The sequence below is a fragment of the Oncorhynchus kisutch genome, linkage group LG21, assembly GCF_002021735.2.
Source record: "Oncorhynchus kisutch isolate 150728-3 linkage group LG21, Okis_V2, whole genome shotgun sequence".
Taxonomy (NCBI): domain Eukaryota; kingdom Metazoa; phylum Chordata; class Actinopteri; order Salmoniformes; family Salmonidae; genus Oncorhynchus; species Oncorhynchus kisutch.
The window spans coordinates 22,115,636-22,254,159 of NC_034194.2; the positions used below are offsets into that span (position 1 = coordinate 22,115,636).

General features: G+C 42.3%; 3 protein-coding genes across 5 annotated transcripts; all 3 read right to left on the minus strand.

Annotated features, from left to right (window-relative positions):
- Window positions 1–12,112: 12,112 nt before the first annotated feature.
- Window positions 12,113–31,309, minus strand: LOC109866381 (fasciculation and elongation protein zeta-2-like). 2 transcript variants are annotated; one of them, XM_020455027.2, is made up of 9 exons: window positions 30,607–31,136; window positions 24,352–24,460; window positions 24,021–24,137; window positions 23,750–23,891; window positions 21,928–22,193; window positions 20,275–20,355; window positions 16,174–16,249; window positions 15,905–15,970; window positions 12,113–15,235 (listed from the first exon to the last, which is right to left on the minus strand). In XM_020455027.2, the coding sequence occupies exons 1-9, from the start codon at window positions 31,068–31,070 to the stop codon at window positions 15,219–15,221; spliced, it is 1,338 nt and encodes a 445-aa protein (XP_020310616.1). In that variant the 5' UTR covers window positions 31,071–31,136; the 3' UTR covers window positions 12,113–15,218. The 2 variants fall into 2 exon arrangements, with proteins under 2 accessions (XP_020310616.1, XP_020310617.1); XM_020455028.2 differs by lacking the exon at window positions 20,275–20,355 and having other exon boundaries at window positions 30,607–31,309.
- A 197-nt stretch (window positions 31,310–31,506) lies between these two features.
- LOC109866264 (WD repeat-containing protein 26) lies at window positions 31,507–49,345 on the minus strand. Of its 2 annotated transcripts, none has more exons than XM_020454830.2 (14): window positions 48,607–49,345; window positions 46,704–46,803; window positions 46,096–46,152; window positions 42,705–42,841; window positions 42,086–42,183; window positions 38,334–38,490; window positions 37,614–37,752; window positions 37,195–37,335; window positions 36,715–36,834; window positions 36,162–36,307; window positions 35,798–35,876; window positions 35,520–35,649; window positions 34,795–34,989; window positions 31,507–34,707 (listed from the first exon to the last, which is right to left on the minus strand). In XM_020454830.2, exons 1-14 carry the CDS (start codon window positions 48,888–48,890, stop codon window positions 34,682–34,684), a joined length of 1,809 nt encoding a protein of 602 aa, XP_020310419.1. In that variant the 5' UTR covers window positions 48,891–49,345; the 3' UTR covers window positions 31,507–34,681. The 2 variants fall into 2 exon arrangements, with proteins under 2 accessions (XP_020310419.1, XP_020310417.1); XM_020454828.2 differs by having other exon boundaries at window positions 38,316–38,490.
- A 4,585-nt stretch (window positions 49,346–53,930) lies between these two features.
- Window positions 53,931–73,153, minus strand: LOC109866597 (adenylate cyclase type 3). Its single transcript, XM_031800953.1, has 20 exons — window positions 71,413–73,153; window positions 69,292–69,441; window positions 68,172–68,302; window positions 67,878–67,989; window positions 67,084–67,211; window positions 66,759–66,917; window positions 66,470–66,635; window positions 66,232–66,333; window positions 66,011–66,120; window positions 65,736–65,897; window positions 57,738–57,825; window positions 57,522–57,638; window positions 56,371–56,642; window positions 56,168–56,249; window positions 55,804–55,962; window positions 55,515–55,661; window positions 55,234–55,350; window positions 54,983–55,109; window positions 54,794–54,918; window positions 53,931–54,625 (listed from the first exon to the last, which is right to left on the minus strand). Exons 1-20 carry the CDS (start codon window positions 72,088–72,090, stop codon window positions 54,437–54,439), a joined length of 3,321 nt encoding a protein of 1,106 aa, XP_031656813.1. The 5' UTR covers window positions 72,091–73,153; the 3' UTR covers window positions 53,931–54,436.
- Window positions 73,154–138,524: the final 65,371 nt, after the last annotated feature.

Sequence of the window (138,524 nt, forward strand, 5' to 3'; positions counted from 1 at the left end):
ATGATTGTTGGATTGAGGCGTGCCTATTGGACAGGTGAGTAGGAAGTGTATGGGCTGGGAGGAGGGGGAGTGTCCCATAATAGAGGATCCATAATTAAGTACATTCTTTTAATGAAGTGTAAAATCCACCCCTGGGAACAGTGTGTCAAGGTTTTTCAGGAAACAAATGAATGAACGCAGGCACGTGACAGGGACAATCACAGACTGCATGTTACTGCACAAACCTAACAGGGAAAACTTGGCACAAATAAGAAAATAATTATTGAAATATCAACCTGGTTTATAATTGCTTCAGTACCAAAACATAAGATTGAATGATTGCCATTAACATGGGTATAGAGGGGTATATCTGCTATATGGTGGAATAAATAACCCCTATGGGAATGTGGGTCTGTTGATACACACCTACATGTAATGCTAGGACTGAGTTGCAAGTCACACTATTGCATTATATTCCTTCAAAGGAAAACGAATCCAATCCAAGTGAAACCCTTCTCAGTACGATATAATGATTTCATCCAGCACAATGTAACTAAATGAATTACAAATCATCACTCAAAAGGATGAGTGTAGACGTTCATTACAGAAAAAAAGTAATTGGAGAATTAAAATCATGATGAACCATTGTGTCTTTCATTTTCAGAGTACAGAAGGATGGAGCAAACCTTTCTATTGCATTACACGCTCAACTATTGTGTTCAGAGTCAATAATGGAAGCATTAGCTATGGTTGCATGGCTTTAGATATCAATATATCATTACTGGTTATTACAAATGCAGTGAGCGCTCATTACATCTACAAATAGGATTCAGACACGGTGACTACAGAATTGTGCATTGTAATTGTCAAGTACTCTCTTCATTATAACAAAAGTTAAGAAAACCCATTTTGAGGAGGAGAGTAGAGAGGACAAGAGGGGACGAGAGGAGAGGGGACAAGGGAAAAGGGGAGAAGGAGAGGACGGCCCAGGTCAGAGTGTCAGCTGTGAGACTAATTGCACAGAGCATACTCAAGGTGGATGGACGGATGGATGAAAGAACGAGTGTAGCCGACATCCATCGGTTTACTTACCAGTCATTCAAGCTGAAATGGGGCATCGTGGGAGTCGGGCAGCCCCCCAAAAAATTAGCTACATTGGCTGCGTCTAAGTGAGTTAGTAATGGCGTGTGACATCCCAATATGTCACCTTCCCAAAGTGAGTTAGTGTGTGAGTGACATCCCTATATGTCACTTTCTCTAAGTGAGTTAGTGTGTGTCCGCCACCTCTGTCTCCTGGACACCCAGTGATGGATGAGGCCTGGAGGAGATGGGCTGTAAAAGGCTGATTCTACCACTCTGCAATGAGATCACTTCCACAATAAAAAGCCATTGTCTCGAATCATCCCGGCGAGGTGTGAATGCTGATTAGGGTATTATAGGGATGAGCGGCGCTCCCTCCCATCTAAATACATCAGACGAGCTGTGGTTGGATACAAGGGCCTCTTCTCGCTAGTCAGACCATGATCCAGCAATTACCAGAGCCACCAGGAGGAAGTCAATACAAAACAACACCTGCACAGTGATGTCTCAGCCTTTACCAACAGCAAACAATGCTTTTTAGACTTGCATCACATGCATCTGCATAAGTGCTTTGCTTTCTCAAAATAAATTCATAGGATAGCTTTATCTCGCACACGCTGATGTACAGTGCACTACTATTAGGGGGCTTCTTTTCATTTAGCTTATAAGGCGATGTGTTCCACAATGTTCCACATGCCATAATAGAACACATAATACTAGACATCAGAGCACGTACTGCACAGTAACAGGCCATGAGGTAATATTGAGTTGTTACTCAGCGCCACCATGTGGCAAAACAACTTATTACACACAACATTGCATTCATGTCCCTTTGACTTGGATCTGTTGCGCTATGCCTGCCTGCCAAGGCCTATTGTGTGTTTACCACCACTCCTATATTTCTCATCTTGGAGCACACCTCGAAATCCATACAGAACAGGGTAGACATTTTGAAAGTGACCTTCAAAGTGAAAGTGACCTTCACCAGAACATTCCAACTCCTGCAAATCATAAAGAGAGTGGCGGTGTCCGAATACCCATAGTAGCATACTACATACTTAAACTGCATACTAAGATCTAGTAGAATCATAGAGATAGATAGAGGACTCATCTTTATGTCTGTACTATTATCGTGTCTTTGACAGCATGGGCAGTGCCATTGAGACTACAACTCGTTGGAATCGGGAGAGGCTATACAGACACGCTTGGTGGACAAACGGATGACGTATGCCGCACAGCTTTGAGTTGAGATCATGGATTCGGTTCAGTCATCATCCCGATAGGCCCTTCCCAGATAGTTTATGCTGGCAACAGCAGCAGCATGAGGCTAGTTAAAACTTGTACATTTTTTATTTTGATGGGCGAAGGAAAAATAACTTTTAGTATTGGTCACCATCTCCAATTTGTTCCATCCAGCTTGATTTTAATTAGAGTAGGACAGTTATTTCTACACAATAAATAACTTGTAATATTGGTAGTAACCATCTGGATGTCACCGTGATAGTCTACACTACACTGCCGACAACACAACAACATGGGCACAGTGTCCTTCGATCCCACTTGCTGTAAGGAGAGGGAAGTTGATAGATAGTGTAGCCAATATCAGGCCAGGGTGCTAAACCACATTTATTGTAGTGATTTTCACCATTAATGTCTAAACTACTAAAGAAAACTAAATAGTCAGATAAAAATTGAATGATTCTGAACACTCCCAATTTAGGCAGACAAGTTTAAACTCTCGCTGAAGTTTCTAGCCAAGAGCATAAACTAGCTAGCTGGGAAGGGTTCATCAGGATGACTGACTGGACTGAACCGAATCTGTTCCGTCTTCACTCGACTCTTGCTACATGACAAACGCTTACCACTGACATTATTTTCAGGATTATCCAACCACCCTACAAAAATGCTATTATTTTTCCCCATAGGCTTTGTCCAACGATCCATGGCGGAATTAGTGACTACAAAAAGATGCCCTTACTATTTCTCTTATGGCACTGCTCATGCTAAAACGTCCTTTTGGCCTCTAGAGGCCTCTATCAGTCTCTATGAGTAGAATTCACTCATCTTTTCTGACTCAGGTGTTTGGCAACAGCTGATAATCAGATAAATTGACGCACTGTACCAAAATGAACAAATGGATTTGGAAGAGGAAGAAAGCAGGGAGAGGTCAGAGATAGCCTGACTTGTAAAATGGGCTAAGGAACAGAAGTTGGGTTTTGGAGAAACGGCATTAGTGTGTGTTCTGCAAGCAATACAGCGGATGAAGGCGCAGCTTGAGCGTGGTGAATGGATAGATGTGATTATAGACAGCGAGGAAGAAGAAGTCGAGTAGGAAGATCTATGTTGAGGAAGAATGGTGTCAGACATGACAAAGAAGAAGCTCTTTCCCTCCTTCCCCGGAGGACATTAGCCCTAGGACTATGTCTCAGGACTACCCGGCCTGATGACTCCGGGCTGTCAACGGTCCACTTGGTTGTGCTGTTGCTCCAGCTTCAACTGTTCTGCCTGCGGCTATGGAACCCTGACCTGTTCACTAGATGTGCTACCTTGTCCAGGACCTGCTGTTTTCGACTCTCCCTCTCTCTCTCTCTCTCCCGCACCTGCTGTCTCAACCTCTGAATTCTCAGCTATGAAAAGCCAACTGACATTTACTCCTGAGGTACTGCTCTGTTGCACCCTCTACAACTACTGCGATTATTATTAGACTCTTCAGGTCATCTGTGAACATTTGAACATCTTGAAGAACAATCTGGCCTTAATGGGCATGTACTCTTATATTCTCCACCCGGCACAGCCAGAAGAGTGCTGGCCACCCCTCAGAGCCTGGTTCCTCTCTAGGTCTCTTCTTAGGTTCCTGCCTTTCTTGGGAGTTTTTAATCTAGCCACCGTGCTTCTACATCTGCATTGCTTGCTGTTTGGGTTTTAGGCTGGGTTTCTGTATAAGCACTTTGTGACATCTGCTGATGTAAAAAGGGCTTTATAAATAAATTAGAAGTGGAGTGGAATCTTTGGAGAAAGTGGACCCTTGCCTTTTGGCTGATCCATTTGTGGTTTCATGGTGGGTGAGAAAGGAGTTGGGGTCAGTTGAATCAGTGAAGGTAGTCTGTAGTGGACTTGTGATATTTGTTTGTGTTTCTTCTGACCAGTGGGATCAGGCGCTCAGTATCAGCCAACTTGGGTCAATATCGGTTTCTTGCTTTGCTCTTAGGAACAGGGCACCATTGAAAGGAGTGAATTCTAGGGTAAAGTTAAGCGAGGAGGTAGAGCAAATGAAATGGGAAATTCCTGGTGTTTGTGACGCCTGCCCGTTTGGTGCAACGTAGAGGTGGGGAGCGTGGTGAAACAGAGGCGTCATTGTCAGTCCTCTCGAGTTTTGAGTCTCTACCAGACAAAGTCATGTTAGGATATCAGTTGTCAGAATCCATTGTGCGGTTTCAGGTGCCACATGGTCATGTTGCAGCAGTGTAGGAGGGAGATTCCAAGATGTGGGAAGTGTGCAGGATTGTGTAGTTTTGGTGTATTAAGTTGTCTGTGTAAACTGTAGGGGGGCTCATGTTTCTGGGGATTAGAAGGGGTTCAGTGTGAGAGAGGCAGTTTGAAGTGGCCAAAGTCAGAGTAGTGCAGAAGGTGTCATATGCTGAGGCAGTGAAGAAAGTGGAGGAGGATGGGTCAGGGTGAGGGATCCTTAGAAGATGCCAGTGAGTAGTAGATTTGTGCCAGCACAGAGGGATAGGGCATTCATAGCAATGGTTATTAACTGTAATGCAGGAATTGGAACATAAATCACAGAGAATTTATGTTGTGGTGGTAGCTGCAGAGAAATATTTGGGTATACAAGATTTGACTTCAGAAGAGTTTCAGGGTGCGTTGAGGGGTGGTATCCATCCTCCCAGGCCGTTGACATGGTGTAGGAGTAGATAGGGTCAAAGTAGTGGAATAGCGTGGTGGGGTTTTAATGAGTGAAGGTGGTGGTGTCTAGGGTTATATTTCACTTTCTTAGAGGAACAGGACGAATGAAGAGAGTTGAATGTAGGTAGGCCTTGACAGTAGGTGGCGGTGTATTCACCTAAAAATTGGATGCGATCCGCCAACCAAATCCCAAAGAAGACGAATGAACGAATGGCGGGAGTCAACTCAATCGCGCATTAGATTACTCATTCAGAGTAGTATTTTCGAAATTTCACATACTATGAAACTATTTTTTTTGCATACTATTTAGAAGGAATGGGGAAAGAATATAGTTTTGGAATAAACACAGAAAACAAGGTCTGTGGTAAACACAGGCTTAGAAAATCTTATACGTTTTGTTCTAAGAGTCTCTTTTTGTGCAAATTTTTTTTTTTGTAATAATAAAAAACACAAAGGTTTCATAATTCATAAAGGTCATTTATTTTTGTAGGTACGTTTTTACCCGGTTTCATGACATCCAGTTACAGTCTTGTCCCATCGCTGCAATTACCGTAAGGGAGATGCGAAGGACAAGAACCATGCGTCCTCTGAAACACGACCCTGCCAAGCTTTATTGCTTCTTGACACATTTTCCCATGAAATATCATCAATCAACATCTTACAGCGCTCACAACTACTTTTGTTAAATATTCTATATTTAATGCTACTAATCATTCCCATCTGTTAATTTCCAGCTGCCAAAGAGAAGTGGAAAATTGGAAAGTGGTCAGAAGTGTCAGTATAAAGTATACCAGCATTAGACACATTATTCAAAGAATTTGTAAAAAAAAATATTATCAATAAGGGTGTCAGATGAAATGGTCACCCCTGTGGGCTTATAGAGGAGGGGATACAGATAGCTAGAGTATAACGTATTCAAAAAGTCAGATGTCAGTAGTTCTGTCACACCCTGATCTGTTTCACCTGTCTTTGTGCTTGTCTCCACCCCCCTCCAGGTGTCGCCCATCTTCCCTATTTTCCCATGTATTTCTATCTGTGTTCTCTGTTTGTCTATTTGTAGTTTTGTTCGTCAAATCTCCCAGTGTTTTTTCCCTTGCTCCTGTCTTTGCTATAGTTCCTGTTTTCTAGTTTCCCGGTTTTGACCATTCCTGCCTGCCTTGACCCTGCCTGCCCTGACCCTGCCTGCCTTGACCCTGACCCTGCCTGCCGCCCTGTACCTTTGCCCCACCTATCTGGATTACTGACCTCTGCTGCCCTTGACCTGTACCTTTGCCTGCTCCTGTTCGAATAAAAAACGTTTGTTACTTCGACACTGTCTGCATCTGGGTCTTACCTTAAACGTGATAGGTTCTCAATTTTAAATACGTTTATGTTGTAATCACCCAATAGAAAACACACTGTATCTTCATTATTAATCAAATCCAAGGTTGATGCAAGGATATCAATGAAACTACCAATGTCAGAATCGGGTGGCAGATAGATGCATCCAATTACATGTTGTTTTTACCACCAAATAAATGAACAGTAGGGAATTTCTATGAAAAGAGATTCAACATCAATGTTATCAGATGTAAGTACGAGGTTCTCTCTTACAAATAAGAGTGTCTATTGGTGTGTGTCTATTTGTCAATAACAGCTGGTGTTCAATGTCTAATATTAAAGACATCTCGAGGTATTGCTCGCCTGAGGTAGAGTACCTCATGATAAACTGTAGACCACACTATCTATCAAGAGAGTTTTCATCTATATTTTTCGTAGCCGTCTATTTACCACCACAAACCGATGCTGGCACTAAGACCGCACTCAACGAGCTGTATACGGCCATAAGCAAACAAGAAAAGAATCATCCAGAAGCGGGGCTCCTAGTGGATGGGAACTTTAATGCAGGGATACTTAAATCTGTTGTAGCCTAATTTCTACCAGCATGTCACATGTGCAACCAGAAGAAAAAAAACTCTAGACCAACTTTACTCCACACACAGAGACGCATACAGAGCTTTCCTTTGCCCTCCGTTTGGCAAAGCTGACCATAGTTCAGTAGCGGACTATAGCGGAGTCACTTGCCATAGGCCTACGAGAGAATAGGCCTACGAGAGAGGGGGGGTGGTGAATGACCAGCTGATCATACTTCAACTAGTCGTGGCAGCAGTACCTTTTCTTTTGATTCAGAGGTTGGTTCCCTTCAGTCACTTGGCTCTCCTGAGTATATGAGCAGTTTCACCACAATAGATCTGGACCGTCTATCGGGGAAGAAATTGCCATTCCTATGTGCCCTCTCCATCTCGATAAGTTTAGGGCCCAGTTTGGGTTGATCTGCCAGGAGTTTCTTGTGATTCTGTGTCATGCCATGTTTCAGTCTTTACGTCCTCAATTCTTTCGATTAAAATATTATTGCGTCTCGATTGATTTATGAGGTAGTCTCCTTTGAAAGAGTGCTTATCAAGTGTTGTTTGGAAAATTGCGAAATCCTCAGACATGGTTTTGAATGCAGTCTAGCTGCTCTACCTCCCACCGCGTACATTCCAAACTGTTTAAATTCCATTACATCCTTAGACAGATCATCAACACTTTTGTTGGTAGAATCCATAAAGAGTTGCAGGAAGGACTTAAAGTTATTTACCTGCAGATCTATTAGATCTTTATAGAACTTGAGTAGTTCATGGAGTGTAGTACTTGATATGTATTCTTCTTCCACATTGAGCTTTGAGGCGTTTTTCTGTCTAGTATTAGCCATGCTCCAAGCTTGTTGTCAGCTAAAAATCCCTCTCAAAAACAACCTCCGCCAGATAAATGACAAACACACACAAGCAACACACACATGCACCAGTACGATAAACAGACAGAAGGCGGAGGATCCTGGCTACACTTTACTAAACAAGTGGGAGATTATTAACACGGAACCCAAACCGGCTGCGCACGTGCGCCATCGTGCATAAATGTATTTTGTCCCCCCACACCAAACGCGATCACGACACGCAGGTTAAAATATCAAAACAAACTCTGAACCAATTATATTAATTTGGGGACAGCATTAAACATTTATGGAAATTTAGCTAGCTAGCTTGCACTTGCTAGCTAATTTGTTCTATTTAGCTAGCTTGCTGTTGCTAGCTAATTTGTCCTGGGATATAAACATTGAGTTTTATTTGACCTGAAATGCACAAGATCCTCTACTCCGTTTATTAGTCCACACATAAAATGGTCAACCGAATAGTTTCTAGTCATCACTCCTCCTTCCAGGAGTTTTATTCTCTTGACTTTATATTGTGATGGGCAACTTTCATAAATTAGGTGTATTACCGCCACTGACCTCGTTCATCTTTCAGTCACCCACGTGGGTATAACCAATGAGGAGATGGCACGTGGGTACCTGCTTCTATAAACCAATGAGGAGATGGGAGAGACAGGACTTGCAGAGCGATCTGCGTCACAAATAGAACTGACTTCTATTTTAGCCCTTAGCAACGCAGACGCTCATTGGTGCGCGCGAGCAGTGTGGGTGAAATAATTGAATAATATAGATTTCTAAATTTATTTTGCAATGCTTGCACACGGAGCGGTGTGGTCAGCCTGTAACTCGCAAATTAGTGCTGTGGATACACCAGTCAAAGATGCTTTGGAGAGTCAGTGGTAGGAGCATTCGCTTACCCATGGAATGAGCAGCATAAACGAATAAAGCATTGCATCATATCATCGCATTTATGGAAAAATAAATGCATTTCATGTAATTCTACGTCATTTTCCATGACTGGAGACTTGTATAGAATCTTTTTTCATACCGCACAAATTATGGAAAGGACAGGCTACTTCGACACTGACAAACTGAAAATCTGACATCAATAAAAACGACCCTGTCTTGAATTCATCAATAGCCTAGACCTAGGTTTGTGAAGACACATATTGTAGGCTAAAATATGAGAAGGAAATTATAGTCCTAAAAATGCTTTCCAGTTTCCCAATGATGCACAGCTCACTTTCTGGTGATGGCCAATGCACTTGTGCCAAAACTCTCTCTCTCTCTCTCTCTTGTTTTACTTTGTAAAATAATATTTTGAAATGTATCAAATATGTTGGTAGCCTACAGCAGACAGATTAGAGAAATATTGAGAAAGGCCTGTTTTGTCAACATGCTGTTTGTTCACAGATTTACTGCGCATTCCCAACTGTAGGCTTGTTATTGGGCTACACTCCACAGCTAGGCTATTATTTTTTAAAGAAACTATTGATCATCTGTGGCTAAATTATAGGCCTTCTTGTGGTGTAGTAGGCTATTCAGAATTATTTCATTTATTTCTGAACACACAACATTAATTCTATAACTTTGGCATATGTATTTGTTCTTCCAGAACCCTACGTGTGCAGCTATGATTCTGTAAGGAAATAAATGATCAAGTGTAACGCTGGAGAGATAAAAGTTGCAGGCTCATGTCTATCAGAGCAGAGAGAGGGAGAGATAACATAGAAAGAACATCTCATTCAAGTTCTGTGAGAGATACAGGCACGCTTCTCACACAACCATGGTCTCAAACCTAGGTTACAACCACAGACCACTTGTAACCACGCCAGCCCAGGACCTCCACATCTGGCTTCTTCCCCTGCGGGATTGTCTGAGACCAGCCACCCGGACTGCTGATGAAACTGTAGATTTGCACAAGCGAATCATTTCTGCACAAATTGTCAGAAACCATCTCAGGGAAGCTCATCTGCCTGCTCGTCGTCCTCACCAGTGTCTTGACCTGACTCCAATTCGTCATTGTAACCGTGGGCAAATGCTCACGTGTGCTCTTCATGGATGAATCCCGGTTTCAACTGTAATAGGCAGATTGCAGACAGCGTGTATGGCGTCGTGTGGGTGAGTGGTTTGTTGATGTCAACATTGTGAACAGAGTGCCCCATGGTGGCAGTGGGGTTATGGTATGGGCAGGCTTAAGCTATGGATAACGAACACAATTGTATTTTATCGATGGCAATTTGAATGCACAGATACTGTGACGAGATCCTGAGGCCCATTGTTGTGCCATTCATCCACCGCCATCACCTCATGTTTCAGCATGATAATGCATGGCCCCATGTCGAAAGAATCTGTACACAATTCCTGGAAGCTGAAAATGTCCCACTTTTTCATGGCCTGCATATTCACCAGACATGTCACCCATTGAGCACGTTTGGGATGCTCTGGATTGGCGTGTACGACAGGTTCCTGCCAATATCCAGCAACTTGGCACAGCCATTTAAGAGAAGTGGGACAACATTCCACAGGCCACAATCAACAGCCTGATCAACTCTATGTGAAGGAGATGTGTCACGCTGCCTGAGGCAAATGGTGGTCACACCAGATATTGACTGGTTTTCTGATCCACGTCCCTACCTTTAAAAAAAAAAAAAGGTATCTGTGACCAAAAGATGCATCTGTATTCCCAGTCATGTGAAATCCATAGATTAGGGCCTAATGAATTTATTTCAATTGACTGATTTCCTTATATGAACTGTAACTCAGTAGAATCTTTGAAATTGATGCGCAAAGAATTTTAACAAACAAAGAACAGAAATGTCACAGCAGTGGGTTAGTAATAGATGGTCAGCCGCGGAAAAAGTACCAAACTGTCATACTTGAGTAAAAGATACCTGAATAGAAAATGACTCAAGTAAAAGTCAACTAGTAAAATACTACTTAAGTAAAAGTATTTGGTTTAAAATATACTTAAGTATAAAAAGAAAAGTGAATTGCTATAATATACTTAAGTATCAAAAGTAAAAATATAAATAATTTTAAATTCCTTATATTAAGCAAATAAGGGGCACACTCAGACATCATTTACAAATGACGCAAGTGTGTTAAGTGAGTCCGCCAGATCAAAGGCAGTCTGACTGAAGTCTGAGATTTCCCACTTCCGAGTTTCAAGTTGTTTTGAACATGGCAGAAGTAATGCTAGATTGATAACATGGCCAATGTATTCAACCTTTTCTGGTCCATGGTTTTGCGTGTGAATGTTTATCCTTTAAAGCTCAGAAAAGAGACCCTTTCAGACAGATTTTTTAAATCCTTAAAGCCAGACCTGGACCACACATCCTCTCCACCTAATAGCAGGCAGGGGAAGCAAAACAATGATTGCTTTGCGACGCTTGCAGTTAGCCATCGATTCCTTCCAAACCACTTGTTGAACTTGCGATTTCCGACTTGTGTAATGTTTATGTCCTATGGCCGATGAACACCGATACGTGTTATCTATAATTTCTCTTCATATAGTACCAAGGCTTGAAAAGCATTTGCCAGTAGATTGTCGACGTGATTCATGATGACTGCTTGAGCCTATCACGGCGCAAATAGAGAAGATTACCAATGCCCACCCTTGTATTTTCGCTTGCTGCACCGAGCTAGGCTGAAACACCTGGATTTTGGAGCTGCCTTACTCAAGAAAGAGATCATGTTTGTATGCAGCTTTATTCATTCAATTAATATATATATATATTTTTTTTTACATTGTTTGCAAACTGATATGTGCCACGAATTAATACCAAATCAACATGAAAAACAGGCAAAAAGAAAATGGTCATATATATTTTTAAGCTCTGCCCCACCTGCCCTGAATGACAGGTCACCACTGCTTAGAACTATTCCTATTTGGCTATGACTGCAACGTTGTGCAGTTTGGTTTTACTGCTTCTTCACATCGAACTGATAAATGACTCACTTCAGATTGTCTAAGAAAATGACTGTTCTTGGGAGCCAGACTGACATAACTCTGGGACAGATGCATGAGTGCTTCCATGAAATAGGACTCCCGAGGAGGTAGAGGGCTGATGGAGAGAAGAGCTGCCCATTACACTGACAGAATAACATTTAATTTGTTCAATTAACAGTATTAAGGCATCCATTTATATTTAGATTTGTTCTTATAGCGACACTGACCTAACATAGAAAGAGAAGAGTATGCCATTTTTTATTTTATTTAAAACATATTTGTACATTGACTTGCTGTTGCTCTGCATGTAAGAATGCCTTTTGATAGGTTTCTGCACATTTTCTGTTTACAGATTGCATCTATTAAAAGTGTGGACCAATGTATTTTGATAGTAATTTAAGTAGAGTAAAATGGTGATTTAATACCAATTATTGATCATCATGGATGCACTTACAAACCAATAGTATGACACCAAAGTAAACATTATTTTATTTGAAATGAGTTCCAATGTAATTCTGGCACAAAACGTTTGTACCACTACAGTCGATATGGTTACAAAACAAACATTTACTGAATAAATGAATGTACATTAGTACCTCATGACAACAAGACAAGTAAACATAAAAACCCAAAATGGGGGAAGAAGTATATTGCATTAAAAATAAATGAGTAGATTCTATTATACAAAAGTTCTGGCATTTACAAAGGCAGCCTTATTTGTTGCTTGTGTCTATATAAATATAAATCTCTAGATAAAGCGTGGATATACGCTGATATGGTCCCTCTATTTTAGCAGACATGCAACGAGGGGTGGGGCTTCAGCCTGAGTCGATAACCTTCTCTGATCTCCGTGACAACCCCATGCCGCTCCAAGACAACCAGAATAATACTAGTTCTCAACTCGACTAGTTTCAAGGAGTCCAAACCCCACCCAAGCTAGTATACATTTCAGTTCAGCTTAACTTTCTTATTACAATGTGGTTCAATGCTAAGGATCCCTTTAGTGTGACCTTAATCCTTATCATTCATTTTATTTACTTTAAGTAAAAGTAGATAAAGTGCATGAAGCACATGCTTGGGGTTCTGAATGCTTCTGAAGCTTGCTACAGTTGAAAGATAGTTACATATGATTCTGTACAGTACGTAGAGGTCTACTGGCTTCCCTTACTAAAGAAAGATGCCTTCTGAGACCCTCAACTAAAACCCAACATCTCTTCATAACATACACTTTGATACAGGGAAAAGAGAGCTTCCGTTAGACTCGATGATTCCTGCCAACTACATCAGACTTCTACTAGTGAGGACTGGCACTACCATTAACTTACAGCGGCTCACCTGGGATATCTAGTTGCTGTCTATAGGTGTCAGGCTGCCTTGGTACAGAGCTATTGCAAGCTGATGCTACAACGTCCACTTAGCTAGGTACTAGCCTATACTTGTCTGAAGCCTTATCACTGATGTTACTATATTACTATATTACTACTCAGGCCTAGGACAGACAAAAACTACTAAATGGCTACTCAAGCTATAGGATGATGGGCTTGCTAATGCTTCAACATTATCCCCAAGCATGGCGTAACAACATCTACACTCTTCTTCCTAACAGGATCCATAATGCTGTACTTCTGTGGACAGGCTGGCTGCTGTAGAACCGATGCTCTGGGTGTACCTGAGAGTAGTGATAGACCAGACCTGATGGGCTTGTGTGTTATTGTAATTATTGTGCACTGAGCTTAGTTACTGCTGATGATTTGACAGGATTGTACAGAGGTGATATTATAGACAGTGCTGAAGGTTAGTGGTTGTGGATGTAGACAATGGGTTTTTGAAATATTTATGTTTGAAAAATCTCTCCTGCTTTTGTACAGAAACCTCTCTACATCCTTTAAATTGTCTATATAAGTACATGCAACGATTTGGTGATCTACTACTGTTGCTACGTCCACTAGACAAGACAAGATAACATGTCATCACTAGAGATCCCCAACATTTACACAACATCAAAGAGTTATTAGTTCTAAACACAACATGGCAGGATCAACTCACACCAATTTAACCATTATTTTACATTCTAATATTATTGCTGTAACCCTTCACTTACTGTACTTTATAGAGGTGGTATGAGGCAAGTATACAGGGTGATGTCATGTGACATCCCTAGGAGGGGTCAGAGGTTGACGGCTAGTGTTTACATAACAATGGTGATGTCATTATAAGTGGCCACACACTGCTGGCAGTAAAAAGTCCCTCATCTCTCTAAAACTACAGAAAAATAAAAAGCTGTACAAGTTTGTTCTTTGTTACCTTCTTACTAACTTCTGTCATTTTTCCCTTTTTTGAGAAGTTATCACTTAAAAAAAAAAGTTCCATCTGTGCAATTTCACATTGTAGTATACAAACAATGCTTTATAATATTTGACCGATGTAGCTCCCTAATCCTATGTAGCAGCATGCAAAGACGTGCACAACCTTTAAGGGGGTTTATGAAACATAAAACCTAAGAGATGGTGAAAACAAGGCTTCTGAACCCCACTAATCCCATGGTCTGTCAATCATTAATTGCTCTGAACCAATAGCTCTCTGATAAAGTGGCGAGCTCCCATTGGACTGATCCCGCCCTAGTTAGACTGGTTCAAGAAGCCTTATTTCCCCATCACTCCTATATATACACACACACTGAGGGAATTAGCCAGTTTAACAGAGAAAAGCTGCATCCCAATTGTCAAGTGACTTCTTCTCCTTGTCTCCTCACCCTAACCTTTAATGATGTGAAAAGGCAGGCAGGTGAATGTAGAGGAATTTGTTTTCCATCTCCAGTTCCTTCACATCAGTGCAAACGGAGGATAGAAGATGAGAACAGCAAGCCACTTTAGACAATGGAGAGTAATACTGCTAACATGCAGAGAAGACATTAAAACAAATGTGAGATATTAGCATTACAACATTAAAAAAACATTTAAGATTACACGTAAAAGGTGAGAAGATTATAAGGTAAAACAGGCATTAAAATGTGAATCTCAAAAGGTTGCAGGAAAAGTTGTGGAGAAAATAAATACTCCATCAGGAAGAGTCCACCTTATTAGGGGGGTGGGGTGACTCCTTCCATTGGTATGATCAAGAACTCTGCAGCTCCTGAGCAGAGGGCCAGCTTTAGCCATTTGGGGGCTCTAAGAGCAGCAAATGTTTCATGGGACCCCTCTTGATGACAGTCAGAAAAATGCATGTTTTAAAAATAATTTCCTGCAGTTCTACACATTTTGCCATGGGGCAGAGAGAACATTTAGCAATTTTCTACAAAAAATTCATGCAATTCTAGTTCTGCCATGGGGCAGAGAGACATTATTGCATTTCTACCCATTTTACCATGGGGTGAATAATTTCCTACAATTCATCACATTTTACCATGGCTTATGCCATGTTATTGATATCTGAGTGAGAGTGACTAACAAAATCAATGAGGGCCCCCTGGAGGTCAGGGACAGTAAGTTGAGTTCCTAAAAAATTAAAAGTGCTTATTCCTTGAGTGTGTTCAGAGTGTTGTAGAACAGGTGGCTCCCTCCACTGGGTTTATGTGGGACACAGCACTGTAGGGACAAGAAGAACACCCTGAAAACAGCTGTCAACCTAAAATGATCTACCACATGGAAGAGAGCAATTAAGAACAGATGGGAGGGTGAGCAAGAGCGTGTGTGTGAGTAGGAGGAGGGAGTGTGTGTAAGATAGAGGGTAAGTAAAGTACGTACACCATAATCACAATCACAGCACAGGTACACTACACTACAGCACAGAGCCAGGGATGGGGGCTGTCTCGGAGGTGTGTGAGAGCGGGCTCTCCACACATTGCGTGTGTTTCCTGTATGCATGTCATTGTGTGTGTGTGGCTCACAAACCTCCACCTCCACCTTTCTCATACTAGAACTAGCGACAGAGCAGCGCAGCAGAGGCGAGAAACAAGGAGGGTAAAGGTCAAGATGAAAGGCTCCGAAAAACCCTGCAGGCCTTCAGTGAACAAAGAACACATTGGAAGTAGACCCTCCTAATAACGTGTGTCCTAACTGGACCCTTGTGTCCTGCAGCATCTTTCTCAGGCACTAGGTCATCGTGAGACTGTCAATCTAGACAAAAGCTCTGTTTTGAATGGGAGCAATGTTTCCTCAAAGTAATTGAGTACCTTTGAGAATGTACACCTTGTGTGGTAATGTGTGGTGTTTTGAACGGGAGTAAGAGTTTTGTAACTGCTAGGGAGGGAGTACCTTTGAGAATGTAGTCTGTTAGGAGGCTGGGTACCTTCTCACTGTCCTCCCGCATGGCATGCAGAACTGCATGGAGGGGAGAGCAAAAAATAAAAAAATAAAACAGATTTGGGATGAGTTACTATCATGGTCATAATAGGACATTTCGGTCTTCAAATTACAGCTTTCATCAGTTGGCCTTACAGTGACTTAAAAAGTTAACAGACAAAGTGTGGTTTGTAAAATCAATAATACAACGTTATAATAAACAGGAACATGTCAGTACTCACTCTTGGTGAGGATCTGAAGGTCTTCCACAGAGGGGGAGCCAGAGTTCTTCTCATAGGGGATAACTGTGGTCAGATACTGAGAGCGAGAAACACACGTCACAACCACAGAATGAGAGGAGAGAGAGAACACGACACAGGAGAGAGGGAAGGCAAAGGATGGAGGGGGATTAAAAAAAAGACAAAAATGTTGAACAGAAATAAAAAGAAAAACTGCACCATGATAAAAGAGAAAGTTAAGAATTTTGATGCAAAACTTGTCTGTAGTTCTGCCTGCTTGAATGACAAATAGCTCAGATACACATAAAAACATTAAATGACCCCGGGATTCGATAGAACGTCACTCAGTGATGCAGAAATACGATATAACATTCAAAATGGGTGAATCTTAACTTTCAACTGGAACAACCAGCATTTTAACTACTTTGCAGACAACGATAATATCCATAAAAAATATAAAATTCCCAGTTTACGCTACTTAACCAACTTAAAGAGGTTTTAAAAATAGGTTAGATTTGACTCAGAATTTTATGACAGAGTAAGGCAATGTTGGCAGAATAGATGGATGCATATCAATGTATGAATAATATAATTCACCAATATTTTTCTTGGTAGTCCAACAAATATTGCTCTCAGATTGTAAAATCACAGCTGGCCTGGTACATTGTTGTCTCCAGCCATTCGGGATGCGCTGTTTCAGTTTCAATTACTCAATATAGTAATGAACGTGCAGGGACGAGACAGACAGGCAGCTTTTCTCGGCCAGTCGGAATCATGAATCAGCTGGCATACTTTGTATGGATATATACAAAGAAATGTAAATAGAAAAAAGGTCAAACGAAACGAAGTGCATCTAGTTTGCAGTCTTTCCAGTTTCAGTTTGAAGTGACTGGTAGCTGTTGTTGGCTAGCTCCCCTGAACAACAGTTTCCTGGTGAGAGAGCACATTCTCCATACCAGGCGAAATCACGCCTCATTAGCTCCTTGTTACGGATGTATCCAAATAAATGTCACTGGAAAACAGCTTAAACAAATGCAGCTACATTGCTGTTATTCTGGCTGCACTTTTTGACATGATCGTAAGTTACCTGTAGTTGGCTAGCTAGCTAGCAAGCAAGGGATAACATTTAGAAGCACCGACTGGGTCGCGTCCATAGATACAGAACAGAAAGACTGAACGACTGGGTCACGTCTCTGGAAACCGAACCGATAGAGCGAACGACAAGCCGGCTTGGGTAGCAACCCGAGATTTGTGTCAGGATTATATCTCGTGTAAGGATGAAATAGTATGAATAAATTCAGCAAAATAAAGTTAATGAAAATATGTAAAATCATTATTTGAATATGTTGGTAATCCGATGTATAAAAGTGATAACACCCTCGAATCCGGTGTTTGGAGGATATATTGGCACAGTTTTCTGCCCCCGACTTGTCTTGTCTCGGACCTAACAACACACGTACCAATATACAGTGCCTTGCGAAAGTATTCGGCCCCCTTGAACTTTGCGACCTTTTGCCACATTTCAGGCTTCAAACATAAAGATATAAAACTGTATTTTTTTGTGAAGAATCAACAACAAGTGGGACACAATCATGAAGTGGAACGACATTTTATTGGATATTTCAAACTTTTTTTAACAAATCAAAAACTGAAAAATTGGGCGTGCAAAATTATTCAGCCCCTTTACTTTCAGTGCAGCAAACTCTCTCCAGAAGTTCAGTGAGGATCTCTGAATGATCCAAGGTTGACCTAAATGACTAATGATGATAAATACAATCCACCTGTGTGTAATCAAGTCTGCACTGTGATAGTCTCAGAGGTCCGTTAAAAGCGCAGAGAGCATCATGAAGAACAAGGAACACACCAGGCAGGTCCGAGATACTGTTGTGAAGAAGTTTAAAGCCGGATTTGGATACAAAAAGATTTCCCAAGCTTTAAACATCCCAAGGAGCACTGTGCAAGCGATAATATTGAAATGGAAGGAGTATCAGACCACTGCAAATCTACCAAGACCTGGCCGTCCCTCTAAACTTTCAGCTCATACAAGGAGAAGACTGATCAGAGATGCAGCCAAGAGGCCCATGATCACTCTGGATGAACTGCAGAGATCTACAGCTGAGGTGGGAGACTCTGTCCATAGGACAACAATCAGTCGTATATTGCACAAATCTGGCCTTTATGGAAGAGTGGCAAGAAGAAAGCCATTTCTTAAAGATATCCATAAAAAGTGTTGTTTAAAGTTTGCCACAAGCCACCTGGGAGACACACCAAACATGTGGAAGAAGGTGCTCTGGTCAGATGAAACCAAAATTGAACTTTTTGGCAACAATGCAAAATGTTATGTTTGGCGTAAAAGAAACACACCTCATCACCCTGACCACACCATCCCCACTGTCAAACATGGTGGTGGCAGCATCATGATTTGGGACTGTTTTTCTTCAGCAGGGACAGGGAAGATGGTTAAAATTGATGGGAAGATGGATGGAGCCAAATACAGGACCATTCTGGAAGAAAACCTGATGGAGTCTGCAAAAGACCTGAGACTGGGACGGAGATTTGTCTTCCAACAAGACAATGATCCAAAACATAAAGCAAAATCTACAATGGAATGGTTAAAAAATAAACATATCCAGGTGTTAGAATGGCCAAGACAAAGTCCAGACCTGAATCCAATCGAGAATCTGTGGAAAGAACTGAAAACTGCTGTTCACAAATGCTCTCCATCCAACCTCACTGAGCTTGAGCTGTTTTGCAAGGAGGAATGGGAAAAAAAATTCAGTCTCTCGATGTGCAAAACTGATAGAGACATACCCCAAGCGATTTACAGCTGTAATCGCAGCAAAAGGTGGCGCCACAAAGTATTAACTTAAGGGGGCTGAATAATTTTGCACGCCCAACTTTTCAGTTTTTGATTTGTTAAAAAAGTTTGAAATATCCAATAAATGTCGTTACACTTCATGATTGTGTCCCACTTGTTGTTGATTCTTCACAAAAAAATACAGTTTTATATCTTTATGTTTGAAGCCTGAAATGTGGCAAAAGGTCGCAATGTTCAAGGGGGCCGAATACTTTCGCAAGGCACTGTATCCTCCAAACACCGGCTTCTAGGGCATTATCACTTAAGTCATTTTTTTTTTATGGCGTGCGGCTGGGATCTTTCATCTCAGCACTTTACATTTATATCTCTGTTCAGTGTATGTTCGCTGACGGAATGTAATTTATGTCAGTATATTTTCTGTATTCCTCAGAGGGGACACTAATTCAGAGAAGTTTAGGCAGTTAGACAAATTCCCTAAATTTGCCGATGTTCCCCTGTTAATGAAGTGTTCAAGCAATGTCAGTTGAGTTGAATCAAAAGATGATCATTGACATAAATGCGGAGGCCCATTCTATTCATTCTATTTATATGGCAGCACATGCGATCAGGCGCAAAGGAGGGGAGAAAATGTGCTATTCAAACGGTTATTAAAAGAGACCTCGTCATTACGCTGGCCAATTATAGTCATCCAAAATTCCATGACTGTCACAATCCTAAACCTTTACTATCACCCTTTGTATGAATTGTTGGAAGTCAAGAAACTGATTATTTGAGAGTGAGAGAGTCATTGGTCGACTCTGAGCCAATAATGAGTGAAAGTAAGTTGTGATTGGTTGGTGTGTGGCTGTAGGTGAGGTTTAAGGCCATTGGTTGGTTTTAGCTTGATGGGAGACAACTGGGCATTAGTAATAGGAGGATGCTTGTTTGCAGGAAATAAGGAGTGCACACTACTGGATGATTCAGCATCCAGTTACAGCCAATCTCAAGGCTAAATGCTCAGTCAACAAGACAGGAAAAGGATAAGGGAAGAAAAGAAAAGAACAAGTCATAAAAAGAGAAGGATATGAAAGCTGAGAAGGAGAGCTGCTTAATTTGTGTTTGATGGACAGAGAGAATGAGCCACAGGACGAGAGAGCAGAAAGGAGGGCTTGAGTTAAATTTAAAATGAAAGATGGTAAAATAAAGAGGTCATGTGGTAAACACAGCAGCGGCAAAAGCTGTAGAGAAAAGAACTGTAAAGAAAAATGTCAAAAAATATGAGAGGATAGCTAGAGAGAGAGGGGCACCTGTTTGTCCCCTCCTGTGATGCCGAAAGTTTGACGGAGGCCGTTCTGAATGACAGTGGACAGCCCTTCCATAGTGAAGAGCTAGAGGAAGGGAGAGGAGGGAGAGAACGCAAGAGAGATAAAACTACCAGAGAAAGAATGAGAAACCCTCCAAAAAGACATGAGAGCTCTAGAGAGCAGGAGAATAAGAAGAGGGGTATAGAACTGGATTCAACCTGCCATCGTTTCTGGTTCCGAAAAGGACAAATTATCCGCACGGAAGTCCAACAGTTCAGATTGGACAAAAACAATGGCAAGGTGAATTCAGACCTACAGGGTCGTTTATTTTACTGTCCAGTTTTCAGCTGGTATTTACAAAGACATATAACAAAGCCCAATAATTACAATGTAATGTAAATAAATACCATGTAAATAGTAGGCTAATAGTGGACTGTAGAATAAAGCAGAAGGAGAGACAGAAAGAGAGACCCAACAGGGTCTGCAGGGTGAGTGCAGAAGTTAGTACAGGACTACTGCAGGGTGTTGTTTTGCACTTCCAGGCATGTCTCTCATGCATTTCTTCTGTTTCCAGTGCATGCATCTAACCTGGTTTGTGCCTGTATAAATGGGCGTGTGCACAATACACTAACAGTGGGGTACAAAATGATTGACACCCTTGATAAAGATGAGCATTAATGACCATATAAAATAAATAATTCAAGTACTGAACTATATTGTATGCTCAAAAAATGTTGGAAATTATGTTATTTTATACCAATACAATTGCCCAGAGAAAGATTTTGTTTAGCAAGTCAATATTTTTCCTGAAAAAGGTAGGGGTCAAAATGATTGACCACCCAAAGATTCTTATAAAGTAATCAAAGGTTTAGTATTTGGTTCCATATTCCTAGCAAACAACGACTACATCAAGCTTGTAACTCTACAGACTTGTTGGATGCATTTGCAGTTTGTTTTGGGTTTATTTTATTCTGATTATTTTGTGCCCAATAGAAATTAATGGTAAATAGACATGCTAAGATATCATTATCATTCATGATTCATTCAGGATTATGCGTAATCATGGTAGCATCTACATTAATGTAGAGGTGTTTAGAAACATATACTATTCTTATTTACAATACAATTGACTCCAAAATGACACAATACATTATTTACCATTAATTTAGGGGCAGCAGGTAGCCTCGTGGTTAGAGCGTTGGACTAGTAACCGAAAGGTTGCAAGATTGAATCCCCGAGCTGTCATGGTACTGTTCCTAGGCCATCATTGAAAATAAGAATTTGTTCTTAACTGACTTGCTTAGTTAAATAAAGTTCAAATATTGATGTAGTCATTGTGTGATAGAAATATGGGACCAAATACTAATCTTGTGACTACTTTATTTAGTCTTTGGGGGGTCATTTTGACCACTACATTTGAGTTAAAAAATTATGACTTGTTAAACTAAATCTACTTCTCTGAGCAATTGTATTAGCTCTGTACTTGCATTATTTATTTTATACAGTCAGTACTGCTCATCTTAATTAAGGGTGTCAATAATTTCATACCCCACTGTATCTAGGCACGTATGTACATCACAACGTGTATCATATGCATTTCAAATCATACAATACTATGTGTACGAATCTGTGTCTATCGGTGCCCATCTCGCTCACCGTCCCAGGGACATGTGTCCTGTCTGCCCTCTGAGCGCTGCCTGTGGGCCTAATCTTCTTCTTCTTGCGGAGCAGCTCACGGTGCTCCTTCTGCCGATTCTGCACGTCGATGAGCAGTGAGATGAAGCTGTTCTTCACCTCCTTCTCAAAGTCCAGCTCGTCCCGCAGGGCCAGGGCCTGGATCAGCTCCTCACTGTAGCGCCTGATGGCCGTCTCCACCTCCTCCAAGGCCTCGCTCAGCTCTGAGACTGACAGACGACGCAAGCCTGGGAGGAGGTAGGGATTAGAACATAAACATACTAACACATACTTATATAGAGCTTGACAAATTCCATGAACACATGGCAGGATAACACATCACATACTAACACATACTTACATGGTCAGTCCCAAACTTTTGCATTACAGCTTGATATGTTTTGCATTTAAAGTTACATAACAAGTAAGCAGTAATTGCTGTCCAGTTGTATGTAGTGTCTATTATGTAACAATGCTACTGTGAGCCTGTATCTGCAGTCCAGTTGTATATACACTAAATATACAAAACATTTAAGAACACTTGCTCTTTCCCTGACAGACTGACTAGGTGAATCCAGGTGAAAGCTATGATCCTTATATCCTTCCTGTTTGGCCATGTCCGGGGGTATCATCGGATGGGGCCACAGTGTCTCCTGACCCCTCCTGTCTCAGCCTCCAGTATTTATGCTGCAGTAGTTTGTGTGTCGGGAGGCTAGGGTCACTTTGTTATATCTGGAGTACTTCTCCTGTCTTATCCGGTGTCCTGTGAGAATTTAAGTATGCTCGCTCTAATTCTCTCTTTCTCTCCTTCTTTCTTTCTCTCGTAGAACGTGAGCCCGTGGACCATGCCTCAGGACTACCTGGCATGATGACTCCTTGCTGTCCCCAGTCCACCTGGCCGTGCTGCTGCTCCAGTTTCAACTGTTCTGCCTGCGGCTATGGAACCCTGACCTGTTCACCGGGCGTGCTACCTGTCCCAGACCTGCTGTTTTCAACTCTCTAGAGACAGCAGGAGCGGTAGAGATACTCTTAATGATCGGCTATGAAAAGCCAACTGACATTTACTCCTGCGGTGCGGACTTGCTACACCCTCGACAACTACTGTGATTATTATTATTTGACCATGCTGGTCATTTATGAACATTTGAACATCCTGGTCATGTTCTGTTATAATCTCAACCCGGCACAGCCAGAAGAGGACTGGCCACCCCTCATAGCCTGGCTCCTCTCTAGGTTTCTTCCTAGGTATTCTTCCTAGCCACCGTGCATTGCTTGCTATTTGGGGTTTTAGGCTGGGTTTCGGTACAACACTTTGAGATATCAGCTGATGTAAGAAGGGATTTTGATTTGATCCCTTATTGATGTCACTTGCTAAATCCACTTCAATCAGTGTAGATGAAGGTGAGGAGACACGTTAAAGAAGGATGTTTAAGCCTTGAGACATGGATTGTGTATGTGTACCATTCAGAGGGTGAATGGACAAGACAAAATACTTAAGTGCCTTTGAACGGGTATGGTAGCAGGTGCCAGTCACACTGGTTTGTGTCAAGAACTGCAACACTGCTGCGTTTTTTGTGCTCAACAGTTTCCTGTGTATATCAAGAACGGCCCACCACCCAAAAGACATACAGCCAACTTGACAACTGTGGGAAGCATTGGAGTCAACATGGGCCAGCATCCCTTTTGGAACTTGAAGTTTGGTATACTCAGTATATATGTATGGGATGGGGTTGTGTAATACAGCTGCAGGGAGCTGTTTATACTTGAGCTGTTAGTGATTTGATGTGAGTTAGGAGTCACTCACGGTCCTCATAGCTGGTGTTGGAGCTGGAGCGTTTGAGGTTGCTGAGATCTTGGGAGAGCATGGACAGGTCTGACTGGGACGGGCTCTCATCATCCTCTGGGTCTGGAGACTCCTGCATCATCTCCTCAATCTCCTCGATCACCTGCAACACACACACACACATAGCTTGTGTTAAGAGTGTGGCTTTGTAAGTAGTAGAGTGTGGTGAATTTTAGACGTGATAGAAAGAGAGCGAGTGTGTGTGTTGTCTATCAAGTGTGTGTGTGTGTACCTGTTCGGCAGTGAAGAGCGGCTCATCGTTGATGCAGGACACAATAATGGAGTGCATGTCCATCTGTTCTCTCAGCTCCTCATCATCAGACAGGTCCAGAGGCATGTTGTCCAGCTTCTGTCCATCAGAGGAAGAGAGAGAGAAGAGGGCGAGAAGAGGGACAAAGAGAGAGATAGGGAGAGAGCAAAAAGGGAGATGAGAGTCAGCTTGGCTGAGCTAATGAACAGGTGTGCTGAGCGGAGGAATGTGTACAGTGTGGAGGTGCAGACCATGTGTGTAAGTGTTTGCCTATGGGTGTGGGCGTTAGCCTGTGGGTGTGTGTGTGTCTTACCCCCTGCTTGCAGAGGTTGAGTGTGGGGAGATGCAGGGAGCGAATGTGAGATGTCTTCCAGTCCACTGGCATCACATTGCCATAGTTATCTGCCAGAGCATTCCACACCCTGAGGGGGAGAACGAGAGAATGAACGTGGAAGAGAAATGGTGAGAGGAATGAAGAGAAAAGGGATGAGAAAGGAGAGAAAAAGAAGGAAGACAGAAAATTTTACACTGCACTTGAAACATTTCCCCAGTGACACAGCATTAGTTGGCAGTATAGTTGGCAGTAGTGTGTCATCCTCTTTCCTCACCACCCACACACACACCCCTCTGTCCCTGACGCAGCTCGCCTCTGCCTGATAAGAGAGCAGGAATCTAGCATTTTAATAGCCTAGACATTTTTTTTATGCCAAATGTATTTATGTCAATTCTCTCTCAAAAGGGCTTTGCGCTATACTATAGGAAATACAGAATACATTTTGTACATAGATCCCGCTACACAATGGGAGTGAACATGTGTAATGTGAGGATGAGTGTGTGTGTCTGACCAGGACTGCTGCGAGCGATGCGAGGATGGGCACTGTGAACCCAAGTGTCAGAAAGGTTTTGCATCAGAGAGTTGGTCACACACGTGTTCTTCATATAACTCCAGTCTCTCCATCCCTCTCTTACTAACAAAGCATCATTATCATCAACAACACACAGTTCAAGGACAGGTTCTCTAAATTGGGCAATGCTGGCAGGAAATGCTTTGGCCCTGCGGCTGTCACCCTGTGATTCAGGCATTACTATATTTTTAGGCCGTCAACAGACACGCACGCACACATGCAAGCCCTGCATAAACAAGAACAAGCACACAAAAGCCTCTATGTGGCCAGTGGCTCTCTGTGTATCTCCATGGGTAGTCCTACGCCAAGGAAAGTTGATCATGAAACTTTTCCCTAAAGCACATCGATATATGAACACACACACATTACTTCCTGTCTCCATGTCATCCTCGCTGTGCGTCTCTGCTTGGAGGTAGGTCATTAGCCAGCTACAGTAGAGCTTGTTAGTAGGCAAGGCACGTCCTTAGCCCTGCTAAGGCTTCTCTCCAAACTACCCCCTCCACCTTCCTCTCACCATCCTGAGCTCATTTTACTGTAAAAGAGTGCAGTGTTTCCCCAAGATTATTTGGATGTGACTCAAGAGCAACTGAAGCAACATAGAAGACTGTCCCATTTCAACTAACAATCTTTGTGTGTGCATCTGACTCTGTGTGTGTGTGTGTGCTGAGCGATTAAGCAATGCTTTTTATTTTTAAAGTTCTTTGTGTGGTTTGTTCTTCAGCTGCCCGAAATGTGAGAGAAAATATCCACAGGAAGGTATTGTTTACCACTTGGTAGGAGGGACATCCCAGCTTCATTTAATTCGCTCTTCCGACTGCCCAACTCCTGGCAGAACCCTACATCACAGCCACTGACATCGTTACATCATAGCACAGCAGGAGAGTGGTTTCATCACGGTAGCATATTGAGGTCAATTCATAGCAATTAATCTAAAATAATTAATAGATTTTAAATTTTTAAAAACACTGTCATAGACGGACAAAATTAATATAGATGAAAGGAGAGTTCCTAACAAGTTCAGGAAGCCAATAAAGAGCTCTGTGAGACGTTCACAGCGATGGGGGCAGACGTTTTGATCAAGCGAGACCTTCAGAAAAAATGCACATTTATGTATTTTACAGATATAAGGAAGGTGAAATCTTATAGTTAGTCGTGTTTATAATTTCAATATACTATATTTAGAAAGCAAAGTCATTTCAAGCCTTATCGATACAGTTTTGTTGAATAGGAAATGCATAATATAAAATGTCATTTTCTTATATGTATCATACTTGTACTGTGTACTTCAGCTTGTGTCCTCAAAAGTCAGTACACCTCAGCCTTTTATAACATTTTTTTTTACCAGAAAGGTGAGATTTTAACCATCCTGAGTATGCAGCATAACTAGGTATTGTTTATGGCCCTCTCATAATAAATCATTATTTGGGGGATTACATAGATTATATTTTTCATTACAATTAACTGGTTAATGGCTGTGATAGCAAAAAACTGAGGATGGATCAAGAACATTGTAGTTACTCCACAATACCAACCTAATTGACAGAATGAAAAGGAAGTCTGTAGAGAAAAAGAATATTCCAAAACATGCATTCTGTTTGCAACAGGGCACTAAAGTAATGCAACAAAAATGTGGCCAAGCAATTACCTTTGCCCTTAATACAAAGTGTTATGTTTGAGGCAAATCCAATACAACACAATACAGAGTACCACTCTCCATATTTTCAAGCATAGTGGTGGCTGCATCATGCTGTGCGTATGCTTTTAATCGTTAAGGACTGGGGAGTTTTTCAGGATACATTTTTTTTATGGAATAGAGCTAAGTACAGGCAAAATCCTAAAGGAAAACCTGGTTCAGTCTGCTTTCCACCAGACACTGGGAGATGAATTCACCTTTCAGCAGACCAATAACCTAAAACACAAGGCCAAAACAACACTGGAGTTGCTTAGCAAGAAGACAGTGAATGTTACCAAGTGGCCTATTTACAGCATTGACTTCAATCTACTTGAAAATCTATGGCAACACTTGAAAATGGTTGACAAGCAATTTGAAAGAGCTTGAAGAATTATGAAAATAATAATTGGGTAAATGTTGCGCAATCCAGGTGTGAAAAGTTTAGAGACTTACCCAGAAAGACTTTTAGCTGTAATTGCTGCCAAAGGTGCTTCTACAAAGTACCGACTCAGGGGTGTGAATACTTATGTAAATGAGATATTTCTGTATTTCATTTTCAATAAACTTGCTACAATTTAAAAAAACAAACATGGTTTCACTTTATTATTATGGGGTATTATGTGTAGATTGGTAAGAAGAAAACAATATTTTTAATCCATTTTGGATTCAGGCTGTAGTAACAAAATGTGTAATCTATGGTCAAGGGGTATGAGTCATTTCTGAAGGCACTGTATATGTTAATGTTAGTTTTATATTGGATGTTCAGTTCTCTCTCTTCAAAGGCTATTGAACCAAGCATGCCATGGACAATGAAAAAAAATGTTATTTGGATTCAGAATATTAAATGTTCATTGTGATGGCATGCTTGGTTCAATAGCTATTACCTAGAGAAGACCGAATATCCAATTTTATCTTGCTGCGAACAACCAAGCTTGGTCTCATAGGCCAGATGTAAAATAGTACATCTAAATCCTGGACACTTAAATTAGTATATGTTATGTTTGGTTACATAACACAGAAGGTTACTTAATAACCCTTTTAGCTCACTCTTCCCCTAACCCAGCTAACGTTAGCCATCTAGCTAACGTTAGCATTACCCACTTAGCCACCTAACTAACGTTAGTAATAACAAATTGTAATTTGTAAAATATAAGTTTTGCACATTTGTAACAGATTGTAGGTTTTGCAAATTCGTAACATAAGAATTGTCATTTGTAACATATTATACAAAATGGATGATGGACATCCACATACTAAATGGAGTCTCTCAAATGTACATACAGAATAATAAGAAATGCTCTGAGAGCAGGTCGAAGTACCACATACACACCATCGATCTAAACAGTAGGGTAAACAATACTTTCCTGGAGATATTTTGTCTCAACCAGTAGTTTAAATGTAATTCTATTCAAAATTCTGCCTTCTAGGGTACATTTACACAATTTTCAGAGATTCGTTTCAGGCTGTATATACCCATTAATTGTATATTACTGCCAGATTAAATCAGAGTAAGCTGAAGCGTGCCCTTTCAAAAACAATTACAAAGATTTACCTCTGTCGAGAGCTTCAAGTTCTTGTGTCCAAATCACTAAAGCCTTAAGATGGTCCAAACACACACGCACAGTTGTGAAGAAGGTGTGAAAGCGCCTCTTCCCCCTCAGGCGGTTGAAAAAGTTAGCCATGGGCCCTCAAATCCTCAAAAAGCTCCACAGCTCCACATCTTGACTGGCTGCATCACTGCCTGGTATGGTAATAGTACCGCCCTCGATCGCAAGGCGCAGACAGCCCAGTAGATCACTGGGGCCGAGCTCCCTGCCATCCAGGATAAAGGTTGGCCGATTAATCGGCCAATTTCAAGTTTTCATAACAATCGGTATGCATTCCACGAGGAACTGTGTGGCAGGCTGACCAACTGTTACGCGAGTGCAGCAAGGAGCCAAGTAAAGTTGCTAGCTAGCATTAAACTTATCTTATAAAAAACAATCAATCTTCACATAATCACTAGTTAACTACACATGGTTGATGATATTACTAGGTTAACCAGCTTGTCCTGCGTTGCATATAATCAATGCAGTGCCTGTTAATTTATCATCGAATCACAGCCTACATCACCAAACAGGTGATGATTTAACAAAAGCACAATCGTTGCACGAATGTACCTAACCATAAACATCAATGCCTTTCTTAAAATCAATACACAGAAGTATATATTTTTAAACCTGCATATTTAGTTAAAAGAAATTCATGTTAGCAGGCAATTGCACGCAGAGTCAGGGTATAATGCAACAGTTTGGGCCACCTGGCTTGTTGCGAACAATTTGCCAGAATTTTACGTAATTATGACACAACATTGAAGGCTGTGCAATGTAACAGCAATATTTAGACTTAGGGTTTGCCACCAGTTCGATAAAATACAGAAGTATTTCACTGAAAGAATAAATGTTTTGTTTTTTAAATGACAGTTTCCAGATTTGACCATATTAATGACCAAAGGCTCGTATTTCTGTGTTTATTATATTATAATTAAGTCTATGATTCGATATTTGATAGAGCAGTCTCACTGAGTGGTGGTAGGCAGCAGCAGGCTCGTAAGCATTCATTTAAACTTTACTGCGTTTGCCAGCAGCTCTTAGCAATGCTTGAGGCACAGCACTGTTTATGACTTAAAGCCTATCAACTCCTGAGATTAGGCTGGCAATACTAAAGTGCCTACTAGAACATCCAATAGTCAAAGGTATATGAAATACAAAAATGGTATAGAGATAAATAGTTGACGCGTCATAATTCCTATAATTAACTACAACCTAAAACTTCTTAACTGCGAATATTGAAGAACTGGGAATACTGAACCACCAGCTTTCATCTTTTCTGAGCAAGGAACTTAAATGTTAGCTTTTGCACTTTTACTTTCTTCTCCAACAATGTGTTTTTTCATTATTTAAACCAAATTGAGCATGTTTCATTATTTATTTGAGACTAAATAGATCTTATGTATTATATTAAGTTAAAATAAATGTATTCATTCAGTATTGTTGTAATTGTCATTATTACACACACACATATACATGCACATATATAAAAAAATATATTTTAAAAAGTAATAAAATCAGCCGATTATTCTGTATGGGCTTTTTTTGGTCCTCCAATAATCGGTATTGGTTGAAAAATCATAATCTGTCAACCTCTAATCCAGGACATCTATATCAGGCGGTATGGCTCTTGAACGGCTTTCATCCCCAATCAACAAGACTGCTAAATAGCTACACAAACTATCGGAGTTAACTTTCTATCTTTATCGACGTTTTAATTTTGATCACCAGGGCCCTACACACTCACTCACACATAATATGCACATTAGTCTACACACACGCACCCACTCACATAGAAGGTGCTGCTACTCTGTTTATATCTTATATCCTGTCACCAGTCACTTTATATCATATCCAACTCCATCACGCCAGTATCGCTGATATTGTAAATATGGTATTGGAACTGGGTATGTATATAATGTTAGTATGCTTACTTACTTTTTGCGTTCTTCATAATTCTCGTGTTTTTTCTAGTATTACATTGTTATTAATGATTGTATTGTTGAGTTGAGTTTGCAAGAAAGTAATGTCACTGTGCATGTGAAACTTTAACTATCAAGTTATTTACAAACTTCAATTGGGTAGCTAGCTGCTAGCTAACTTAGCTAGCTACTTCGAAAACACAGCTCAGCTAATTTTAACTAACGTTACCTGCTAACAAACAACAAAACACTTAAGCTTATCTTGAAGGCTCTTCTCTTGAAGTCCTTATATCTTTACAGGTTTACATGCATTCCAAATAACATTGGCTAACTAGCTAACACTAACAACCCTTTTGTAAAATGGCTAGCTAGCAGCAGGTTCACATTAGCAATGGTATGCTAACTAACTAGCTTGAGATTGTAGACAAACTATAAATGCTTAACTGATAAAAAAGTAGTAGCTACAAAATGCACACTCACTCGTCGTCTTTGAGGAAATTATCTTCTGTGATAGGTTTAATAGGGGCTATGTTTTCAGTCTTGGTGTTGTAATTTCGAAAGCAAACTGTCAGCTTCTCATCGAAGTCGTGGACAAGGTCCTCCATTGATGTGAAGCTGCATATATCCCCCGAGAAGCTGTCGAGGTCTGAGAAATCATCCACCAGTCCCGAATCAGCCATGTTCGAGTTCAGCTGGTCCAGTCGGTTCGGCGACCCGGAGGGCGCCTTGAATTCATTGAAATCCTGCCAGTCTTCGTCGAAGTGGGCTAACGGCGCCGCCATGACTGATGCAGGGACTCGGTTCGGCTGCGCAAACCCTGGATGGTATTCTATCCTCCGCGATATGGCAATGATGAACCGGGAGACTAGAATGTGGAAGCTCTCTGACTCTGCCGCTGCTGACGTCACGCGTGGTGGGACTCCATCCAAGATCAAAACAAACATGGTTTTGAACGTGTTTCAGAGGTTGTTTTTTTTAACTAAGCAATTGTACTATTTAATCTTCGAGTATGTGTGAATGTGGTCAGTAGCGTACAGGATTCTCAGTTAAAATGCACATTTGGCATATTTTCTCTGCAGGTAAAGGTCAAACAAGGGAATCATTGTTGGATATTGTATTGACTTGGGTATTTAGGCTTTGAACCATAGACTGGGGTTCTTGTATGTAGGCTATGTAAAAAAAAAAAAATACTGTGGAAAATGTTATTGCAAGCATATAATTTCCCACCTGGGGGCGGTGGTGAGCTAATGTAAAGTGGAATTGAGACATTTGGGTCTATAGATGTTCTGCAATTAGTCTATGACCTGTATAATAACAGGCCGATAAAATGGCTTCAACACAAATGCATCTCAAATTAGAAATGTATTTCAAACAAGATGGTTTAGTCAAAATAGTCACATTTTATTGGCAACAGATCTTGTTTACCCCTACATTTGGCATTTGATCCCCTCTGATGCACATTTTGCCTCTTTCCTGCCATGTGGCTTCTCTGAATTACACCAAATGTCATCAAATTTTCAAGTGACTCAATCAACAATACAAAGTTAAACACAGGAAAATGGAGAGCTCTTTTCAGTCTGGGAACGCAAGCTTTCCTCTAAAGTCTGATGAGACGTGTTGTCCCTTCACACTGATCGAAGGTCAGTTTAGCTCTGTACCCCCTCATGATTATAAGGGACTGTGGATAGGATTGGCTAGGGTAAACTGATCCTGTATCTGTGCTTAGGGAGTGACTATGTTCCAGCCCCTTGATATTCCGGGCCACAGCTCTTTTTCAAAACCCTGAATGTTTATTGAAAATATGCATACATAACACTTCTCCTACACAACAATACAAAACAGTACAATCACTTTTGTAATAACACATTAAAAAACGCAAACAGGTCCCCATCCCACAATAACTATTTTAATCTGCTACCAAAAACCCTTACTCCCCCAAAAAGCCCTACCACCTCCAGAGAGAGAAATAGTTATTAGCATCATCAAATCATTACAATTCCTAGGAACTCAAAAGAACAGAGTAGACACCAAGTTGCATACAGACATAGAATGTCACCAGCAGGTGAATTATAACTTTGTGAAAGCTTTTGGGTTCTTCACTTTTGATTTGCCTCAATTTTTCAGACATGACATAAGGTGTGGATGGAGAGTTCAAGTCCATTCAGTGGTCCAGGAGATGGAAGGGTCAAGAATGTGAGAAACACCATTCCAGACTAACCTTAGACCATGAAATTACACACACACACACACACACACACCGCCACTTTTGGGTCTCAAGCGTTTTGGTAAGGGCAGAAATGGCAACCGCAACCAACAGTTGCACAAAAATAGATCCCCCCCTGGTCTTATTCCACAGACATGCAAGTATTGAATCACCGTACAGAGTCTCTTTTTTAAAGGCGAGGGGTAGACAGTTTAAACTCTTATAAAGGTAAAACACTCCCAAAGCATAACCCACCACACTCATATTATATTGGCATGAGTGTTCGTGCGCATATTCACTGATTACATGTAAGAAGTGGTGGATAAGGTAAACATTTTACCCAAAAGACAAAAGGCAAAATGAATTATAAGCGGGATTTCAATTTTAAAAAAGAGGACACCAGTTGTCTGGTTATATTTTAATATGATAATACAGGGAGGGGTCAACCAAAAAAATGAAATAAGACCAAAAAATGAAAGTAACAAAATATTCAGTTCTTTTTAAACATGTAATATCAGTTCACAGAAAATAGTCATTACATACCCCGAATCTGGAGGAAGAAAGCTCTGTATGGTGCTTTCACCACTGATAAGGAGGTCTGGAGAGAAGGAAAGGGGTGTTGTGCAGAAGTCGGTCTCGCTCCGTATGGGCTGTACGTACGTAAGAGCGCAGCTATATGCCGGTGTGCGTTTGAATGTGGGAGGTTGTTTGGTTCTGTAACTTTAACTTCAATAATGCTGTACTACTGTGTAGGGTTCATGGAATTGTGGCAGGTGATCATATTAAAATTGAGTGTTTGTAGGTGTGACTTGGGGTAGACCTCAAAGCGCAGCGTTGTGTTTTGGGTATACATGTGGGTTTGTGGAGTGTTTGTGTTAGGGGGTAGAACGCTCTAAAAAAATGTCATTCTACACATGGAACATTAAACCTCTGTCTCCAACACTACAATCGTTAATTCCTCCTCATATGAAATTACCCTTTTCTTACAACACAGTTTACAGCTCGTTGAAATGCATGTCATTCACTTTCTTCCCCCTCCACAAAACAGATTGAATTCTGATACCTCAGTGCCTTTCCAATGGTAGGTGGTGGTAAGGAGAAACATAAAAAGCAAAGTCAAATGTAAAAAAGAAAAGCCCCAGCTAAAAAAAGAGAAAAAAAAGAATTTTCGAAAATGGCTCTAAAGTATTCTTTGTTCCACAGATAGATGTCGCTATGGGGCTTTGGATTAATTCTGAATGGGTTTAAAAGCCTCTTTAAAATTTCACGGGGGGGGAGCATGATCTTCTGCTGGTGTGACTAAAAGCACAGGTCTGCATGCACCTGCATTCACTCAAACAAACAAACCACACGGAAGCGCACCCAGACACACATTGACACAGAAGGGCACACACACAAAGAGGAAGGACAGATGCAGTCCTCAGTGTACCGCAAAAGTTGCATGTACAGATCTCTACAGCCAACAGTATGTCCTTCTTAGAGAGATACTCAACACAAGGGTTGCTTCACATGAGACCAGCTACCACTGACCCCCCACCTTTGACAGTTCACCTTTCCCCCCCTCCCCACAGGTAGATCTTGTGGAACTATGTGCTGTGCTGTTAACAGCCGAAGTGGGAGGGGGGAGATGGGGGAGTCAGAGGGTGAGACTTTGTAGCGAGTTTGTTCGTGTTAGACTTTAAACAAGGGATAAAAATAGCTTTTCCTAATTGAGAGCGTATTGTTCACACTGAAGCACTCTACAGCCACTACTCCTAGTTCAAACCTAGGATTCACCTGTTAAATGCTTACTATCGTTAAAAAAAGAAAATCAAAATAAGCAGAGCGTTTTACTTTGCCGGTTGGTTGGGTTTGTGCATATTTTCAGCCTTCATCCAACAACTCAAGTGCAAAGAAAAGAGCTAGTCAGAAGGAAGAGTTGCAATATCCCCCCCCCCCCCCCCCCCCTTCCCGCAGACACATGATAGAGCGACAGACGCGGTCCAATTAGTGCGGCTGGTCTGTAATGGCTGTCTGGAGAGATCAGGTGCGGGACACCGTGCCTGTGAGCCAGGCAGGAGGTGGGCTTCCAGGGGAAGATTCAGGGGAGAGCCCCTGGTTTGGCTGTGGCCTTGTTTGGGAGAGGCGGAAGCCACAGGGAGTACCAGTGGATCGGAGTTTCCGGGTCACTGGTTCTGGATGAAGACCTGGTTTTCTAAGAGTGTGTTCATCCTCACCTCCACAGTTTTGCCAGGTCATGAGACGCAACTGATTTACTTTTATTTCTGTTTTGTTAGGTCTAGGATTCGTTTTGATGTTTATTTGTTGTCGGTTGGTAAAAGAGAAAAAAAGTATTCCATTCCAAAGTCACCATCAACTGTCCATGTTGCTGCAGTTCTCTGGGGAAAGATGAGTGACATGAATAACTTGTAACACCTTTCGCTGTTTTACAGCCACTGTGCTAACAAAATGCTAGTGGTAGTTACCGTTGAGCCCATCCACCTCCTGTGTGTCGAGGAAGGGTGCGGGGCCCCAGACACGCACAGTGCCGTCGTCCGAGGCGGAGGCCATGAGGCCTGGGATGATGGGGTTCCAGCTAACGCAGTTGACTGTGCGAGTGTGCCCTGTCAGCTCAGCGATGGGCAGCTCACTGCGGCGGTGCCAGATATACACCTTATGGTCTGAGGGAGTAAAGTGAGGAGGGGAGGAAGGGTAAGAGAGGGAGAGGAAAGGTGGAGGACGTAAGAGAGGAGAGGAAGAACAAGGGTATTAACATTTTAAAAAAGTGGCAAGGTCAACCTACCCCGGGGCGGCAGGGTAGCCTAGTGGTTAGAGCGTTGGACTAGTAACTGGAAGGTTGTGAGTTCAAACCCCTGAGCTGACAAGGTACAAATCTGTCGTTCTGCCCCTGAACAGGCAGTTAACCCACTGTTCCCAGGCCGTCATTGAAAATAAGAATGTGTTCTTAACTGACTTGCCTGGTTAAATAAAGGTAAAAAAATAAAAATAAAAAATAAAACCTCCCTATTATATGCTGCAAGGCAAAGTCTCTGCATGTGTTTATGTTTGAGAGATAATTGGAATGAAACCATAGTGAGGGACACAGAGGTGAACATGTTTGTTCTAGGGCTCAATATCAGTCATTTCCCCAATCCTGAGCATAAGGAGTAGTTGATGCCTAAAATGGTTGCTGTTGGGTCTGTGGGTGTACCTTCGCTGCCGCTGGCGATGAAGTCTTCATTATGTCCTCCGAAGCAGGAGTGGATGGTGTAGAAGCCCTGGGTCACACCCTGGTACTTCCGAACCAACACCCGGTCCTGCAGATCCCAAAGATGCACTCCCTGTAGGGTGGGGAGTAATGGGAGCAGTTAGACACTAAAGACAACCATTAGCATTGCCACAAACTCCTTAATCTCCCACCCAGACACTAGTCCAATGCCTCCACACACACACTTCAGTGTTAAAGTATGGCACCATATCCCCACTCACCTGAGTTGCTACATTTAGCAAAGCTAATCTTCCGTTCTTGGAAACAGTGAAAGACATGATAGGATGGTCCTCCTGAACTCTGTAAGAGAAATTCACAACAAAGATGATCAATTACTAGTCTGTGTTCTGTTCAATATCTGCATAGACAATTCTATATGTAAGAGGAGTAATTCAGAGCGCATTAAGTGCTCCAGTATTGCTTAATTTGTATTAATAAATCTAATTATAAAACAATAAACAGCAGGAAACACTGAGTAACTCATGTATCATTTGTTAATATATAAATCATGCATTTATTATTAATACGTCTGTCAACGTGCCCTTTACATATTTTCAGTTATCTACTCATTAATACAGCCCTCACATGTTTCTGTCCGTTAGGTCCTCAAAGTTGTAACCCCGGATCCGCTGGTGTGTGTCAGACGCTAGCACTGTCCTGCCGTCCCCCACACACCAGAGGCACTGCACACGTACGCCCTCCCATGAGTCCAACAGGTTACCATCCAGGTCCTACCATAACACAATCAATACATAGGTCCAAATGGATATAGTCCAGATTCTGGGAATCAATCAAATCACACACAGGCCAGTCCATAACGGTATCGCCCATGCCCCTAGAAAATCAGACACACATTTCGGAAATTGCACAAATAGAAACAGACACATTAGATCCTGACAATCTTTTTGGAGGTCAGCAGGTTCCTGTCTAGTCAGCTAATCAATAAAGGTGTCAAGATGCAAATCTAAAAGTAGCCTGTCCATATTCAATGCTGTATTAGTCCCTCCCCACTGTCCTGTATCCTCCTCACAGATCACCCTGTACTCTCCCCACTACTCACACGCTGGCAGGACAAACTGGAAGAACCAACTGGTATATCTGGTGGATAGATCTCACACACACACACACCAATACTTACACACTGGTAGAACTGTCCCCTCTGTCCCCCGGTGACGAACCGTTTCCCATCAGGGTTCCAAGCCACACTGGTCAGACTGTCCTCGTGGGACTGGCTCATCTTGGTCCGCAACTCTCCCGTCTGCCCAGCAGGGGACAAAAACCACTCAGTCAGTACACAGACACTGAAGAGTTCCCAGCCTGGAGGTCCACTGCACGGCTGTTTTTATCAGTCCCAATAAAATCAGGAACCATCTGGCCAATAAGTTACATGAATTGACGTTTCTATTCATCTAATCAACTCCAATCAATCCTCGTCCTGGACGGTTGCAGTGTATGCCTGCACCAATTTCATACCAGCAATAACAGACAGCGTTGCCGGGCGGTGTGTGTGTGGGTTGCAATACCTGGCTGTTCCAGTGTGTGTGGGCACGCAGGGATTGTCCATATAGGGATGTCCCAGTGTGTATGTATGTGTGTATAAGTGTGGGGATTGCCATACCGGGACATTCCAGAGCCAGAGTTCAGAGCAGTCATCAGGCCCGCAGGCGATCAGGTAGGTGTCATCAGGGCTCCAGGCTAGGTAGGACACACCGTAGGCATGGCCCTCCAGGGTCCGCAGCAGCTTCAACTGGTGGCTCTCCTAGACACCACACAGACCAGGCTCTGGGTTAGCGTAAAGCACGAATGGGAAGACAGTGGATCAGGGGTCTGCAAGAGGCTTAGTTGCAGTCAATTTGCAGTGTGCAAATTATAATTATGTTCACTCCAACAAAAATCATCCTGTGGCTGAATCTAGTTGCCTACACCTGCAGTGGCCATCTTTGCCATTAATGCAGGAGATGACTCATCCTATATGGCATATAGTGGGAATGTACACAGCAGGTGGTGTGGGGGAAATGGGCTCAGCGTGGTACTCACAGGGTCCACCTGCCAGATGATGACGGTAGTGTCTTTGGAGCCGGTGGCCAGCTTCGTGCCGTCGTTGGAGAATTTACAGAACCACACCTCATTACAATGCTCTGTGAGGATCTGCTGTGTGTAGCACGGAAACTGCTTCCTGTGGGTATGGTCAACCAGGAGAGAGAGGTCATCCAAGGTCCAAGGTTTAAATAAAAAGGCGAGAGAAAATGGGGAGGATGAGAAGAAAATACAAGAGGATAGTGGAGAAACAAAGGTATAGAATGAAGAGGACAGTGGAGGATAGAGGCGCTACGGGTGAGAGGGAGTTCATAAACGATTGAGGGTGATATTTTATGTCCACTAAACTCCTGTAGTGCGCAAAAGTGACAGAAAAAAAACATACCATTCCAAACACACAGGACACTGGCATACAAAACGAGTTCAGAAAATTGCAGCTCGTTATTGCATTACATGCAATGGTTATACATAGGTTCTGAGCTTTTCCTGACCATGTGGGCCCTGAGTTCAAGTCAGGTCAAGGGGTCAGGAAAACTCTATAATACACAAAGACCCTATATTAAAACACATGCTTTTCTTTATATTTGCATAGATTATTGCCACCATCTTTACCGATGTGTACTGTAAAAACCGCAGAAAGAAAAGGGTTGTCAGGTTAAGTTTTTTTTGCACATTTCATCTGTGTTTGGCAGAAACTGTCACCCTGAGTGCGTTGCTGACCGGCTGCAGACGTGGTCCAGGAGCAAGGTGACAGAGTCCAAGCTGCTGTCCAGTTTGGTATTATGGTAGAGGCAGCGGTCCCTCTGCAGCTCCACAGCCTGTCTCAGCAGGGTCTGCAGCCGGCGTGGCGGCAGCATCACCGACGGGGGCAAGTATGCTGGAGAGGGTTGGAGAAAAGGACCAGAGGCAGGAGTTAAACTATAGTCCAGTCTGAAGTACATCCCTAGACCCCTGCGAAGCCATGTGAGAGTGTGTGTGTGTGTATATATAAGATAGCCACTCTGTGTGCAATGTGTTTAACATGATTTTTGAATGACTACCTCAATCTCTGTAACCCACACATAGCAGACATTGAATATCCCTTTGAGCATGGTAAAGTTATTAATTACACTTTAGATGGTGTATCAATACACCTAGTCACTACAAAGACACAGGCATACTTCAGAAAGCGCTCAGGGATTTTGCCATGAAGCCAATGGTGACTTTGAAACAGTTAAGAGTTTAATGTATATGCTTGAAGAAAACTGAAGGATCAACAACATTCTAGTTACGCCACAATACTAACCTAATTGACAGAGTGAAAAAAACTAAGCCTATACTGAATACAAATATTCCAAAACATACATTGTTTGCAACAAGGCACTAAAGTGCTTCTACACCTGCATTGCTTGCTGTTTGGGGTTTTAGGCTGGGTTTCTGTACAGCACTTTGAGATATCAGCTGATGTACGAAGGGCTATATAAATAAATTTGATTTGATTTGATTTAAAGTAAAGCTGCAACAAATGCGGCACAGCAATTCACTTTTGTCCTGAATACAAAGTGTTATGTTTGGGGCAAATCCAATAAAACACGTTAATTGTTAAGGACTGGAGAGTTTCAGGATAACAGAATAAAACAGCATAGAGGAAAACCTGCTTCAGTCTGCTTTCCACCAGACACTGGGAGATGAATTCACCTTTCAGCAGACCAAAAACCTAAAACACAAGGCCAAAACTACACTGGACTTGCTTACCAAGAAGCCAGTGAATGTTCCAAAGTGGGCAAGTTACAAATTTGACTTCAATCTACTTGAATTTCTATGGCAAAACTTGAAAATGGTTGACTAGCAATGTTCAACAACCAATTTGACAGATCATTAAAAATGGGCAACTTTTACACAATCCAGGATGGGAAAATTCTTAGAGAGACTTACCCAGAAAGAATTGGTGCCAAGGTGATTGTAACATGTATTGACTCAGGGGGTTGAAAACCAAGATGTGTTCTCTTTTTCAATATTTTACATTTTTATTAACAAATGTTAGAATTTCTTCCGCTTTCACTGATTATTTTGTGTAGATAGTTGACAAAAAAAAATATACATTTGAATCCCACCTTGTAAATCAAAGTGTGAATATTTTCTCAAGGCACTGTTCAAACCGTGCTCTTGTCTGAAGAGCCTGGTTTGATGAAAATGTGTTTTCTTGTATGCCGAATAAGTCAGATATTGTTGTTGTGGGAGGAGACCAGAAGGATGTGCTGATTTTGGAAGTGGGCTGCTCATTCCATTGTTACATGGAGCAGGCCTTTTGTGAAAAGTTCCTTCAATACCAGCCCCTAATGTCACGCTTGGAAAGCCTGCGATACAAATGCAAGTTGGTGGCGATTATATTTGGCAGTTTGGGCCACATACAATACATGTCAAAAGTTTGGACACCTACTCATTCAAGGGTATTTCTATATTTTTACTATTTTCTACATTGTAGAACAATAGTGAAGACATCAAAACTATGAAATAACACATATAGAATCATGTAGTAAGCAAAAAGTGTTAAACAAATCAAAATATATTTTAAGTAGCCTCCCTTTGCCTTGACAGCTTTGCACACTTGGCATTCTCTCAACCAGCTTCATGAGGTAGTCATCTGGAATGCATTTCCATTAACAGTTGTGCCTTGTTATATAGACTTATTTATACTGTATTATTGACTGTGTGTTTTACTCCAGGTGTAACTCTGTGTCGTTGTATGTGTCGAACTGCTTTGCTTTATCTTGGCCAGGTCGCAATTGTAAACGAGAACTTGTTCTCAACTTGCCTACCTGGTTAAATAAAGGTGAAATAAATAAAATAAATTTAAAAAGTTCATTTGTGGAATTTCTTTCCTTCTTAACGCATTTGAGCCAATCGGTTGTGTTGTGACATAGTAGGGGTGGTAGACAGAAGGTAGCCCTATTTGGTAAAAGACCAAGTCCATATTATGGCAAGAACAGCTCAAATAAGCAAAGAGAAATAACAATGCATCATTACTTTAGGACATGAAGGTCAGTCAATGTGGAAAATTTCAAGAACTTTGAAAGTTTCTTCAAGTGTAGTCGCAAAAACCATCAAGCTGAAACTGGCTGTCATGAGAACCGCCACAGGAAAGGAAGATGCAGAGTTACCTCTGCTGCAGAGGATAAGTTCATTCGAGTTAACAGCCCAAATAAATGCTTCCGAGTTCAAGTCACAGACGCATCTCAGCATCAACTGTTCAGAGGAGACTGCATGAATCAGGCCCTCAGCGTCGAATTGATGCAAAGAAAACACTACTAAAAGGACACCAATAATATGAAGATACTTGTTTGGGCCAAGAAACACGAGCAGTGGACATTAGACCAGTGGAAATCTGTCCTTTGGTCTGAGTCCAACTGCCATGTCTTTTTGAGAACCAGAGTAGGTGAATGGATGATCTCCGCATGTGTGGTTCCCACCGTGAAGCATGGAGGAGGTGGTGTGATGGTGCCTTGCTGGTGACACCATCTGATTTATTTAGAATTCAAGGCACACTTAACCAGCATGGCTACCACAGCATTCTGCAGCAATAGTCCAACTAAGCTCAAACCAGATGGGATGGTGTATCATTTGCTTTTCATCAGGACAATAACCCAACATACCTCCAGGCTGTGTTAGGGCTATTTGACCAAGAAGGAGAGTGATGATTGCTGCATCAGATGACCTGGCCTCCACAATCCCCCAACCTCAACCCAATTGAGATGGTTTGGGATGAGATGGGAGTAAAGGAAAAGCAGCCAAAAAGTGCTCAGAATATTTGGGAACTCCTTCAAGACTGTTAGAAAAGCATTCCAGGTAAAGCTGGTTGAGAGACTGCCAAGAGTGTGCAAAGCTGTCATCAAAAGAAAAGGGTGTCTACTTTGAAGAATCTAAAATATATGTTTTGGTTACTTTTTTGGTTACTACATGATTCCATGCATGTAATTTCATAGTTTTGGTTAAAAAAAACAACTGTCGTTCTGCCCCTGAGCAAGGCAGTTAACCCACTGTTCCCAGGGCGCCGAAGACGCGGATATCAATTAAGGCAGAGGGGTTGGGTTAAATGCGGAAGACACATTTCAGTTGAAGGCATTCAGTTGTACAACTGTATTGCTCTACAATGTAGAAAATAGTAAAAATAAAGAAAAACCCTTGAATGAGTAGGTGTCCAAACTTTTGACTGGTTCTGTACGTAGGCTTATGGTACATGGCCTTCAGATTACAGGCCTACTTAAGAGTAGAGCAAAACAACTGGCTAGGTAGTCTGCTCTGTTCCAGCTGTTATGGGCAGCCTAACTGTGTGGAGGAAAAGGTGCTTTTTGTTTCCTTACACGTCTTTGCATTAACGACCTTTGAAATATTTGAATATTTTATTACGTAATGTGATTTGTGGATTCAAATATTTTACTATGTAATGTGATTTGTGGATTCAAATAAAGTAATTAAAATGACAGTGTTCTCACTCTGTAGCTTGTCCAGTAGTCGGCAGCGGGAATTTGTGCCTTTGCCCTCCCACTCAGTCTTGGCGCGCAGGTCCTCTGCATGGCTACACATCAGATACCTACACAACACAATGTGAATCAGACTACAACACACACCTCTGGATACATCACTGTTATGCATAACCCGTAATAACAATATCACTAACCTGTATTTACTGTAGTAACACTGTATAACCTGGTTATTACTCCAAAGACACAGATTGAACTAGGACAATGTGACAAATGATCAACCACTGATGCAAAGTTGGTTGTTAGTTTGTCCTTATAATCCATGTCTTCAATAACTGCCTAATGGACAGACTGATATACCTACTGAGTATCTGTATGCAGCAGTTGGCATTATTGTTTTATTTTCATGCTGATTATTTGGATGCTGTCCACTTTGTACTTGACAGTGTAAAAGTTGATGATTAACATAAGTCAAGTAGTCAACACAAGTCAATCAAGTGATAGATGAACTGAGTATGTGAATCCTGTTTGCGATAGTTGATTGATGTGATCAGAAGGGACTACAACGGCATACTGACTGCGCATGTGTGTGTGTGTGTGTGGGGGGGGGCACTGTTATGTGATGACGTACCCGCTGAGAACATGGATGCGGTCTGTGTTATACTTGAGCGGTGTGAGCTCTCCCCTGAGCACCTGCAACGCCTCGAGAACCTTCCCGTCCTCCAGGTACTCCAGATACTTCTGCTGCAGGAGCAGGAACTTCATACGCTATAGAGAGAGGGAGGGAAAGAAAGGGGTAGAGATAGACGGAGAAGAGAAAGGTCGAGAAAATGAGTGGGAGGAGGGGTGTTGATAGATTCAAAACAACTCCCCCCGACGACTAATCCTGTGCTCCAAAGGAGGCAGGCACTCATACCAACATCGTTTGTGTGACAGGCAGCATTGCCATGGTGAGATTAAACAGGCGCCTATGGTTGGACTTGGGGGCACATGGTGGGCGTTGGCTTAACCCCAGAGACCTCACTGTGCCAGTTGTAACTGGCCACTTCCTTGTTCAAGTTAATACTTGTAACAACAAACAAGAGTGTTAACCAGTCTGGGTATTTTGGTCAGTTGTGATACTTCTGGTATTAATAAAAGGGAGTCTGTCTGGGCCTGCGGTGTCTATCAGTCCAAGAAATGAGGTAACGCACCGTAAAACAGACACATATGTTTTCAAATTATATCTATGACTCTGGTATGTAAATTACCATCGTCAAGTGCCAACCATAATCATAAGAGCAGCCATTCCAGGTTGACATACACTACATGACCAAAAGTATATGGACACATGCTCGTCAAACATCTCATTCCAAAATCATGGACATTAGCATGGAGTTTGTGTTGGGTGATTAGGCCTGGCTCACAGTCAGCGTTCTAATTCATCCCGAAGGTGTTCGACAGGGTTGAGGGCAGGGCTCTGTGCAGGCCAGTCTAGTTATTCCACACCAATCACGGCAAACCATTTCTGTATGGACCTCGCTCAGTGCACAGGGTTATTGTCATGCAGAAACAGGAAAGGCATAATCATTTAGAATGTCATTGCATGCTGTAACATTAAGTTTTCCCTTCACTGAAACTAAGGGGTCTATCCGAACCATGAAAAACAGCCCCAGGGTTATTATTCCTCATTCACCAAACTTTACAGTTGGCACTAGGCATTGGAGCTGGTAGCGTTCATCACTCCAGAGAACGCGTTTCCACTGCTCCAGGGTCCAATGGCGGCAAGCTTTACACCAGTCCAGCCAACGCTTGGCATTGTGCATGGTGGTCTTAGGCATTGTGCGAGGCTGCTCAGCCATGGTAACCCATATCCTGAAGCTCCCGACAAACAGTTGAGGTTGCTTCCAGAGGCAGTCTGGAACTCTGTAGTGTGTGTTGCAACCGAGGAGAGACGATTTTTACTCGCTACGCGCTTCAGCCGTCGAGTTCTTTGAGTGTGGCCTACCCCTTCGTGGATGAGCTGTTGTTGCTCATAGACATTGTCACTGCAAAATAACAGCACTTACAGTTGACCGGGGCAGCTTTAGCAGGGCAGAAATTTGACAAACTGACTTGATGGAAAGGTGGCATCCTATGCCAGTGCCACACTACAATTCACTGAGCTCTTCAGTAAGGCCATTCTACTGACGTTTGTCCATGGCTGTGTCATGACTGTCCTGATCAGGTCAGGTTACAGGAGACCACAACCCTACAGATTATCTCTCAACCCCAACAGAGGAGGAGAGATCTAGGGGTCTGAAGATGTGGGGGTTTTATGACCCCTCACACCCCTGGTAAATCTCGGGCCACAGACAAATTCCTTCATCCTGTTACTCTGGAGAAACAGCCTCAGAACATTAAACATGAAATAAAGGGTAGTCATGACAATAGATGGAATATGAAAATGTATGTCATTTTTGTTTTGTTATTAAAAGGTTAATAGATGACGTTATTACGAAAACGTTGTAATGTGAAGGGTTTTTCTACTATATGTTTATACATTGTAAGTTGTATGGAAAATATCCAAATCGAAGAGAATGTTTTGGGGAAGATGAAATGTTTAGTTAGTTGTCTAAAATTGGATTTGAATAAAATCTAGACCATGCCTCATTAACTTGGTACGCCCGGAGAATTGCCCTAAAGGCGGTTACGCCCACTTCGGACCCAAGGGTATAAAACCTGTGAGTGAAGACTTCTTATTGGTGTCCTTTAGTAGTGGTTTCTTTGCAGCAATTAGACCACGAAGGCTTGATTCATGCAGTCTCCTCTGGACAGTTGATATTGAGATGTGTTTGTTACTTGAACTCTGTGAAGCATTTCTTTGGGCTGTAATCTGAGGTACGGTCAACTCTAATGAACTCATCCTCTGCAGCAGAGGTAACTCTGGGGCTTCCTTTCCTGTGGCGGTCCTCATGAGTCAGTTTAATCACAGTGCTTGATGGTTTTTGCGATTGCACTTGAAGAAACTTTCAAAGGTCTTGAAATGTTCCGCATTGACTGACCTTCATGTCCTAAAGTAATGATGGCCTGTCGTTTCTCTTTGCTAATTTGAGCTGTTCTTGCCATAACATGGATTGGTCTTTTACCAAATAGGGCTATCTTCTGTATACCACCCCTACACTGTCACAACACAACTGATTGGCTCATACGCATTAAGGAAAGAAATTCCACAAATTCACTTAAACAAGGCACACCTGTTAACTCAAATGAATTCTAGGGGACTACCTCATGAAGCTGGTTAACAGAATGCCAAGAGTGCAAAGCTGTCACCAAGGTGGCTACTTTGAAAAATCTCAAATATAAAATACATTTTGATTTGTTTAACACTTTTTGGGTTACTACATGATTCCATGTGTGTTACTTCATAGTTGATGTCTTCACTAATATTCTACAACGTAGAAGATGGTATAAATAAAGAAAAACGCTTGAATGAGTAGGTGTCCAAACTTTTGACTGGTCCTGTATATGAACTCCATTTCAGGGCTCCATCAGAATATGCATGGATATTTGTTGTTCTTGTCAAATAATACTAGTGGTGGCAAAATGTAATTGCCAAACATTCCCTACACTTACCATCTGACAAGCAAATTACTAAATGCAGGATATTATACCCCCATGTATGAGGATATCTGTTATAAACATTCCAGTCAGTCCCTCCAAGGCATTCCAGGAAACACTAGAAATTCCACAGCCAGAAAGGATATGCCTCACAAAGGGGGGGACTATATATTTAAATTATTTAGCAGACGTTCCTACCTAGAGCAACATACAGGAGCAATTATTGTTAAGTGGCTTGCTCAAGGGCATACGGGCACCTAGTTGGCTTGAGGATTCTAACCAGCGACCTTTTGCAGTTACTAGCCTAACGCTCTTAACCGCTAGGCTACCCGCCACCGACTTTCTAATCTAGAACAGTCAGGTTTGGGACAGAACCGTTCTAGAACCTGTGTATACCCTTTCACTGCATGGCTGAATGTCTATGAGGTCAGGTTTGGGCTTACCACAATAGCGTTCGGAGAATGCATCAGTGCTCTCAGCTCGTTGAGATCATTCTCAGCCTGGACCAAAACAAAGAGAGGGGCAGGGGGAGACAAATAGTTGGCTCAGCACTTCCTCTCCACAAAAACAGCAAATCAAAACAGTTTACCACTACAAGGCACCACCAGTAACAACACTTTCTCAGTGTAGGAAGTCAAAAACTGTCATTTTCACAGAGTGTGGAGCCATTTTATATCTGTACATTTATGGGATAAAAAATGTAATATGATGTACATTTTTACAAACAGAAGGCTCTTGGAATGAGAGCATTTTGTGTCAATGTAGGAGAAAGTTCAGCCAAAGGAGCTAGTTTTATAATCAAATAACACATTCCTAAAGACCCCTTACTAGGAACGTACATATAGGTTTGTTTCAGAGTTCCAATCTTTTATTGATTGGCACCTATGTTTATTAATAGCACTGTTCATCTACTCCATATGTAGACTAACATTGGTGTTGTACATGTGATAAGATACTTACACTTAGTAACAGAACCATGTTATCGGTACTGTCTCTAAACTTAAGCGTAGCATTATAGGTGCAGGTGTAACTATAGTAACCAGGGACCCACCTTGTCCCACTCCCCCTCCATGACGTGGTTGCGGAACTTCGTGGCTGAGGTATGTTCCAGTCTGCAGCCCGACTCCTGCATCAGCAGGTCCACTGTTTGACTGCGGAGAAGAGAGGGGGGAAACATTACCTCTGTTTCCTGCAAAGTTAAATGAACATTAGAACAACAAGACGGACAAGAACAGACAGAATGTAAAGGAACTTAAATGTCAGCCCAAAATCCCATTGATCGTTGGCCAACATTAAGCAAACAAGACAGACAATGGACCTGATATGTTATACCAGACAGACAAAGGAAAGAATGAGGGAGAAGAAAAAAAACATCTAAAACCATATCCACCAATAAGAGAAGTGGCATTTGTTATCATTCTAGACCAGACAACTGTGAGTGCTATAAGTGTGCTGAAAAGGTGTCTGTGCTAAAATGGAGTGGAGGGAGGGGGTGTACTGACGCCAAGGCATGATGACATCATCCTCAGGTATCAAAGAAGAGTGGCGCAGCAGAGTGTTTTCAGCTTCACCCTGCTGTGTCCGACATGGTTCTCACTTGCCGTTCCACATTTGAAACGTTGGGTCGACATATTTCCCATATAAAGACACCGTGTAATGTCAGTCCCACTACCACACATTCAGCGGCGAGCAGTAGCAGCCTGGGTCTATCGAACACTGCATTAAGAGTTCATTATGGTGACAGGGGCCGATTTAGCCATGGAGGGCTCAAAATATCGTTTTCCTGCCGAGTCCTGATGGGTTCAGCTTGCGCCATCTATTATTAGATTCAACCAACGTTTCTAATCTAAAACTGCTGGTTAGACGCGAATTCAAGTGCCGCCATGAAACCATACCCCAGTAAGGAAGCCGTTCTGACTACTTCACCAGCCACCAATAATGATAAAACGAGGTAAATATCACTGACTAAAAGTGCGATGTCCTTATTTGCACTACTGACATTGTTGACATGAGTGATAGACTATTTGTAGACAAATAAATATGACAACGTCTGATCACATAAGTACACCGAAAGAAACGCAACAGTGCAGTGGTATGATAAGGGGGCTGTAGATAGATAATGGTTGTTGTCGTTGAAGACGACCGCCACTCATAAGAACCAGAGTGGATACAAAATGACCCGTCCGGTTTTCTACTATACAACAATTTATCAAGCTAAACTTATACCGACGTTCCCTTTGTAAACACCAAATGTCAATGTAATAATAAAACCAAAGCATCGAAAGGGACAAATAAGGGATAACATACAACGAAAAACGAATCGCCGCTCTATTGTTGTTCTCCCTACGCACTTTTGCGCAATCCTCTAAATGCAGATATTTCGTTGCAGAAAACTACTTTACGTGGTGCCACAGTATAAATAAAACAGGCCAAATTTAATCGGCCCTCGTGACAGGCTATGGTTAAATACCTCCTATGGTTATACGTAATTTGTAGCCACACAAGTCATTATGGATGTTTCGCTGGATTACAAAGTGATGTAATGCGATTTCAATCCGTGTAAAAAAAATATCGCTAGATAACGTCAATACAACACGCATAGTTCAACTAACTAGCTAGCCTAGCTACTCACTGAAAAAAGTTGGTTCGAGGTAAATGTAGCCAAACAAATTGTGTTTTATTCTGTATAAACGTGATAATAACCCCCATAACGAAGGCTAGGTAACATTTAGTTGCGCTATCTAGCTACCACTCTGTATTGTGCAAGATGGACCCCTTCTCCTTCAACTAACGTTAGCCTGCTAGCTAACTACCCCCTCCCCCATGTTTGTCCGTCAACCGCAGAATTCAGTTAAACTGCCCCCATGCAGTTTCGCTCAAAACACGTACAAATATTTGATGTGCTTGTATACTTCAGGAACTTTTCGTTCGAATGACACATCATGTAAACTTACTTTAGCCCTAACCCGTCGAGATGTTGTCCTATTAATCGAATGACATCTTCCTCAGACTGCGAAAGTCGTTTCTTCTTTTTCATGGAGCCAACCTCCGACCCCGAGGATGTGGAGGCGACACAGGTCCCAGACCCCAGTCCGGCTCCAACACTATTCCCATTGTTTGTGCTGGTTAGAACCCCATTGGAGTGCGTTCCCACAGCCGAGGATGACTCCCCGTTTTGTGCGCTGTTCAGGCAGGAAAGCTCCGAATCCTGTCCTTGTCCTTCCCCGTTTGATTGCATGTTATTGCCGCTAAGATTGTTGACAGGGGTTATGTTAAAGTGAATAGCAGAGGTGGCTTGGTGATGCGGAGAAGTAGCAGTAAATCCCAAAACAACTCCAGAAAGGCCTGTCGCAACTGTTGAAGCCCCGGGCTCTCCTGCTCCCTCCGCCGCCGAGGCTCGGTGTTTCTTCCGCGGGGGCGGCGACGCTCCGTCGGTGTCCGAGCCGGAGGAGAAGGAAGCGGAGGCCAGAGTTTCCTCACCGAGAGCGGCCGTGATTAGAAGCCGGCGAAGCCCCGGGTGGGAAAGGAGGTCTTAGCTCCCAGGATTCAGCCCTCGTAACCGGCTGAGAACGCACTGACTCTGTGGTAACTAGTCCCCTCAGTCGCTCCGTTTTTGTTGTTGTTTCTCTCAAAACAGCTGCAACCCCCTAATGGAGTCCAGACACACATCATTGGTCCAGACACGCTAACATTACCGGAAATGCATATATTACCCTGCTTCCGGGTAGAATTATATAACCAATAGGTGGCGCATGAGAACCAATTTCGCATATTGATTGTTTTTATGATAACAATAAATACATTTTGAGAAAATGGCATACAGAAATTTCTTCAGATACATATAATTAATTCGTGATGTTCAACTCATTGTTTGTGTTTTTATTAGAGGGGTCACTATGGTTTATATTCTGAGGAAACAGCCAGGATGATCGATCCGTGTACGGCTCGTTCAAACAAAATCTGAATTTAAACAACTAAGACAGATAATCAAATTAATTCATGTTTCTGGCGTAGGCTATTGGTTTAACGGTACACGACACGCCATCCCACCAATAAATTATTGGTAACGTCCTACAGTCTCACGGTGTGTTGCAGTGCTTCCAAAACCAAAACAATTGCAAATATGTGATATTCTGAAAACCAACAATTACTATAGTTTTCTGAAAGCATTGCGAAGTAATACGACATACATCCGTTTTTAGTCTTCTCAGTGGATCTGTTACACGTCTTCCTCTTAAAGTTGAATCTGAACTGAATGTTTGAGAGCTTTACAATGGAGTGAAAAACAGTCACATAGTCATAGTCACATCCTCATACTGTCTCAAAGTCCCTTCCTGTGAGGCTTCAAGGAGAAAATATGCAGTCTGCCAGATTTTCAGTTCGTTTAGAATGGGATGCAAACTGCATACATGGTGCAACAATGACCCCCAGAGGCCAGAAATAATGCTGCAATTCACTGTCATTTCACTGTGCTGAGGATTGCAGAAATACTGTAGGTAGTAGGTTGAAATACACAGACAATGGCAACCCATCATTCAGGGCTGTTTTGAGCACCACATTTTTTTTGCAATTTATATATATATATACACACTACCGTTCAAAAGTTTGGCGTCACTTAGAAATGTCCTTGTTTTTTAATGAAAAGCAAAAAAAAATGTCCATTAAAATAACATAAAATTGATCAGAAATACAGTGTAGACATTGTTAATGTTGTATATTACTATTGTAGATGGAAACGTCTGATTTTAATGGAATATCTACATAGGCGTACAGAGGCCCATTATCAGCAACCATCACGCCTGTGTTCCAATGGCACATTGTGTTAGATAATCCAAGTATATCATTTTAAAAGGCTAATTGATAATTAAAAAACCCTTTTGCAATTATGTTAGCACAGCTGAAAACTGTTGTCCTGATTAAAGAAGCAATACAACTGGCCTTCTTTAGACAAGTTTGTGGGTTCGATTACAGGCCATTTTTAGCAGTAGTGTATATTTCAATATGTATTTTTTGTGGGCTTGCCTAGTTGGCATTAATACGTGTCACATATCAGTTTGCAAACAATGTAAAAAAAAAATCAAATGTATAATTCAGTTAATAAAGCTGCATACACACATGGTCTGTTTTTTGTTTTCTTGAGGCATCTCCAAAATGCAGGTGTTTCAGCCTAGCTCAGTGCTTTCTGTGGTGGTGGGGCGAGCCAGCAGAAAATAGGAGCATTGCGCCATGATTGGCTCAGTGTTCTGTCACTCATGGGGACAGTACGTCATCACCAAGTTGAAGTGCTTAGTAAGGGTAGACATCCAAAATTTCAGCCCTTTAATTCCTGCCATAGAGTTATAATATAATAATAATAACAAAAAGTCTATATACAGTGAGTGCAAATGAGGTAAGTTAAGGAAATAAATAGGCGATGGTGGCGAAGTAATTACAATATAGCAATTAAACACTGGAATGGTAGATCGGCAGAAGATGAATGTGCAGGTAGAGATACTGGGGTGCAAAAGAGCAAATAAATAAATACCAGTATGGGGATGAGGTAGGTAGATAGATGGGCTGTTTACAGATAGGCTATGTACAGGTGCAGTGATCTGTAAACTGCTCTGACAGCTGGTGCTTAAAGCTAGTGAAGGAGATGTGTCTCCAGCTTCAGAGATTTTTGCAATTCGTTCCAGTCATGGGCAGCAGAGAACTGGAAGGAAAGACAACCAAGGGAGGAATTGGCTTTGGGAGTGACCAGTGAGATATACCTGCTGGAGCGTGTGCTAGGAGTGGGTGCTGCTATGGTGACCAGTGAGCTGAGATAAGACGGGGCTTTCCCTAGCAGAGACTTGTAGATAACCTGTAGCCAGTGGGTTTGGCGACGAGTATGAAGCGAGGGCCAACCAACGAGAGCGTACAGGTTGCAATGGTGGGTAGTGTATGGGGCTTTGGTGACAAAGCGGATGGCACTATGATAGACTGCATCCAGTTTGTTGAGTAGAGTGTTGGAGGCTATTTTATAGATGACATCACCGAAGTCGAGGATCGGTAGGATGGTCAGTTTTACGAGGGTATGTTTGGCAGCATGAGTGAAGGATGCTTTGTTGCGGTATAAGAAGCCGATTCTAGATTACATTTTGGATTGGAGATGCTTAATGTGAGTCTGGAAGGAGAGTTTACAGTCTAACCAGACACCCAGGTATTTGTAGTTGTCCACGTATTCTAAGTCAGAGCCGTCCAAGTATACAGAATGGTGTCGTCTGCGTAGAGGTGGATAAGAGAATCACCAGCAGCAAGAGCAACATCATTGATGTATACAGAAAAGAGAGTCGGCCCGAGAATTGAACCCTGTGGCACACCCATAGAGACTGTCAGAGGTCCAGACAACAGGCCCTCCGATTTGACACACTGAACTCTATCAGAGAAGTAGTTGGTAAACCAGGCGGGGCAATCATTTGATAAACCAAGGCTGTCGAGTCTGCCAATAAGAATGTTGTGATTGACAGAGTCGAAAGCCTTGGCCAGGTCGATGAATACGGCTGCACAGTAATGTCTCTTATCGATTGTGGTTATGATGTTGTTTAGAACCTTGAGCGTGGCTGAGGTGCACCCATGACCAGCTCTGAAACCAGATTGCATAGCGGAGAAAGTATGGTGGGATTCGAAATGGTCAGTAATCTGTTTGTTAACTTGGCTTTCGAAGACCTTAGAAAGACAGTGTAGGATAGATATAGGTCTGTAGGAGTTTGGGTCTAGAGTGTCACCCCCTTTGAGGAGGGGGATGACCGCGGCAGCTTTCCAATATTTGGGAATCTCAGACGATATGAAAGAGAGGTTGAACAGGCTAGTAATAGGGGTTGCAACAATTTCGGCAGATAATTTTAGAAGGAGAGGGTCCAGATTCTCTAGCCAGGCTGATTTGTAGGGGTCCAGATTTTGCAGCTCTTTCAGAACATCAGCTATCTGGATTTGGGTAAATGAGAAATGGTGGGGGCTTTGGCGGGTTCCTGTGGAGGATGCCGGGCAGTTGACCGGGGTAGGGGTAGCCATGTGGAAATCATGGCCAGCCGTAGAGAAATGCTTATTAAAATTCTCAATTATAGTGGACTTATCGGTGGAGTGGCTGTGTTTTTTTCAGAGTTCCACCATAAATCCAGAAAATGCCACTTTGATGACCTAATTTGCCCACGAAGAACCGCTGTGCCACCTTCACAAGGTGAGTCCAATAATGTATTGTATGCTGCTGCATAAATGATGTAATATTCCAGGGAGATATGTATACTGTAGCTAAGAAAGTAATACTAAGTGTATGTTGTGTAGTAAGCCGTTAGTAGCCCATGTGCCGTACTCCAATAATTTGGTCTATTTTCACCAACGAGGTATTGTAAACACATTGTTCGTGGCCCGGTGTGTGCTTGTTTGCAGACCTTTTTTGTACAGATTTGACAGTGCTACTGATAGCCGTGGTGGCGCTGGGCTTGCAGGTGAAAATTCAGCACACACAACATTCTGTAATAGAATTGTGTTTTTTGACGTGTCAAATGAAAAGCTTATTTAACACGTCAAATAGTGTTATATGACGCGCATCGACCCAAACAGTGTTCAATGTGCCTCACCCTAATAATTTGTGCTATTTTCACCTCTTCAGTTCTCCTACTGTTCTATCTTGGTGGTGCACATGTAGCCTATAACCTGGTTTAGAACAATGTAATCATCTAATATTGTAAGAGCTTTCATTGTCTGTTTATATGCCCCTTTTATTTATCCCACGGTTCTGATTTGTTGTACAGGGAGTACACTGCAAGAACAGCCCATGTTCTGAATTCTGTCGCTGTACATCTCGAAAGTGCTGAAAAAATAGTTATGTTGACTATTTCTGCCATCGCTCGCTCATTAATGTCTTAATCGAAATTACGGATTGCCTCTTATCCGCTTGTCGCCCCCATATATCATAGTTTGTACATCTCAATTGTCAGTAGAAACCACATTTGTTTAAGCAAGTCAGCCATATCAGCTATGTTTTTTTAAAAGGCAGTAAATGAGGCTGAATGAACTGTTTTGCTACCAGACAAGGCTCCGCTGGTAGCCAGGTGTAGCAGTGGTAAGGTGTTGGGACTCTGCTGTTGGGACAGCTTTATGTAGGCCCTAACAGTTTGTGGGCACTGATTGACACATTTGTCACCGTTATAGTGCAAATCATGTATTGTTTAGTGTTGTGGCTTAGCTGGCAAGCAGCCCACAATTTCTTGTTTGCCCCACCAAGACATTACATGTAAAAAAAAATCGCCACACAAACCTCGTAAAAAGTGAATGATTTTTTTTTTTATCAACACATTATATAAATACAAAATCTTTCAAGCGGCATTATCTTACAAAACCCGAGCTTGACTGTTTAATAACAATAAAAGAACATAGAGGATAATCATACTGAAGGCAAACTGTCACACTAGTGAGTTTAGTTGATGTCAATATGGACTTAGGGTGTAGTGATATGTTGTTCTATGAAGTAGTTGCCTATATCTAAATATATACACAAAAGCTCATATTTTGTACATGTACCCATCAAAAGGTATGATTTGATATTTTTCACTTGAACTATCCGTTACCATAGAATCCAGAAGCGGCTAGTACAGAATTTGTGTTTTTGTTTTCTTAGCCTGTCGAAACAGTATGCTTGCCTATGCATTAACTGTACACTTGTCTATGATTTTTAAGTTTGATCTGTCTAGAGTATGTTACATAAGAATGATGAATCCGTGTGTAATCTCTACTGTCTGTTATTTCAGCAGGTGTGGGTCAGGATCAGGAATGGTCCACTACTTGGTGAGGAAGGGTAGTAGTAGTGGTGGGACCAGTGCCGTTGCTACTAGTTTTGTCTTTCCCTTTCATGAAGAAGGTTAGTAGCTCCCCCTTCCCCTTGACAAAGATGGGGCCTCTCCTGACGAAGCGGAATCCGTACTCCTTTAGGATGTCATAACAGTCCTCCACCACCTGGGGGAAGCACATCATAGAGTAATGACGGATAAAAATGGGACATTATAGGACGTAGAAGGAAAACTGTTTATCAAGATTAAAGAGAGGAGAAGATGGGAAACGACTGAGGTGGGAAAATAAGGGGGAAAGAGAGGAGGGTAGTAGACAGGTGAGGAAATGTGTTACCTGAATGTTGCCCATCACCCCTGTAGACTCCATTCTGCTGGCTACGTTGACTGTGTTGCCCCAGATGTCATAATGAGGTTTACGAGCACCAATCACTCCAGCCAAAACCGAGCCCTTATTCAGACCTAAGAGGAAGAGACATGTCACTCAAACACACACATGCACGCACGCTCGCAGGCACACACTTACCGATGCGTAGCATGAAGTTGTTGAAGGACTGGTCGTTGAGTTTGGTGAGAGTGACCTTCATGGCCAGAGCAAAGTCTGCCAGGTCAGCTAAGTGCTGCCAACGTTCTAACAATGACTGTTCCTCTATCTGAAGGGGAGAAATAGAGCCTTCATCATTATCATCATCACAATCATCATCATCAACGCCACTAGTCATGCTGATATACATTGAGCTTGATGATGTGTTCTGTGTTGTCAGTTGCTGTGGTTACCGGGCGGTTGCAGTATCCGTTGGTGTTGCTCTCGGGTGTGACTCCAGACGCAGCCATGTAGGTGCTTCCTATAGTCTTAATCTTAGTGATGAAGCGGAACTCATTCCTGTCCAACAGCTGGCAGGGGAGCAAGGAAATTAATTATCCCGTTACTGTACTAAAACACACACACACACACACACACACACACACACACACACACACACACACACACACACACACACACACACACACACACACACACACACACACACACACACACACAGAGCGAGATCACTCACACTGTCAAAGTCAGAGATAATCTCATTGAGGATCCTCAGACACTCTATGCCCCCATTGTTGATGCCCTCCTCTGTGTAGAAGTCTGAGAAGTTGGGGATGGAGGCAAACATCACTCCTATCTCATCGTATGACTGGCTGTACAGCTCCTACAGAGGAGAAACAAAATTGATGGGTAAGAAAAACACTCAAGCTCATCATACATCCTTTTACAATTTCCTGTATTTTTTGAATGCCCTTTCTTTGAGTCTCTCTCCCTTTCTGTTTGTATTTTAATTGTCCCTCTCTCACCTCGTCTCTCTTCTTAGAACCGAGGAAGTGTTTGGCTACATGTTCAGGCAGCATGTTGGTGACCAGCGCTTCATTCCAGCGCCTCATCTCAAACACCCTCTCCTTCTGGTCATGCACCTCAATCTTCCACAGGAAAAGCTTCCGCGACTGCCTCTCCACCTGGTGAAAAAGAGGAGGGTGGAGTGAAAGAGAGGGAGTGTTTCAAGCAAGCTCACACAGACTAGTGCTGTCAGGGGGATCTGTAACAACAGCAAGTCTTTCTCAGTTTGTATGATTGACGAGTTCGAGGCTGATGCTCATGGACGTCTGACTCAATGTGAATAGGAGGTGTGATTGTGAGGATGTTCAGGAGGAGGTAACCCACATGTCTGGCAAAGTAGTAGAAGCAGATCATCATGATCATGATCATCACTGTCATAAGGTACTTGGAAGGGACTATAGACATCCTGAGGATGCGAGAGGGAGAGAGAACACATTGAGTATCCACAGCTTTCTACTTTACCTGCCAATATAACTACCATGTAAGTACATGTTTTTAGCACCACTTGAGGGATTATAGTTCCTCACCTGTAGCTGGTGAATCGTATGAAGTCATACAGGTCGTAGATATCCCTCCAGCTGTAGATGTTGACGGCGCCCGTTGCCACAATGACCAGCAGCATGAGCCCCAGCTTGACCAGGTGGCTCACCTGCACCAGCATGGTGGTCGCCACAAGCGACAGCACCGCCATATAGCTGTAGTGTTTAGGGTTTTCTGCACAACCTCCGTCACCTAGCGACTCCCTGCTGAGGCCAGCACTGGTGTTGAGGAACAGGAAGGGAGGCTGGACACAGCTCAGCTACAATGTCAAGAGGGGTTGGGGTGAGAAATGTTCAATCCATAAACTAAGGCAATACTCCAGTAGTGGCATGCACTATAACTCCCCTAATGCTATGTTAACATATAATGTCACAAAAAACGTCAGTGTAACATTTAAACAAAAACAAACTAAAGCAATATTTTAACTCAAGCATAATTTGGGCAACATTGCAGTGGCCGCACATTCTCTATGCTCCACACTCCACTAGACATCTCTGCGCCACTGATAATTCCTCTCTTGACATTTGGGAGTCCTGTTCCTGCCTAACAGAAAAAGCAGTAAAGTGTGGGACAGGCTGTCCCTGTTGGGCCTTCCAAATGAGCGTGCAGGCAGTGAGAGACAGCTAACTCTCTGTAATGGACCCCTATGGGGATGGGTAGGTTTTGACTACGTGGTATCAGAAACCTGTATATAATGATGAAATGCTCATGTCTCCGCCCTAACAATGGGAGTTGTTGTTCCAAAGGCGGGAAGACAGGCGACAAGCTTAAGTCCAAAATAAGCCCATAGTAACGCATTGGGCTTACTTTGGACAGATTTTGGTGAGAGGGAAACCTGTCGCTTCGCCTCTTCCTCTCTGGTGGTATACAGCTACGACTGAAAGTAATTTTTTTGCAGCAGGTTAGGAGAATTTACGCAGCAGGTTAGGACAATTAACATAGCAGATTAAGGTTAGGAAAATGTTTAGGGTTAGCTAAAATGCTCTCCTAACCTGTTATAAAAAAATCACTTCCGGTCTTAGCTGTACTCCATCTCGTCACAACCGGATAGGTACTCAGACACAAATCGTTTAGAAGGCACTGAAGAGTATGATGGCAACAAGGTAAGAACACACACAAGCTGAAAAAATTGGCTCACCATATCGGCAATCTCAGCCATGGTTAAAACAAAGATGGCTGCCATGGCCCAGGTGTTCCGTGCCCAACGGGTTCGATCGATCCACATCGAGAACGACACGAGCCTCTTCGAGAACATCTTTTACACAGACACAGACAAACATTATCAAAATCACCATCATCACTGCCATTATCATCAACACCTCCATCATTATCATCATCAGAGGAGGAGACTCACACGAGGGAAGACGGCAGCCATGGAGCAGATAGTGAGAATGAGCAGCAACCCCTCTCCAATCGCCAGGGTCACATAGTTCACTACCAGCCTGTCAGACAGAGGCACACATACTAAACTCAAAAAAAAAAAAGTCCTCTCACTGACAAGTGCAATTATTTTCAGCAAAATTAACGTGTAAATATTTGTATGAACATAACAAGATTCAACATCTGAGACATGAACTGAACAAGTTCCACAGACATGTGACTAACAGAAATGGAATAATGTGTCCCTGAACAAAGGAGGGGTCAAAATCAAAAGTAACAGTCAGTATCTGGTGTGGCCACCAGCTGCATTAGGTACTGCAGTGCATCTCCTCTTCATGGACTGCACCAGATTTGCCAGTTCTTGCTGTGAGATATTACCCCACTCTTCCATCAAGGCACCTGCAAGTTCATGGTCATTTCTGGGGGGAATGGCCCTAGCCCTCACCCTCCGATACAACAGGTCCCAGACGTGCTCAATGGGAGATCCGGGCTCTTCGCTGGCCACGGCAGAACAATAACATTCCTGTCTTGCAGGAAATCACACACAGAACTAGCAGTATGGCTGGTGGCATTGTCATGCTGGAGGGTCATGTCAGGATGAGCCTGCAGGAAGGGTACCACATGAGGGAGGAGGATGTCTTCCCTGTAACACACAGCGTTGAGATTGCCTGCAATGACAACAAGCTCAGTCCGATGATGCTGTTACACACCGCCCCAGACCATGACGGACCCTCCACCTCCAAATCGATCCCGCTCCAGAGTACAGGCCTCGGTGTAATGCTCATTCCTTCGACGATCAACGCGAATTGGACCATCATCCCTAGTGGGACAAATCCGCGACTCGTCAGTGAAGAGCACCTTTGCCAGTCCTGTCTGGTCCAGCAATGGTGGGTTTGTGCCCATGGACAACGTTGTTGCCAGTGATGTCTGGTGAGGACCTGCCTTACAACAGGCCTACAAGCCCTATTGCGGACAGTCTGAGCATTGATGGAGGGATTGTGCGTTCCTGGTGTAATTCAGGGAGTTGTTGTTGCCATCTTGTAACTGTCCCGTAGGTGTGATGTTCAGATGTACCGATCCTGTGCAGGTGTTGTTGCACGTGGTCTGCCACTGCGATGACGATCATCTCTCCATCCTGTCTCCCTGTAGTGTTGTCTAAGGCATCTCACAGTACGGACATTGCAATTTATTGCCCAGGCCACATCTGCAGTCCTCATGCCTCCATGCAGCATGCCTAAGGCACATTCACACAGATGAGCAGGAACCCTGGGCATCTTTTTTTTAATGTTTTGCACTGACAGTAGAAATGCCTCTTTAGAGTCCTAAGTTTTCATAACTGTGACCTTAATTGCCTACCGTCTGTAAGCTGTTAGTGTCTTAACAACCGTTACACAGGTGCATGTTCATACATTGTTTATGGTTCATTGAACATTCATAAGAAACAGTGTTTTTTACATTTTTATGATTTCTTTAAGGGGTGGATCAGCTTAATATTGCAGAAAGATTGTTGCTTCCATCAATGTAATTGTCTGCATCATTTTCAATCCCCCATATATTTTTGGGTAAATATATATATCCACATACATACACGTATGCATATATATATACACATATATTCCTATATAGATATACATACTTTTTAAAGAATATACCTTTATTATTCCCCTCAAACCCTACCATCCTTCCCCCAATTGGAGTAAACTAATAAACACTTTGGCTTTTACCTTCAATTTATACATCTTATATACATTTTACACACAGTCTACTTTACAATAGTTATTTTTTGTTTGTTTTTAGTCCTTCCTCTATTTCTGATGTCCATCCAGTTTGATTTCTATGTGTAACTGTGCTGTTTCACAGAAGTTCTGAACCTATATACATTTTACAGACCCCGTATGTTTTACATTGTTTATCTTGTTATTAGTGCCACCCTTCAGCTCCATTCAACCCCTCCCATCTGTTTCTCAACATCAACCATTACAGATTTCTATTTGCCATATATTTCTCAACTGTGCTGTGATGCTTCACAAAAGTACTGAACCTTTCTATTCTCTTCTACAACAGACTGGAAATTAAAAATAAACATTTTTGCTAAAATAATAATAATATTATTGATTGATTGACTATGGCTTTTCAAATCACCCAGTATTGCTATCTGCAGCGTTAGTTTTAGGCAAATGTTGCAATTCTTCAGCCATTTCTGTACCTGTGACCAAAAACGAGCTACATATGGACAATACCAAAATCTAATGACTCTGCCTCCTCACAGTAGAATCTGCATAGCTGGGAAGATTGTATCCCCCATATATATAACATTCTATTGGTTGCAAGAATTTTGTATAGTAATTTAAATGGAAAAATTTGACGTTTTGAATCCGGCCTGTTTTGCTTATCAATTCATAAACCATGTGCCATGGAATGGGTACATTGAAAATCTCTTCCCAACTATTTTGCAATTTATATGGCACAGCTGTCAGTTTTTTGGTCCTTAAATTAAATTGGTATATGTTTTTATTTATCACACTTTTCTTTACCCAGTTATGTTCTTTAATACAGGGCCGACATTCAAGTTCCTTACTTTTTTCCCCTTCTACTTGCCTCTTCCATTTTTGTGGTAATGCTGCAATTAATTGGATGTAATTTTGGGTAGAGCATACATTTCCATATGTCTGTGTTAGCTGCATGGGTGACATAACTCCACCAGTCATATTTATTGTATCATTCACTAAAATTATACATTTTTCAAACATTTCTTTGAAAAATACGTTTTTTTTTATCAATTCGTATATTTGAGATGAACCACAATATTTGTTTTATTATTTGTTCTGTCTTTTCTGGTGGATTAAACCCGAAATTGAAACCAACTTTTTAAGGCTTATTTTAAAAATAATAATATTTTGTAGATTATTTCCATTTCAAACAACAGAAATTGAGTAGGTGAAATCTGATAAAGGGGAAAAGGCAATTCTTGAACATAGGATGAGACATTCCTACCAATTTACTAGAGAACCAGTTTGGATTTAAGTATAACTTTTGTATGACTAATGCCTTTAGTGAGAGGTCTAATGCTTTAATGTTTAATAATTTCTGCCCCCGAATTCATATTCGTTATATAATAGACCATTTTAGTTTTGTCTGGGTTGCCGTTCCAAATAAAATATAATATTTTTTGTTCATATAATTTATAAAGCAGATCATTAGGTGTAGGCAAAACCATAAGCAAATAGGTAAACTGTGATGACTAAAGAGTTAATCAGGGTGATTTTTCCACAAATAGACAGGTATTGTCCTTTCCATGGGAGCAATATCTTATCTATCTTATCTTATCTAACTTTCTATAAAAATGTTTTTGAGTGAGATCATTTCTTTCTTTTGGGATTTGTATACCGAGTATGTCCACATCTCCGTCAGACCATTTCATTGATAAACTACACGGTAATGTAAAATTGGCATTTTTTTGTGATCCAATACGTATCATCATTTTGTTTTAATCCAGAGAGGATAGCAAACGTTTCTAGATCCTCTATGAGGCCGAGGAGAGATTCTAATTGTGGTTTTAAAAGAACATGAATCATCAGCGTACAATGACAGCTTAGTTTTTAAGCCACGGATTTCTAATCCCTTAATATTATTGTTTGATCTAATTTTAACAACTAACATTTCGATGGCAAAAATAAATAGATATGACGATAGTGGACAACCTTGTTTTACTCCTCTAGATAGTTTAAAACTTTCTGAGATGTAGCCATTATTTACTATTTTACGCCTAGGGTTACTATACATAACTTTAACCCATTTTATAAGAGATTCCCCAAAATTGAAATATTCAAGTCATTTATATATAAACTCCAGTTGCACTTTATCAAAAGCCTTTTCAAAATCAGCTATGAAAGCCAGGCCTGGTGTCCTCGATATTTCATAGTGTTCTATTGTTTCCAGTACTTGTCTTATATTATCTCCAATGTATCGTCCATGTAAAGAAAACTGTCTGAATAGGATGAATAATATCTGACAATACATTAATTCTATGCGCCAAGCATTTTTCTAGGATTTTTGCATCACAACACTGAAGTGTAAGAGGTCTCCAATTTTTTAAATGGACTGGATCTTTATACATACCACTTGGGTCCTGTTTCAGTAATAATGATATCAGACCTTGTTGCGTACCTGATAATCTACCATTTATACAGGAGTGGTTAAAACATGCTAATAAAGGTCATCTGAGTATATAAAAAAAAGTTTGGTATACTTCCACTGGTATGCCATCCAGCCATGGAGTTTTCCCATCCTTAATACTTCCACTGGTATGCCATCCAGCCATGGAGTTTTCCCATCCTTAATACTTCCACTGGTATGCCATCCAGCCATGGAGTTTTCCCATCCTTAATACTTCCACTGGTATGCCATCCAGCCATGGAGTTTTCCCATCCTTAATACTTCCACTGGTATGCCATCCAGCCATGGAGTTTTCCCATCCTTAATACTTCCACTGGTATGCCATCCAGCCATGGAGTTTTCCCATCCTTAATACTTCCACTGGTATGCCATCCAGCCATGGAGTTTTCCCATCCTTAATACTTCCACTGGTATGCCATCCAGCCATGGAGTTTTCCCATCCTTAATACTTCCACTGGTATGCCATCCAGCCATGGAGTTTTCCCATCCTTAATACTTCCACTGGTATGCCATCCAGCCATGGAGTTTTCCCAGCCTTAATACTTCCACTGGTATGCCATCCAGCCATGGAGTTTTCCCATCCTTAATACTTCCACTGGTATGCCATCCAGCCATGGAGTTTTCCCATCCTTAATACTTCCACTGGTATGCCATCCAGCCATGGAGTTTTCCCATCCTTAATACTTCCACTGGTATGCCATCCAGCCATGGAGTTTTCCCAGCCTTAATACTTCCACTGGTATGCCATCCAGCCATGGAGTTTTCCCAGCCTTAATACTTCCACTGGTATGCCATCCAGCCATGGAGTTTTCCCATCCTTAATACTTCCACTGGTATGCCATCCAGCCATGGAGTTTTCCCAGCCTTAATACTTCCACTGGTATGCCATCCAGCCATGGAGTTTTCCCAGCCTTAAAGGCCCCAGTTACATCAAGCAGTTCCTCCTCTGTAATTTGGCCTTCACATGAGTCTTTCTGTACAGATGTTAATTTTACATTATTATTAGGAAAAAAATCCATACAATTAGTTTCAGTTAGTGGAGATGGAGGAGCCTGAAACGAAAACATTTTCTTAAAGTACTTTACTTCCTCTTTCAAAATATAATTTGGTTAATCATGCGTGACTCCATCATTTGTAACAAGTTTCAATAAAACAATTTTGGTAGCATTTCTATATTGAAGATTGAAAAATAATTTGGTGCATTTTCCCCCATATTCCATCCAGTTCGCTTTATTTTTATAATATATTACACTGGATCTGGATGTTTCATCTAACTTATTCTGTGCCTCTATGGTACAGTTTTATTGCTATCTAACTGTACTGTTAGTCCTTCAATTTCCTTTGTTAATATGGACTCTTTTGATCTAAATTGCTTTTGTTTTATAGATGAGTACTGAATTGCATGGCCTCTAAAGACACATTTAAAAGTGTCCCATACAATAAGGGGATCTGATGTACCTATGTTATGTCTGAAAAAGTCAGTTATACATTCTTCTGTCCTAGTTCTAAACAATTTATCATCTAGTAGGCTTTGATTACATTTCCAATATCCTCGCCCACGTGGAAATTCTGTAGGAGTAATATATATGCCAATTATGTGATGATCCGACCACATTCTGTCCACTATCAACACTTCTTAAACTTTTGGTGTCAGAGAGAATGGCATAGGAAAGTAGTCGAGACGACTAGCTTGATTAAGCCTCCGCCATGTATATCTCACCATGTCAGGTTATTTAAGTCTCCATATATTCACTAATTCCAATATATCCATGTATTCCTTAAGTGCCTGAGGGTGATAGTTTGTAGTGTGATTTCCTTTCCAGTCCATATAGGTATTTAAGACCATATTAAAATCTCCCACCATAATAATAGTCTAGTGTTGCTTGTAGAGTTGATCAATTCTTATATATATTTTCAAAGAAGCTTGGATCATCATCATTTGGACCGTATAGGTTAATAAGCCATATCTGTTTATTGTCCGATAACATATTTAAAATAATCTACCTTGATCTGTTTGGACAATTTGCACATTTGGATCAAAATTACTATTAATTAAAACTATCACCCCTTTAGAATTTCTTTGCCCATGTAGAAATATATTTCGCCCCTGTTTCCTGTAAACAATAGATATTATATTCCTTCTCTTTTAGCCAAGTAAATACTGATCGTCTTTTCTTATTCTCTGCTAGGCCATTATAATTGTAACTGGCTATACTTATTTCACCACTAACCATAATGAGACACACCTTTCAATTCTATTTATCAAAATATATGTTTGTTTACGTAGTACCATTAAAAAGTAACACGATGATTGAGTGTCTATATAGCTGTACCATGATATTTGCATTGCTACTAAGTAAACCTCCAATTGGTCTCCACTATTCCACCCGCTAAAAGCCCTCATCCAGAGTTGGGTTGTCATCCCAATGCCTGGCAGACGACCCCCGACCTCCCGTATCCCATAGCCCTGAAAAGACTGGGATCCATCCTTCGAAAAGAGAACACAGTGCCATTTACAGAACAGAAGTAGATCAACCGCCAAATGCATTTCCATCGCCTTCACCTCCATTTGTATTATATTTGGCCATCAAAAGAAATATATATTTAAAATCCTGTTTCTTATTTTCCATAATTAGCTATTAATATTTGTTGTAATGTAGGCAGTTTATGCAAAGGGTTTTACCTCTCACCAGTCTCGCCATTACCAAAATTACAAGTAATTATTATAATAGCAAACAATTATTGTGAATCATCCTATATTGTCCCTAACATCTTTTACACCTGTATGTGCGCAACAGTTGTGGGTTACGCACATACACCCACACACTCAACCACAGGCTCACATTCTCAACAGTTGCACCATCCCAGAGCCCAACTCAAGAAAGGTCTTGATTTACGAATGCATATACAGTTGCAGCTGTATGAGAAGGCCTGCAAGACTGTGCAAAAAAATGGGCAGAAATGGAGAGATTTTATGAACCATTGTCACGTCCTAGATGATGGAGGCCAAATATACACCTTTTCCCTGAAACACCCACAACACGGTCCCCCATATTGACCATATTCCCAAGCATCTCCATGCAGTCAGACTTATGATTTTGTGCCACCAGGGCCACAATAATATTCCCCCTCTCTGAATGCCCGAGTGTGACCCCCTCCCCATGGGTTACTGCAGCTAGTGTTGCCATCACTGCCACTGCCTGGGTGGGGGCAGCCCACCGGAAGCCCCACCGGCTAGGTACAAGGTCACTCAACGACACACTTTCCCAAATATAACAAAAAACTTAAAATAAATAAACACACCACACCATCCACTGTGTCTTCTGTTTACTGAGTTTTTATCATCATCATGTTGAATTAGTGATTGAGTGTTCCAATTAGTTATATTTGAAGATCAATAAAAAAATATAGATTTTCTATTTCATTGTTACAATCCATAACCGGGCTAGAATTGTGTTAAATTATTTTCCTCGTCTATAAGAACTTTGTTATTTTTTTAATAACCATGGACTAGTCTTTGTGTCTCTGAACAACTGGTTATAGTTTATTGACGACGAGAGCTACTCGTTTCCCTTTTAGTCTATTTTCCTTGAAAATTGGATACAGAACTTTACGCAGTACTGCAATTTTGTGAAACAGTGTATAAACCCTTTACAATGAAGATCTGTGAAGATATTTGGATTTTGACAAATTATGTTTCAAAGACAGGGTCCTGAAAAAGGGACGTTTATGTTGTAGTTTATGTTGTAGTACAGTATATTTAATATTTTGTGTTGAATATAATGTGTGAACTCACATTGGGTCTATGAGGACCTCCATGCCTGCAGAGAAAAAGAGGACCAGGCAGCTGCAGCAGAAAGCTACACCACTCTGTCTTTCCTTCTCTGCAGAGTAACGCTCCTCCAACTCCCCATCCACAAACTGCAGGGACACAGGGTTGGTCCGACGCTCCTTCGCACTGATAGAAAGAGAGAGAGAGATCAAAAGAGTGAGAGATGGTATATACTTTTCCTTCTTCTTTGCTTTGTCCCCCCAGCCTGTCCTCCCTTTCCCCTTCTCCTCCTCTCTTACGTCTCTTCGTTCTCTCTCTCCAGCAGCTCCAGATGCAGTAGTCTGTTCAGCTCCTGTTCACTCTCCCTGGCATCTACTTTCTTTTTTATTTGACGCTGAGGGCTCGTCACCTAGGCAACACAGGTCAGAGGTCATGGATAGGCTCGTTGTGAAATTCATACAATTAGTCAAATCTAATCAAAATCTTAAAAGAAAATATGGAAGTTAGGGGTTAGGTGTACCTGTGTTTTTGCTTCCTGTTTGCGCTCTGTGGGCGTGCCCCGGACAGAACCGACGCTCCCATTGGTCTCTGTGGTGTTAATCAACTGGGGAGAGATTCTATTCTGAAAAATGACGAGTGGGGAGAGACAGAGAGAGAGCAATATAAAACATTTAATGTACAGAACCAGACCAGAAAGAGCGAGGAATATAAAACATTAAATTTATAGAACCAGGCCAGACAGAGAGGTCATCACTTACTACCCTGTTGAGTCCGTTGACCTGGGTGGTTTCCTTGGAGAACACCACAAGGTAGGTATCTATGCCTTTCTCCAGCAGGTACTCACACCTCTCCCCTCCGTTTCCTGGCTCCAGGTCAAACTCTCCATGCAGACACTCCATGGTGCTCTGGGAGATGTGGACACGCCTGGAGAACACGCACACCCATAGACACACACTGTCTATGTACCCTCTTGGCAATGAAAGTGACACTCAGAGACATTACTAGTGACCTCTCCCTGGGCCAGTGGTCTTGCTGTACATTTCTTACCCAGGTATCCCTCCTGACTCCATCTTGTTGGCCACAGTGACATCAGTGGACCAGACATCAAACTGCCACCTCCTCTGTCCCAGCACCCCTCCCAGCACAGTGCCTGTGTGCACCCCCACACGCATGTCAACCTCTGTCTTAGTCTTCTCACGCACATACCTGAGTTTGGATGGAAAAGGGGTTCATTCAATTCAGTTTTTCTAAATGCTATCCTTTTCTAAATTGCACATCCCTCATGCTCACTCTTCCACCCTCTCCCACCTATCCCACCCTTCTTCCCCCCTTCCTCCTCCTTTTCCTTCCTCTCCTCCTTCCCCTCACTTACGAGATGGCCTCCACCATGGCCAGGCCCATCATGATGGAACAGGCTGCGTGGTCATCACGGTAATCAGGCAGGCCACAGATACAGTAGTAACAGTCTCCCAGGATCTTGATACGCAACTGGTGGTGTTGCTGTATGGAGCAAGGGAGGGTGGATATAGAGAGAGAGGAGAGTAGAGACACAATGACAGGAATAATATGAATGTCAGTATGTTATGAGATGTGTGTGTTTGCGAGAGAAATAAACAGTGTATTTTAAAGACAGCAGAAGTATCCTTATGGAAGAGATAGGTGAGTCGGATGAATGTGAAAGTCACCTAAGATAACGTATTGTTGTGAGAGATAAGGAGAGAACAACACAAGGAGGCAGAGAAACACGACCATGACACAAAGCAAGGTATAGAGCAGTGTTCTCCAACTGGCGGCCGGCGGGCCGAATTTGGTCCGTGGGTGTTTTTATTTGGCTCCCCAAGTTTTATGAGCAATTTTTTTAATTTAATTTTTATTGTTGGATAGAAAAGACTGTACAAACACCAGGAAATCCACTCCAAGTGATTTTCATTTTGGAAATCTATTCCCAATTATTCCCTATAGAGAAGACACGTGATCGTATACAAATGTAATAATTTTTAATTATTATGGTTTAGTCAAATATTATATCAGTTTGGGAATTTTACGGTCAATTTGCAATTTAAAATGATTTGTAATTATGCTCCGGCTCCCCGACCATCCACTCAAGAAAAAAATCGGACCGTGGCTGAATCTAGTTGACGATTCCTGGTATAGAGAGAAACTCACAGCAGCTAGCTTGTCAAAGCGGGCGAACAGTTCGTTGAGCAGCTTGACCAGCTCTTGTGCACTACACGCTGAGGAAAGCTGTGTAAAACCCACTATATCAGCAAATAGGATACTGTAAGAGAGAGGGAGGGAGAGAGAGAGAAGAGGGGGAGAGAAAGGGGAAGGCAGAGAAAACTAAATTGCTTAATAGGTTCGCTCAATTTCCATGTGTTAAAGTACAGATGATTGTCATGAGTATTTCTGAATGATAGCACATCTTCACGTTCGCATTACGTTATATTAACATTGTCGAACCTGACGTTCTCATGACGGTACATGTACATGGTGTTGAACTGCTGCACTTCGTTCTGGTTAGCCTGTTTCTTCATGCCCTCCAGCATCTCTTCTGCTATGTGTTTGGGCAGGATGGACAGCAACAACTCCTCCTGCACACACAAAGACAGAGACAGACATGTTTGTGTGTGTGTGTGTGTGCGCGTGCCTGCGCACAGCGCGTACTGCATGTTTGAGACAGGAGTATCATTTCTGTGAGCATCCTCTCAGGGCCGCGTCGTCATGGCAATGTGAAGCAGTCAGATGTGTTCTGATTGGCTGGCTGCACCCGTCTCCCAGAAGCCTCCACTGCCTCTTTGCCACTCTGGGAATTCTGTCTTTCTAACTTATTTCTCTCTCTCCCTCTGTCTCGCTCTCTCTCTCCAGGGCCCATACTGTTTGCTCTACAAATAGTAGCAGTCAGGGAAAAGCATAACAGAGGATGGAAGGGACACAATAATAATTGGCTCATCAGCTGCAGTGAATTAGGGTCGACTCAGTTAATTTGACAGTAATGACAGAGGATTGCGTGAGGGGACAGGAGACAGAGGAGAGAGAAGGGGGAGATGACAGAGAGAGAATGGAAAGCAGTAAAGGGAGAGAGGAAAAGGCAAGAGAAGAAAGAAATAGGGAAGTGATGGAAAGAGACATTAGCCCTGGTCCCACACCTCTGCATACCTCAGTACGTATGTGACCTCCTTAACAATGCCTCTACTGTAAAGATAACAACAGTCTGTCTAATCAGCCCATTAGACCAGAGCCAGAGACAACACACCGCAATTAGAGCAGTCCTGGGTTATCCAGCACACGGCTAACAGCTAGAAGTGACAGCACACTGCTAACAGCTGGAGGTGACAGCACACTGCTAACAGCAAGAGGTGACAGCACACTGCTAACAGCTAGAGGTGACAGCACACTGCTGACAGCTAGAGGTGACAGCACACTGCTAACAGCTAGAGGTGACAGCACACTGCTAACAGCTAGAGGTGACAGCACACTGCTAACAGCAACAGGAGACAGCCGGTAACAGGTCACTCGGGCATCAGGGCACACACATACACACAAACGCACGGATGCAGACGCCCCGCGCACACACATCTACCTGCTGGGTGCTCTGCTCCTCCAGGGTGAGTTTGACCTCCAGGGACTGGCGCGCCTCCAGGAAGGCCGTTCGGTACTTCCTGTCGGCCATGTAGTATGATATCACGCCCACAGTGACCGCACACAGGTACAACACCCAGTTAGCCAGGAGCTGGGGGAAGGGATGGACATAACGTGGCTGAAAACGAAGTCCTGACTGACTGAGGTTGTGAGGGATGCAGAGGGAGCGTTGCGTTCCTAAGTGACAACTCTCACTGAGTACAGTGAGCAGGTCCAACAACATTTTCCAAAATTACACTCAGCTCGAAGGGTGTCCCACAGATCCCTGCACAGCTGGCTTGCATAACCTGACACACAAAGGCAACTTAATGGTGATTACCTGAGTTTGGAGTGTGTGTGATGTTTCAGGTCCTCTCACTTGTATCATGCCCTATCTCACCAGCCAGTGTTGCGCCTGTCCTCTTTCCCACAGAGCAAATTGTCCAGTGTTGATTTTTCAGTGTAACATTTCTAGTGTTGATTCAGGAGTTAAGTCAAATTAAATGTAAGTGTATGTTTCACATGCTTTGGAGACAACAGTTGTAGACTAACAGTGAAAAGCGTACTTAAGGGCCCTTCCCAACAATGCAGATGAAGACATAATATTCGAAAAATATATAAATAATAACACAAGGAATAAATACACAATGATTAACGAGTCGATGTGCAGGGGTACGAGGTAATTGCGGTGCATACTGTTTGTAGACATAAGCAGGGATAAAGTGACTAGGCAACAGGATAGATAATAAATAATAACAGCAGCGTATGTGATGAATCAAAAGAGTTAGTGCAGAAAGGGTCAATGCAGTTAGCCAGGGTATTTAACTACTTATCAGTCTTATGGCTTGGGGGTTGAAGCTGTTCAGGGTCCTGCTGTAAGAGTGAAATGAACACTCAGTGGAGTAAATTAACCCCCAGTGTTATTTAAAAAAAATATATTATTAATATGTGTTTTTGATTGATTAATCACATGCTACACAAAGACAAATGACATTCATTTTTCTAAACTTATCCAAACAGTTTGCTATATTTATTGCACCGTTACTGAAATTATTGTTCCAGTTTAAATGGTTTAGGTAGTCTTCTTACTAACTTCACCCAACCCTGACAGTCATTCTGAATGCAGGTTGAGGGTGAATAAAAATTCCAACTGTTGGATATCCTAACGCTGGCTGTATTCCAATTGGTATAACACATCACTTTGCAAGCCAGCATAATGTGACTTGCAGGCCTGGTGTGGCCTGTAAACCAGGAGTTGCCAAACACCACTGTGTTAGGATGAAACTAGGCCCTCAAAGTAAGTCTTAATCATATAAGTATTGTATTGTCATGAATGGCATAATGATGGCATTTGCCTATGTACTCACTTGGTGAAAGCCACAGACCTTTAAAATAAAATAATTAAATAACAATGTCTCTGTCACTAACAATTACAGTCATGGGTGATAACTCCACAATTCCCTTGAAAAGATGCCCTGGAAAATATGAAATCAAATCAAATCAAATTTATTTATATAGCCCTTCGTACATCAGCTGATATCTCAAAGTGCTGTACAGAAACCCAGCCTAAAACCCCAAACAGCAAGCAATGCAGGTGTAGAAGCACGGTGGCTAGTGTTAGCCTACTGTGGTATACTATAGCCTACTATAGTGTTAAAACAACACCCCAAAATGATTTACTCTAACACTACAAGTGTTCATTTTGTACACTGAAAAAGCGTAACAGTGACAGCACTAAGCAAAGTAAGTCAATTTTACTCTAAATCAAGTGTTATGTTTTACACTGTAGGTGTTGCATATTACTCTACAGTAGAGTTATGAAAACACCACAATCAAGTTCATTTGAAAACTTTAAGAGTTGAATGTGGAACACTGCAATAGAGTTACATCTTTAACACTTTCAAAAGTGTTATTTTAACACCAGTTCAGTGGGATTCATATGTTCACTGAAAATAGTGTAAATGTAATACTTTCCGAGTTAAATGTACACCCTGATTTTGCTGAGCACTCACCTACCAGCACCCCTTCCCTTTTTGCCCACCCACCCCATCCCAATCTGTACCCACATCCACCTCTCCTTTACCTGTCTGAGCAGTATGGTTCCCTGCAGGCTGTCCTGGTGCCTTTGGGCGATGGTGACCCCCAGCACCAGGGTATGGATCCCACAGGACAGAGCTGTGAGCAGCAGGAGAGGGACCAGGGTCAGGGGCAGTGTCAGGAAGCAGGAGAAGCTGAAGAAAACTTGCCAGCCCGCTGTGTCACTGGCTTGGGGGAAAAGCTGGTAGTTCAGCCCCAGGTAGCACAGCACGTGCACGGCTATCATCAACCAAAGTATGTATGGTATCGCACCGCGCACAACAGGCGTCGCGGGGAGTTTGCGCAGTCGGCAAAGCGTGTAGAGTACAGTATCCGCAGCAAGTCCAACTGACGCGACCACGATCATTGCACGTTTGTCTGTCGTGTACACCACTGCGCACATAACAATGACATAGCAGTTGAAAAGCGCCGCAAACACCACCAGCACGAGAAGAGTCTCCTGTCGCTGTCGTCGGAAGTAGACCTGGTAGAGCCGCTCGAGGGACTCGGGCGCAAAGGTGAGGCGCATGATGCGCGGCAGGCACACGCAGCAGCCGGTGTTGCGCACGGTCACCTCGTGCGTACGACCTGCCCCGTGCCCGTTGTCCGATGAGACTGTGGCCGAACATTCTCCAGTATCCTCTGCAGACTGCTCCGTGTCCGTGTAAACCCGGTTTAGAGACATATTGGATCCAGAGTAAGAGTTCCAGTCTCAGTGAAGGTAATCCGTAATCCTATGTTTCTCCAAAGCGCACTAGATCCTTGAGTGCGCAAGCAGACAGGGAGTGTTTAGCTTCAGATATTCAGTGAGATGTCACGAAAGGAAAACCCTGTCATTGCTTTTCAGGGGAATTAATGACGTGATGACATAGCCTAACCACAGTAGGCTAACTAAAAGTGTCTCCCGTGAATCGCATCAGACCCTCATTTTAACGACGTCCACCATATCGTGTGAAGACTTGGTCTGACTAACACCACCAAGTTTGACATAACCTCCCCTTACCGTTGTGAAAAAATATGTCTATGTTTTCCGATTCAACATTATGTCAGCTCTGTAAAATAATAACATTCGCGATGCTTGAAGATTTCTCCCTCGCCTACCAGATCACACAGTCACTATCTCTGCGCCACTGTCCACCGTTTCCATGGCAAACCTCCCAATCTCAAGGCGTGGAGCAGCATGCAATACAATCATATTGGTTTTCCTTTTATAAAGACTGATACTCGGTGATCTCAAAAAGACACAACTTGTTTCTTGTCTTGGTTCACTTTGCCTTGGATGGATAACAACCGATAGTTATCCAATTACGCATAACGCTGACACATCATATCCAACTCTACAGTATGAAAACAAAATAATGATAATACTTTGAAATATGTAAAATACACAATATCATTATTCATTCTAAAGTAGGCCAAAGTCATCTAAAAGCATTAGACATATCCATTTGAAATAGATAAAACGCAATATATTCAATATCATCTAAAACAATTACAATCTTAGTGCAAATTTGGTATTTAAAGACTTGACAACAGGTTTGTTTAATAAACTCAAATAGTTGTGACAACTGTCATCACCTAAATGTTCTAATTAGTCAAGATTGAGGTAAATATCCAACAGATCCCATAAGTACTCACGACCGGTTTTAGATCAAGGGTGGCAAAAAATGGTCAATTGCATCATTGCTTTTAATCCGCTTGGAATCAGAAGGATTCTTTAAACTGTTTTCTATCCAGCAAACAGACCAATCTCTCTCACTCTCACTCTCTTTCTCTCTGCCCTCCTCTCTCTCTCCCTGATGTTGCTAACGCAGTTGAAACCAAACTAATTACTGGATTGTTATTGTGTCTTGGGGGAGGAATGGAGGATGGAGCATGGAGGTAAGGAATGGAGAGAAGAAGGAAGGGAGGCGGTGGTAGTTCTCATACTTATTGTGGGTTTAGTTAGGGACGTAAGTTATGAATCCTGCATCCTCATAATGACCATAATAATAATCATAGACAAAGGATACACACCTTGAGTTATCCTTCATGTTTATTATGATTTCTAGGTCATTAACTGGCCGTGGTCAGCAAATAATGTCAGTGCACTCTGTAAAGTCTCAGTAAAGTACAAATGGGTGTGTACACACACACACACACACACACACACACACACACACACACACACACACACACACACACACACACACACACACACACACACACACACACACACACACACACACACACACACACACACAGCATCAACAGAAATAACAAAGTCCGCTGCTGTAAGCCACTGTCTCAGTCTCCCAGTCCACATATAGTTTTTCCTAGTACTGCTGCCACCAGTACTCCCAATGTCCCCAGTCTCACCAGTGCAGCTGTTCCTAGCACTGCTGCTCCCAGTGCCCCTGCTTAAAGTGCAGCTGCTACGGTTACAGTTTCCATGCAGATTCCTCCCATCAGGCTGGCCCCTGTGAGGACCTCACCCCTCATTTGTATGGAACGGACTCTTTGGTGCACCCAGTATGAAGGACACCACTGCAACAATGGTTACATTTATTAATTCTGCTGGTCCCAGTATGACAGTTCTCTGTGCTAGACCCTGCAAGCTTAGCACCGCCCCTACTACTACAGAGGTTCTAAATTCGCGGTCCCCGGTGACATCCCTGCAGCCATGGCTCCCCTAACAGCCCCCCCCCCCCCCCCCGCATGCTGCCCCTCGAACCCAGGAAAGAGCATGCTAGGTGAATGAGTCTCAGGGCAGATGAGAATGACCATCACCCTCACTGGCCCTTTTTGGTCCAATCCACAGCACTGACCCCAGCATCCACAGCACTGACCCCAGCATCACAGTCACGTCTGGCCAGGACCCACTGGCGCTCCCCGCACCTACCCCCCTTTTGAAGTATTGAAACCAAACCATATTTGAATGAAAAGTATTTGAAAAAACAACATGAAAATGTGACTGTAAGAAGCGCATAATTTCAAATAGACTACATGTCGTACTAAACAGCATAGAAACAGTCTAAATAGGTCAGGATTCAGACAGGTAGCCTAAGAAGGAACAGAATTCATTATTTTGGATAAATTATTAGCCTATTATTTTAATTATTACAAGGCTATAGCCTACAAGGAAATTAATTGTGAAGTATTTGCGACACACTAGGCTGGCAGGAGCATTAAGAGCTCAGCATTATAGTCTATAAATTGCGCATATAGGCTGTGACTTACTTAGAATTAAATACAATGATGTAACAAAAAACACCTTATTAGTCTCAGCCTACAGTGCCTTTGAAAGCACGTTTAGAAACACAAGTTTGACCAGAGTCTGTGGCTTCAGACTCGTGTGATGGTGCCTGGAGAGTAGGCCAGCAGCGGAAAATACCCTCTCCATGCTTCCAGAGCCACTGGGGATGCTAAGCACCCATCAGGCCACTCTTGTCAGGCTGAGCAGGGATGCAGACTTGTTTTTGTGTATTTTTCTATAGGAAGTGTCACACCCTGACCTTAGTGTTCTTTGTTTTCCTTGTTATTTTGGTTAGGTCAGGGTGTGACATGGGTGATCTATGTGTTTTGTCTTGTCTAGGGGTTTTGTATGTTTATAGGGCTGTTTCCTTTCTAGGTAGTTTGTATGTCTATGGTTGCATAGATTGGTTCTTAATTAGAGGCAGCTGTCTATCGTTGTCTCTGATTGGGAACCATATTTACGCAGCCATATTCTGTGGGTAATTTGTGGGTGGTTGTCTTCTGTCTTTGTGTCTATGAACCAGGTAGGACTGTTTCGGTTTTTCACATTTGTTGTTTTGTATTTTGTAGTGTTCACGTTTATTGTCTTTATTAAACATGTTGAACACTAACCACAGTGCGCTTTGGTCCTTCGTCCACAGAAGAAAGCCGTTACAGAACCACCCACCACAAAAGGACCAAGCAGTGTGGTAATGGGCATCAGCACCGATGTCAGGATTTCTGGACATGGGAGCAAGATCTGGACTGTGTCACTACTTGGGAGGAGATAGACAGGTGGGCGGTCGACCCAGGGAGAGTGTCGCAGCCCGCCTGGGATTCTCTGGAGCAGTGGGAGGAGGGATACCGGCAAATGGATTCAGCACAGCGGCGCGGTAGGAAGCCCGAGAGGCAGCCCCAAAAATGTATTGGAGGGGCACACGGGGAGTGTGGCGAAGCCAGGTAGGAGACATGCGCCAACATCCTGTGCTTACCAGAGAGCGAGAGAGATGGTACACTTAGCTAGCTACCCACTTCGCTGACAGCAAACAGCTCGCCCACACGACGCCGTACAAGTGGTCTGCAATTGTGAGGGCGGTTGGACATACTCCCAAATTCTCTACAACAGCATTGGAGGCGGCTTGTGGTAGAGAAATGAACATTCAATTCTCTGGAAACAGCTCTGGAGGACAGTCCTGCAGTTAGCATGCCAATTGCACGCTCCCTCAACTTGAGACATCTGTGGCATTGTGTTATGTGACAAAACTGCACATTTTAGAATGGCCATTTATTGTCCCCAGCACAAGGTGCACCTGTGTAATGATCATGCTGTTTAATCAGCTTCTTGATATGCCACACCTGTCAGGAAAAGGAGAATTGCTCACTAACAGGGATGTAAACAAATTTGTGTACAAAATCGGAGAGAAATTAGCTTTTTGTGTGTATGGAAAATTTCTGGTGTCTTTTATTTCAGCTCGTGAAGCATGGGACCAACACTTTTTACATGTGTTTATATTTTTGTTCAGTGTGTGTTACCTTGATTTTGCACCTCAGGGTTTATTTTTCTGAAAATATTTAGCGATCTCCATGACAGTAGCTAAAACAAGGGGCTATAGAAGCACACAAGTAGCATACAAATGCATGCTGGGCCGGGCATGCCCTGAGCTGGTGAAGTGAATACTATTGGCGGTACTGGAGCTAAATTTGAGTGGGAGAGAAGGCCAACACTCTAGCCTTTGGGAAACTCCCTCCACGCTCCAGTCAAATTGGGCACACTCCGCTCCAGGTCCGCTCCGCTCACATAGGTCTACTCTGATCTGTACCCACTGTGAATACCAACCACTTATATTGTCCACCAGGTGTCAGTAAAGGACAACAGTAGAACAACCAACACTTAAATGCACTGAGGGACTGTCATTGAGCTGAAAGTGAATAGATAGTGTATCACTATGGAGTGCAGTGATATGTTTGGTAAACTTGTTGAACAGGCCAGCACACCAAACGGTCAGTAACCCCACTCTTCCTTCCTTGTCAAGACTAGACACTATGTCTCTTGAAAAGGAAACTGAAACCACAATGCACCCTGTCATTAAAGGCACACTCTTCAGGAATGGAGGAAGCAGAGTGATGGCATGTTGAAGTTGGCAAGCCAGTGGGGTTGGTGGATCTTGTGATTAGGATGCCACACTCCTTAATTTGTGAATACCCTCAAAGACTGTGCAAACATAAAACATGTTAAAAGTTACATTTTAACATGCAAATAACAATTGATTTACGTTGATACATTTTTAGTTCTTAAGTAATGATTCAAAATGAGAGTTCATCAGAGCGGCCAGCACGCAGGCTCTTTCAACATGATGGCAAATCCAGCCCTCTGATTTTGTAACGGTTCCGTAACCACAGATGCTGGGAGAAGGGAAGGAAGTACAGGGTGAGTATTTAATAATACATAAGAGAAGAAACTAAACAAGAACAGCATCTGGACAAGAGAAACAAAACAACATCATTGCAGACACAGGGATGAAACTGAGGAAGTTACAGATATAGGGGAGGGAATCAATGACGTGATGAGTCCAGGTGAGTCCGATGAAGTGCTGGTGCGCGTAACGATGGTGACAGGTGTGCTTAATGATACGCCAGAGAGGGGGAGCGGGGGCAGACGTGACAACCGAGACGACGAGCCAACCGAGATTTGTGAGCCTCTCGAGCCAACTGAGGCATCCCCGGTTGCTTCGACAGTGGCACCCGGACCCGATGTCACCAACAAAAAACAAAAAAGTCCCTGATGCTTCCAATTGTGGTGTCTGAATTCTGTAACGGTTCCGTAACCACATACGCTGGGAGACGGGAAGCAAGTATAGGGTGAGGATCTAATAATAAATAGACAAGAAACTAAACAAGAACAGCATCTTGACAAGAGAAAAAAACAACATCAATGCAGACACGGGGATGAAACTGAGGAAGTGACAGATATAAGGGAGGCAAACATTGACCGTGATGGAGTCCAGGTGAGTCCGATGAAGTGCTGGTGCGCGTAACGATGGTGGCAGGTGTGCGTAATGATGAGCAGCTTTGCGGCCTCGAGCGCTAGAGAGGGGGAGTGGGAGCAGACATGACAGATTTGGGTGTGCCGACACTCACACATGATGCTTTTTTTCTAACAGAATGTAACATGTCTGTCTAACCTGTGTATATTTAACCTCCTCACTCATGTTCCCAAGTGACTCCCCCAAGCTGGTGCGCTACATCCATGACCGGGGACTGAAGCTGGTTGTCTACTGGGACATGGGCACACACACACGTGTGGGGTTGACCCTGGTACCCCCTTGGACAAGATCACTATAGATGCTCAGACTTTTGATGACTGGAAAGTGGACATGCTGAAGTTTGATGGCTGTTACCCCAACGCTACAGAGCAGGAGCAGGAGCAGGGTGAGAGGTTGATGAAGAAGAGAGGAGAGATGGATGGAGAGTGGGAAATAAAGTTGGATGGATGGATTAGAGATACAAAGACTTTGGAGAGTTGGCGAGGGACATGTTGAAACAAGAGATAAGTGGTTTACTCAACTCTCAGCTTTTTGCTTGCTTGAACACACTTCTTTCTTTCCTTCTTTCTTTCTTTCTTTGCCATGTCTAAGGCTCTGAAATCTACCAGACGCCTCATTGGTTACTGCTGCTGTTGGCCCGCCTACCAGGGTGGACTCCTTCCCTAGGTAAATCCAATATCACTAAAAAGGATGGGTTATCAAACCCTATCGTTAGTCAATCCATATTATGTACAGACAATATGAAGTAATTGACATTTTCTTCCGCAGGCGAACTACAACCAGCTAGAAGAGATCTACAACCTGTGGTGTAACTATGGCAACGTAAAGGACTCATGGGCTTATTGTGCTGAGCATCACTGATTGGTTCTTCAACAAGCAAGATGTCCCTACAGCCTATTCTCTCTCTCTCTCCACACCATAGACACATGTTGGTGTGAGAGTGGTGAAAGGGTTTGCTGTCCCTTTTTTCCCGCTTATTTCTGTCTTTCTATATATATTTTGTTGGGTAGGTAGGTTAAGTGATATATTTTAGTGGTTGTCATGGTTGTCGTGATGGAGACTAGGCAGTGAATTATCCGTTTTAGGTAGGTTTAATAACTCTTCAATCAGACAATTAACATGGAGTCCACCGAGCTACTGGTCCTCATTGCTAGTGTCGTAACGTGACTTATTTATTAAATGTGAAGACTGTTGTATTATCAAATCAATTCTCTATCTATAATTATTCTGTGATTAAATTAATCACAGAATAGTAATTAACTAGGAAGTTGGGGCACCATCAGAAAATGTTGTTTATAGAGTTACAATTTCCCAAATATAACTCTTCAGATATTTTATTATCTTATCGATTACAGTCTTCTATTAATGTATTATTATCTCATTTCCTGAATGTCGCAAACCCTTGGATATCTGCACGAATCCTGACATAAATCATGAATCAGCGATATACAAATTGGCTTAATTATTTATTTACTAAGTAACAAATCAATTACATGAACACACCTAGAGTAGGTCATACATTGGTTACTAACATGTGGCAAAGAAAAGTCCCTAGTGGACGAAACCGATATGACGGCTTGGTAGACAAAGGAAAGGGGTGGGGACAGCTCAAGAGGGGTAAATTCAGATTTTATAACAATACTCATGGAAATGCTAATACTTTGAACATGAGCAACCGCTCATTCGAAAATAAATGGCAATTTACATATTTACTATTGTATGCCTTTGTTATCCCTCTCTGCGAACACCGGTCCGTCTACTGGATAGATTGTAAAGTCTCTAGTTTGTCCACCAGAGATCAAAGTCTTTCGTAGTTGTAGTTTTCTCAGCTGGCTCTGGATAGTGTCTGTTGTAATGGATACGTCAGACGTACTATTCGGTCGTTCGACCGGTAGCGTTTACCAGACTAAAGTACAGCTGCAGCCTGAATAATTGTTCTTTAGTTCATAGATTTTTTAGCCATTTCAATGTAGAAATGATCTCCATGTTCTCTGGTCGTATCCTTTGGAGTTGCTAACCATTTCAACATGTAACGACAGCTTCCATGTTCTCTGGTCGTATCCTTTGGAGTTGCTAACCATTTCAACATGTAACGACAGCTTCCATGTTTTCTGGTCTACTGTAAATTTATACAACATTCAGATGCAAACCCCATAATTGCAAACCCCCAGATGCAAACTCCATAAACCCCATGATTGAGAATTGTATACAAATAAAGAAACAGTAATGTGTGTCTCCTGTCCTTCATGAGGTCACCAAATAAGTGTTTCCGGACTACTCCAACTGCTTGGAATACAGAAATACTGTTCAATTATTCAACCTTTTGATGTCCAAGTGTCTCTCTGTGTTCCACAGTCACATTACATACTCAATACTACAGAGCCCAGAAGCAGCGTATTTTATGACCGCCATAAAGAGGCCCCCCCCCCACCTCTGCAGGAGAGAGAGGACACTGTAGAGCGGACCCACTGTGACCTGATCCTTCAGATCTTCACAGGAGAGTTATGACACAAGGTTAGTCCTATCTGGTGATGACGATGACACGCATAACCAATCAGTTACGGCGATATCTATCAGACGTCAGTACATCGCCCCCTTTCTGAGAGCAATAAAAACTATAATATCCTCTACCTGATACCTAATAATTCACCCTGTGGACTGTTTCAATGCAATCTATTTGTATTTCAATAACATATCTTTTTTTAGTAAAATAAGTTTTGTTTTTCTTTAACATCGACATAACTATGTCAACTCGGACATCGGGGTAGACAGCCCTTTGTCCACAGCAACATAAGGATTATTCTGCCCCGAAACATTTGCTGTTCCTATACATCTTTCTTTCTTGTGTCTCCGAACCTCAGTGGTAGTTTTACCTCTTGACCTCTGGAGGTCATTCTCACCAGTTGTGGTGAGGCTGGCTGAGGTGGTGGATTGAGTGAGGGGATGGGAGTTGGCTGGCTCACAGGCAGGACCTGTGTGCTGTCCTCACTGGTAGACCGGGTGACTCTTTCATTGTTCTGCTGCTCTCTGGAGTAGGTGTTACACCCTGATCTGTTTCACCTGTTGTGTGCTTGTCTCCACCCCCCACCAGGTGTCTCCCATTTTTCCCCTGTGTATTTACACTTGCATTTTCGGTTTGTCTGTTGCCAGTTCATCTTTCCTTGTCAGATCGTACTAGTGTGTTTTTTTTCTCCAGTTTTCCTGTTTCTCAAGTTTGTGTTTTTAGTCTTCCTGGTTCTGACCCTTCTGCCTGTCCTGAGCCTGCCTGTCGTCCTGAACCTACCTGACTCTCCTGGATTACGAACCTCTGCCTGCCCTCGACCTGCCCTTTGCTTGCACTCTGTATGAAAATAAACTTTCTGAGATTTGAACTATCTGCCTCCTGTGTCGTGATAGTAGGTGACTCTGTTTAAAACTGTTGTGGCTGATGCGTTTTGGTTGGAGTTTCCCATCCAGCACTGGGATCGATCCAAACTGGATCTGACGTCCAGTCATGAGTTGTGCTGGGCTTGCTCCCGTTGCGCTGATGGGTGTGGCTCAGTAGCACATTAGAGCCATGTGTGGGTCAGGTTGTTTAAGAATTCGCTTAGCTGTCTGTACAGCTCTCTCCGCAGCTCCATTTGCCTGTAGGTAATGGGGACTGGAGGGGGTATGAGTGAAACCATACTCCTTGAACTCAGTGCAGACAAGCTGAGTAGTGTTGTCACTAACGAGCTCGGTAGGTATCCCCCAACTTACAAACATACCTTTGAGGCAGGTGATGACCTGATGATTAATGTTGGTGAGCTATTTGTATGTCCCTAGAATAGTAGTCCAGCAGTATGAGGTATTTCTTGCCCTCTAGCTCACACAGGTCAGCTGCGATCTTTTGCCACGGACCCTTAGGTAAAGGTATCATGACAAGTTGCTGTCTCTTTTGAGTTGGTTTGTTCTCTATACAGATCCTGCATGACATCACTTTTCTCGTGATGTGAGGGCTGATGCCCGGCCACCACACCGACATCTTGGCTCTTTCTCTGCACTTTGTCAGCCCCCAGGTGACCTTTGTGTATCTGTAGAACTTCTTCTCTCTGTGTCTGTAAAACTAAACTGCCCATGCATCCTCTAGGTTATATCAGCTGTGTCGGTGAACCGCTCCCGCATCTGAACTGGCTGACACAGAGGGTACAGCATGATCATAGGTGAGAGGTCAGGTCAACAGGAAGTATTATTAAGGAGATGCTTTACATTGAAATACAGATAGAGATGAAGTAGTCCCAGAGTTAATGATCTGGTAAGCTCTCTCTGCAGTTTTGCATTTCACCTCCTGATGATTGTGATGACTGACCGTGTTAGAATAAAAAAAAAACGAGACTTAATCATGCTCTCTATCCATCTGGCTCTTGTCTGTAGGTATGTTTTGATGTGAGAGGAAGCCAGTCCCCTCATCGCCACCTTACCCGCTCAAATCCTTCGGGCCAACTGGAGGCGCAAGGCTGGTTAGGAGACACCACTAGAGACACTGTAATTGTGATGAACTGAGAGAATATTTGGGTAGCACTGTAATTCATTAATCATATGCTGTCTTCCTCTGTTCTTACCTCTTTCCCTTTCTGTGTCTTCTACACCTCTCTCCCCACCTCGTCTTTCTTCCTCGTTTTATAATGCACACCATATGTGCATTGAAGTACAGATTGAACTTGTATTTGTAATATAATATTACAATTCTTATAATTATAATGCATGTATTATGTATTCATAACACCTGGATAATGCACTTCTTTCAATAAAGCGTTTCACATTCTCCACTGGTTGAAATTAAGTATCTCATTGAAATAGTATCCTGTGTCCTCAGATTAATACCGATGAAGGGAGATAGATATGCATAGTTTAGAGAGTACATGAAGAGTACATGATCAGTGAATATATTCAATGTACAGGCTACAATGTCGGGATCTCATGCGTGGTAATAACTACAGTACATGTATATAGGACTTCCCTGGCACATTAAAATGATTATATTCTACTCAATCCATAGGCTTCATTAATGCCATTCAGTCTTGAAGTTGATACAACAACTATGATAGCTGAGGTTCATAGATTGGTATGAATATTAGTTCAGAACCTAACGTTTTAGGGTCCATACACAGATCGGCTACATACTGCAGCTAGCTACAAATCCATAGGCATACAGTTATTTTTATCCTCCACTACACAATAAGCAAGTAAATAGTTAGCTAGCTACGTTACTTCATCTACATTGCATGGCAAGACAAGCTTACACAATTGTACATTCAATTTGCAGTAACTGCTTTAGCTAGATAGATTCTTTACATCCACTCAATCCCAAGATGACAGACAGCCTGGTTTGAGGGTTTTCTCAGGAGCTCCTAAAACATTAAACAACACGAATTACAATGTCATACTGTACTCATGTCATAACTCTAGCTAGCTAGCTGGCTAATGTTAGCTAGTTAGTTAACTTGCTAAATCACGATTTTCTTAATTAACTTTATGACAAAAAAATATGCACAATCGTTTGTCTCTACATTAACTAACATATTCCTCTCAATTGTACATTTTTAGGTAGATCCACCATAATGTGGTGTCAGCCATCTTTGTAGAAGAAAGCCACCAGGGACGGGTGGCTCGCGTCAAATACGTCATTGGAACCACTCAATATGATTTTATATGGTCATATAAAAATCTTGGGACCCAAATGTGTGGCAACGTGAGTGCTCTAACTCCCCATTGTGGTGTTCTGGAGCAATGCAGTCGTGGTACCTCTAAGTTCCGCAGTGTAAGCTCACAACTTTTAAAGGAGGAACCACTGTAGCCCCCAAGACAAGGTTCCTCTTATCATTATCCATACCCGAACCATCTCTCCTTGGTACCTTACATTACACAAACACCAACTCATTCTATGAAATGCATGATGTAGGTTTTATCACCAACCCATTAAATCAATTGTCAGTTCCAGATACCCCTATCTCGAGTCAAACCCATATCCTTGACCACACACCTAGACCAGCTGCAGGGAGCTGGAGTATGCACCTTGACAAATACACAGAATTAGTAAAACAGAAATGTCTTACTATTTGTTAAGTATATATAATTGTTAACTATTAATATTAAACAAAGCAGGTAAACATGTTAATTTTTCACTCACAAGACCCACAGTGATACTGGTAATAAGGTAGTGTGGGGCATGGAATGGGTTGGGGAGTATTTCCTTAGTCATGGGTCTAATATAAGTGCAGGAGTAGCAGTTCTGTTCTCATCAGGCCTAGATCTTAAAGTATCATCTACCTCAGAGGTGGAGCTGTAACATTGTTCTGGGCTCCTGAATCTGGCCTAGTGGTTTTTCAGACAATCATACGGTAACAGTTGAGTATAGCTTGGCAGTTGTACCTCGTCCGAGGTGATGATTGCATGATGACTCATTTTGGGAGGGGTTTGGTGTATTTTGGGAGAGTTGGAAAGGGAAGAAAGCTGAGTTTGAGAACTTAAGACAATGGTGGGAGATGGGGAAAACACAAGTAAGGATGTTTTGCCAGCAGCACTCTTCCCATGGGACAGCAAGGATAAGGTCTACTATTCAGAGGTTGGAGCAGGATATTAGAGGCATTGAGGATAGCCTTATTGGGCAGCAGGTTTTAGGGTCAGAGAGGGAGTTGAGGGCTAAGCGGACGCAGCTGGGGTTTTACATGATCAGGTAAACGGTGCGCTTATTAGAGAATGGATGGCTACCCTTACGGAAAGGGATGCTCCAAGTGCATTCTTCTTCAACTTGGAGAGGAAGTCGGTGCAGCAGAAGCAGATGTTCCATTTGCGGTGTCCTTCAGGGTCTCTGATGTCAGATCCAGCGAGAATGAGGAAGATGACTATGGACTTCCACGCAGACAACGGTGACAGCAATACTGATCCACAGTGTGCTCAGGGGATTCTATAGGGGGTTGCCTAAGCTTGGGCCTGAGCAGAGTGCTGGGCTGGAGGGGGATCTTTAGTTTCAGGAACTAATAGCGGCTGTGCAGCAGCTCTCCCCAGGCCATGTGCCGGGGATCGATGGACTGACAGCTGAGTTTTATAAATGTTTCTGGGGTATATTGGGGAGGGACCTCTTAGAGATCTTTCGGGAGTCCTTTGAGAGCTCTGTACTACCAGTCAGCTGCCAGCGGGCAGTGTGGTCACTACTGCCGAAGAAGGGGGACCTAGCTCTATTGAAGAACCAGAGGCCAGTGTTGTTGCTCTGCTTGGATTACAAAATACTGTCCAAGTGTTTGGCAAATTGACTGAAAGGTTGTTAGTAGTTCATAGGGACCAGGCATACTGTGTGCCTGGGCGGACAATAATGGACAACTTGTTTCTTTTGAGAGACATCATTAGGATGTATGATCAGGACCTGGGAATCATTTCGATACATCAAGAAAAAGCTTTTGATAGAGTGTGTCATGCCTGTCTATTTAGGACCATGGAAGTGTTTGGCCTGGGAAGTGGGTTTAGATCATGGATCAAGTTGTTGTATTGTGGGGCTTCTGGTAAAAGTGTGGGGTGGGCTGAGCCAGCCAGTCCCAGTTAGGAGAGGGATTAGGCAGGGGTGTCCACTCTCAGGTCAGCTTTACTGTTTAGTCATAGAACCACTGCTGTGTAGACTGAGGGAAAGTCTGCAGGGGTTGTAGGCTGAGGGAGAGGCTGCAGGGGTTGTAGGCTGAGGGAGAGGCTGCAGGGGTTGTAGGCTGAGGGAGAGGCTGCAGGGGTTGTAGGCTGAGGGAGAGGCTGCAGGGGTTGTAGGCTGAGGGAGAGGCTGCAGGGGTTGTCAGTTCCAGGGGTAGTAGGTGGGGAGTCGGTTTCATTGTCAGCTTATGCTGATGATGTAACAGTGTTTGTTAGAGGGGAGGGAGATGTAGAAGAGGTTAGCAGGGCTTTAGTGTTGTTTGAGGGGGCGGCATCAGCTAAGGTGAACTGGGAGAAGAGTGAGGGTATGATTATGGGGAGATGTTTTAACTTTCTAGTCTGTTAAAAGGAAATAAAGTTTGTTTTAATGATATAAGTATTTTTTTCTCTCTGTCTCTCTATTTATCTGTCTCACTCCTGGTTGTGGTAGTGTTTGTCATTGTGTTCTGGCGCCCTCTGTCTGCTAAGGCAACTTTTGTAATAACAAATCATCAGTGACCCCCTCATAATCAGAAGAAAAGGAACTATACTATGACTTCGGCAGTGCATGGTCATACGAACAAAGTCTCAGGGCCCTGGGAAGAAACATTTTAATGGGCCCATTTCTTGGCATCGGAGAGAAAATGTTGCAGTTTTCAAGCTCATTTTCTGCAATTTTACACATTTTATCATAGGTCAGAGAGAAAACTTAGCAGTTGAAAAGCTTAAATGACAGTGCATTTATGTTTAAACAAATAATTTTGGGAAAAATACAAGAAGTATTGAGTTGAAAATTGGTGGGGTACTGTGGTTACCAATATCCCTGTGAGCCTCCCAGGCCCATGTTGCCCAGGGTTAAGAACATACATTGTAGATTAATGGTATGACATTGTATTACACCCTCTTAACTTATTCCATGGATCCCTTGGCCTAAATGAGTTAAATCTGTTGTTGTTAGTAACAGCTCTGACAACAGTGGATGATGTCACAGACCAACCTCCCACAGAACTAGAATGAGATTTTGGGATGCATTATTAAATTCACTCTAGAGTGCCAGAGAGTGTGCTCTGGGCATTCCTAAATTCAGAGCATTGCCAGAATGTCTGTTTGTCTCTCGGATTGTTCAGTGTGCACACTGGACGCTCTGGCCAAGGAGTAGGGTTGATCTAAGCCTCTGCGAGAGTTATATCCAATTTCAAAATGGCAGTGTCCGTAACGGCAAGATGTGATAGAGTAAAAAAGTAATAATTCAACATATTGCCAAATGTAATGGCAAAACAAACCCAGGAGGTAATTGAGATATATAGTGTATATACATTATGTGTTCATGTGTATGTAATTTATTACGTTCACTTACTAGGTAAGCTAACGTTAGCTACATTAGCTAGCTAGCTTAGCTAACGTTAGCAAGCTAACTAATTTAGTTTAACATTAACTAGCCAGATGTTTCTTGTTCAAGTTTCTCCATCCTCTAATTGATCTAGGGGTTGTTATCATCAACTTATTAATTAATCAGCTGGGTCAATAGAGAACTGCACCATATAATAGCACTTTACTATGATAGTAACCTTATATTTTTGTATTTATTTTTCTTTTGTAGAGTCAGGATCACTGCAGGAGCCAACCAGTGATGGATCAAGGGTGTCAGGGATTCAGGGAGCCAGTGAGGAAACCTCAGCAGTTAGTCATGGAGCCATTGACTCAGGGGCAGCATGGTTCACCTGGGACCAGGCAATGGTCTATCTCCTCATTGCGCTTTACGAACAATACAGATCAAATTTCTAGTCTTAAAAAATGGGAAAAAAAGCTGCCTGGGAGCTCATAGCACTAGAAATGCAGAAGAAAGGCCAACAGGTCACAGGCCCCCAATAATAACAAATAGCAAAAGAATCGTGCTGAGGAATGGCAACATGCCCATATTTTAATGCACTAGACACGCTCCTTCATAGATAGCCCAACATCAACCCTGTGTCAATAGCCAGCAACCTCAGTGGGTTTCAGCCCATGTTAGGTCTACCAATTGCCCCAAAGCCCACCGCTCAACCTGACCTGACACAAGCAGGGTCCACCGAGCCAGAGGACAATGCATGCCCGTCAGAGGATGTGGGACAAACAACCCAATCTGTGAAGCCACCACATTTGAAGAAAAGGAAACCTGCAGAGGAGCCAGCTTGGCTTAAAGATTACTGGGTGGAGGTTGATACACGCCAGTTGGCAGCTGGAAAAAGGGCATTGGAAGCACAGACATGCCACACAGAGATGTTGGCCATGATGAAACAACTACTGGAACAACAGAGCACTCTAGTAAACATCCTCTAAAGCTTGAAGAAGTGAAGTGGCAAAAAAAAAAATGAAATGAAATGAATTTAAAGAAAATGAACAATATTTTATTCATTAATTCTATATCAAATGAATATAGTCTCATCAAAACAGTTTTAGGTTTGATATAGGCATATCAAACCATTTATTTACGAATTCATTATATGTAGTAGATTAAATGCATTTGCTTGAATTATTCAATTAAAACTATTTGACATTGTTTTCTTATTATGGGTGCAGATCCTTGCGACATGGGGCTGTGCATTATCATTCTGAAACATGAGGTGATGGCGGCAGATGAATGGCACGACAATGGGCCTAATACGCTGAGTATACAAAACATAAAGAACACCTGCTCTTTCCATGACATAGACTGACCAGGTTGAAAGCTATGATCCCTTAGGGATGTCACTTGTCAAATCCACTTCAATCAGTGTAGATGAAGGGGTGGAGACACGTTAAAGAAGGATTTTTAAGCCTTGAGACAATTGAGCCATGGACTGTGTGTGTGCCATCCATAGGATGAATGTGCAAGACAAAAGATTTAAGTGCCTACAACACTGCTGGGTTTTTCACACTTTAAACTTCTTGTAACTACCCATCCCGGATCCGGGAGCGTTGTCATCAACTACAGTAATTAGCATAACGCAACGGACAAAAAATATTTTCTAGAAAATATTCATATTCATGAAATTAGCCTTTTGTTAATCACCCTGTCATCTCAGATTTTGAAATTAGGCTTTACAGCCAAAGCAAGACAAGCATTTGTGTAAGTTTATCGATAGCCTAGCATAGCATTATGCCTAGCTAGCAGCAGGCAACCTGGTCACGAAAATCAGAAATGCAATCAAATTAAATCGTTTACCTTTGATGAGCTTCGGATGTTTTCACTCACGAGACTCCCAGTTACATAGCAAATGTTCCTTTTTTCCAAAAATATTATTTTTGTAGCCGAAATAACTCCGGCAGTTCTTCAGGTTTGGCTGACAATTAGACCGTAAATTGCGGTCACACGACAACGCCGGAAAATATTCCAAATTAGCTCCATAATATCGACAGAAACATGGCAAACGTTGTTTATAATCAATCCTCAAGGTGTTTTTCAAATATCTATTCGATAATATATCCACCGGGACAGCTGTATTTTCCGTAAGACCGGGAGGAAAAATAGCCGGACACTTACGCAATGTAGTCGCTTACGCTCATTCTTCAACATAAAGGCGTGAAACTAAGTCAAAATGCTGTAGACACCTTGGGGAATACGTAGAAAAAGGAATCTGGTTGATAGCCCATTCACTGCTCAATAGGGATGCATCGGAACGCAGAGCTTTCAAAACATGAGTTGGATTTTTCTCAGGCTTTCGCCTGCAATATCAGTTCTGTTATACTCACAGACAATATTTTGACAGTTTTGGAAAATTTAGAGTGTTTTCTATCCTAAGCTGTCAATTATATGCATATTCTAGCATCTTGTCCTGACAAAATAGCCCGTTTACTTTGGGAACGTTATTTTTCCAAAAATGAAAATAGTGCCCCCTAGTTACAACAGGTTTTAACAGTTTTCCGTGTGTATTGCAGAGGGAGGGGGGGCGCAACTCAATATTAGGAAGGTGTTGCTAAGGTTTGGTACACTCAGTTAATACAGACAGTATGCTGTTGTGGAGGGTAAGCTGTGCTTTGAAAGAGACTGTGCTCTGACCTTGAACCTGAGGATTGTTGTTTGTTTAGTCTGTGCTGGTCTTAAAATAAAACACACACATCACACATTCACCAGTTGGTCTCGGCTTCCAAACCTCTATCTGGGAAGCTCTATTGACGTTTGCTGTAGATCTATATTTAACCAGTAGAGGTAGCAGTAGACCACAGTGCACTGCTGTTGAGACCTTTTTTGAATGCAGCTGAGCAGCATTGGAATTGCTGGAGTGTCAGACACAAAAAAGCAATCACACATAAGCTGTAGATGGTGTCATGCACAGGCATCATAATACAATGACAGACAATACCTCCCTTTCTCCTCCTCCTCTTCCTCCTCCTCCTCCCGTGCTTTGTGAATTGTATTGTGTCTAACCTTGGTTTGAAAGGAGTGTGTGAACCCAGATCAGATTCCAGCCCTTGGTCTGGTCACATGATTGGATGGTAGACGCATCAGTGTGTGTGTTGTGTGACACAAGTGAACTCAGGGAGCGATTTGTCTGTCCGGAAGGAAGAAGGGGTTCTCCTGATATCCGCACGCATGCACACACATAAGCGTACTTGATTACTCTTAATCGCAATGAAAGACAGAGGGCCTGTATTTATGCTATAGGGCCTTGGATATGTAGAGTACACAGTATGTGTTGTTGCATGCTATATGGCTTATTTTGTCTGAGTACATTACAGATTATACTGGGTAGATTAAGAAGAAGATGTATTGGTACGTGTGAATAAGAATTTTGTATGTGCTAATGCAAATGCACAAACACAAGGACACATGGTGTGGCAGGTCGTCTCAGGCCACATTTGGTGTCTGTGTGTATTTGGGGGAAAAGGATCTTTGCCTTCCTTTTTTCTCCTTTCATTCGTCTCAGATATCCGCCAGCTGGACGAATGTGACACATCTCTCATTGTCAAGGTCTCCGCCCTTTGGGAACGAGAAGAGACGGAGAGAGAAGCAAGGGAGTGTGAGAGAGGGAGCAAGAGAGAGGGGTAACGAAAGAAAGGGTGTGTATGACAAGGAGGCAAGTGGGTGGGGGGGAGGGAGGGGGGGGGGGGGGGGGGGGAGGGGGGGGGAGGGGAGGGGGGGGGGGGAGAGAGATGAGAGAGAAGAAGAGAGATGTGAGAGCAAGGGAACGAGGCAGGGAGAGGGGAAAATAATGTGTTCCTGCCGATGCTCACGTAGGCCCACAGCTGCAGAGCTGCAGTTGCTACTCCCCCAAAAAAATCTGGTCCTTCCCCCCACCTACCCCAGAGTCACGCTCCCAGTCATGCTTTCTGCCTCTCGCCTCAGTCACCAAGAGAGACCTGACATGGGGGTGGCACGTGGCTACCTCAGGGGGGCTGGGGGATATGGAGGGGTGTGGATAGAGGAGAGGGGATGTGGGTCATCCTGCTTTTCAAAGGGAGGGGAGCGTGATCCCCCTCCTGTACTGTACAATCCCCAAAAGAGTATTGCCAAGCTGTGTGTGCTTGTAAAACTGTGTGTCTGTCTTTGCTGATATGTTTACATTCCTATAAATACTGTGAATAATATAGCCTACTGTGTCAAAAAAAGGGAGCACTTTGTGTGTGAGTGAGTGAGTGAGTGAGTGAGTGAGTGAGTGAGTGAGTGAGTGAGTGAGTGAGTGAGTGAGTGAAAGAGAGAGACAGAGAGACCGAGAGTGAGACAACGAGAGAGACAGAGATAGACAGAGAGAGAGAGAGAGCGAGACAGAGAGAGAGAGACACACAGGGAGAGACAGAGAGAGAGACACAGAGAGAGACACACAGGGAGAGACAGAGACACACATACAGAGAGACACACCAAGAGAGACTGAGACAGAGAAAGAAAAAATTGTCAGAATGGACCATTTTAAAATAATGTCAACTAGATTCCCAGATTCTAACTTTTAAAATATTTGCTGTATGTGTAATATCTCTGTTAATCTTTATGTGACTTGTATGTCTATTTATGACTATGTGTAGGCATATATTGCCATATATGGATGTATGTGTAGGCAAAGTTAATGCCATATTCCACTGCTGTGTGATTTTTATGAATGAGTTTCCAGTTTGCCCGGCAGTGGCTGCTGTTGATTCAGCGGAACAGCCACAGCCATCTCCACGACATTACGTTGCCAAGGCCGTGTATGAGGCGAGCTGCACGTTGCTGTGGCGTTAAGTGTGTGTGTGGCGACGTGCCAGGCTGTCAGCTGCCTACTGTGTGGGTCAAAGTCAGACAAGCCAGCCAGAAACCACTGACACACACTCATGCACACACGTACACACACACACGTACACACACACACACACACACTCCCACACACACTCGCACACACACACACACACTCGCACACACACACACACACACACACACACACACACACACACACACACACACACACACACACACACACACACACACACACACACACACACACACACACACACACACACACACACACACACACACACACGCACACACGCACACACACACTTATGTGCAAAGGATACACACACGCAGAGAGGGCATGATAACTGAGCACTGCTCTTTACCACACCCTTACATCCTCTCTCCCTCTTTCTGTATTTATCTCCCTCGGTCTGTGCCTCTCAGTCCCTCTGTGAACACAGTAAATTGTGGGCCCACAACTCCAGGATGGCATCTTACAGTGCAAACAAATGTACCTGCCTCTGTGTGTGTGTGTGTGTGTGTGTGTGTGTGTGTGTGTGTGTGTGTGCGCATGCGCGTGTGTGTCTGTGTGTGTGTGTGCACGCACGGGTGTGCGCGTGGGCCCACTCTAACTGTACTTTACTGGTACTGTATTCTCATTTAACTGGTTTACTTGGCTCTCTCGCTTTGTTTTCTTTCTCTCTCTGACTGTATTCAAACTCCAGTCTCTGGGCATCAGCACAAAACTCAGGCTCCCTCAGGCTCCCACAATCTGGACCAAGACTCAAGTGTGGGAAAAGCAAGAAGGGCCAATGTCAATGTCCCATGTTGTCGTGCCTAGTTTTTTCTGCATTTGGAGACCAGTCCTTTTTGTTGAATAATACAATACAAAATAAAATAAAAATAGTAATTTAGCAGATGCTCTATCCAGAGCAACTTACACTAGTGAGTGCATACATTTTCATACTTTTTCATTTGTGTATTTAGTTTGCAGTGACCTTCATTATATACAGTGCCCTCCGTAATTATTGGGACAGTGAAGCATTTTTTCCTCTTTCAGCACTATACTCCCAAAATTTGGTTATGAAATCCAACAATGACTATAGGTTAAAGTGCAGAGTATCAGCTTTAACTTCAGGGTAATTTACATCCATAGCGGCTGAACCGTTTATAAATGAAAGCTCTTTTTAAACATAGTTGTAACTGTGCACTGAGAGTCGAGAAGCAAGTTCAGAGAGTAAGTGTTTTAATAAAATAAACGTAACATAACAAGAAACACTAACAGAGCACAGACTTACGCCTATGGAACCCTGACCTGTTCACCGGACGTGCTACCTGTCCCTGACCTGTTGTTTTCAACTCTCTAGAGACAGCAGGAGCGGTAGAGGTACTCTCAATGATCGGCTATGAAAAGCCAACTGAGATTTACTCCTGAGGTGCTGACCTGTTGCACCCTCGACAACCACTGGGATTATTATTATTTGACCCTGCTGGTCATCTATGATCACATCTTGGCCATGTTCTGTTATAATCTCCACCCGGGACACAGCCAGAAGAGGACTGGCCAGCTCTCATAGCCTGGTTCCTCTCTAGGTTTCTTCCTCTGTTCTGGCCTTTCTGGGGATTTTTTCCTAGCCACCCTGCTTCTACACCTGCATTGCTTGCTGTTTGGGGTTTTAGGCTGGGTTTCTGTACAGCACTTTGAGAAATCAGCTGATGTAAGAAGGGCTTTATAAATACATTTGATTTGATGATGCTGTTTGTATGGCTGCTATGAAAGTGAACTGTGTGTGCAGGGAATAAAGGGTCTATTCATCCCTCCAATTATGAGGCAAAACATTTCTTAAACGGAATGAAATGGGGATGGACCTACCTGAATTTGTCCAATAGAAACTCAAATTTTAGTTGCAAAATGTAAAGTTTCTAAACTGTTTGGACTAATGATTAAACCCTAGATCTTCTTGATACAGGTATGAGTGTGCAAGGGAGTATGGAATGTGTCAATGTCTGTCAACTTGATTATTCCAATTTGTCTCTCGACCTGTGCACCTGCATCATTTAATTTGTAGGCTAGGTTGTAGAAACCACATGATGAGTATAGGGCAAATGTAGTAGCCTAAACCTAATAATATTATATTGAGCTGATTTCATGGAATATGAATGATAGACTGTCATCCATGCTATGCTGTAATAGAAATAAGGCCATGCTCATTAAAATATAAATCGTCCTCCCTAATCTCAAATGGTACCGACCACCATTGATATAGAGTGCCTTCAGAAAGTAATCAGACCCCTTGACTTTTTCCAAATGTTGTTACATTGCAGCCTTATTCTAAAATTGGTTAAATAAAAATGTAGACTTATTTGCAGACTTATTAAAAATCAAAAACAGAATACCTTAATAACATAAGTATTCAGACCCTTTGCTATGATACTCGAACTTGAGCTCAGGTGCATCCTGTTTCCATTGATCATCCTTAAAATGTTTCTACAACTTGATTGGTGTCCACCTGTGGTACATTCAATGCATTGGACATGATTTGGAAAGGCACACACCTGTCTATATAAGGTCCCACAGTTGACAGTGCATGTCAGAGCAAAAACCAAGCCATGAGGTCGAAAGAATTGTCCATAGAGCTCCGAGACAGGATTGTGTCGAGGCACAGATCTGGGGAAGGGTATCAAAAAATAAAACAGCCCGCTTGGAGTTTGCCAAAAGGCACCTAAAGACTCTCAGACTATGAGAAACAAGATTATCTTGTCTGATGGACCAAGATTGAACTCTTTGGTCTGAAAGCCAAGCCTCACGTCTGTAGGAAACCTGGCACCATCCCTACGGTGAAGCATGGTGGTGTGGGGATGTTTTTCAGCGGCAAAGACAGGGAGACTCGTCAGGATCGAGGCAAAGATGAATGGAGCAGAGAGATCCTTGATGGAAACCTGCTCCAGAGCGCTCAGGACCTCAGACTAGGATGAAGGTTCACCTTCCAACACTCAGTGTATAATTAAATTAGGCAAATCCACTCCCACCATCACCGACCAAATTTGCAGCTTCGGCAGCAATTGTGCCCTTTCCAAATAGTCTCTATCTTAGTCAAAGATTGATAACTAAATCAAGATAGACCACTGTCTGTTGTTTCCAATGGGAACAAATTAGTCATAGTGGGCAGAACAAGTAAGGATATGAGCAATTCCAAGCACGCACTAGTGAGATCCTATTGGCGCGTTCTAGCATGCGTCTGCATATTTACGTTAGGAAATGCCTACTCTGTGAGGTGCGAGTGTGCAATAACTCAATTTGCCTTTGCACTCCTACACAGCGCAATTTAAAAAAAAACGTTTGCAAAGGGTAAAGTCTACAAAACTTAGTCCACTCTGTTCATAGCAGATACTAGTTTTGGGAACAGAAAACGATATTAAAAGCAAATGTTTCATCGATGAGAAAATCTGCAGAATGTCAGCCAAAATCCATCTTGTTCCATCTTCTCCCACTGCCGCCAGTGGGCTTCCTCTCACTACCATATTTGGTAGTGAGTGGAAACACCAAGCGGACGCTTCACATTTATATGTCCAGTGAAATATCTGTCTACTTGTTCTATCTGTGTCTTAGTATTGAATGACTTAGTATTGAATACTTTTTATTGTTTCCAACAGCGGAGGGTTGCTTGGACAGTCGCTGAGGCTGTATTTATCTGTTATTGTTGAAAACACTTTATTTCAGATGCAGCAGGTGTAGCTACTTAGCTAGCTACCATTGCTAATGTTAGCAATGATACAGGCTGAGAGACTAGAATTCCGTAATGATTTGCCTGTAAATTTCATAATAAATGTAGTGTTCTTCTAACAGGCCTACATGTTGTTTGGATTGTTGTTTAAAAGATGAAACTCTGCTGTTATTGTTGCAAACACTATTATTTTGGATGTATCAGTCAAGCTAGCTAGCATGCTAACTACAAACAGTAACTTTGCATTATGGTTAGCGTTACAATTATCACCAAGTGGTTTAACCCTATTGGTGCATGTGTGGGGTGTTTGTGTTGAACAGAAATTATTTATAGCTTTTTATCCATTCTTTATTACCACATTCATGATAACATTAATGATAACTACTATCAATCTTCCGACACCTGTTCCTACAAGAGTTCCTGTTATAACTTCAATGTGGAAAGAGAATGCTTAATAAATTCTCACAATCAAAAGCTGTTACGTCTTGTACCCTATCCTATCTCCTTCCTCTCTCTGACGACCTACTTCTGTCAGCACCAAGGTGAGCGAGTCTCCTTACGTAAGTTTTTTGACTTTGCCTCAGGTAGACTGGAGTGGTTAAGTGATCTGTGTGTGTCTTGTCTTTGGTCCAACCCCTCCTCCCTGGTTGTTCCAGGAGGAAAAGATCAAACAGTGGCTGTAGGGATAACATTCAGTCTTCTGGGCTGCTGCTTTTTATCACTGCAGACGTAATGCCTCTAAACATTAACCCTGGGGAACAATCATCTGTTAATGGAATACCATTGGAATGCTGCAGAGTGACTTTAGCTGTTTATGGAATACCTGCTGTAAGCGTGGCACACTAACACTGATTACGTTTCACCTACTGTCCCTCATATACACAAGTATAGTATGATAGAGAGTAAGAGAGCAGAAGTGAAAGAAAAAGGGAGTTGAAGAGAGACTTGGAAAGAGAAAGTTTCATTTTTGAGAGAGAGAGAGGGAGACGGAGAGAGAGAGGGGGAGAGGGAGAGACAGAGGGAGAAAAAGACAGAGGGAGAGCGAGACAGAGGGAGAGAGAGACCAAGGTGGAGACAGGGAGAGAGAGGGAGACAAAGGGAGAGAGAGAGAGACAGAGGGAGAGAGAGAGAGACCGAGGGAGAGGGGGGGTTTGGGGGGTGTAATAAAAAGGCATCAAGTCATTGAGAGAAAGATAGAGAGAGAGAGAGAGAAATTGCTCCTTGACTTCCATAATCAGTTGGTTACACAGTTGACCAAACACAGATCAGGGTGCAGAGACACCTGTTATATTGGCACAATCAGAGCAGAGTCCCTCTGATGCTGCTGCATGCTGGGGCCTTCCTGCACACTGGGACCTAGATGTATGCCCTCCTGCACTGTGGAACCCACCTGTACAATTGGGCCCACCTTAATATTGGCAACTGCACCATGGGGCCCACCTGAATATTGGGACCTACTGCCAAACTTAAGCCCTCCTGCATTGTGGAGCACACCTGCACCAGGGTTGGACTCTCTCTAGTGGGACTCTCTCTAGACTTGTGTTCACAACCTTGGAGCCAGTATGTGAACAGCTATGCTCTCAGTGCACATGTAACAAACACAATGGACGCTTTGTGTCAAAAGAGACACTTTTCCAAACATTGACGAAAACATCCTCTTTGCTCTGTAACAGAGACAGTTAGCCACAGATAAGACAACTGATCACATGGACAAGGATATGTGAAGACTTCCACATACTGTATATATGAGTAATATGTCTACTATGCCTACATGTAACACAGCGATCAAAGTGCTGTATCTCCCATGGCTTTTAAGCATTTTGCCACTGTAGCTTGGCATGCTAATAGTACAGGCACGTAGCTGTATAGCGAGCCAGAAGGTAACAGCCAGTCTGTTACAGCTGCGGTGGCTTGGAGGCAACAGAAGAGTCATGGAATGAGAATATGATTCATGCTATTTGAATCATGGAACGAGCTTCGACAATCATCATATTGTGTTTTCAATTTTCAAATTAATTACCATTAGCTTGCAGGTGGCCCATCTGAAGTTAATTTAGTTTGTCTTTGAGTGTTTTTCCCCATTTGGAGGTACCCTGATGACAGATTTTTTAAACCTTTACTAATGATAAGAATAATGATAAGGCTTCTTATTGTTTAATTTCCATCAATTTAAAGACAGAAATCACAAAGCTCTTGCAAGACAGAGCCTTTGACTAAGCAAGCATGTTATTATGCATCTATGACCAGCAGGGGGCCATGACAGCCTGACCCAGTGTTGGGGATCAGATCACGACCCCACTCAGTATTTACCACCACACCACAGACCCAGATGATCCAAGTCTTACCATTCCTTCTCGACACCATTGTTTACAACTGTCTGTCATTATACTGCATCTTATTTTCTCACACCAAATTATGAAAGCTCCCTATCATGTAAGGGTTCTGCTTCTAAACTTTTCTTCAACTAAGATCTGCTTTAGGATCAGCTTTATAAACCCGATTTAGACCATAAATGCAACTGGTGAAATCATAAAACTGGTTCTGGACCTGTGCTTGGAGACATCTCCAGTCTCCACCAGTCCACCACACTCCTGTACCATATTCTGTAGTGTGTATCGATTGAGTTAAGTGTCAGAGTTAACTCAATCAACTCAATCAGAGTTTCCTTGAAGCTCAGAGCTCTCTTTGCTGCCCAGAGGGTACATTAGGTCATTGAGAGAGAGAAAGAGATAAATAATTAGCGAGAGAGGGGATAAGAGAGAGAGAGAGCAAGAGAGGGAGAGAGATAAAGAATTATAGCGGGGTGGGAGCGATAAGCGAAAGAGGAACAAGTGCACATAGCAAAAAAAACAGTTGGCTGCCATTTTCTCAGCCTTCTGAGAAGTTGGCAGTGAATGCCCTCACTCGCTAGTACATTTCTGCTGACGCTGACTTGGGTTATGACTCTACAGGATTTCCGATAAGAACAAGAAGAAAGCTTCTCCTTTCAGGGTTTTCATTGCTTTTCTTCATCACCTCCACACATTAGGTACACAGTCATACACACAGGTTATTTACAATGGATTTTGGAATAGCAGTTGAACTGTTGTCATACTCTGAATGACTTGTGGTTCTAAAGCAAAGGAAAATATACATATGACCGTAGTAATAAGTTGCACATGCAATAGGAATATATTCACAGGGATGAATGATTGAATCGGCCCAGAATCGGGTGTCGGACTCAACCCGGAATCAAAATGAATGACTGCTCAGAATCGGCCCAAGTACATCGGGCCATTTCCGTCAACAGGAATTCAGCCGACTTTGCCGGCATCTTACCAGAATCCCCCCAGAAGCGGCCCGATGCAATTTAAATAAATGTCTAATATTACCCGGTTTAGTCATTTTAAATATTACTATTATACATTTTATAGATGCAAATTATAACCACCCACAATATTTTTTAATAATTGCATTTTTTTCCTAACCCCTTTTGTCATATCCCATTTTTATCCAGTTGTCATATCCCATCGCTGGGACACTCCCATACTGCCTCAGGAGAGGCGATGGTCGAGAGCCATGCGTCCTGCAAACGCAAGCCCGCCAAGCCACATGGCTTCTTGACACAATGCACACTTAACCCGGAAGCCAGCCGCAAAAATGTGTCTGAGGAAACGCCATACACCTCGTGATTGTGTCAGTGTAAATGCGCCTGGCCCATCACAGGAGTCACTACAGCAGGATGGGACAAGAACATCCCGGCCGGCCAAACCCTCCCCTAACCCGGAAAATGCTGGGCCAATTGTGCATAGCCTCACGGGTCTCCAGGTCGCGGGCAGCACAGGTATCGAAACAGCATCTGTAGCAACGCAGTTTGTACTGCGATGCAGTGTCTTAGTCCGCTGCACCACTCGGGAGGCCCCATCCACAGTTTTTAATGCTTGTCAATTGCCTTGCACAAAGAATCAAAATACTAAAATACTACTTAAACAGGACTCTTAAATTATTTTATTTTATTTTAATGAGCTTTTTTTAAATCACAGAAATAATGACAAAATATGGAAAAATAAATACATAAATAAATATTAATTATATAAAGCAGTCCGTGTAATCATCTGCCAGAGAGTAGCCACAATCGGCCCGAGCCCCAAGTAATACACTTGGGCCAGGTAAATCGGCCCGAGCTCAAGCCCTGCATCCTAGCCATAAGTATGAGGAGCATAAGTACGCTGCGGTCACAAGACGCAGGCCTCCTTACTGCAAACAGCTGGAGGCAGGGCTTTCTCCTATAGAGCTCGATTTTTATGGAATGGTCTGCCTATTCATGTGAGAGAAGCAGACTCAGTCTCGACCGTTAAGTCTTTACTGAAGACTCATCTCTTCAGTAGGTCCTATGATTGAGTGTAGTCTGGTCCAGGAGTGTGAAGGTGAACGGAAAGGCTCTGGAGCAACGAACCGCCCTTGCTGTCTCTGCCTGGCCGGTTCCCCTCTTTCCACTGGGATTCTCTGCCTCTAACCCTATTACAGGGGCTGAGTCACTGGCTTACTAGGGCTCTTTCATACCGTCCCTAGGAGGGCTGCGTCACTTGAGTGGGTTGAGTCACTGATGTGATCTTCCTGTCTGGGTTGGCGCCCCCACTTGGGTTGTGCCGTGGCGGAGATCTTTGTGGGCTATACTCGGCCTTGTCTCAGGATGGTAAGTTGGTGGTTGAAGATATCCCTCTAGTGGTGTGGGGGCTGTGCTTTGGCAAAGTGGGTGGGGTTTTATCCTTCCTGTTTGGCCCTGTCCGGGGGTGTCATCAGATGGGGCCACAGTGTCTCCTGACCCCTCCTGTCTCAGCCTCCAGTATTTATGCTGCAGTAGTTTATGTGTCGGGGGGCTAGGGTCAGTTTGTTATATCTGGAGTACTTCTCCTGTCCTATCCGGTGTCCTGTGTGAATTTAAGTATGCTCTCTCTAATTCTCTCTTTCTTTCTCTCTTTCTTTCTTTCTCTCGGAGGACCTGAGCCCTAGGACCATGCCTCAGGACTACCTGACATGATGACTCCTTGCTGTCCCCAGTCCACCTGGCCATGCTGCTGCTCCAGTTTCAACTGTTCTGCCTGTGATTATTATTATTTGACCATGCTGGTAATTTATGAACATTTGAACATCTTGGCCATGTTCTGTTATAATCTCCACCCGGCACAGCCAGAAGAGGACTGGCCACCCCACATAGCCTGGTTCCTCTCTAGGTTTCTTCCTAGGTTTTGGCCTTTCTAGGGAGTTTTTCCTAGCCACTGTGCTTCTACATCTGCATTGCTTGCTGTTTGGGGTTTTAGGCTGGGTTTCTGTACAGCACTTTGAGATATCAGCTGATGTACGAAGGGCTATATAAATACATTTGATTTGATTTGATTTTATGATTATAATTAGTATTCTGTTTAGTTATAATTCTAAGCTAAATGTATACATAATTTAGTCAATATTCATAAAAATCCCATAACATATCCACCCTACGACTAAATATTATACATCCAATCACACCTCTAGTTTTATTAGAATGTTAAAAAACACACATCTATTCTATTAAAATATTAAAGAGCACACATCTATTTTTATTAAAACTATCTCTTGTTATCCAAATACAACCTAACAAAGACCAACATATGTATTACATTGACCGTTCCAGGCCTACATCAGAATCATAACACTTCTTATCAGGATTTTCGTTATAATCTTCATCAAAGAAACAGTCTAAACATCAAAACATAAGAGAACCTAAACATTAAAAATGGTCTCATTTAACATAGGCTCCTCGTATGTGAAGGATCCGGATCCATATGCTAGGTCTAGAATCATGTATTCATCATTCCACTGGTCAGAGCTCGTAATCGGCCCGTATCTCACCATCTGTTGTCTCATCGATTTCTCCAGAGTCCTGGAAATGAGAACCTTTCACACCGGAATCATCCGCACAAAACTAACACGGTCACACAGGGGAAGGTTGCCCAAAACACAGTGATCATGACATTTATTCATTTCCCAAACACACTATCAAACCAATTTGTTAGAGCATTATCTCCCCCAGAGATCTATGCCAGGGCCTTGGTCACTGATCCGTCTGGAGCTGTGTCATTCTGGGATGAAACCTCATACACCCCCCACCCTTTTCAGCCAGTAACATACAATGGGGCAAAAAAAGTATTTAGTCAGCCACCAATTGTGCAAGTTCTCCCACTTAAAAAGATGAGAGAGGCCTGTAATTTTCATCATAGGTACACTTCAACTATGACAGACAAAACGAATTAGAATTTATTTGCAAATTATGGTGGAAATTACGGTGGAATAGGTATTTGGTCACCTACAAACAAGCAAGATTTCTGGCTCTCACAGACCTGTAACTTCTAATTCAAAGGCCAAAGCTTTTCCCCAGCGAGAATTCTCCTTATTCTCTCTATCTCGTTCTCTCTGTATGTCCCCTTACCTTGTAACCTTCTTTTCCGGGATTCATTTTGGGGGATTTATGTGTTTTGTCTGTTTTGTCCCATGTCACACCCTGACCTAACCAAAATAATAAAGAAAACAAAGATAACTAAGGCCATTTTTCTAAATAAAAGCCTGAAACTATGTCTGAAGACTGTTGACACCTTGAGGAAGCGATAGGAAAAGGAATCTGGTTCATATCCTTTTAAATCCAGCAAAGGGAGGCTATAGGAACATGGAAAATAGAAGCCACTTCCTGTTTTGATTTTCCTCAGGGCTTTGCCTGCAAAATCAGTTCTGTTATACTCACAGACAATATTTTGACAGTTTTGGAAAATTTAGAGTGTTTTCTATCCAATACTAATAATAATATGCATATATTATCAACTGAGACTGAGGAGCTGGCCATTTACAATGGGCACCTTTTCATCCAAGCTACTCAATACTGCCCCTGCAGCCATAAAACTTTAAAGCAAGGCCCCTGAACTCTCGTGTATTTTCTGCACTATGCAATGATATGGGCAGCGACCATGTAACGCTTTTACAACATACAGAAGTGTGCTGGTTATCAAGGGTCAAAGTATTGACACGGTTTTTTGAATTGAGAGACGGTCTTAAAGTTTTCTTTATTGACCATCATTTTCACTTGTCTGACTGCTTGCATGATGACGGGTTTCTCACATGACCGGCTTATCTGGGGGATGTTTTTTCCTGCCTGAATGATCTGAATCAACGATTACAAGGACTGTCCGCAACTATATTCAAAGTGCGGGACAAAATTGAGGCTAAGATTAAGAAGTTGGAGCTCTTCTCTGTCTGCATTAACAAGGACAATACACAGGTCTTTCCATCATTGTATGATTTTTTGTATGCAAATGAACTTACGGACAATGTCAAATGTGACATAGCGAAGCACCTGAGCGAGTTGGGTGCGCAATTACGCAGGTACATTCCCGAAAAGGATGACACAAACAACTGGATTTGATTTCCCTTTCATGCCCTGCCTCCAGTTCACTTATCGATATATGAACAAGAGCCTCATTGAAATTGGAACAAGCGGTTCTGTGAAAATTGTATTTAATCAAAAGCCAGTGCCAGATTTCTCGATTGGGCTGCGTTTAACGTAGCAAATTGCGCTGTTAGGACTGATGCCCTTTGCAACCACGTAGCTATGTGAGAGTGGATTCTTGCCCTCACAAGCGTGAAAACTATATACAGGCACAGACTGTGTATGGAATATGATTTAAGACTGAGACTCTCTCCAATACAACCCAACATTGCAGAGTTATGTGCATCCTTTCAAGCACATCCTTCTCATTAACCTGTGGTGAATTATTCACAATTTTCGATGAACAAATAAAGTTTCCTATGTAAGCTGGCTAAATAAAGAGCAAAATTATTGATTATTATTATATTATTAATTATGCCCTGGAAGAGCTCTTTGTCACTTCCCACGAGCTGGGTTGTGACAAAAACTCACTCATTCTTATGTTTAGTAAATGTATCGTTTTGTGTGTGTGTGGCAGGCTTACAATGATGGCAAAAAACAACATTTGAGAGTGAGCTGACCCTGGTGCTAGAGGGGGTACGCAGCTAGAGGTTGAATGTTTGAAGGGGTACGGAACTATAAAACGTTTGGGAACCACTGTACCAAGTGATATCTTTCAAAAAAGCTGTATTAGAAATGATTACCTACAAATACTGACCAGCTAATGTTATAGACAGAAGTATGCTACATGTCAGACCAATCTAAACTCATCTCTCAGTATGTCCAGCTCATCCATTATCTCAGCCAATAATGGCTAGTGGGAAGGTTGCTCTTTCTTTTTCTGTGGCTAAACCAACCAGGCTCGTAATTTGACAATTTTATTTGTATTTACATAAGGCATACACATTTGATATTAAGGCACATGAAAGTTTACATGTTCCAGAAGGCATTTCTGCCCAAAAAAAGTTCACTCCAATATCCCTGGCCATTGGAACTGACCATGTAAATAGCTTACTTAGCTTCTTGTGTTCTTCTTATTGTTAATTTATATTTCTTGTGTTTTTGTTCTACCTTATGTTATTTTTAGCACTACTTTGATCTTGTACATAGTTGTCAGTTTAATGCACTAAGATTTTCAGAGTTAAATTAAACTTTTTGGACAAAGGAGGTGCTACCCAGGCAACTCATCTATTTTGGTGCCACAACAGCCCTTCTTTTCCATGGAGAGCCTGGCTGGTAGTGGACCGTTTCAGCAGGATCTAAAAGACAGGCGGAGGTGTGCTGGAGCACCTAGAGGTGCTGCTGGAGTTAACCACACACAGCAATGGCGTTGGTCAGATGGCCCACCACTCCCTTCTCAGAGTCTCTTGAGGGTTGTAAAATGAAATATCATGCTGTCAGGTCAGGATTAGAATAGCCCAAAACTAACATAGAAAATCGTTTATTCAAAAAACTTCTGTACATTTCTAATAAGGCAACAGTCTCTGGTACTGTCCCTTAAGGGAATATAATCATGTACGATTGTAAGTCATCCGACCATGATAACATTTAATTTAGAAAGTAATATCAGCGCCTCAAGAAGAATGTGAAGCCCCTAGTAGATAATTGAGGTGGGTGGAAGCAATGGGGATTGTAACTGTGATCCACCTGGAAACCAAAGCTGGCCCGGATTGAAGCTCTTGATTAATCTGGCTAGACCAAGATGTTATGCGGTGGAGTCCAGCTGAGGCCACTATGAAGTAGTATTTATCATCATTAGTCATTTAGGTCAACATTGGATCATTCAGAGATCCTCACTGAACTTCTGGAGAGAGTTTGCTGCACTGAAAGTAAAGGGGCTGAATCATTTTGCACGCCCAATTTTTCAGTTTTTGATTTGTTAAAAAAGTTTGAAATATCCAATAAATGTTGTTCCACTTCATGATTGTCTCCCACTTGTTGTTGATTCTTCACAAAAAAATACAATTTTATGTCTTTATGTTTGAAGCCTGAAATGTGGCAAAAGGTCGCAAAGTTCAAGGGGGCCGAATACTTTCGCAAGGCTCTGTATATGGGATGCGTACTTGTATCAGCTGTTACAGATTAACTTAATGACAACGAGCTCCTACATGTGCTCCAGTAAAGTTGCCCTCCAGTGGCCACCACAACTCCTCTAGCCACATTTCTTGAAACTCATAGACAGACAGGCTGGCAGGCAGGCAGACACACAAAGTCTGAGAGCTGGACAAAAAAGACAAATGCTAAACAAATGTTGCTATTCATAGGTTGTAGACAGATGGCAATGTTTTCATTAGCTAGCAAAGTTTGTCAAAAATGGCTAGCAGTTCAAATCCGGTGGTCTCCTCTCAATCTTAGCTAACGTAAACTCACGTAAACTCACGTAAACTCACGTAAACTCGTACATCGCCTTGGTCTGTACAATTGCCCTTATTTTAGTGCCCCAAAAACGTAATGCTTCCAGATCAACTGTAATGTCAATACCATTCTAAAGCACAATTTCTCCCCTTTCCAACATAATCAATTACATGACCTAAACGCTGACGGTCCTGCAGAATTTAAGCAGGCAATGAGCCCCGTCGGGTCTTTTTAAAAATGGCCGGTGGGGAAGCGAAACTAATGCGTGATAGTGAGAAGGAGAGATGTTGTGTGGGAAAATGGCTTTTTTTCACTCGATCTGTCCAACTTATCACCTTATCGCCTATAAAATGTAAATACAACACTATAAAGAGTTTATATACCTATTTGAAGGTTTGTGTCAAATTTGAATCGGGTTTTTAGGGCGGTGATAAAGTGATCTTCGAGGTTAACAGCGGCTTTGAGAATGATGATCGCATGCAATGATGACGAAAAAAATGACTAGGTATCCCCCCCTTACCCCCATCACTGTCCATTTCTTGTTTTTAAAGGATGGTAGAAGTGCTACACCTGGTGGAGAGAGATTGTAAGACAGAAATAGTTGCTTTATGCGTGCTGTATGTTACGACATGACACGTCAAGATGTAACGGAGGGTCAGTTTTTTAAACTTTTCTCCAATACTATAGAGCCATTACCATGTCGATCAACGCTTGAATAGAAACCGAGTTCACACCCCCGATTTTGACGTCAACACAGTCACTACAGTCCCATTAGTTTTCTTTGTAGCCTCGTTTGAATGTTGCGGTTGCGCACATTTGTACGGAATGGGGTGAGTTTACGTTAGCTATCTAAGTTTATGATGCATCTAAAGTCAAAAACACTTGTGCAATCAAGGTGATACCGGCACTAAGGCAATATAAACAATATGCACCATCTAAAATATACACAAACCTTAGCTGCAAGATGACATAATACTATTACTATACAGTTACACGTGTAGAAAATTAGCTATAAGTAGGCCTGCTATTAGTAACTAAGCATCATTTAGCAGCATAAAACCCACAACAGTAGGCCCCACAACTCACTTTCTTAGATGCATGCACAATCTTCAAAGTTAACACAGTCAATTTAAGCTTAAGCTTACCGTATGCTTCCCAGTTGATAAAGTTTGCGAATACACTATATATACAAAAGTATGTTGGACACCATTTCAAATAGTGGATTTGGCTATTTCACCCCAATCGAACACACAGCCATTCAATCTCCGTAGACAAACATTGGCAGTAGAATGGCCTTACTGAAGAGCTCAGTGACATTCATCATGGCACTGTCATAGGATGCCACCTTTCCAACAAGTCAGTTCGTAAAATGTCTGTCCTGCTAGAGCTGCCCCGGTCAACTGTAAGTGCTGTTATTGTGAAGTGGAAATGTCTATCTATTTTTTTTAACTTGAGAAATACTGCAAAATTGTGCAACTAAAATCTCCTCAGTAAGAACTTGATTTAGTAATATTGTTTTTTCAAGCAAAGGTCTTTAGGGAGTATGAGAGAACAGACTGTCGCTTCGCCTAGCTGAGATCTGCTAGGAGAAAATCGAACATAGTTTGCGGGTGCCTTTAATCGCCAGCATCTTGTTCACTAGACAACTAAAAATACTCTGACCTGGGGTGGGAGGGGTTAGAGTCCAGATGAGCATTTAGGCACGCTGATTGGCTGAAACCAAAGGGTTTTGATGGACAGCTGAGATGGTGAGATATCTCCCTAACGGGACTGTGGGGGCACTAAAGGGACTGTGAGGGAAAGTTAGGTAGAGAGGAGGGGAGCAGGACAGCATTTTCTACACATACAGTAGATACTCATGAGACCCTCTGAAGCTATGCTGAACATACTAGTGTATGTGTCTTCCAGTCCTTATTTTTCCTAAAAACCTCTATGTAACATGTTGCAACATACAGTCTCATACAGTCAACCAGGGTTCAGAAGCTTGGAGAAACGTTAACGTTTTTCTCCAGGAATGCTGCAATATGCCTAATCTCTCACTTTGATATTTATGTAACTACTCTCAAACTGCTCACTCCTTCACTCCTTTGAATTACTGAAAAGCGGCTATTGTTAGGAGAGAGAAAAAAGCCTCTGCAGACTTATCACTGGAGAAAATAACATGTTTGGAAGTATGGGACATGGGACTATGAATTGGAGAATGTTGTAAATGGGAATAATGGTTGGAAATATGGGACTTAGAGTGATTGGAGTGGAAATGTTAAGAATGGAAATATTGTTGTGAAAGTTTATTATGGTAATATTTGGTGTAGGAATGTGACAGATCGAGTGTGAGATGGAGGGCAGATATGATGGATGGTAGATTATCTGATGCCCGGGTTTCCTTCAGTAACGGTCTGCTTGCAGTCACAGGTAAACACATGGTCTCACACACACACACACACACACACACACACACACACACACACACACACACACACACACACACACACACACACACACACACACACACACACACACACACACACACACACACACACACACACACACACACACACACACACACACACACGGGCTGGGACAAAACTTCAGCCGTGGCATTTGAGCCACACAAGCTCACACTACCGAGCGCATCTGGCATTCCTACAGTAAGTGTTATTTGCAATTACATATAGAGCCAACCTATTAAGGGACTTGCAGTGCATCTGTGGCCCTCTGTTTTCTTCCTATCTACAGTACATGCACTCACCTCTGAGCTGTCTCTGCTAAGCCTAGCATCTTCCCACAGTACTGGTACCAGAAGATCAGGGGACCACACTGCCTGTGCTGGGCCCAGCAACATCCTAGTTGTGAATGAATAAACACATTTATTAGATAAAGATTACTGAATAAATGCCTAATACCTTATGAAAGCCCAACTACTTATTTTGGATAAGTACTTAAGTACATATATACATACAGCCTCAATTTGTCGGGGCATGGAATCTAAAAGCTGTTAAAATCATTCCATAGGGATGCAAGCTGGTGTTGACTCCAATGCTTCCCACATTTCAAGTTGGCTGAATGGCACACATACATAATCCATGTCTCAATTGTCTCAAGGCTTAACAATCTCTCTTTAACCTGTCTAATCCCCTTCATCTATATTGAAGTGGATTTAACAGGAGACATCAATAATGGATCATAGCTTTCACCTGGATTCACCTGGTCAGTTTATGTCATGGAAAGAGCAGGTGTTCCTAATGTTTTGTTCACTTAGTGTATAATGTAGAGCCAAAATATCAATAAACTGCCAGTACATGTGTCAGTCTCTCTCTCACTCTGTTTTCCCCCTACGCCCACTACACTTGACTGATGTCTGTGCTGAGCTGTCTGGGACCAGAAGACCGGGACCAGCTGCATGAGATGGGCACAGCAACATACCTTCTAGGGCAGGGGTATTCAGCTCTTACCCTACAAGGTCTGGAGCCTGCTGGTTTTCTTTTCCACCTGATATCGAATTGCACACACCTGGTGTCCCAGGTCTATACCAGTCCCTAATTAGAGAGGTGCAAGGCAAAAATGCAGTGAAACTGGCATCGAGGTCCAGAGTTCAGTTTGAAGGTATTGAAAGTATAGATTGCACACACTTTAGGTCAGGGACTGCAAAAATACTTTACTAGTGATTAGTAAATGGCCCATTAATGTGGGAGAAATTATTAGTAAATGGTGAACACACAATTTCTAAATGCCTTATAAGTGGTTTATATAAGACCTTATAACAGCCTATCTACATATTTTGAATTAGTGCATGTCAAGTGTTCCTCCCTACCCACTTAGCGTTTAAGTGTTTAAATATCAGGCTACATATAATTCAATAGAAAAAAACAGAGTGAGATAAGGAGAGAAAGAGGCTGCCAGTTCCTAAATGTTTTTGCTGTACAATACAGACAATGTCTTCTATTGAATTCATATGCATCCTTATGTGTTTATAAAAGAACGATGCCGGGACTAGTTTATGTAGATTGATTCCCAGTGTATCTATCTGCCAAATACTGACAGGCCTCTCAACAAATGAAATAACCAGTGGTGGCTATGCAATGTAATACGACACAGAATACGAGTCATAAACCCACTCACTGGGCTGAAAAGACTGAGACTCAGAAGCGAATTCACATTGATAAAACAATTAAAATACACAGACCCCGACTTGACCTTTACTGTAATACATGATGACTTGTGTTGAGTAAAATGCCTACAGCATGTGTTATAAAAGCCAATCTAACGACTTGTTAGGCTATATTGCAAGTAGCCTAGTGTCTAAATGTTCCCCCGAATCCCCCTTCCCTATTTCACCTACTATATTTCAGACAATATACTGCTAGAATATTAGGCCTAACTGGCAGCTGTAGTCTACATGAACTTTGTCAGCGTGTGTGAGTATGTATTTCTCTGTTTTCTACCTACCTCGACTGCACCACAGCAGCTGATCCGTAATTTCTCACATACACAGCCACAACACTCGGACCAGCAGAACCAGAACTTCTAGCAAAAAAGTTGGTTAATTTCACACATTTAAATAGCCCTCTTTTTGATCTCTCAAAAGAATTTCACACCACCTTTCCACGTTTCAGTTTTGACCGAGTGAAAGATATATACATAATATGACATTTGTAATGTCCTTATTCTTTTGGAACTTATGTGAGTGTAATGTTTAATGTTCATTTTTATTGTTTATTTAACTTTTGTATATGATCTATTTCACTTGCTTTGGCAATGTTAACATGTTTCCCATGGCAGTAGGGCCAGTAGTAGGAGGCACTCTTTCCTCTGGTCTAAAAAATATCCCAATGCCTCAGGGCAGTGATTGGGGACACTGTCCTGTGTAGGGTGCAGTCTTTCGGATGGGACGTTAAATGGGTGTCCTGACTCTCTGAGGTCATTATAGATCCCGTGGCACTTATCGTAAGAGTAGGGGTGTTAACCCCAGTGTCCTGGCTAAATTCCCAAGCTGTCCTTCATACCATCATGGTCACCTAATCATCCCCAGCTTACAATTGGCTCATTCATCCCCCTCTTCTCCCCTGTCATATTTCCCCGGGTCGTTGCTGTAAATGAGAACGTGTACTCAGTCAACTTACCTGGTAAAATAACGGTAATAAAAATTTAAAAAAGCCAATAAAGGCCCCTAGAATTGAATTGAGTCCGAGTGGCTCTCACTCTGTTTGATGATGTGCGCATGACTTTGAAAGTGAATTTGTGCCACGTCGGCTCAGCCAAATGCTCAATATATGATTAAGACAACAAAGAAATACCGCAAAGGTCCTGAAAAAAACAGGCCCACGGGCCACCAGCCGTGTCAATATATAAAGAGTGCCTTCGGAAAGTACACAGACCCCTTGACTTTTTCCACATTTTGTTATGTTATAGCCTTATTCTAAAATTGATTAAATAAATAAAAATCTTCAGCAATCTACACACAATATCCCATAATGACAAAGTGAAAACAGGTTTTTAGACATTTTTGCAAATGTATTAAAAATAAGAAACAGAAATACCTTATTTATATAAGTATTCAGACCCTTTGCTATGACACTCGAAATTGAGCTCAGGTGCATCCTGATTCAAACTGGTAAATGTAATTAATTGGACATGATTTGGAAAGGCACACACCTATCTACATAAGGTCCCACAGTTGACAATGCATGTCAGAGCAAAACCAAGCCATGAGGTCAAAGGAAATGTCCGTAGAGCTTTAGAGTTCCTCTGTGGAGATGGGAGAACCTTCAAGAAGGACAACCATCTCTGCAGCACCACCAATTAGGCCTTTATGGTAGAGTGGCCAGACGGATGCCACTCCTTAGTAAAAGACACATGCTAGCCCACCTTGAGTTTGCCAAAAGGCACCTAAAGACTCTCAGACCATGAGAAACAAGATTCTCTGGTCTGATGAAACCAAGATTGACCTCTTTGGCCTGAATGCCAAGAGTCACATCTGGAGGAAACCTGGCACCATCTCTATGGTGAAGCATGGTGGTGGCAGCATCATGCTGTGGGGATGTATTTCAGGGGCAGGGACTGGGACACCAGTTAGGATCGAGGAAAAGATTACCAGAGCAAAGTACAGAAATATCCTTGATGAAAACCTGCTCCAGAATGCTCAGGACCGTAGACTGGGGCGAAGTTTCACATTCCAACAGGACAACGACCCTAAGCACACAGCCAAGACAATGCAGGAGTGGCTTCGGGACAAGTCAATGAATGTCCTTGAGTAGTCCTGCCAGAGCCCAGACTTGAACCCGATCGTACATCTCTGGAGAGATCTGAAAATAGCTGTGCAGCAAAGCTCCCCATCAAACCTGATAGAGCTTGAGAGGATCTGCGGAGAAGATTGGGAGAAACTCCAAAAATGCAGGTGTACCAAGCTTTTAGCGTCAAATAAAAATCTAATTGTATTTGTCACATGCGCTGAATACAACAGGTGTAGACCTTACTGTGAAATGCTTACTTACAAGCCCTTAAACAACATCACAGTTCAAGAAATAGAGTTAATAAAACATAAAGTAAACATAAAGTTAATAAACGAATGTAAAAATAAAAATAAATAAAAAAGTAACACACAAGAAATGTAACGATAATGAGGCTATATACAGAGGATACCGGTACCGAGTCAATGTGCAGGGGTACAGGGTAATCAAGGGAATTTGTAAAGTGACTATGCATAGATAATAAACAGCAAGTAGCAGCATTGTAAAAACAAAGGGGGGGTAAAAGCTGTTAAGGAGCCTTTTGGTCCTAGACTTGGAGCTCCAGTATCGCTTGCCATGCCGTAGCAGAGATAACAGTCTATGACTTGGGTGACTGGACAATTTTTTGGGCCTCCCTCTCACACAGCCTAGTATATACGTAAGTCCTGGACGTCAGAAAGTTTGACCCCAGTGGTGTACTGGGCCATACCCACTAGCCTCTGTAGTGCCTTACGGTCAGATGCCGAGCAGTTGCTATACCAGGTGGTGAATAAACCGGTCAGGATGCTCTCGATGGTGCAGCTGTAGAACTTTTTGAGGATCTACGGACCCATGCCGAATCTTTTCAGTCTCTTGAGGGTGAAAATGTATTGTCATGCCCTCTTCACAACTGTCTTGGTGTGTTTGGACCATGATAGTTTGTTGTTGATGTGGACTCCAAGGAACTTGAAACTCTCAAGCCGCTCCACTTCAGTCCCGTCGATGTTAATGGGGCCTGTTCGGCCCTCCTTTTCCTATAGTCCACGATCAGCTCCTTTGTCTTGCTCACATTGAGAGAGAGGTTGTCATCCTGGCACCACACTGCCACAACACTGTCATACCCAAGAAGACTCATTGTTGTAATTGCTGCCAAAGGTGCTTCAACAAAGTACTGAGTAAAGTGTCTGAATAGTTAAGTAAATATCATATTATTTTTTATATAAATTAGCAAATGTATTTTTCCTTTGTCATTATGGGGTATTGTGTGTAGATTGATGAGGGAAAACAACTATTCAATCCATATTGTGAAGTAACAAAATGTGGAAAAAGTCAAGAGGTCTGAATACTTTCCGAAGGCACTGTATGTATATATATATATGTACAATGTATGTACAATGCCTGTTTCCACCTCCCATGCAAGCACACACTGTCTGGAGATGTTTAGGTTGATAACATGAGATTTAGTATTCTAAACATGTAGAAAATATGACAACCTTATTGGTTACAAGACTTCACAGCAATCAGGCAATGCCTCTCGCTCTGTCTCTCTCGCTCTCTCTCTCTCTCGCTCACTTGCTCTCTCTCTCTCTATCTGTTTCTACTCCTCTCTCTTTCACTGTCTCTCTGTCTTTCCTTATGTCTCTTTCTCGCTCTCTTTCTCTCTCTAATGGTGGTTTGCTTGTTGTACTAGGGGAGTTTGTTTAGTGAGAGCTCCATTATGGTAACTTACTGCTTGCTCTGCAAATGCGGTGTTATAATGTCTGTTTATGTGTCTGGTTAAACTGTTCTGCACTGCTATGTGTATCACCACTATCTATCCTACTACCATACCATTCTTATTAATGTATCATGCCTCGATACTTATTCTTAACTCACTGATCACGATAACGATAATGACAAATAATTGTAATGGGGATATGGATACATGTGGGAATTATGATGATGATCCAAAGATTATGATGTCATCTCCTTGGCCAGAGTTTTACAGGTCCACATTTTTCCTTAGCAGTTGGGAAACATAGATAAACACATGTCATTAAAGGCTATATTGTTGACTGCCATAAGCCCACAGTAAACACACCATCTATCTTCCTGAGCAACTCAGCCCTGCCACTTTACAGCAGGCCCCAATTACACTAGCTCTAATTACTGGAGTGGGTGACTTTAGGTATGTCTCTGTGTCTCTCTCTCTGTGTGTGTGTGTGTCTGTGTGTGTGTGTGTGTGTGTGTGTGTGTGCATGTGTGTGTGTGTGCCAGATGGTACTTCCCTTGGCTAACCTAGCATGTGTATCCTGTGTATACGGCATGTTATACTGTGTCCCACACATCAGATCCCTCATTCAGTTACATCAAGATTAATCCAAGGAAACAGGAGAACAAACATTAAAATGGAGTGAGAATTATAAAGAAGAGATGGGGGAGGACAGTTCCAGAACTACCACGCAAGCAAAGCAGAGACACTTTCTCTTTCCCCTAGCTCTTTCCTGCCAACATTCTGAGTTATATTTGGCTTCTCTCTACTCTCTGCCCTCGTTTGTAAACTGCCATTTGTCCTGCCAACTAGGCAGGATGGTGTAATACTGGAGACATTTTGGGGGAGAGGGTTTAGTTATTTACAATGACTTTAGCAATTACACCAAGCCAGGAGAGAGAGAGAGAGAGAGAGAGAGAGAGAGAGAGACAGAGAGCAATGAATACTAAGGGTTAGACTGGAGGATAGAGAGAGAGTGATACACTCAGAGTACAACAATGGATAATGCTAGAGTGATGGAGAAAGGGAGGGAGAGATGAATAGGAAGGGAAGGAGGACATAGGGAGATGGAAAAGAGACAGAGGGAGCAGGAGAGAAAAGAGAGAGCGAAAGAGAGGGACAGCTAAGGGCACAGAGACGGATAGACAGAGGACAGAAAAAAGGTGAATCTATCGTGCTGATTCATTAGTTTTCCTGGCCGGTGCTATGTGTGTGCCGTTGTATCAGTGTGAGCAGGGGATATTTTCCATGTCTCTCCCCTGTCCTTCATACTCACCTTGGCCTTTTATGCTCAGTCTTACTTCTACTGGTGTCCACTGCATGGTGTTCCTCTGAGAACTTTGTGGTATTCAGACACACACACACACACACACACAGAGCAGCGCAGCCATCGTACACAGACACCGTACATTGCTAGCGTCGTTGAGGAAGTTCAGGCTAATGTTGCAGCCAGGAATTGGTTGGCACTCCCTATTCTCTTTAATATACTGATACCTGAGCAGCAGCATGGGGTGTGTAGGGTATGGCTATGTGAAGGTTTTTCAGGCAAGGGTTTCAATCAATCAATGTATTTATAAGCCCTTTTACATCAGCAGTTGTCACAAAGTGCTATACAGATACCCAGCCTAAAACACCAAAGAAAAAGTTATGCAGATGCACAATGACTAGAAAAAACTCCCTAGAAAACAGGAACCAAGGAAGAAACTAGAGAGGAACCAGGCTCAGAGGGCTGGCCAGACCTCTTCTGGCTGTGCCTGACGTTGAAGAGTCTCAAAGTTCGCAGAGATAAAATCGCTCTCTGTCCATTTCATAGGGAGCACAGAAAACAGCTGCAGGCACAAGTCAACCAGAACAACGGACACATAATTCCTTGATTATGGTCCATTTGGACAGTAGCACTCAAACAACACCTGTTTCAGTAATAGCAACCTGCAGATATCTTGGTACCTTCACTTTTTTTTTTGCCATGCATCACCTCTGTACAGCAACAGCTTCCCCACATGTATAGAAGAAACCTCTTTAATTGGGGAGCACTCTTTATCATGGTCCTTCGAGCCGTATATTAACAATAACCTGTAAAGCACAATCCACTCTGCCCTCTAGCTAATCTTCACTTCTTCTCTCTGCACAGACTGACCAGTTGGGATCGTATGTTTAGCGAGATGTTGTTAGTTTTAATAAAACGTTGTGTTGTTGTGACCCACTGTGGTAGAGATGGACGTGTTACACATACATGTACGATGCCTCAGGCTATGTGGGCTGGAAGGGTCCTGAGGAAGCCTACAGCTCTTAGCTGCTCACAGAGACACATGTTGCTACAATAAGACACCCTTACAGGAGAAAGGGGAGGAGAGGGAGGTAGTGTGAGAGGGGTAGAGTAGGAAAGGGTGCAAAGGGAAAGAAAATAAAGTGCTATCTAGAACCCGAAAGGGTTATTTGGATGTCCTCATAGGAGAACCCTTTTTGGTTCCTGGTAGAACACTTTTGGGTTCCATAAATAACCCTTTTGGAACCTTTTTTTCTAGGAGTGTAGAATATAGGAAAGAGGGAAGTAGAGGGGGAGTAGAAGAGAATGAAGTATAAAAAGAGGGGCCAGTGATCTAGTGTCAACGAGTACATGTACCACCTTTAGGAGGGTAGGGGTCTCCTATTTCAGTTAAAGAGAGAGAGAGAGAGAGAGAGAGAGAGAGAGAGAGAGAGAGAGAGGTGTAGTAATTATTAACAATAAACTCGATTCCCCCAGTCCTCTGTCCTTCTCTCTCTCTCTTTATCTCATATATTGCAGATTTAAGACATTTGGTATTGATATCTCAATACTCAATATTATATCACATGTGCTATACAAATGTCACATTCCAACAGAAGTTACTAGAATATGTCTGTGTGAGTAAATGTTTTATCTCCTCTCTCTGATGTAGACACTCATCTCAATATGACAAATATTTAATTTAGTCTAGTCTATACTGCGTATGTGTATGTGTGTGTGTGTGTGTGTATTATGTCTGACCTTGGGCTCAAGCCAACCAGACAAACTTGAGCATGTTGGCAAACAGCAACAGGACATTTTAGACAAACGAGGAGGAATCTACCACTTCATATTTCAGGTTGAACAATACTTTCAATAGTTTCAAATGACCTTCTTTCGTTATATATGTACTGTAGATGAAGGATATAGGGAAAGGCTGCCTTAGTAAGAGTATTGGGACACAACCTCCAATTACATTCACGTCTCAATTATCAGCTTTCCCTTCGCAAATTCTGAGCATGAGCTCTGTAACGTAGCAAGCCCCCTGACGAGGCGAGTGTCCTGACGCAGCAGGTTCTCTGACATAGCAGTGCGCCCTCTAACGCAGCTTAATACACAGCTCAGGTCTGACTGATGGGTGCTATATTTCTTGAATGGATTTGGCTATAGCTATCCATCCATGAACATTAATTTCCTAAATATGGCACAGTAAGCAGATTACAGCGAATCCCCTCAGTGTTAGAATATATTATCCTAATGCATAGGCAATACATGATCAACATGTAGCGTAATGTGAAAAGGTCACACTTAATGCATGTGGAATTAGAAGGTAACCATAGAATCATAGAACCCAATGACACTCTATATGGCCTGTGGTAGTTCCTTGTGATGTAATCTGCTTTTTTGTTCTGTTTCAGGTTCTTCTATTTCAGGTTCTTTTGTTTATGTCCAATAACTGTTGTGCTACAGGTGTATTATTTCTGTTTGTGAGGCTTTGGGGGATTATTACTGTATGTTTAGTTGACGTAACCTCTGTAGGTACTGTATGTGAGAACCATGAAGGGCTGAGGGATGCTAATGCATTACCTCTGTCCCACATACAGTATACTGAGCTTTACATACTGTTAAACACTCACTCCAATGTCTTTATCTCACAAATACTTACTTCACATGAGGGATGCTAATGCATTACCTCTGTCCCACATACAGTATACTGAGCTTTACATACTGTTAAACACTCACTCCAATGTCTTTATCTCACAAATACTTACTTCACATGAGTGATGCTAATGCATTACCTCTGTCCCACATATGCTGAGCCTTACATACTGTTAAACACTCACTCCAATGTCTTTATCTCACAAATACTTACCTCGCATGCTTAGAGGATAGTCACCAGATATACTTCTTCCCACTTTCTCATGCTTCTCCCTCAGCATCAATACTATTTATTTGCACATGATAAATACACACACACACACACACACACACACACACACACACACACACACACACACACACACACACACACACACACACACACACACACACACACACACACACACACACACACACACACGCGCACACACACACACACACACACACACACAACTTGACCCCACACCTTCACTCACACGCAGGTTGACCTGCTATTGTTATTGGAAATATATATCACAGCAGTTTAGATGGTACAATGATTCCCTACACTGTACCTGCTATTTTTTCATATTAACTGAACTATTAGAATTTTAGATACCAGGAAATGCTCCTGGACACTGTATCTCTGTGTCGGCTCTACTACCAGTAATTACCACGGATAATTAGCATAGCCACTGACTACCCCACTACTGGGTTGAACCCTGAGAGTTCTTAATGAGCAGATTTATGAATGTCAACAAACAAAGCATAATGTGTGATTTTCAGCGGGGTTTAGAAAAAACATACATACATTCATGTCTACTTTACTTGACTGACTTCATCAGGAAAGAGATTTATAAGGGAAATCTTTGTGGAATGGTACTGCTTGACCTACGGAAGGCCTGTGATATAGTTAACCACTGTCTTCTATCTCCAAACTGGAGGCAAAGGGGGTAAGCAGTATAACTCTAGGTTGGGTAAAGTCCTACTTGTCAGGTAGGGAGCAAGTGATAGAGGTTAATGGTTCACTATCTCAGGTAAAATTAATAAGCTTTGGCATTCCGCAAGGGAGCGTGTTTGGGCCACTACTGTTTTTATGGTACATAAATTATATGAAAGATGCTTGTTCTTGCTGTCTTTTCCTTTATGCGGATGACTCTACACCTTTGGTGTATCATAAAAGTGAAACCATGTTAGAGAACATACCTGGCACAGAGCTTACTAACATTAGCACATTGCTTGGAGATAATAAGCTATCTCTGCACTTAGGTAAAACTGAGGCAATTATTTGTGGGTCTTAAATTGTATAGGTCTTCTGAAATCAGAGTGCTTAGGGGGTGAGGTGTTCACTGCCAAAACCTCTGGTAGCTACCCGGTATGCATCCTTGATGGAAACTTAAGGGGGTGTGAGCATGGCCACTAAAGTGCTAGGTAAAGTTAATGCCAGGACCTTGTTTTTGATAGAAAGTCAAAGCTGCTCACTTTAACCATATCTACATGTACATACTACCTCAATCAGCCTGACTAACCGGTGCCTGTATATAGCCTCGCTATGGCTATAGCCCCGCTACTGTATATAGCCCCGCTACTGTATATAGCCTCACTACTGTATTTAGCCTCTCTACTGTTATTTTTCACTGTCTTTTTTACTGTTGTTTTTATTTCTTTACTTACATATTCTTCAGCTAATAAATTTTTTTGCACTGTTAGTTAGAGCCTGTAATTATGCATTTCACTGTAAGGTCTACTACACCTGTTGTATTCGGCGCACGTGACAAATAAACTTTTATTTGCTTGATAAGGACTCCATGAGAGTACTAGCCACTGCCCTCATTCAATGGCATATTGACTACGCTATTACTTCATGGTTTTAGGGTTTATCTAAGCTTCTGAATGGGATGCTCCAGATAGCCCAGAATAAGCTTATCAGGGTAGTATTGAAAATGTCTCCACATACTCACAAAAGCAGGAACTCAACAGGCTGCCTGCTGAGGGTGTCCCATATTAGACTGGGTCTGGTTTACAGGATTACATATGGTTCTGCACCTAAATATCTGACTGGTTACTTTCCCCATGTTAGGGATGTACACAACCACAACATCAGATCAGGTGTTGCTAATGTGTGCTTATACAGGTTCAGGAGTAATGCTATATATAGGTCTGTAGCAGTTTGGGTCAAGACTGTCTTCCCCTTTGAAGAGGGGGATGACTGAGGCAGCTTTCCAATCTATGGGAATCTCAGACGATACGAAAGAGAGGTTGAACAGGCTAGTAATATGGGTTGCACCAATTTCGGAAGATCATTTTAGAAAGAGAGGGTCCAGATTGTCTAGCCCGGCTGATTTGTAGGGGTCCAGATTTTGCAGCTCTTTCAGAACATCAGCTATCTGGATTTGGGTGAAGGAGAAGTGGGGGAGGTAATCAGGGAAGGTAATCAGGGAGGTGATTGAGTCCAGGTGAGTCTGACGACGTGCAGGTGCGCGTAACGATGGTGACAGGTGTGCACCATAACAAGCAGCCTGGTGACCTAGAGGCCGGAGAGGGAGCACATGTAACAAATATCTACATAGGTGTACAGAGGCCCATTATCAGCAACCATCACTCCTGTGTTCCAATGGCACATTGTGTTAGCTAATTCAAGTTTATCATTTTAAAAGGATACTTGATCATTAGAAAAGCCTTTTGCAATTATGTTAGCACAGCTGAAAACTGTTGTCCTGATTAAAGAAGCAATACAACTAGCCTTCTTTAGATTAGTTGAGTATCTGGAGCATCAGGGTTTGTGGGTTCAATTACAGGCTCAAAATTGGCAGAAACAAATAACTCTCTTCTAAAAACTCGTCAGTCTATTTCTAACACTCACTCTTTGAACTTGCTTTGCGACTCTCAGCGCACATCGTTACAATATTCCAAAAATCTGCCGTTTCCAGCAACAATAGTCATATACAACATTAACAATGTCTACATTGTATTTCTGATCAATTTTATGTTATTTTAATGGGCAAAAATGTTTGCTTTTCTTTCAAAAACAAGGACATTACTAAGTGACCCCAAGCTTTTGAACGGTAGTGTATGTCTATGGAGATTGTATGGCTGTGTGCTTGATTTATACACCCTTCAGCAACGTGTGAGGCTGAAATTGTCACGGCTTTCTTCCTGGGAAGGAGAGGACCAAAGCGCAGCGTGGTAAGTGTCCATGGTTTTAATAGGAATACTCAAACATGAACACAACTACAAAACAAGAACCGTGAAAACCCGACACAGTCCCGTGTGGCACTGACACAGGAAACAATCACCCACAAAATATCCAAAGAATATGGCTGCCTAAATATGGCTCCCAATCAGAGACAACGATAAACACCTGCCTCTGATTGAGAACCAATCCAGGCAACAATAGATTTACCTAGACACCTAAAAGAACACAACCCCATAAATCTACAAAAAACCCTAGACAAGACAGAACACATAAATCACCCATGTCACACCCTGGCCTAACCAAAATAATAAAGAAAACAAAGATAACTAAGGCCAGGGCGTGACAGAAATAGCCAAATCCACTAATTTGAAAGGCTGTCAACATACTTTTCTATTTATAATGTACTTGTACACAGGAGCTGACTCTGACGAAAAAAACAAGACCCGGGCAGCTTTAAAAAAAAAAAGGTTAATGTTTTCTGTGCTCATTTGAATGTCCCTTACGATGTAACTACAGGAATGAAATAGATGTTTTCATGTTTTTTTATATCTCGCTGCCATACTGTGTACAACCGTGTTGCCGATCTTGCCTTGACATCTTGTCACAAGAGGACCACAACTTTATTGTGTTTTCCTCTATGATTTTTCTCATGTGAATGTGTCTTTTTCTAGTTTTGTGTGCTTGTTTTAAAGGGGTCGAATTAATAAACTAAACTTTAAACAATTAGGGTACCCGTTAGGACAACACAGAGAGCTAAAACAACATTACAATTACACATTGTAATTAGCTTAGTCGTAGCCTTCAGTACATTTCCATCTCTCCACCAGTAATTTCCCTTGTTAGCTGGCTGATTAGCATAGTTGTTAGCCCAACCCATTAGCCCAATGCAGCTAACATTGTAGGTCATCTCAAATAGATGTAAACACAGCTAAGACCACAACACCCTCTGGTATAGATGTATTTGAGTAAAGTGTTGTCCTGTCAGTGCCATGTGAGGGGCTCAGGGGGGCTCTGAGGGAAAAGTAAAAAATGACACTGCCAAATGTTCTGATCAAAGTTTGTTGTAGTCATTTTGATATGATCTCTTATCTTGGAGAATTGTAAAGTGAGATCAGAGGACTGAGTCACAGAGAAATATTGTTAAAAATTCAAGAAGAGTTAGGGAGAAAGAGAGAGAAAGAGAGAGAGAGTCTTGTTTTTATGTTTTGACGACGGCATGGGAGGAAGGAAGGCATCAACTTTGGCCTGGTTTGATTGCTCACCAGTAAAAAAAAATGGTCACAGTATTGTCTGTTCTGATACGTCATTATCAGTCCTGCCATAGCGACATAACACGACACAACACAATCAATTACCATGACACATCAGTCAGTTTATGGTTGATACTCTTCATGAACCTCAATGACTAAAGTTGTTGAATGATAATGGAGAGTTCATGATGTCACTGTGACCTATAAGCCGGAGAATGAATAGAGAGCAGAAGTGCCAGAAGTGACATCGAACACAGACGCCGTACATTGCTAGCGTCGTTGAGAATGTTCAGGCTAATGTTACTGCCAGGAATTGGTCTGCTCTCTCTCTCTCTCTCTCATGCACACATATATATACACACACACGCGCACGCACGCACGCACGCACGCACGCACACACACACACACACACACACACACACACACACACACACACACACACACACACACACACACACACACACACACACACACACACACACACACACACACACACACACACATACACACACACACACACACACACACACATAAAACACACACACACAGAGAGTTGGTGGCAGTTCTCTTTTGGACTTTAGGATTATGAGGGTCAAGTTTCCGTTATGAGAGTAATCTTCTATCCTCCATCAGGGGAAGTTCAACATTACCCAATATTATCCAAATGGTCCTCAATAGCCTTTTCTGTTTCTGTTTCATGTGCGAATCTGTTTTCAAATCATGCTCTACTGTATATTATACACACTAATCCAATATTTTTGTCCATCTTTGATGTGTGGCCAACCAAACTTTCCTGCTAGTTTTCAGAACTATTTGTGGCTGATTTGTGGTTAGATTTCCACTGTAAAGATTGACTTAACAGTGATCCTAATAAGGCTTGTCTGCTTCATAACCCGAAACACAACATAGTCCCACCACCCTTATCTCCCCTTTCCCCTCCCCTTTTCTCTCCCTCTTCTCCTTTCTTCCCTCTACTTGCTCTCTCCCTCCCCTTTCCTGTCTTCCACTCTCTCCTATTCTCTGCTTCTACTGTATACACTACCAATATTGAATAATAATATAATAATATTGAAGAGGTTCCCGCCCAATCTGAAGTCCAGAGTCACCCCACTCTCTGTTTCCATGTCCTTGTGCAGGAGTGTTGTGACACACAGGAGGAAGACATTGAATAGGATCGGCACAATCACACACCCTTGCCTCACACCAGTGCTAACTCCAAAGGGTTCAGACTCCTGATCGCCAGCTGTTACTCTGGCCACCATCCACTCATGGAACTGATGCAGGATGTTTACATATTTTCCAGGGCAGCCATACTGGAAGAGGACCTTCCAAAGGAGTTCACTGTGTACTGTGTTGAAGACTTTGGAGAGGTTCACAAAGGCCACGAACAGGTCTCGTTTCTGTTCACGGCACTTTTCCTGCAGTTGGCGTGCACTGAAGATCATATCCACCGTTCTTCTTTTCTTTCTAAAGCTGCACCGGGACTCAGGTAGCAGGTCTTCAGTCATGGCGTCGATAAGTCTGCAGAGTTTGACTTTCGCAAGGACTTTCCCAACAACTACAAGGAGGGATATGACCCTGCTGTTGCCGCAAATTGATAAGTCCCCCTTGTTTTGTATATGGTGACAATGTTTGCCACCCCCCATTGATTGGGGATGCTCTCTTGTCTTCATATCTCAGAGATGAACAGGTGAACTGCTCTGGTATAGCGATAGCACCCCTGTTTTAGGATCTCAGCAGGGATGGAGTCAGGTCGAGGGGCGACATTGATCAATAATGCGTAGCCACAAATCTGTGAGTAAACCACGCATGGGATCATTTCCACGCAGTGTGAGATTTCTAAAAATGAAAGTTTGCTTGAGAATGTGCATAAATTTACACAGAGCCACGGCCATGGGTACACAGTGCCAAGTGGTGGAATAAGGGAACTGCTTGGCAAGTGTAAAATAGTACAAAACTGAGTGTACAAAACATTAGGAACACCTTTCCATGACATTATACATCCATGATGTAGGATCTTAATTCGATCACTCTTTTGTTGCTGAGAATGTTTCTGGAAAGCAGGAAATGCAAACTTGTAGTGTATTTGAGGTTTAAAAGTCCTTAATAGTCTATTGTGCGTCAATGTAAGTAACATAATAAAAAAACACGAATCAAAATCCGTTTTTGCATGGGCTGCGTCTCAATATGCTGCTTCCGCCTATGTCGGCTTTCCGCATCTGCGGTGGAAGGTGGCTGAGCTATAGCAGTGTTTCTCAGACCATGAGACATCCGGAACGGTTTGGCCTACAAATATGACGACTATAGAAAGATCAGACTCCCATGAGCACGATGGTGTTTTCCGTTTTGCTCTACGACCCCCACAAGCCCCACATCGGTAATGCTGATGTGCCTACTTCTGTCAGTAGCGTCTGAACCGTTTGGGCTACAAACTAATAGGGGAGACTCTCACGAACACAATGGTCTACGTTTTGGTCTATGAATCCCAAAAGTGTCACGGGACTCTTCTACAGGTAGCCCATACAAATGAATGGAAATTTGGAGGTAGTTTCATGCCAACAAAAATAAGGAGTTAAATATTTGTCAAAATATGTATATATATATATATATATATATATATATATATATATATATATATATTCTCCTAGGTATAGGACAGACACTTCAAAACATTATTCTGTATGATGATTGTTTTTATGAATGTGTTATTCAGTGCATTTCTATGGGCTATAGTAATAAAGGCCAAAATCATATTTAACATGAAAGGTGTCCTAAAATTAAAAATCAAACAGCTAAATGATCCATGTTATGACCATCTTAAAACAATTCCATATGTTACTTTAAAAGGTCAGACTTAATTTGCCATAACAAAAAAAAATATCAAACATTATTACTCACATAATGTTTCACATTTCCTGTTGCTGCAGGATTATTTTCCTGCTGTAGCCAAGATCCTACATTTGTAGACTGTCCAGATGAATCAACTTCAGTCGTGCACAAGCCCTGAGGCCCAGAACAAATGGTTATCCGCTACCGGTGTGCGTATGGTGCTCGTAGGATTGTTTGATAAATCACACTTTTTCTATGCTTACGAACATTATAAATTCCGTTTTAAAGTAGCACTTTAGAATAGTTTCTACGCAATATTGATAAAAGAGGCACCAGGACATTTGTTGTTCTTCAGTGACCTGATGGCAGCACAGACCTCAGAAAAGGTGTTTGGGAGATCAATGCTCTGGATGGTGGTCAGGCAAACACACACACACACACACACACACACACACACACACACACACACACACACACACACACACACACACACACACACACACACACACACAGTGGTAATGCAGTGGTAATGAGAATAAGCTGGCCTTATTGTAAGTGGATACAACCAGGTCACCTAAAACCTCTAACTCATCAAACTGGTCAAGAGACCAAACATGAGAGGGGATCTAAGCTGCTACAGCCAGGCCGAACAGGACCTTCATTTATGTCATCCTTCACCACCCTTTTATCTCTTTCAGCACCTTCCTCTCCAACTCTCTCTCTCTCTCTCTCTCTCTCTCTCTCTCTCTGTCATGACTCTGTAAGGTTCTCTTTCAGGATCAGGTAATGCCAGGGAATCGTGGGTAAATATAGGGGGGTGACTTAGAAATGTAATGGAGATAGTGTACGTGTGTGAGAGCACATATTAGTTTATACACACGCACGCACGCACACACACACCTGGGTCAGACTGAGGGAGTGGTCAGAGAAAAGTAATGGTACTTTTCAATGAAATCAGCAGAAGACAGAGGTGATTTGCCTAGAAGCACGTTGTCTGGACCACTGCACACGGTGTCGACCAAATAAGCACTGCAGGAGCTCCTTTATGGTAAAATCCTCTCCTACTTCCTCCTCATCTATATCTATCCATCCATCCTCCCCTCATCCTCCATACTCTGCATGGTCCAGGTGTATTTCCTCCATCTCAAATACTGAGTGTCTCTAATTGATGAATGAGATGCAAGAGAAAATCAAAACCCAGCAGAACTTCATCACTCTTCAAATGAAGTTGTGCACACCTGTTGCCTTAAAGGGTTTGTTTGCATTTGTTTCATTGTAAAAGCCAACCATTTATTGTACAAGCACAACATGTAAACCCTGTGATTCATAGATATACAGGCTAGAAATGTATTAGCAATTACATTTTGGGGGTGGAGCTTGCTTTCAATTGCCACTCCTTGTTGCACACAGCAAGGTTCCGCTCCCCCTAGGGGATTTATGGCTGATTTAAAGATGAAATCATCAACCCTGTTACGGTCAACCCTCTTACGGTCAACCCTCTTACTTTATTTGGCACTTCATAGGCTCTTACTATATTCATTTCATTTTTATTATTTAACTCTTGAGATGGGAAAAACATGTTTTTAATGAAGTTGAACATGCTTTTCATGTCAGAATGTTAAAATTAGGTAAAACCAGAACCGTATACAGTACCAGTCAAAGGTTTGGACACACCTACTCATTCAAGGGTTTTTCTTTATTTGAATTATTTTCAATATTGTAGAATAATAGTGAAGACATAAAAATGATGAAATAACACATATGGAATCATGTAGTAACCAAAAAAGTGTTAAACAAATCAAAATATATTTGAGATTTGAGATTCTTCAAAGTAGCCACCCTTTACCTTGATGAAAGCTTTGCACACTCTTGGCATTCTCTCAACCAGCTTCATGAGGTAGTCAACTGGAATGCTTTCCCAAGTCTTGAAGGAGTTCCCACATATGCTGAGCACTTGTTGAGTGCTTTTCCTTCATCTCTGTGGTCCAACTCATCCTAAACCATATTAATTGGTTTGAGGTCAGGTGATAGTGGAGGCCAGGTCATCTGATGCAGCACTCCATCATTCTCCTTATTGGTCAAATAGCCCTAACACAGCCTGGAGATGTGTTGGGTCATTGTACTGTTGAAAAACAAATGATAGTCCCACTAAGCGCAAAACAGATGGGATGGTGTATTGCTGCAGAATGCTGTGGTAGCCATGCTGGTTAAGTGTACCTTGAATTCTAAATATATCACTGAAAATCACAAATGAAATATATTGAGACACAGCTTAGCCTTTTGTTAATCACACTGTCATCTCACATTTTCAAAATATGCTTTACAGCCAACGCTAGACAAGCATTTGTGTAAGTTTATCATGGCATAATGCTATGCTAGGCTCTGCTGGCAGCAGGCAACATTTTCACAAAAATAAGAAAAGCAATCAAATTAAATCCTTTACCTTTGAAGAACTTTGGATGTTTTCACTCAGGAGACTCCCAGTTAGATGGCAAATGTTCCTTTTTTCCAAAAATATTATTTTTGTAGGCGAAATAGCTCCCGTTTGTTCATAACGTTTGGCTGAGAAATGGAAAAAAAATGCGGTCACTACAACGCCGAACTTTTATCCAAATTAGCTCCATAATATCGACAGAAACATGGCAAACGTTGTTTAGAATCCAGCCTCAAGGTCTTTTTCACATAACAATTCGATAATATATCCGTCGGGACAATTGGTTTCTCATAAGAAGCGATTGGAAAAATGGCTACTTGTGTACTTTACACAATATTTTCTGCGGGAGCCTGCATGTGACCACTTGCTAAATGTGGTTCCTTACGGCTATTCTTCAACATAAATGCGTAAAAAGACGTCACAATGCTGTAGACACCTTGGGGAATACGTAGAAAATGTAAGCTTATTCGTAGCTCATTCACAGCCATATAAGGAGTCATTGGCATGAGGCGGTTTCAAAAAATGCGGCACTTCCTGAATGGATTTTTATCTGGGTTTTGCCTGTAACATCAGTTCTGTTGCACTCACAGACAATATCTTTGCAGTTTTGGAAACGTCAGAGTGTTTTCTATCCAAAGCTGTCAATTATATGCATAGTCGAGCATCTTTTCGTGACAAAATATCTTGTTTAAAAAGAGAATGTTTTTTATCCAAAAATGAAAATACTGCTCCCTAGTTACAAAAGGTTAAGTTTCTTGGCCCAAGCAAGTCTCTTCTTATTATTGGTGTCCTTTAGTAGTGGTTTCTTTTTAGCAATTAGACCCTGAAGGCCTGATTTCTTGACGTGTCTTGTATAGAACCCAAGATGGCGTAGCAGTCAGACGTCTTTGTCGTGTCCCATGTAAATATCTTTTATATCATTTTCTTCGCAAATCTTTTAAAAATATTTTTCTAAACCTCAACTTCAAAATACTCTCCTGCAACCCGCCTCACCCAAATCGGAACCCCAACAGAAGCTAGCCAGCTAACTAGCTACTAGCTAGTAGTCAGCTAACCACTGCTAGCGGTCATCAGCTAACCTATAGCTCGGAAAACTCTTGCCAGTTTGCACAACGCGATTCAAACCAGAGCATACCGGACCTATTTTCTCTCCACATCCCCGGATTCCCACCGCAAGCTCTGAACCTTTTCACCTGGATCATCGCAGCTAGCTAGCTGCAATCCGAGTGGCTACTCCTGGCTAACGTATCTGTCCCGAAACAGGCACCAATTAGCCTGGAGCTATCCCATGCTAGGCCCATCTCCCGGCTAGCTGAAGAGGTCCATCAGCCACTCCTGGGCTACAATACCTATACCTGGACCCCTCTTACTGCCAGTACGAACCCCTGCCGATCCTTCACGACTGGACCACCGACGTAATTTGCCCGAGGGGGTTATTCAACTGGCTCCTTTGTCACGACGTCCCCTGAATGCCCATCTGCTAGCCTGCTAGCCGCGGCCTGCTAGCTGTCTATAGCATATCGGACTATGAGCTGAATTTCTTGGGCCACTATACCTATTTTGCCAATTGGACTGGACCCCTTTACCACACGGAACCCTACTAATCCATCACAACTGACGAGGAGGCTCCGCACGAGGACACTATAACAGACTTCCTCCATCGTGCGGAGCCTCCTCGTCAGTTGTGATGGATTAGTAGGGTTCCGTGTGGTAAAGGGGTCCAGTCCAATTGGCAAAATAGAAGATATTTTGGCGTAGCAGTCAGACGTCTTTGTCGTGTCCCATGTAAATATTCCCAAAGATTGGAAAGCTGCCACGGTGAACCCCCTCTTCAAAGGGGGAGACACTCTAGACCCAAACTGCTACAGACCTATATCTATCCTACACTGCCTTTCTCAGGTCTTCGAAAGCCAAGTTAACAAACAGATTTGAATCCCACCGTATCTTCTCCACTATGCAATTTGGTTTCAGAGTTGGTCATGGGTGCACCTCAGCCATGTTCAAGGTCCTAAACAATATCATAACCGCCATCAATAAGAGACATTACTGTGCAGCCTTATTCATCGACCTGGCCAAGGCTTAGACTCTGTCAATCACCACATTTTTATCTGCAGACTCAAGAGCCTTGGTTTCTCAAAAGGTTGCCTCGCCTGGTTCACCAACTACTGATTCACCGTGTGTCAAATCGGAGGGCCTGTTGTCCGGACCTCTGGCAGTCTCTATGGGGGTGCCACAGGGTTCAATTCTCGGGCCGTCTCTCTTCTCTGTATACATCAATGATGTCGCTCTTGCTACAGGTGATTCTCTGATCCACCTCTACGCAGACGACACCATTCTGTATACCTGTTAACTAACCTCCAGACGAGCTTCAATGCCATACAACTCTCCTTCTGTGGCCTCCAACTGCTCTTAAATGCAAGTAAAAATAAACTCTTCAACCGATCGCTGCCCGCACCTGCCCACCCATACAGCATCACTACTCTGGACGGTTCTGACTTAGAATATGTGGACAACTACAAATACCTAGGTGTCTGGTTAGACTGTAAACTGTCCTTACAGACTCATATTAAACATCTCCAATCCAAAATGAAATCTAGAATCGGCTCCCTATTCCGCAACAAAGCATCCTTTACTCATGCTGACAAACATAAAACTGACCATCCTACCGATCCTTGACCTCAGCGATGTCACTTACAAAATAGCCTCCAACACTACTCAACAGATTGGATGGAGTCTATCACAGTGCCATCCGTTTTGTCACCAAAGCTCCATATACTACCCATCACTGCGACCTGTAAGCTCTCTTTGGCTGGCCCTTGCTTCACACTCGTTACCAAACACACTGGCTCCAGGTCATCTACAAGTCTTTGCTAGGTAAAGCCCCGCCTTATCTCAGCTCACTGGTCACCATAGCAGCACCCACCCATAGCATGCGCTCTAGCAGGTATATCTCACTGGTCACCCCAAAGCCAATTCCTCCTTTGGCCGCCTTTCCTTACAGTTCTCTGCTGCCAATGACTGGAATGAACTGCAAAAATCACTAAAGCTGGAGACGTATACCTCCCTTACTAGCTTTAAGCACCAGCTGTCAGAGCAGCTCACAGATCACTGCACCTGAACATAGCCCATCTGTAAGTATCCCATCCAACCTCATCCCCATACTGTATTTATTTATTTATCTTGCTCCTTTGCACACCAGTATCTCTACTTGCACATTCATCTTTTGCACATCTACCATTCCAGTGTTTTATTGCTATATTGTAATTACTTCGCCACCATGGCCTATTTATTGCCTTACCTCCCTTATCTTACCTCATTTGCACACACTGTATATAGACTTTTTCTACTGTATTATTGACTGTTTGTTTGTTTATTCCATGTGTAACTCTGTGTTGTTGTATGTGTCAAACTGCTATGCTTTATCTTAGCCAGATCGCAGTGTAAATGAGAACTTGTTACCTGGTTAAATACATTTTAAAAATCACACAGTCTCCTCTGAACAGTTGATGTTGAGATGTGGCTGTTACTCTGTGAAGCATTTATTTGTGCTGCAATCTGCAGTTGATTGCCGATTTCTGAGACTTGTAACTCTAATGAACTTATCCACTGCAGCAGAGGTTACTATGTGTCTTCCTTTCCAGTGGCAGTCCTCATGAGTGCCAGTTTCATCAAAGCGCTTGATGGTTTTAGCGACTGAACTTGAAGAAACTTTTAAAGTTTTTGACATTCTCCGTATTGACTGACCTTCATGTCTTAAAGTAATGATGGGCTGTCGTTTCTCTCTGCTTATTTTAGCTGTTCTTGTCATAATATGGATTTGGTCTTTTACCAAATAGGTCTATCTTCTGTATACCACCCCTGCCTTGTCACAACACAACTGATTAGCACAAACGCATTAAGAAGGAACGAAATTCCACAAATTAACTTTTTAACAAGGCACACCTGTTAATTGAAATGCATTACAGGTGACTACATCATGAAGCTGGTTGAGAGAATGCCAAGAGTGCCATCAAGGCAAAGGGTGGCTACTTTGAAGAATGTCAAATATAAAATCTATTTTGATTTGTTTAACACTCTTTTGGTTACAACATGATTCCATATGTGTTATTTCATAGTTTTGATGTCTTCACTATTATTATACAATGTAGAAAATATAAAAAATAACGAAAAACCCTGGAATGAGTAGGTGTGTCTAAACTTTTGACTGGTACTGTATATATATTTTCTCAACAAAGTTACGCTTCTCAAAACGTACTTAACGGGTGGATTGACCCAAGTACTGAGTTCCATTAGTGCCTGACTCAAGGAATGTGTCTCTCCAGTCCTCTCCCTTCCCCGAGAGAGCTTCCGTCAGATAAGACTGTGTGCTCTGATTAATCATGTAATGAAACGCTTGCGACACCATTCTAAAGGAGTGTTATCCAGGGAAAGTGGGCCACGGTGGAGATTAATGTGTAGGCCAAGAAGCCTGGGATGAGATTTATTGCTGTTCCAAAAGATACTGCTAGGCCCAGGGTCTCTTTTGAGAAAAGAGAGCCACAGAAGTTTTTTATCACAGTCCACCACCAAACACAATTTAGAGAAATTCAGGAGAAGAAATAAAGAAGAATACAGACAGAAAGACAGGTTTCATACACTCCGAGTGGGACAGGTGATCTATGAATTACGCACCACAACACTACGTAGAGTACAATGAGCATTCCCAACAATGATAAATTGATGAGCATTGACACTGGGGAAACGCTTACAAAAAACGTACCATGATATTTTTTTCATTGTGCTACTATGGTACATTTTTTTTGAACTATTTAGTTTTTTTGGTCACTACCATCGCAGGAAAATTACATGGTACTGACACAAACATCATGGCATTTTCCTTCCATGGCAGTGACCAAACAAAACATGATATTTTTGTACTAGCTAACATGGTACAAAAATTAACCATGGCAGTACAATGAAAAAAAGACCATGGTTTTGTTCAGTTAAGAAAAAAATCTTATTTACAATGACGGACTACCAAAAGGGAAAAGGCCTCCTGCAGGGAGGGGCTGGGATTAAAAATAAAACATAAAATAAAAAGATAGGACAAAACACACATCACAACAAGAGAAAACACACATCACAACAAGAGAAAACACACATCACAACAAGAGAAAACACACATCACAACAAGAGAAAACACACATCACAACAAGAGAAAACACACATCACAACAAGAGAAAACACACATCACAACAAGAGAAAACACACATCACAACAAGAGAAAACACACATCACAACAAGAGAAAACACATCACAACAAGAGAAAACACACATCACAACAAGAGAAAACACACATCACAACAAGAGAAAACACACATCACAACAAGAGAGACACCATAACACTACATGAAGAGAGACCTAAGAAAACAACATAGCATGGCAGGAACACATGACAACATAGCATTGTAGCAACACAACGTGACAACAACATGGTAGCAACACAACATGGCAGCAGCCAAACATGGTAAAACATGGTACAAACATTATTGGGCACATACAACAGCATAAAGGGCAAGAAGGTAGAGACAACAATATACACCTCTCAAAAAAAATAAAGGGAACACTTAAACAACACAATGTAACTCCAAGTCAATCACACTTCTGTGAAATCAAACTGTCCACTTAGGAAGCAACACTGATTGACAATAAAATTATTAAAAATAAAAAACGGAAAAGTGGTGCACATATGTATTCACCCCCTTTGCTATTACGTCCCTAAATAAGATCTGGTGCAACCAATTACCTTCAGAAGTGACATAAATAGTTAAATAAAGTCCACCTGTGTGCAGTCTAAGTTTCACATGATCTATCACATGCTCTCAGTATATATACATCTCTTCTGACAGGCCCCAGAGTCTGCAACACCACTAAGCAAGGGGCACCACGAAGCAAGCGGCACCAATGAGACCAAGGAGCTCTCCAAACAGATCAGGGACAAAGTTGTGGAGAAGTACAGATCAGGGTTGGGTTATGAAAACATATCCAAATCTTTGAACATCCCACAGAGCACCATTAAATGCATTATTAAAAATGGAAAGAATATGTTACCACAACAAACCTTCAAAGAGAGGGCCACCCACCAAAACTCACAGACCAGGCAAGGAGGGCAATAATCAGAGATGCAACAAAGAGACCAAAGATAACCCTGAATGAGCTGCAAAGTTCCACAGCGGAGATTGGAGTATCTGTCCATGGGACCAGTTTAAGCCATACACTCCACAGAGCTTGGCTTTACGGAAGAGTGGCCAGAAAAAAAGCCATTGCTTAAAGAAGAAAATAAGCAAACACATTTGGTGTTCGCCAAAAGGCATGTGGGAGAATCCCCAAACATATGGAAGAAGGTCTGTGGTCAGATGAGACAAAAATGTAGCTTTTTGGCCATCAAGAAAAACACTATGTCTGGCGTTAACCCAACACCTATCATCACACCGAGGACACCATTCCAATAGTGAAGCATGGTGGTGGCAGCATCAGGCTGTGGGGATGTTTTTCATCGGCAGGGACTTGGAAACTCGTCAGAATTTAAGGAATGATGGATGGTGCTAAATACAAGGAAATTATTGAGGGAAACCTGTTTCAGTCTTCCAGATATTTGAGACTGGGACAGAGGTTCACCTTCCAGCAGGACAATGACTTTAAGCATACTGCTAAAGCAACACTCAAGTGGTTGAAGGAAAAACATTTAAATGTCTTGATATGGCCTAGTCAAAGCCCAGACCTCAATCCAATTGAGAATCTGTGGTAAGACCTTAAAGATTGCGGTACACCAGCAGAACCCATCCAACTTGAAGGAGCTGGAGCAGTTTTGCCTTGAGGAATGGGCAAAAATCCCAGTGGCTAGATGTGCCAAGCTTATAGAGACATACCCCAAGAAACTGTAACTGCAGCAAAAGGTGGCTCTATATAGTATTTCCTTTGGGGGTGATGAATAGTTATGCACGCCCAAATTTTCTGTTTTTGTGTCTTATTTCTTGTTTGTTTAACAATATAAAATATTTTGCATCTTCAAAGTGGTAGGCATATTGTGAAAATCAAATAATACAACCCCCCCAAAACATCTATTTTAATTCCAGGTTGTAAGGCAACAAAATAGGAAAAATGCCAAGGGGGGTGAATACAAGCCACTGTATGTGGAGGATAAGGGCTGCAGTAAGTATCTCAGATAGGAGGGAGTGTGGCCTGAGAGGGTTTTATAAATAAGCATCAACCAGTGGGTCTTGCGACAGGTATACAGAGATGACCAATTTACAGAGGAGTATAGAGTGCAGGGATGTGTCCTATAAGGAACATTGGTGGCAGATCTGATGGCCAAATGGTAAAGAACATCTAGTCATTTGAGAGCACCCTTACCTGCCAATCTATAAATTATGTCTCCGTAATCTAGCATGGGTAAAATGGTCATCTGAATCAGGGTTAGTTTGGCAGGTGGAGTGAAAGAGGAGCGATTACGATAGAGGAAACCAAATCTAGATTTAACCCACCAGCAGCATGTGTGAAACATAAAATCAAGATACACTATGTATGTTGACACCCCTTCATTGACTGTGACAAACATTGGCAGTAGAATGGCCTTACTGAAGAGCTCAGTGACTTTCAATGTGGCACCGTCATAGGATGCCACCTTTCCAACAGGTCAGTTCATTGAATTTCTACCCTGCTAGAGCTGCCCCAGTCAACTGTAAGTGCAGGTATTGTGAAGTGGAAATGCAACAACGGCTCAGCTTCAAAGAGGTAGGCCACACAAGCTCACTGAAAGGGACAGCTGAGTGCTAAAGCTCATAAAAATCACTTGCTACCGAGTTCCAAACTGCCTTTGGAAGCAATGTCCGCACAAGAACTGTTCGTTGGGAGCTTCATGAAATGGGTTTCCATGACCGAGCAGCCACACACAACCCTAAGATCACCATACACAATGCCAAGTGTCGGCTGGAGTGGTGTAAAGCTCGCCACCATTGGACTCTAGAGCAGTGGAAACGCCTTCTCTGGAGTGATAAAGCACTCTTCACCATCTGGCAGTCCGACGGACAAGTCTGTCTTTGGCCGACGCAAGGAGAACGCTACCTGCTCCAATGGATAATGGCAACTGAAGAGTTTGGTGGAGAACGAGTAATGGTCTGGGGCTGTTTTTCATGGTCTGGGCTAGGCCCCTTAGTTCCAGTGAAGGGAATTCTTAACACTACAGCATACAATGACATTCTAGACAATACTGTGCTTCCAACTTTGTGGGAACAGTTTGGGGAAGACCCTTTCCTGTTTCAGCATGACAATGCCCCTGTTCACAAAGCGAGGTCCATACAGAAATGGTTTGTTGAGATCAGTGTGGATGAATTTGACCGAATTTGACCGAATTTGACCATATCTGTAACTATGATGTGATAAATTACCAGCAAACATATTGTAATCAGATTACAGATACTTCTGAAAAACGAAATGATTACTTTGAGCATTACTTACTTTTAAATTCAGAAAGGATGTTTTCGAAAACAAATATTTGACACTTCTCTGTTTTATCAATGACATTCAAATCAGCAGTGAAAAAGGCGCACATTTAAAATGATTCCACCTGAGCGAGTCTGACCACAAGTCAGAGACCAATATGATGACACACCAAATGTGTTTGATGGATCGCGGGAAAATAGCAGGAATAGGCTTTTGTAGGCTACAGTCCAAACACTCACAATGGAGCAACTGCTGTCGGCATCCAAAGATGATCCAATTTGAATAAACGCGTGGAGGTAAGGATGACAACAGTGGTGTAGTCTACCGTGATACGGATATCACTTATTATTGATATCTATATAGCCACTGATGTGAATCACACTGCTGCTCTCTCATTTAGCTATTTGTGCCCTATACAGATTGTGGTTGTGGATGGCTGTTCACAAATCTAAATGTGTATTTCAACCCAATGATGGTTGAATTCAACAAGTTTAAGCTGCCTATCAATCATTGTTTTTTAGTTGTTGTTTTTTTACCAGTGGACAGCCAGTGAAAATGCACTCTTGCAACAGCTAAATATTGCGGATCCAAGCCTACGGAATAAAAATTGCGATTTTATTGCTCAATCTAATTCATGCTGATCATAAAAAAATCCATAGGCCTAATGGACACATGCTCAAACTTTTGATAGCCTTAAATTGGGAAATCTGTAATTGCTACATCCATTTTTGGATTTATAAATTATATATATCCATTGATTCTTGAAGAAAATAACTTATAAATGGCTCATGAGCTTACTTCAACTGTCATACTCCATGAGAACCCAACATATAAGCTTATAGCCTGTTTTTTACCAAAACAGAGGCCCTCAGCTTTTTACCAAAACAGAGGCGGGTCAACCATTTTGTTATTGTTTCATCTGTGGATTTGCCCTTTAAACAGCTGCATATTATCAAGATATCAAATTGTCACCAACAAAACAATAAACAATAGGCCTATAGCAAATGCAGAATATGACATTCATTTTTCACATGTAAATAGCACTTTTCAGTAGTACTTAATAAAGCATGTCATTCCATGAGCACAGCATTTATTTTTTTAACTCGAATCAATGAGCCCAATCAGTCCTCTATGACAACAAAATCATAAACAACAGAGTAGGGCTGGCTAATAAGTCCTTGGTTTTGGCGTCATGCTCAGGTAAAACAATTTGGATAATCTATACTTCCATATTTCAAAGTAGTATTCTTGAAGATCAAGGTCTGTAACATTTATTGGAATGACTGTAATTCTGATAAATCTTTACATTAAAAAACAGTCTAATTTAATCGTATTATTATATGTAGTAGAAAGTGATGGGTTAGAAGCCTACATAACCAATCCATAAAGTAAAATTTAACATCCATATATGGCCAGCTATGTAAACTTTAACATTGATTTATCCTGCAATAGATGTCATTCAACTTGTAACATACATTTTTGTCTTATTCTAATGCCTCATAAGGGGAAAGTAATCTAAAAGTAACGGAATGTAATCCGATTATGTTACTGAGTTTGTGTAATCCAAAAGTTACGTTACGGATTACAATTTTGGACAGCTAACTAGTAACTTTAATGGATTACATTTAAAAAGTAACCAACCCATATACACAACCAAAAGTATGCGGACACCTGCTTGTGGAACATCTCATTCCAAATTCACGGGTGTTAATATGGAGTTGGTCCCACCTTTGCTGCATTAACAGCCTACACCCTTCTGGGAAGGCTTTTCCACTAGATGTTGGAACATTGCTGCAGGGACTTGCTTCCATTCAGCCACAAGAGCATTAGTGAGGTCGGCAACTAATGTTGGGCGATTAGGCCTGGCTCGCAGTCGGCGTTCCAATTCATCCCAAAGGTGTTCGATAGGTTTGAAGTCAGGGCTCTATGTAGGCCAGTCAAGTTCTTCCACACAGATCGACAAACCATTTCTGTATGGACCTGGCTTTGTGCACGGGGGCATTGTCATGCTGAAACAGGAAATGGCCTTCCCCAAACTGTTGCCACAAAGTTGGAAGCACAGAATTGTCTAGATAGTCATTGTATGCTGCAGCCTTAAGATTTCCCTTCACCTGAACTAAGGAGCCTAGCCCGGAACATGAAAAACAGCCCCAAACTATTATTCCTCCTCAACTAAACTTTACAGTTGGCACTATGCATTGGGGCAGATAGCGTTCTCCTGGCATCGGCTAAACCCAGATTTGTCCGTCAGACTGCCAAATGGTGGAGCGTATTTCATCACTCCAGATAATGCAAAGGCACTGCTCCAGAGTCCAATGGCTGCAATCTTTACACAACTTCAGCCAACACTTTACATTGTGTATGGTGTTCCTAGGCTTGTGTGTGGCTGCTAGGGCATGGGAAGTCACTTCTTGAAGCTCCCAACGAACAGTTATTGTGCTGACGTTGCTTCCAGAGGCAGTTTGGAACTCGGTAGTGAGTGTTGCAACTGAGGACAGACAATTTTTACGCGTTACGCGCTTCAGCACTCGGTGGTCCCGTTCAGTGAGCTTGTGTGGCCTACCACTTCACAGCTGAGCAGTTGTTGCTCCTAAACATTTCCGCTTCACAATAACAGCACTTACAGTTGACTGGGACAGCTCTAGCCGGACAGAAATTTGACAAACTGACTTGTTGGAAAGGTGGCATCCTATGACAGTGCCATGTTGTCACTGAGCTCTTCTGTAAGGTAATTCTACTTACTGTCAGTGTTTGTCTATGGAGATTGCATGGCTGTGTGCTCAATTGTATACACCTGTCAACAATGGGTGTGGCTGAAATAGCCGAATCCACAAATTTGAAGGGGTGTTCATATACACTATTTTTACAAATGTATCTGACATTCTCCCACATTTCAGGTTGGCAACACAGGGAACCCAAACAAGTAAAAAACTGTATTGGTAATACATTAAGTACTTTCCCTTTTCCACAACTTCTATTTTTCTTTGATGATACAGATTAACTAGGACCAACAGTAGTAGCCTACCTCTGACTTAATCAGAAACTTGCCCATACTGGTATATAAACTCATCAATATAATACCAACCAACCTCTTTTGACCTTGGGGGATTTATTTATTTAATGCATTATACTGCCATTGTACTATGGTAATGCATAATTAATAAAGATTGTACCATACTATAAAATATTACCATGGATTGCATCATTTATACCATGGTATAAATCTGAATCATGGAAATGTACCAGGGTTTTAGCTTTGAAGTATGATGGTACTGCCATGCACCTAAATAATGCCATGGTATTGCATAATTTGGCATAGCTGTGGATTATGGAAATAGCATGGTTTAAACCTGCATTATACATTCTGCTATGGTTACGCACAATTATGAAGAATGGTACCAAAAATTATTTAGGTACAATGGCATTACCATGGTAGTGCCATCATACTTCTAAGCTAAAATCACAGTACATTGCCATGGTTCAGACTATACCATGGTATAAGTGAAAGTACCGTGGTATGAAT

What these genes read in the sequence shown, in the direction of transcription:
- LOC109866381 (XM_020455027.2), bottom strand. Translation starts at nt 31,070, where the DNA reads ATGTTTGTTTTGATCTTGGATGGAGTCCCACCACGCGTGACGTCAGCA. An exon ending in TCAACCTCTGCAAGCAGGGG is followed by an intron (nt 24,138 to 24,351) that starts GTAAGACACACA and finishes TCTGATGGACAG; the next exon opens with AAGCTGGACAACATGCCTCT. An exon ending in CGCTCTTCACTGCCGAACAG is followed by an intron (nt 23,892 to 24,020) that starts GTACACACACAC and finishes TGTGTGTTGCAG; the next exon opens with GTGATCGAGGAGATTGAGGA.
- LOC109866264 (XM_020454828.2), bottom strand. Translation starts at nt 48,890, where the DNA reads ATGCAATCAAACGGGGAAGGACAAGGACAGGATTCGGAGCTTTCCTGC. An exon ending in ACTACTGGACAAGCTACAGA is followed by an intron (nt 38,491 to 42,085) that starts GTGAGAACACTG and finishes AACCCTCTCCAG; the next exon opens with CATACTTGCCCCCGTCGGTG. An exon ending in GGAGGTGGATGGGCTCAACG is followed by an intron (nt 34,708 to 34,794) that starts GTAACTACCACT and finishes ATCTTTCCCCAG; the next exon opens with AGAACTGCAGCAACATGGAC.
- LOC109866597 (XM_031800953.1), bottom strand. Translation starts at nt 72,090, where the DNA reads ATGTCTCTAAACCGGGTTTACACGGACACGGAGCAGTCTGCAGAGGAT. An exon ending in GCCATGGTGGAGGCCATCTC is followed by an intron (nt 66,918 to 67,083) that starts GTAAGTGAGGGG and finishes ATCCAAACTCAG; the next exon opens with GTATGTGCGTGAGAAGACTA. An exon ending in TGGCTGAGATTGCCGATATG is followed by an intron (nt 56,643 to 57,521) that starts GTGAGCCAATTT and finishes TTGACATTGTAG; the next exon opens with CTGAGCTGTGTCCAGCCTCC.